This window comes from Vicia villosa, unplaced genomic scaffold (genome assembly GCF_029867415.1).
Source record: "Vicia villosa cultivar HV-30 ecotype Madison, WI unplaced genomic scaffold, Vvil1.0 ctg.001653F_1_1, whole genome shotgun sequence".
NCBI lineage: Eukaryota > Viridiplantae > Streptophyta > Magnoliopsida > Fabales > Fabaceae > Vicia > Vicia villosa.
The window spans coordinates 98,199-242,377 of record NW_026705686.1 but is presented as its reverse complement, the minus strand read 5'-3'; the positions used below and the strand labels follow the sequence as shown (position 1 = coordinate 242,377).

Below are 144,179 nucleotides of genomic sequence, written 5' to 3'. Positions count from 1 at the left end.
TTTTCAATCAATCTGAGGCATTCATGTCAAGATTCGAAGAATCTCTCAAAGTGTTGAGTAATCAGGGACATTCACCTAATCGCAATTGAAGTTACTTCCAACACTAGTTAGTCAGGGGCATGTTCTAAGTTCATGATATTGGGGAAGATCGGTTATGATAGCTTATGATACGAATCTCTTCAAAGTCCCTAAAGGCTGGGGCAAAGCGATATGCATTGGCATTATCTCCTGTGATCAGGTTAAGTCCAATCGTCGCTAAAAACTTCTGAATTGGAAGACCTTCAGGAAGTTAGGATTGTCATCCTCAGCAGAAGCCCAATCTTCTTTGGCATCTCTCTGCAGTTCAGCGCAATTTTCAATTCTCAGGTTGTAACCAAGGGCGATTGATCCATCAGATTATTATCCCCGGCAGTAAAGTCCAATCTTCTTTGGCATCTCTTTGACAGTTCAGTACGATTTGCAAATCCCTTATAGAGGTTGCAACCAGTGGTTATTGGTGTCTCTAAACCAGAGCCCTGTCATGTGGACATCGAATTCCTTTTGATTCGTTTCCGACCCTCGAGTCGTGAGTTTCCAACCCGCATGTTGTGAGTCCTTTGCTTTCCGACCCTCGAGTCGTGAGTTTCCAACCTTCGTGTTGTGAGTCCTTTTCTTTCCGACCCTCGAGTCGTGAGTTTATTTCCTTTCCGACCCTCGGTAGCGGGGAAAATCTGAGATCGAATCCATTGGTTAACTTGACTCAATATTTCAGTGAAAGTCGCCACCGCGCTTTATTGTTTCCAAAGGAAAAGGGAAAAGAATGAATAAAACTCAAATTTTGTTAAAAAAACAAAAAGAGATCTTAGGTACGGGTGTTGATTATACAAGGGGAAGGTTTTAAGCACCGATCATATCTGTGGTACTCCAAAAGAACCTTTTTGAAAATCTGTGTTGTGTGCAAAAGAAAAGATTTGTTTATTTTTTAAAATAAGCTCGGCAAGACATTACAACTTGCGCCTACATACCTCCTCGGTGCAATGGAGAAGTCAGAGCTAATGTAGTTCCACTTAAAAGGGATAAGGTTTTTAAAAGGAATAAACACTTTATCATCATCGGAGAGAATACTCAGCCATTGATCGTAAGCCTGAGAAAAATTGGATTCTTTGCATCACAAATGAGAGAAGAGCTCCTACTTGGATAAAATCAACAAGATTGCCACTAGCTCTCTCACGTGGAAAAGATTCCATTATATCAATCAATTTCAAAATCATGGGGTATCGCAACTCACAACAACAATTAATTGTGTCTAAACTTTGAAAGAAAGCCACTAAGGGCAAAAGATATTTTACAGAAAGATTTTAAAAGAGATTGCAAACATAAGAAGTTTTTGAAAAAAGGGAGAAGATTTTGAAAATCTAAGAAGGGGAGGAGATGAAGGGACTATCTTAAAGCATAAAAATAAAAACTAAGGAAAGAACGATCTAACCAAAATAAGAAGCCAACACTTGACACTAAGAGTCAAGGCAGATTTCTCATCATTTGGACTACCAACACTAAACCGACGCATTACCACTTGGGGATCCAGATGAATTTATCATCTTTAGCACCACTTAAACGCATTATAAAATTCTAACGAAAATCGGGCAGAGTAACGGTTGTATATGGGCGAAATCCTTATCACGACGCCTTGGAATTAACCATCAAGGGCTTTCGAAGGAATACCTGCACACACAAATAGACAACAATCCAATGCCAGACAGAATAACAGCAGCATAACAGGGTTCAGAGGTACTAAGTCCAACAAGTCTTGGTCTCCAAAATGCTCGGGATATTAACCAATAGTCCATAGAGAGCCTTAAGTGTTTTTATGATTTGAGTTGTTTATTAATGTTTTAGCACAAAAAATAGAGTATGGTCCAAGTGGACAAAAGGAAAATGGTGGAAATAAAATGTCCAAATAGCGGAAACATAAACATGATGAAAGATAAATAAAGCATAAGCAAGAAATATAAAGAACAATATAATAAAATGCGAAAATTAAAGTCAATTGTTAGTAGTTAAAGATGACCATCTTGAAACTTGTCAAGTATATCATCAAAGTGTTAGTAATGAAGATCGATGGTGAGTGAAGGATGTTCTTGGATTTAAATTCAATGAATGTTTATCAGAAGCTTGATAAAATCATAGCGACTGCACGATAAACTTCCATAAGTCTTAAATCAACTGCATACAATTCTCTTCCATATTGGATCTTTTTCGATTTAGGGACAATGTTGCGCTATGTTAAGCAAATCACCAAGTGATTTATGTAGAAATCACCCTACAACGAGGCCGGTCAATAATTTATGTGCTAATGCATGTGAGAGAAACGATATATAGATCATTCTCCGAAAGCAATACTCCACACAAAGGAAATAGGTAGTGGTCTCATCTTCATCTAGGATTGAAAAGAATTCTCTTGATATTGAAGATTTTCATCAACCAAAATAAAAAGAAATAAAAGATGGAACCACATTCAAAAGTTACTTCCATCTTCAAGTTCAATCACTTAATATTGCGGATTCGTATTTTCATCCTATCAACGCCCTAAGTCCATTGACATTGGAGAGGAGTTAGACCTCTAAACTTTTGATTCAAAGAAAATAACAAAAGAAGGGAGTAGAAGAAGAGCTAGAACCAAAACAAAGCTAAAAAAGGCAAAAAAACATTCTGCTCAGCAAGCAATCGATTGCTCTAAGAGAGCAATCGATTGCTCCTTCTTCATTTTTCAAAACCGCGCATTTTCACAACTGTGCAATCGATTGCACACAGAGAGCAATTGATTGCACTATACATTTTTAAAAAAACAGCAATCAAAAGGAGTAAAACTTGTTTAAGCATAAAACTAAACACCTTGTAATCTTGGATCAACTTGAGCACGAAAATACATCAAATAAGCAAGCAAATATCATCAATGTAGAACCTGCCCCTATTTAATTGTCTTAAATCTGAATGTGAGATTGGCATTAGCCTTTCGGGCATTCAAGGTAGAAGAAGATTAAATACCAAGTGAACCTGAAAAATTTGCTTGGGGAAAGATGGAATCCGTTGGAATGAAAATGATATCAACTCTAGATTGAACAAATTAACTCTGGGTCTAGAAATGAAATAAACATCAACTCTAGGTTGAAAAAGAAAAGTGGGTCAACTCTGGGTCGAAGAATAAAGGGAAGTCAACTCGGGGTTGGAAAAGAGATGAACATCAATTCTGGATTGAGAGTAGAAAGGGAAATCAGTATTAGGGGAACAAGACATGGGTATCAACTATGGGTTGAGGAAGAAGGGAAGACAATCAACTCTGGCTTGAAGGAAAAAGGTAGACATCAACTCTAGGTTGAGAGAAGGTAGTTCAACTATGGGTTGAACAAGGAATTGGATAATACTGATTTCCCTTCTCTCAACTCTGGATAATACTGATATTAGGGGAACAAGACATGGGTATCAACTCTAGGAAAGATGAACAATTAGGAATAACCGTCAACTCTGGGTTGAGTGGGGAAGGACAAAAGATAACCGTCAACTCTGGGTTGAGTGGGAAAGAAAGAAGATAACTGTCAATTCTAGGTGAGAGGGAAAAGGAGAGAGATAACCGTCAACTCTGGGTTGAGTGGAAAAGAGAAAAGATAACCGTCAACTCTGGGTTGAGTGGGAAAAGAGGAAAGATAGCCGTCAACTCTAGGTTGAGTGGGAAAAGAAATTAACAAGGAATAACCGTCAACTCTGGGTTGAGTGGGAAAAGAAATTAACAAGGAATAACCGTCAACTCTGGGTTGAGTGGGAAAAGGAAGAGAATATGACCATCAACTCTAGGTTGAGTGGGAAAGGGAAAGGATAACCGTTAACTCTGGGTTGAGTGGGAAAGACAAGCAATAACCGTCAACTCTGGGTTAAGTGGGAAAGACAAACAAGATGACCGTCAACTCTGGGTTGAGTGGGAAAAGACAGAAGATAACCGTCAACTCTGGGTTGAGTGGGAAAGGGATAAAGGAATCAATAAGAAGTATCCGTCAACTCTGGGTGAGAGGGAAAAGATAATTAACTCGGGGTTAAAAGATGAAAGGAAAATCAACTCTGGGTTGAACACAAAAACATCAACTATGGGTTGAAGGGGATGAACATGATTGATTTTGGGAGATGACACCACAGTGGTAACTCTGAGTGATCTAGTGGAATATCAATTGAGTGTTTACAGGGAACCCATCTGATAAGTAACTTGGCTTATGCTTCGTATGCAATGTTTGATTTTCTTTATGCACTTATGGAGATGCAATGCAATGAATTCTATATGCAGTGTACTGATTGATCAGGGTTTCTGCTTTGTGGGGAATAGATTAGGTGGAGTTCTGAACTCTGCTTGATTCAAGATAGGGTGGATGCCTCTGCTTTATTGATGATTGGATCATTAAGGGAGATATGCCAATGAGAATGCAATGATGTGTATGATTCATGCATGACTATGATTGTTTCCAAGATACAAGGAGTGGATGGAGGATACCTTTGTGGAAAGGCCATTGATTGTAGGATAGAATTTGTGAAGGTGTTGGTGAAGGTGTTTGGCTTGACTTCTCGACACCTATCTCGATATCTGACACTTGATTGAAGATGAAGAAATGACTTGTTACTAGCTTGCCCCAGCTTGTAGGATCTCTTGAGAAAGAACTTTGATAATGCTTGATTCATGGAGAGTTGAAATGGTCTGCCCCAGTGTAGATCATGGAATGAATGCCCCAGATTGAAGAGAACTATTCCACCCAGTGGATTCTTCAGATATTTGCTCAGTGGATGACCAACCTTTGCCTTTGTAAGACTACTCAATGGAATCTCCATGTTGAAATTTCCTTGGTATCAAGTACTTGCTTTCAGATTAGAGACGATTCTATTTTGAAAAAGGATAATGAGAATGCAATGCACATGTTAATCTCAGAAGAAAAGTTTTTACTTGTCAAAATGTTGTACTGATACTAACACAAGTGACAAGCAACATTAGGAGTCAGTTTTGACATGATTTTACAATTGGTATGCTTTCAGAACGAACCCTGCTTTAATTAGGACTTTTGAGGGTTGTAACATGGTCGGGTTCACGGTTTGAGAAACAAAGGATAAAGGCTCAAGTTCTACTTAACCCACCCCTTCTTCGTGATGTTCTCCAGTCCTACGTTCAGCTAGTTCGACACGAGTATTCACCTTTCAGGAAGGATTGTGATGGATGAGGATCCTTTGTAGATTTGATGGAGGTGGCAGTCACCCTTTGGTGCTTTCGTTGAGGATTATAACAACTTGTCCCTTGGAGGATTTTTGTTCTTGTTCTTTTCTTTTGCTTTCCCTAACTTTTGCCTGGACAAAAAGTTTCTTTTGATTTTGGTCTTCGTTGTCCAGCGGGATATGCCCTAATTTTTGCCTAAGTCATTTACTTTAAAGCTTTCCTTTCTTTTGACTTAGCGGGCTATTTTTTTTTTTTATCATGATTCGTAACTTTCTTTTCATCATGTTTTTTTTTGTCTCGTTCAGGAACAAGTTGTATGACTTTTGTGATTGACTTGAGGAAAAGGTTGTGACTGCCTTCTTCTCAGTGGATGAGAGACATCCATTGTGGATTGTGCTCTTCTTCTTTGTTGTGAGATATGATATATGATTGATCCTCTGATGGAATACTTGAAAGTTGAGTGCTCGGTCGCACTAACTGAAGACTACCCTGCCCCTGGTTAAGATTGAGGGTTTTGTATATTTGAAAAGAAACTACTACTCCTTAGGCTCAAAGGGTTGACGAGGGTTTCACTCCCTTATAACTCCAGTGTTTAGGAATTGAAAAAATGCCTGTACATCGTCAGCAGGATCTTTGTTCCAAAAGCATACAGTTGGTAGTTCATGTGTTTTTGATTTTCATCATTCTCCTTTTTTAGTTGCTTAAGACAAATGAGTTGAATATCAATAAACATAATGACAAAGATGAAATGATTTGAGAAAAACATGTATATTGCATTATTTTTATTTATTCAAACAGAATGAGTCTCTTACAATGAGAAGTACTTGATAACAACGAAAATAGTACAATTGAAAATACTAGAGAAATCTATACAATGGCAAGCTTGGCCTTATTCTAATGCAAATGAAATGTTCTCTTACAAACATAAAGTCCTCATGGTCCACCGGTGGAAGCTCCATTGTGAGGTGGCATGGGATTATTGATCACATTAGGTGTCGCAGGTGCAAACTCAATCTCTTTTGCGTCAAGCAAATCCTAAACTTTGTCTTTGAGAACTCCGCATTCTTCAGTAGTGTGACCAGATCCTCCTGAGTGGAATTCACACTTGGCATTAATTTTGTAATTTGGAGGGAGAGGATCAGGAGGAGGTCTAGCTTCCCCTAATTGAACCAGTTTGAGGTTGAGCAAGTGAGCAAGAAGTTGGCTATAAGTCATTGGTATACGATCATACACCCTTTTTGGCTTATACTGCCTCTGTTGACTTTGTCTTTGTTGGTAACCTTGTTGTTATTGTTGAACATATTTCTGATAAGGGACCCAAGGTTGTTAACCAACAGGTGCCACATAAGCTTGAGGAGCGGTGGCGGTCACTTGATAATAAGGAGGTTGGTCTTGAGTAGAAACAGCACTAGTTTCTCCTTCTTTCTTCTTGATGAAATGACCTTGAGACTTCTTGTACCCATATTGATTAGTAGCAGCAGCGGTGTTAGGATTCTAGATCTTACCAATTTTCAAGCCATTCTCAATTATTTCACCAATCTTGACTAGATCGGAGAAGCCAGAAGAAACACTGCCCACCATTCTTTCATAGTAGTGCCCCTAAAGAGTGTTCATGAACATATCAACCAGTTCAGATTCAGAAAGTGGTGGATTAACTTGATCAGCCATTTCTCTCCACCTTTTGGCATATTCTTTGAATGTCTCATTAGTCCTTTGTACCAGATTCTATAGTTGCAACCTAGTCGGTGCCATGCCAATGTTGTATTGATATTGCTTGAGAAAGGCATCAGACAAATCCTTCCAAGATCGGATCCTATTACGCTCCAGATTTATATACCAGTTCAAAGATGCCCCAGACAAGCTATCTTGAAAGAAATGGATGAGCAATGAGTCATTGTGAATGTGAGAAGCCACCTTACGATAGTACATGATGATATGGCTCTTTGGACAGCTCAAACCCTTGTACTTCAAAAAGTCGGGAGTCTTGAACTTGGGAGGAATAACCAGATTAGGAACTAAGCACATCTCTTCAGCGTCCATTCCATAGGCACTAAAACCTTCAATAGCTCGAATCCTTTCCTCAAGGATTTGGTACTTATCAGCAGATCTCTCAACGGGTTGAGCTCTTTCGTAGTTTGTATCAGATGCATTTCTGGATTGGCAAATTGAGGACCACAGAAAGCAGGATAAGGAATCTCTGTATGAGGAGGTGGAGTAGGAAATGGGAAAACAGGCCCAGTCATAGTTGGCACTCCAGAAGTTATGGGCATGGGTCCTCCTTGGTTTGAAGCTCCAAGAGTATCAGCACTCATGAAGCTAAATGGCATCCCAAGAGTAGCATTAGTCCTTGGTTGGAACTCAGGTGGATTAGTAGAAGGTGGAATGACATCAGGTTGACTAGCAGCAGCTTGATTAGCACCAACATGAATCTCTTGTGCAACAGGAATCCTTTCATTTCTCAAAGCTTGGAGGACTTCCAAAATAGCATCAACCTTGCCTTTCATTTGGTCTCTCTCCTCTCGAGTAGCAGCTTGATCTTGTTCATAGTTCTCCATGATTCTTCTTCTGTGAGCTCTTGTCAGATATCAGTGTGGAGGAATCGTCTTAACTGATCTGATAGAGAGGGAGAGTGGTAAGAGTCTTGGTAACCATAGATGCACATGCATGAATGCAAAAATGTTAATGAAGATGCAAATGTATCATAAATCAGGATCAAGGATCAAGGCCTCTTGGATAACAGCTTCTCATGGTCAATAAGATATGGTCGAATCCTCCAGATTCAGAGGTTCGACGTTGCTTTCTGGATAAATAGCTTGTGCATAAGTCGAATAAGGTCGAATCCTCCAGATTTATAGGTTCGACGTTGATTCTGATAGATAACTGATGTAAAACTTCTGTATAAGTCAAAGATGGTTGAATCCTCCAGATTCAGAGGTTCGACGTTGATTCTGATATATACCTGATGTAGAACTTCTGTGTAAGTCAAACGTCCCAGGATCAAAGGTTCGACGCCTTTTATGAAATAGCAGAAATCCGGGTATGATGAAGGTCAAGTTTCCTGTCCCATCTCAATCTCACGGGTATGTAGTCTAGACACGGACAAGTGGTTCCTAATGGTCACCAGGGTTAACGATTCCCATGGGGTACAATGTGTTTGAGGCAACAAACGTGCCAGACACAATGTTCCATGAAAGAACCTCGCCTGGGTGTGGTACCCCATGTCAAGCTCGATCGTATCAAACGCTACGGGAGTTGACATGGGCATCCACACTAATCCTATGTGTCACTGGCCTGGGTAGTGTGTAACACCCCTCTAAATAACCCGCGGCAATTAAACATATTATTAAATCAGAGTAACATGTAGAGAGGTATCACAATTCATAAATAACAAATATACACGTCACATAAGTCATGCATCATTCGAACACCTGAAAATCATAACTCATTATCCAAACCATGTTCTACGCAGCGGAAAATACCACATCAAGTCTACATTATTACTAAATGTTTCAGACTTCAATCAAAACAGATAAATATAGAGTTACATTCAAAACCACAAACAAACGTTCCCAGTGTTACAACTACCAGAGCATGACACCTGACGCTAACTAAAAACACTGACTCATGAGCTAATCCTCACCGAGTCGAACAGCCGCTATCTTCAGTCTGAAAATGACAACATGTAAGGGTGAGTCTCGTCATAATTAACAAATGTTATAAGGTTATAAAGCAATAACACGTCACAGTTGTATCATTCACCCAATTGTTTCATAAACAGACAATCAAAATAAAACAAATAACAACCAACACATCATCAGCATTTACAATACTGGAATACCACCAATCATGTCATAAATCATGCATATGAATGAACTGACACTATGCATGTGGTACCAACGTCATCCAATGGGTATAACCCATGACCGATCTATCATCATCCAGACACGGCCCTGCCGGCACAGATTCCACACAATGGGAATCATGCCCTTCACTGATCCAACACATCCCTTATGGATACAGTATCAACAATGCACATGAATGAATGCAACATATATAACATACTTATATCATTATCATCATCATCCTCAATAATCATCATCATCATTCAAGTATGTTCATATATATTAACATCATTCAACCACAATTCTATCATCATCATGTCGAAAACATGCACATATTTGCTACAATCATCATCATCATCAAGAAATAGCAACATATATTATCATCATTCTAAAACCAGTCAAATCATCATCACATAGGTCGTTTAATAAAGCTCATTTAGCCCAAAACGGCGCATCAATTGAACCAACGGTTAGAAAGTTATGCCTCTTTGAACTTTCTTAAAAATATCACAAAACATCAACAGCACGCGGCGCCATCACGCATTCGCGGCGCGGAACGATTTGGAACAACGCCTTCGCGGCGCGGTCACCTGTTCGCGGCGCGTACTGAACTCAACAAGACTTCCTGGCCTTACGCCTTCAGGTTCGCGGCGCATCCCCTATGTACGCGGCGCGAACCGCGATTCCAAAAACCCCAATCTGCAGAAAAGACAGCATTCCATGTATCCCAAACATCCCAACACATACCAGTGCGAACATAGAGAATTAGAATGCACAAACAACACAAATTACGTCTCATAATACACCAAATATTCATCAATTGAGATTATAACAACACATACATCATAGATTCAAAACACAGGGGTCAAAAATCATACAATTGACACAATCCCTAAACCTATCATATGACTCAATCGATCCGAATTCTACATCTATTCAGCATTATCAACCCCTAACCCGATAATAGATGATAATCAAGACAAGTCCCCCCTTACCTTAGGAAAATTCTGGATTCTTGGTCTCTCCCTCTACCGTTCTCCTTCACGTTCCTCGTTCCTCAGACTTCTGCTCTTTCACGCTCTTTCTTTTCCCAATTCCAATATTGTGAAATAATAATAAGTCAGTAAAAGGGTTTACAGAATCACCCCCCCTTCTTTCACTATTTCCACATATGACCCAAAAGCCAAAATCTCATTTATTTATTATTTCCACAATTTCTCTAATAATTCTAATTATTAATTCAATAATAAAATTAAATTAATATTAAAATTATACGGGCGTTACAACCCTCCCCCACTAAAAGAGTTTTCGTCCTCGAAAACATACCTCAAGCAAAGAGCTCCGGATAGGAATCTTTCATCTGGCTCTCTAGCTCCCAGGTTACATTCCCTTCAGCTGGTCCCCCCCAAGCTACTCTGACTAAAGCTATTTCCTTGCCACGCAATTGCTTCAGTCTTCTATCTTCAATCCTCACAGGCAATGTTTCAACCGTTAAGTTGTCTTTTACCTGTACATCGTCTACTTGGATCACATGGGACGGATCTGGAATGTACTTCCTCAATTGAGACACATGAAACACGTCGTGCAAGTTTGCAAGCATCGGCGGCAAAGCGACACGATATGCCAATTCTCCCACCTTTTCAGAAATTTGGAACGGTCCAATAAAACGCGGAGTCAACTTCCTTGACTTCAATGCCCGACCAATTCCTGTCATAGGAGTAACTCTCATAAACACATGATCTCCCTCTTGAAACTCAAGTGTCTTCCTTCTTTTATCATAGTAACTCTTCTGACGACTCTGAGAAGCTCTCATCTTCTCCTGAATCATCTTAATCTTCTCCGTAGTCTGTTGTACAATTTCTGGCCCAATCACAGCACTCTCACCAGATTCATACCAACACAACGGCGTCCTACATCTCCTACCATACAAAGCCTCAAACGGAGCCATACCAATGCTCGAATGATGACTATTGTTGTAAGTAAACTCGATCAAAGGCAGATAGCCATCCCAATTACCTCCTTTTTCCAGCACACAAGCACGTAACAAATCTTCTAACGACTGTATTGTCCTCTCCGTCTGTCCATCCGTCTGCGGATGATAAGCAGAGCTCAACCTCAGTTTAGTACCTAAAGCCTTCTGCAAACCTTCCCAGAACTTAGACGTAAACCTCGGATCTCTGTCTGACACGATACTTGAAGGAATACCATGAAGACTAACTATCTTCTCAATATACAACTGAGCTAGCTTCTCCATCGGATAATCCATCCTCACCGGTATAAAATGTGCCGATTTCGTCAACCTGTCTACCACGACCCAGATAGCTTCACAATTCTTGCCAGTCCTCGGCAAACCCGACACAAAATCCATTGATATGCTATCCCACTTCCACTCAGGAATAAACATCGGTTGCATAAACCCAGACGGTTTCTGATGCTCAACCTTTGACTTCTGGCAAGTCAAACAAGAATACACAAATTCAGCAATTTCCTTCTTCATTCCCGGCCACCAAAACAACTTTTTCAAATCGTGATACATCTTAGTAGCACCAGGATGAATACTCAATCCACTACGGTGTCCTTCTTCCAAAATACGCTTTCGGAGTTCATCAACATCAGGAACACAAACTCTATCACCAAACCTTAGTATACCATTCTCGTCAACTCTGAATTCACCAGTCTTGCCTTGATTTACCAAAGTCAACTTATCAATTAATCCAACATCAGCTTTCTGACCTTCTCTGATTTCTTCAAGAATACCACTAGTCAGCTTCAGCATGCCCAATATAACACTAGTAGAAGTACTTTCACACACTAAACTCAAGTCTCTGAATTGTTCAATCAAATCCAATTCCTTCACCATTAGCTTAGACATATGCAAAGTCTTCCTACTCAATGCATCAGCCACAACGTTTGCCTTACCCGGATGGTAATTCAAACCAAAATCATAATCCTTCAGGAATTCTAACCACCTTCTCTGTCTCATATTCAGCTCCTTCTGATCAAAGAGGTACTTCAAGCTCTTGTGATCACTGAATACCTCAAATCTCGAACCATACAAATAGTGTCGCCACAACTTCAAAACGAACACTACAGCTGCCAACTCCAAATCATGAGTCGGATAATTCCTCTCATGTACTTTAAGTTGTCTCGACGCATAAGCAACTACTTGCTGATTTTGCATTAACACGCCACCTAAACCCATTAGTGATGCGTCACAATAAACCACAAATGATTCTGTCGGACTTGGCAAAATCAAGATAGGAGCACTAGTCAATCTCCTCTTGAGCTCTTGGAATCCTTCTTCACACTTTGCATCCCAAATAAAGGCTTGTCCCTTCCTGGTCAGTTTAGTTAACGGCAATGCTAACTTTGCAAATCCTTCAATAAACTTCCTGTAATAACCTGCAAGACCAAGAAAACTACGAATCTCTGATACTGACTTCGGAGCTTCCCACTGAGACACGGCTTCTATCTTTGTAGGGTCAACAGCAATACCATCCTTAGAAATCACATGTCCAAGAAAACTAACCTCTTCTAACCAGAATTCACACTTCGACAGTTTGGCAAAAAGTTGCTTCTCCTTCAACAGTTCTAACACAGTTCTGAGGTGTTCGGCATGTTCTTCCTCATTCTTGGAATATATCAGGATATCGTCGATAAATACCACCACAAACTTGTCGAGATAAGGATGAAATATTCTGTTCATATACTCCATAAAAACACCAGGTGCATTAGTAACTCCAAACGGCATTACAGAATACTCATAATGTCCATACCTTGTTCTAAAAGCAGTCTTCTGAATGTCATCATCTTTCACACGTATCTGGTGATACCCAGACCTTAAATCAATTTTACTAAATACCCGCGCTCCAACCAACTGATCCATCAAATCATCAATCCTCGGCAATGGATACCGATTCTTGATAGTAACCTTGTTCAATTGTCTGTAATCTACGCACAGCCTCATCGAACCCTCTTTCTTCTTTACTAGTAACACAGGCGCACCCCAAGGAGAAACACTAGGACGAATAAACTTCTTCTCCAGCAATTCTTCTAACTGCTTCTTCAGTTCGGCTAGCTCAGACGGCGACATACGGTACGGTGCCATCGACACTGGACTGGTTCCCGGAATCAAATCAATAGAAAACTCCACTTCTCTTTCCGGTGGTAATTCATTTACATCTTCAGGAAAAACTTCTGGGAATTCACACACCACAGGTAATTCGCTACTAGCCACCTTTTCTTTCACATTCATCATTGCGAATAACATAAATACTGTTGCACCATCTCCGATAGCCTCATTCACCTGCCTAGCTGTCATTCCCAGATTATCAGCACAACCCTCTTCAGGAAAAGTTACCGTCTTCTCAAAACAGTTGATATGAACACGGTTGAACTCCAACCAGTTCATTCCCAGGATTACATCAAGTTCCTTCAACGGAAGGCACACTAAGTCCATTCCGAATTCTCTACCAAAAATATCAATCGGACAATTCAAGCATGCAGACGAAGTAGTTACTGAACCCGACGCAGGAGTGTCAATAATCATACTTCCATTGATGTCAGATATCTCAAGATTTAACCTCGTAGCACAGTCCAAAGAAATAAAAGAATGAGTTGCTCCAGTATCAATAATCGCAACTAAAGGTGTGCCATGAATGAAACACGTACCTTTAATCAATCTGTCCTCTGGAGTAGTCTCTGACCCGGTCAAAGCAAAAACTTTTCCTCCCGATTGGTTCTTCTTTGGCTTAGGACAATTAGGACTGATGTGACCCTCTTCACCACAGTTGTAACAAGTCACAACCCTCTTCCTACAATCAGCCGCGACATGACCCACTTCCTCACACTTGAAGCACTTCTTCTGGTTCAGCTTACACTCATTCCTACGATGTCCCACCTCACCACAATTGAAACATCTGATACGAGCACTGGAATCTCCCCCACTGGGTTTCTTCCAATCAACAGGTTTACCTCTACCATATGGTTTACCTCTGTCCATAGGCTTCTTCCCCTTTCTGTCAACCAACTCGCGAGAGTGAGATGACTTCAGCTTGACGCTATCTTCCTCAAAAATTCTGCTACAATCCACCAGATCAACAAATCTCCGGATCCTCTGGTACCTGATACCCTGTTTGATCTCATCACGAAGGCCATTCTCAAACTTAACACATTTCGAGAATTCACTGGCCTCGTCGTTGTTGTAGTGCACATAGTACTTTGCCAGTTCCACAAACTTGGCAGCATACTCTGGTACAGTCATGTTACCTTGAACCAACTCCAAAAATTCTACTTCTTTTCTGCCCCTGACATCCTCAGGAAAATACCTCCTCAGAAACTCCCTTTTGAATATAGCCCAAGTAACCGCTGTACCGCCGGCATCCAGTTCAGCTTTTGTTGTCAACCACCAGTCATCAGCCTCTTCAGACAACATGTGAGTACCAAACCTCACCTTGAGATTCTCAGCACAATCTATGACTCGGAAAATCCTCTCGATCTCTTTGAGCCATTTCTGAGCACCCTCAGGATCGTGCGTGCCTTTGAACAATGGAGGATTGTTCCTCTGAAAATTCCCCAGTTGCCTATCAGCACCAATCCCTGCTCCTACAGTCCCTCCTCCAAGCACACCAGCAATCATGCCCAGAGCCTCAGCAAGAGCATCATCGTTTCTTCCTCCTCTTCCAGCCATTTGTTCTGCTTAAATGTAACAATCCAGTCAGAACAAAGTATCGACAAATAACTCGTATTAGTCGTATACACAGGAAAACTGACACTGACACTAAGACTCTGGTCACAACGACCGACTATGCTCTGATACCACTATTGTAACACCCCTCTAAATAACCCGCGACAATTAAACATATTATTAAATCAGAGTAACATGTAGAGAGGTATCACAATTCATAAATAACAAATATACACGTCACATAAGTCATGCATCATTCGAACACCTGAAAATCATAACTCATTATCCAAACCATGTTCTACGCAGCGGAAAATACCACATCAAGTCTACATTATTACTAAATGTTTCAGACTTCAATCAAAACAGATAAATATAGAGTTACATTCAAAACCACAAACAAACGTTCCCAGTGTTACAACTACCAGAGCATGACACCTGACGCTAACTAAAAACACTGACTCATGAGCTAATCCTCACCGAGTCGAACAGCCGCTATCTTCAGTCTGAAAATGACAACATGTAAGGGTGAGTCTCGTCATAATTAACAAATGTTATAAGGTTATAAAGCAATAACACGTCACAGTTGTATCATTCACCCAATTGTTTCATAAACAGACAATCAAAATAAAACAAATAACAACCAACACATCATCAGCATTTACAATACTGGAATACCACCAATCATGTCATAAATCATGCATATGAATGAACTGACACTATGCATGTGGTACCAACGTCATCCAATGGGTATAACCCATGACCGATCTATCATCATCCAGACACGGCCCTGCCGGCACAGATTCCACACAATGGGAATCATGCCCTTCACTGATCCAACACATCCCTTATGGATACAGTATCAACAATGCACATGAATGAATGCAACATATATAACATACTTATATCATTATCATCATCATCCTCAATAATCATCATCATCATTCAAGTATGTTCATATATATTAACATCATTCAACCACAATTCTATCATCATCATGTCGAAAACATGCACATATTTGCTACAATCATCATCATCATCAAGAAATAGCAACATATATTATCATCATTCTAAAACCAGTCAAATCATCATCACATAGGTCGTTTAATAAAGCTCATTTAGCCCAAAACGGCGCATCAATTGAACCAACGGTTAGAAAGTTATGCCTCTTTGAACTTTCTTAAAAATATCACAAAACATCAACAGCACGCGGCGCCATCACGCATTCGCGGCGCGGAACGAATCGAAACAACGCCTTCGCGGCGCGTACACATGTTCGCGGCGCGGAACGATTTGGAACAACGCCTTCGCGGCGCGGTCACCTGTTCGCGGCGCGTACTGAACTCAACAAGACTTCCTGGCCTTACGCCTTCAGGTTCGCGGCGCATCCCCTATGTACGCGGCGCGAACCGCGATTCCAAAAACCCCAATCTGCAGAAAAGACAGCATTCCATGTATCCCAAACATCCCAACACATACCAGTGCGAACATAGAGAATTAGAATGCACAAACAACACAAATTACGTCTCATAATACACCAAATATTCATCAATTGAGATTATAACAACACATACATCATAGATTCAAAACACAGGGGTCAAAAATCATACAATTGACACAATCCCTAAACCTATCATATGACTCAATCGATCCGAATTCTACATCTATTCAGCATTATCAACCCCTAACCCGATAATAGATGATAATCAAGACAAGTCCCCCCTTACCTTAGGAAAATTCTGGATTCTTGGTCTCTCCCTCTACCGTTCTCCTTCACGTTCCTCGTTCCTCAGACTTCTGCTCTTTCACGCTCTTTCTTTTCCCAATTCCAATATTGTGAAATAATAATAAGTCAGTAAAAGGGTTTACAGAATCACCCCCCCTTCTTTCACTATTTCCACATATGACCCAAAAGCCAAAATCTCATTTATTTATTATTTCCACAATTTCTCTAATAATTCTAATTATTAATTCAATAATAAAATTAAATTAATATTAAAATTATACGGGCGTTACATAGTGGGCCTTTTACCTCACAAAACCCCCCACCTGCAAAAACAAACAGAAAAATATGTGGCCCCCATGGGGGCCCATAATATAGTCCAGAATGCGAGAAAATAAACATGATATGCAAGCATAAAGTGAATAATGCAAAACATAAACAATATATAAGCACACCCAATAAACAAACAAACAAAGGCTAGGATCGACTTGCTAAGAATGGACCAGCACAGGTCTATCACTTCCCCAGCAGAGTCGCCAACTGTCGCACGCTCGCGAAAAGTAGACAACAGAGTCGCCACTAATATATTTATTCCATCGAGGGAAAGGAATATCAGAAAACCTAGAATAAAGAAAGGATAAGAAAAGGGTCTTTCGACCAGAGATAGGGTACGGGAGTCGGTTACGCAATGGGAAGGTACTAGCACCCCTCACACCCATCGTACTCGATGGTATCCACCTATGTTTGTTTCTATCTAAAGGGTGTGTACTATAAATCTAAAGCTTAATGCTATAGGAATGCATGCAAAAGAAACAAAAGGAAATACGGGAAAAAAAGGTTTATAAATAGTTGTGCTCGCTTAGGCCCCGCGACCTAATGCCTACGTATCCTTTTCAGGAATCAGAGCGTCGTAGTTCGGCTCTTTAGTTTTTGTTTACTTTTATGTTTTTTAGTGGACAGTTACATTCGCACTCCGTTGCTCGACCTCTGGAGTCTTAAGCTGGGAATGGAGCGGAAATAACGTGTCCGATTAAGGGAAAGAATGCCCTGAAGGCAAGAGAGAGAAGAGAGAAATTTGTCGAGCGTCTCAAGTACCTCCCTTAAACAGGTGAGGTTTGCTCTACTCTTGTTGGTGTTTTTTATGATTGGGAACATCCACTTAAGTGATCCCCTTAAACAAGAGGGACGAGAGTTTCCATTCCCTTTTTATTAGTCTGACCTTTATAAAACATTTTTTAAGATGTTTTCTTTGTATCTTTTAAGGGAAATTAAATCAAGTATTGGTTAAGTGTTTTAAAGTTGAAAAGGAAAAGAAATGGGAAGCTAGCCTAATGTTAAAATGGGATTTTCTATATCCTAATGTTATCATGGTTTCTACCTAAAGTGTTAGGATTAAAGGAAACATGAAAATTAAAGTCACAATTAGAAACAAAAATGAAGAATGATACAATGGTACACAATTACACACAAGCATGAAGTAACAAGTCAAAATATAGTACAAAAAATGAATTAAAAATACTACTATTTTTAATTGATTTTTATGAAAGAGAATTGGATTACAAATCAAGTAAAAGACTAAAACAAATAGCCTAAAACTACTATTTTTTATGTATATTTTTATGTCAAAAATCATGTCAAAGAAATGGTAAAAAATCTAATTAAACCTAAATTAAAAAAGAATGGAAACAGGGGGTGTAACCTGGATTTAAGGGTATATGGTAAATTTGGCGCTGAAGCCCAACAGGGAGGCACATCAGAATTGTTTTCATGTTTTGTTTTTGAAATGCAAAGGGGGTATGGGCGAGATAGTACATTCGTAGGCCCAAGCGTTGGCCCAGAGGTTGATTTTTTGTTCAGACTCTCCTATGGCAAAAATGATGTCACGGGCCTAATGATGGGGTGAAGCTACGTTGGCCCCAAGGACTTTTGTGTGTTTGAATCCATTATCATTTTGTTATCAAAAATAATAATAAAAATAATTAATTAAATAAAATAAAAAATAAAAATAAAAATGGAAAATGAAATGGGATTAGGGTTGTAGTTTTACAACGTTTCAGCTTCTTTCGTTCACTCTCTCATTCTCGTCTCCCTCAAACGAATAGACGACCATCGGAAATCGCTCCGCCGCGCCGGAGGCGGCGGAGTTCACCCTATCTAGCGGTTGAATATACCAACAGACTCCCCTACGTCCCCTCTTCAATTCTCAACTTTAAAGCCTCAGATTCCCTCTCAATCCCTCTAAATTTGGCTAGGTCGTAAACCCTAGATCTAAAGAAAAATGAAATTTAACACGAACGTCAACGAATCACCAAGCAAAACCATGGGGTTATGAACAAAGGAGGCTCGTTCTATATCGTGGCATGAAGAATAACTGATGGAAACGGTCTAAAGAAGAGGTTTGAAGGTGTTACCCGGTGAGCAACTCGCGAACAAGGGAATAGGAGGCCAGAGGAGCCATTCCGAAGCTCGAATATGCGAAATAAACGCAGTTTGAATACGGAGAATCTTCAGGTGAACCCTTGATTCCTTAGCTTTTCTTTTTTACGATTCTTTTTCCTTCTTCTTCTTCTTATTTACAATTTTCTGCGACTTCTGAATAATCTTGAATGCTGAGATGTTGTTGTGGGTGTAATAGTGATTTAGAGAGATTATTGAGAGTTGAACCGAGGGAGGTTGAAAGATTGATTCCGTGAAGATGATCTGAGAGAGGTTGAGACGAACTCTGGTGATGGAGTTTAGCTCTACTCCATTGAAGTTCAATGAGAACCTTCAATGGAGTTTTAGGTGGTGAGCGCGTAGTGGTGAGGGTGAGTGAGAGAAGAGTGGGAAGAAGATGAAGATGGAGGTGAATGAGAGTGATGAAGATCAATGGAGAATGGGAAAAATGGTGATTAAAACCCTTGTGAATGAGTAGTGATTAGTTTATATAGCTAAAGGTGATTGTTGAAGCAATTGGAGATGAATTAATCTGGGCCATTAGATTAGGGTAAGTTAGTTATTGAATCAGAGGGTGGAGATTGGCCAGTTGTGGAAGTTAGAATCAGTTGGGAAATTCTGTTATTTCTGTTTTTGATGAGTTGGAAGTTAGTTACAAACTGTTATGACAGTTAGTTAGGTAATTGGTTAATGGCTGTTAGAAATAGATAGGTTAGTAGTTAGAAACAGTTAGTTATATGGTTTTAAATCAGTTAGGGAACTGTTATAACAGTTAGAAGTTGAGTTAGTTGGTTAGGGTTTTAAAGTTACTTTGCTGCAGTCTGAATTTTGGTTGTTGTGAATGGGTTAGCAATGTTAGAATGCAGTTTATGGTTATGACTGGAACTGGCTTAACTAATACTGTTAGGTAGTGTTTAGTTCTTTTTCTGGATTTTTGTATTGGTATGTGAGCTGAATGTATAATGAACGTAGCACGGTTATGGGTCACTTTTATCGTGGCAGCTTGTTGGCAAGGCATTATAGGTCTAATTTGAAGTTTTATTTTGCCATTGCATTGCTTCCGATTTCTGTTCCTGAGTGTATGTATTTGTATGTCATGTGAATTGGTACTGAACTTGATATTAGTGATAGTTTTAATGGTGCATAATTAAGCTTAGGCTCTGTACCGGACTAAAGTGCCTGTAGTATATATTTACACTTTTCTTGAATTTCATGAGCCTGATTTGTATTGGATGGTTGTTTGGATTTAATGCAGGTTTGGACAGCTTGAAAGCAACATATGGTGCACCATGTAAACAATGTGAAGCTGAATGAATCCTTTGATGATTTGAAGGAGAATAGGTCTTAGGAGGGTCCACTATCCAAAAAGTCAAGGGGTCAACGGTTGATTTTTAGTCAGCAGTTGTCCAGAAGTCAATCGTGTTTTTGTTATTGTATTTTCCTATTCCTCCTTTGTAAGGCTTGCAATTTGTATTTTATCTTCTTCTCTTATAACAGCTCACTGTAGTTGGACTCTTTGTAGATGGTGATTGAACTCGACTCTGACTTTTGCATAGAAAATAAATGGTTTCCTCCTTTGTTGAATTTGAATTTCAATGAATGGGCCTTTCATAATTACTTGTGTGAACCAATTAATGGATTTGGCAAATGTATCCATGCTCAACTGCCACTGAGAAAGCCACCATGACGTCAACAAGTCAAACCTCTATAATTGACTTAGTTAATCAAAATTCGGCACTTCTTTGAATGCCTCCAATTTCTCTTTCTCTTTTTTTTAAATGTAGCTATAGTCCAAGTATTAAGAAGAAACCCATGAAGATTCAATGACCGAACCCTGATTAATTTGCCAAGCCCAAGCATAGGGAAATGAATCATAACCTTTAATGGAGAATAGCTCTGTATGAAGATAAAAAGGAATCCACCATGACCATGAACCCACCAATTAACAACCAGATGGCGTGTAAATTAGGTTAACTTGTTTAACCCTAATTTGTTTCTAAAAGAAGCCCAAGGCCCAAGAGCTGCATATAAAAAGACTGCAATCCTAATTTGGAATGCAGACAGAAGATTTTGTGTATTGTGAAAAAACGTAGTTCTGTAGCTGTCTCTTGTGATCCAAGCAATTGTCCTGGATGATTGCGTTGGAATAAGTTGTGTGTGTTTATTGTCACTCAAAGCTTTTAAGCACGAGTGTGTGTCTCTTGATTGAAGCTTTTAAGCAGATCAAGGTGTGTTTTTGAAGAGTGACTTCTATCTGTAATTGTTTATGTTTATTTGTAGTCACTGCTGTGATTGAGGGGGAGTGAGTGGAGATACACTGTGTCATACCCCAAATTTGTCCTACCCCTTGTTTTAATTGGCTTATAATTCCCATTTCATCTGCATACCTCCATTAGGGCATTAACATGATTTCGCATTGATTTCACATTCATTCATTAAATAAACATCTAAAAGCATGGGATCAGAAATCCTCTGGTGAATCGGGTTCTTACTGGTTTAAGGTTCCTACTACAGATAAGTTGGTTGAAATATGGAATTAGGGTCTTTGGCTCATGAATATTGGTCTCTTTCAATTGCAAGTTAGTGGTCCACCTCAATACTGCTACATCAGGGGAGAAAGGTGATTGCTTCTGAGAGGTTAAAAGTGCAAGCACGGATTGATTATCAATCGGGTACACTCATTCATTGAAGATTGTATCTATCCTCTATTTACAGTACAATTCACCTGGATGAAAGTTTGAATCAAAATGTTGGAACACCTTAATTTCAATTACAAAAGGGAGACAAGGAAAATCAAAGCTACATGGGAATCAATATTCATAAGGGGAAATCGACACTTGCATTCAAAAGTCAAACTACATTGATACCATCATCAAATTTCATTATATTTTCAAAACCTGATTCAACTCCATCACATACATTCAAATCCCATACAAAATATACTTTCCATTATACTTCCAAGTCCATTACAAAAAGTCTACAAAAATATCCAACATCCATTACAAAAGAGGAAAACTAAATGTCTCCATCACATTTCAATCAAAAATCCCGTTACAGATCAAAATGTCCACACAGGAACCAAAAAATCACTACAAAAACAACACAAAAAATTTTGTTTTGGCCTATTGGTTCAAATCCTAAGCTATTACCAATAGTATGCTTGCATCTGTGATTCCATCTTCAAACTCTCCCCCCATTGCATTATATCTTCGCATCTTTCCATTTTGAGCCATCCAAACCTCACCTGTCCAATTCATAAACCTACCTGCATCAATACATACAGCCAATCATTCAAAATCAAACAATTAAACCATACTGCCACACCAATTAACAAACAGTGCAAGGATACTACCATAACTAACCAGTTTTTACCTTAGCATTTCCTCAACACAAAATGAGAGGATCCAAACAGCACTGTCAATAGAAAAAACAAAGCTGACACCTTCAACAGAACGGCTACTAACTCGTGAATCATTCCTAACCAAATTAACACACATCATCAGCTGCAAACAAAACCGACAGTTAATAACGGCAGCAGCTATCTAGATTTGTGCTTAACCAAAACTTTATCCAAGCAGTCCAATATACCCAAAATTGACGTTCCAGTTTAATTACAGATCAGGTTCAAGCAGGCCAGAAGGGAAAGAATCCATTACAAAAACAACATATAGGTCCAGCTCATGACATATGGGGGTGCAATGCTTAACATACCTTTGTGCAGCGGCGCAAGGTAATTAACAAAGTCGGTACAAATCGTGTTCGCAAATTAAACTACAAGAAAGACACTACATCAGCACCAATAGGCCATCATCACTATAATTCTATTGCAGACAGAAAATTAAAAGAAAGTATTTGACTTGAATTAACAGCCATTCACAACCACTATTAACATAGCTTCCAACTGATTTTTCACTCCCTCTACCTTTTGAAACCATATAACAGTCCTATAACTAACTAAAACAAAAAAAACTAACTATAACCAACTTCACATTTCCCAACTATCATCTAACCTAACACTAACAGAATCCAAACAACTTCTAACCATCTTGTAACAGAATCACTGATCACCTAACTAGCTCTTAACAGTCTATAACTAAATCAATCTCAGCCCTTCATTCAATAACCGATTTTCAAATCCTAGAGCTCACAATCCTCCAACCATGACTAACTTCACCAATCATCAACAACCTATAAACTCAGCTTCCCTACAATCTTCAGGGCTTTTGAACTCTCTCCATTCATCGCTAACACGCTTCAACATCTTTACCTCTCTCATTCAACCCTCTGCAAATTCTCTCCCTCTTCAATCTCTCTTTCCAATCTCCCTCACCATAAGCTCGGTTTTCAGAAGCCATTGGAGCTCCACCATCGAAGCTCCGATTAAGCTTTAGCTCAGCCTCCATCCTCTTACTCCGATCTCATCACCTTCAACAATTCTCACACTCTCCGCACTCCAATTCGCACAACACATAAGAGAATTCAAAACAGAAAATCTAAAATCAAGAATCGGAAGAAGGAAGTAGAAGAAGATACAATAGCGATTCACCGGAAGAAGATGAGAAGATTACCTGGAAGCTAGTTATTATCTCATCTCTGGATTTCTTTTATCTTCGCCGCCGTTGAAAGGCTACCGGAGCTACTCCGGCAGGTAAGGCGTTCTTCAACCCTTCTTCGATTTTCTTGATGCTATGTGTGGATTTGTGTTCTCTGATTATTTCCCCCAAGGTTTCGCATCTGCATCCTTCGCTAGTTTCATTTAATTTCACTTCTCCAATTGCTAGGGTTTTAGATTTGCTTAGATTAAGGGATTTGAAGGAATGACCTGTGAAGATGAAGCTAAGAAATGGAAAGAGAGTAGAAAGACGAATAGGGTGAGGTATATATTTTGGGGATTGGGTGAGCTCCGCCGCCTCCGGCGCGGCGGAGCGATTTCCAGCGAGAGAAATTTGATAGGGAAGAAGAGAGGGAGGAAGTTTTCTGATATCGAGGGAGGTGAGGAGTCACACGGTTTAACTATATCAAAACGCACCGTTTCCTCCTTTTCTTTTTATTTTTTAATTTTTGTTTTATTTTCTGATAATAGAAATGACAAAATATCCTCGGGCCAAAACGCTGTTCATCACCCTCTGGAGGCCCACACACCACCATTTTTGGCTGGACAAAAAAAAACAAAGATTTAGATATCTCTTGGGCCAAATCGTTATCCTCACCCTACTTGGCCCATAGCTCTTTTGGCATACAACAAGCTGAACTCCAAAAAATGCCCTTGGGCCTTCTTGTTTGGGCCCTACGCCCATCTGCTAATCATCACTGCAAATTCAGTTTTCACCCCCCTGACCACATGTTTCTCTTATTAGATTTTAGAAATTAACATAGTTTTTTGGTTATTAAATCTCTTTTTGATCAAACAATAAAAATCATAATTTTCTCATTAGATTTTTAGGAAATAATGACATTTAGAATCATTGATTATTTGTTCAATTTTTAGGTAGTAAAAATGACATAGAAACCAATAAAATTGTTAGTTTTAGGGTTAATAGATTTTAACATGGTTAGGCTTGAATTAGATTTTCCTTAATAGTAAAAAGCTCGTAAAGAATAATAGTTTTTTAGGTTAATTTTGACATTTCAGTTCCTTCATAAAAAGGTCATCATAAAAAAATAGTAGTTTTCTAGTTTAATTTTGCATCGATGCTTGAATTGTTTTTGTGCTAGTTCCATGTTATTTTTGTATGATGCTTGTGTGATTTTATTGCTTGTATTTTTGGCCTTATTTTAGGCCTATTTCGTTAGTACCATTTTAGATTCCTTTCGTACATAAATAGGAATTAGAACAACTTAGATTAGAACATAGAATTAGTTCCCCTTCTTTCATTCTTTTTTCTTTTCAACTTTTAAAAGACTTAATAAAAGGAAGATGCGAATCACATTAAGAAAGTGATAGAGAAATGAGTGAGATTCATTCCCTAATCTGTTTCTCAATCGCTTAGTGGCATAGAAACGAGTGGGATTCATTCCCTAATCTGTTTCTCGGTCACTACTTAATGGGAGAGAAATGAGTGGGATTCATTCCCTAATCTGTTTCTCGGTCACTACTTAATGGGAGAGAAATGAGTGGGATTCATTCCCTAATATGTTTCTCGAACATTACATAATGGGATGGAAGTGAGTGGGATTCATTCCCTAATCTGCTTCTCGATCATTATACATTTTTATGTGATTCGAATCGCAAAGTAAATTCCCTTAAAAAATACACAACCAAAAACACTTAAAACACCTAACAATGGTTCAAATTAAAACAAAGTAGAGAAAGTGGTGAGTGGCCCGGTATTGGGAACTGTTCATCACTCATCTACCCTAAAAGACACAAACCAATCATTTCTTTTTCTTTTGCCTCGTTGGCACCTAAGGGCAATGTTATTTCCGCTCGAACGCATCGTAGGCGATCCCTTATGCAAGAGCGCGTACGTTAACTCCGCCCAACTAAAAAACACAAAAACAAACAGAAAATCGTGAGCCGAGCTACGGTAACTCTGATTCCTGAAAAGGATACGTAGGCAGCGGGGTAGGGCCCGTGCGAGTACAATTCTTTATTTTCCCTACATTTTTGCATTCATTCGCATTTAGATATAGACATAGTACACACCCTTTAGATAGAAACAAACATAGGTGGATACCATCGAGTACGATGGGCGCGAGGGGTGCTTATACCTTCCCCTTGCGTAACCGACTCCCGTACCTAGATTCTCTGGTCGCAAGACCCTGTTCCTTCCTTTGTTAGGTTTCCTGGTATTCCTTTCCCTTATGGGATAAATATATTGGTGGCGACTCTGTTCATTTTTCGCGAGCGTGTGACAGCTGGCGACTCTGCTGGGGATTACCTAAGCAAGTCGATCCTAGCCTTTGTTTGTTTCGTTTATTGGGTGTTTATTTATTTGTTTATATGTTTACATCTTGTGTACATGTTTACATCTTGTATATATGTTTGCATATCATGTTTACTTTCCGCATGCATCTGGACTATATTATGGGTCCCCGTGGGGGCCACATATTTTTCTGTTTTGTTTTGCAGGTTGGGTGGGATGATTCTATGAGGTAAAAGGCCCAATACCCAGGACAGAGTTGACACATAGGATACCTAGGATAGAGTGGATAGTCATGACGCCAACAGAATGTCAGGTTCTGTTGATTGCGATCATGAGACCCACGACCAGTTGAGACTCGAATGGGATACCATTGTTGGCATGTATTTGCAACGATGATGGTGTTTCAGGAGAGTTGTTAACGCTGGAGACCTTTTGACCTACCCTGACCTAGATTCACCTGTGAGTGGGGAGGGATATACATGACAGGTACCGTTGATGACTATTCTGTTCTGTTGGTGACTATTGTTCCTATGGCTGTGTGGTACCTACGCCGGACCTTTGATCTCGTGACATCTGACCTATATCAGTTATTCAGAGGATTGTACAGTGGTTACTAAGATTATATGGATCTTGATCCCATGCTGTTGCATTGCATAACATCATTGCTTTATCCATTTCATTTGTGGGGGATCCTAAAGTCTGTTTCCAAAAAAAAAAAAGGAAAGGAAACCAGAAAAAGGAAAAAGAAAAGAAAAGATACTCCATATAAAATAAAGCCTTGATTTCAAAAAAGGAGATAAAAAAAGAAATAAAAGTGTGTGAAAATGACTTTAGGAGTCCTCAGAAATGAAACATTGCATTCATATCATATTGCATGTCATGGTTCCCTATCAGAAGCTTATTGGGGTCCCTTTCAATCCATATTTCTGCTTCATCATTAAAGCTGACTTCCCTACATCTATATCATATAAGGATTAATCAGAGGAGAATCATGGATCGTCTTGAACAAAATCAGGCGGAACTTCGTAAGGACATGGATATTATGGGGGAGAGGATGACCCAACTCTTGGAGACTCTCAATGCTGTTGTTCAGGGGCAAGAAGAGCTCAGGCAAAGTGTTGCTAAGTTGATTAATGATACTCCGACCACTGTTGCTAATGGGGGATCAAAACCTGTGCCCGCGGAAGTTCCTAATAAGGAGGGTTCACATCATGAGAACGATTCTGAACTCGAAACTTTCAAGTTCCCGATCGAGGAAAATGAGAGAAAATTCCATCTTCTAGAAGAAAGGTTGAATGCTTTAGAAGGTCGAAGCTCCTCTGGTTTGAATGCTATTGATTTGTGCCTGGTGCCTGATATCAAGATTCCCGCTAAGTTCAAAGTCCCCAATTTTGAGAAATACAAGGGTACCACTTGTCCGATGAGTCACATCAAGGCATTTTGCAACAAGATGGCTCCGTATGCAGAAAATGATAAGCTTCTAATGCATTTCTTTCAGGATAGCCTAAGTGGGGCATCCATTGAGTGGTATACACGACTTGAACGAACCCATGTCCGCACTTGGGATGAATTAGCAGAGGCTTTTCTCAAGCATTACAAGTACAACAGTGACATGGCTCCTACTAGACTACAACTCCAAAGTTTAACTCAGAAGGTTGATGAGTCTTTTAAAGAGTATGCACAGAGATGGAGAGAATTAGCTTCCAGAATCCAACCTCCACTCTTAGAACGAGAGCTCGTAGACATGTTCATGAATACTCTGAAAGATCCTTATCTGAACATGATGATTGGATGTGCCTCCTCCGAATTTTCAAATTTGGTTGTCGTAGGAGAACGAATTGAGAACGCCTTAAGGATGGGTAAAATCCAGGATATTGCTAACGTTTCCGAATTCACAGAAGAAGAGAAAAGTGAAACAAATGCAGTTTTGGAGAATGGAGAAGAGGAAGTCCCTGCTTATCCTCAGGTTCATGTTCTTAACTATCACCAAAATTACCAACAACAAGGTCCACAAAGGCCGAGAAGACCCCCGAGAAAGATTGACCCGATTCCTATGACCTACAGTCAACTACTCTCTCGTTTACTCAATGATTCCTTGGTCCAATTAAGGGAGTCTAAGCCCCCTCCAACACCGATTCCACAAGGATATGACTTAAATGCCAAGTGTGAGTACCATTCTGGGGCATCTGGACATTCAACTGAGGATTGTAATATTTTGAAACGTAAAGTCCAAGATCTCATTGACTCCAAAGCGATATCATTCACTCCAAATGGTCTTCACATAAACTGAAGGGTTCTTAGGGCTCCCGATTGAGGGATAAGCAAGACGTACTCTTATCTTGAGCGCTGCATCACTCGCATTGCTCGAATCCTTAAAGTAAGACAAAAGTTTACGACTCTTGGGTGACTTCGTTGGAGTTTTCTTTTGAAGTAATCTGAAGTGTTTGGAAGGAACTGCAAAAAGTATTCAAGATCAACAAGTCCAGACGGAGTCGAGCCTCCTCTACTATGGCAATCATCAATTCATTTCTGCATTTTCATCTGTAATTTTCCTTGTTTTGTTAAGTGTTACTTTCATGTAAAACTTGTTTGTTTTTAATGTAAAAAAAAATGCACTGCATATGCTAGTTTCGAATCAATCCATTCGTGTTCACTCATATTTTTCTGTCTATCGATATCAAACTCTTGATTAAGCAAAAAATATCAAAAGGAGAATGATGAAAAAATAAAAATGCAAAATCTCTAATTGTGTGCTTTTGAATAAAACCCCGCTGAGGATGTACAGGCATTGTTTCAAATCCCCAAACACTGGAGATATAAGGGAGTGCAACCCTCGTTAACCCCTTTGAGCCTCGAAGTAGGAGTTTCTTTTTTGTACAAAAAAGAAAACCCTCACGTTTAACCCAGGGGCAGGGTAGCATTCAATTAATCTGATCGAGCATTCAAAATTCATCAGGAGTATGCATCTAAGGATACGAAAATGGTTATCTTTCCAAAGGTTGAGGAAAGTCAATACCACAACGGTAATCCCTCATGAGGAAGTCACAATCACCTCCCACAAATCGAAGATTCAGGATCACACGACTTGTCAAAAAAGATTGAATAAAAAAAAGGAGAGCCCGCTAAGTCAACAACTTGAAAGCAAGTGACTTAGGCAAAAATTAGGGCATCCCGCTGGACTCCAAAATAAAATTCAAAAGAATTTGTCCAGGAAAAAGTTAGGGAAACAAAAAAAAGAAAAGCGCAAGCGAAAAAATAAGGATTATAATACAAAGATCCTCATCAAAAGAACAAAGTTGTGCGATCAGACACCAAATCAAAAGGTAAAGTGACTGCCATGTCCAGAAGACCTCATTGGTTCCTCAACCATTCCAAACTCCTATTGAAGGATGAACGCTCGTATCAGGTTAAGTTGAATTTAGGACTGGAGAGCATCACGAAGAATGGGTGGGTTAGGTTAGACTTTGAGCCTTAAATCCTTTGTTTCTAAAAACCGCGAACCAGGCCACGTTATAACCCTTAAAAGACCTAATTGAAGCTGGGTTTATTTCAAGAGCATACTACACCAATTCGCGTAAAACTGACTCCTAGATGTTTGCTTACCATTTGTGTTGATATCGACATGACAAATAATTCAAACACTTAATGTCACAACATCGTTTCAATAACTTTGATCTCGAAGCTAGCATAAGCATTGCATTAAGATTATCATCTTCAAAACAATCATCTTTTACTTGTGAATAAAAACTTGACATCAAGGAAGATCAAACAATGAATAAACTGCAGAAAGAGGTGATCGATTCCATGAGCCATTAACTTCAAAGGCTGATTACTCCAAGGGGCAAGTTGTGTGAAGACTCTGTCAACAGAGGCATCCATTCAAGCTTCCATCAATCTGGGGCAATCAAGTCGAGGAATCTCTCTTGGGTTCAACCAATCTGGGGCAGTTACGTCGAGATTTGACAAATCTCTCCAAGGATCCTTTAGGGCAAATTCCTTCGTAGTTCACGAAGCTTGGGGGCACGATCTTCTCAGTTGTATTGTCCCTCCCCGATCATAGGAGTTTATTTCTCCTGGAATTATGGTTTCTCCCCAAGCACATGAGTTTATTTCTCATGGGAGTTGTTCCACTCTCCCAACCTGGTCTCCTTATCTGAATCTCTCATCCCCAACATGGTGAATCGAGGGAATCTCCTCAAACTCACCATCCCCAAGCAGTTCAAGGTGTAGGGAAAGTCAAATGAAGTCACTTCCTCCCCAACAAAGCCATATTCCAATCCTCAATGCGGTTTCTAAAGATCTTTGGTACTGTAGGGTTTCCAATACCGATTCATATTGGTAGCTCAAGACAACAAGCAAGGGACTCCAACAATCATGCTTCTCTATCACTCTAATGCCTTTATTTGGCACTCTGCATATAGTTTCCATTGCATATAACATTGCATCCCCAAAAGCGTAGCATATCCATCAAAATGGAACATTACGCCATAGAAAAATTCAAACATGCATACAAAGCATAAGCCAGATAATACAAATCAACATTCAGTCAAGACGATGATACTTCCCCACATAAAATGTTGTCCTTATAAACTCCGATTGATATCTGTTACTACATCACAAATCTCCTCAAACCATGGTGCCAATACCTGGTATCCTCAATCCCCAAAAGAAGTCTCATGTTCTCTCCCCAATGTGGATCGGGTACAATGTCTTTTTTCATCAGAATCGTTGTCTCTGAGGTTATTTCCCGTGTGCTGCGTGAAGATTAGAGTGTGAATGAGGGTGGGCATTTAACCCATCTCATTTTTTTCAATCATTTGAATAACCATACTTGGTGTGAGGCAATTCGAACGATTGCCGCTCTTGAAGAGTTACACCCCGCCTTTGGCCTGAGGGATTAATGTAATTCTTATGCTCCGCCAACATCACCATCTCCGTGAATCTCCAATGTTTACCGATGTCTTTTGATCGAGTCTAGTCGTCACTAGTCTCTGTGATCTCTTCCCTCGTACGGGAAAACGTTTTAGATCCAACCCCCGTGTTGTGTATCCTTTGCCTTCCGTCCTGGCAAACCATTTCAAAACTAATTCTCAATCCCCAACCTCAGTGTTGATATTAATTCGTTCTTCCTTTGACCTCAGTGTCGATACCTTTCTTTTCCAACCTCAGTGTTGATGTCTATCCTTTTCTTGTCCAACCTCAGTGTTGATGCCTATCATTCCTTCACCGACCTCTGTGTCGATGCCAATCGTCATTCACAACCTCAGTGTTGATGTTTATCTTTTCTCGTCCCAACCTCAGTGTTGATGTCCTCGACCTCCGTGTCGACGCCTTTCCTTTCACAACCTCAGTGTTGATGTCCCCCAACCTCAGTGTTGATATGCTCCAACCTCAGCGTTGATGTCCTCCAACCCCAGTGTTGATGTTTATCCTTTCTTTCAATTCTTGTGGGTCATGAGTTCGTTATTCTCACCCCGACGTCGAGTCATATATCGTACGAGATCCTCTCCTGTTGCCGAGTCGATGTTGAGTCATAGGTCGCACGAGATCTTTTTTTCCTTCCAATCCTGAAGATCGTACGAGATCTTCTCCCGATGTTGAGTCATAGATCGTACGAGATCTTTTCCTTTCAGTCCTGAAAATCGTACGAGATTTTCTCCTAGTTTCGAGTCGGAGTTGAGTCATAGATCGCTACGAGATCTTACCTTTTCAGTCATTGTTTCATATAACCATTCTCTTTGAAAACCCTGTATTGGCACCGTTACCACGTTATAAGCTGTCACCACTCACCATAAACCTTTTCCCCGGAAAAATACAAAATTTCTCTTTCCCCAGCAGATATCAAAACAAAAAATAAGGATAACACTTACACCATCTTCTCTTCAGGACAAATTTCAGGTCTTGATATTTAACCTTCTTCTACCTTGAATGTTCGAAAGGCTAGCGCCAATCTCACATTCAGGTTTAAGACGATTAAATAGGGGCAGCTGTCATACCCCAAATTTGTCCTACCCCTTATTTTAACTGGCTTATAATTCACATTTCATCTGCATACCTCCATTAGGGCATTAACATGATTTCGCATTGATTTCACATTCATTCATTAAATAAACATCTAAAAGCATGGGATCAGAAATCCTCTGGTGAATCGGGTTCTTACTGGTTTAAGGTTCCTACTACAGATAAGTTGGTTGAAATATGGAATTAGGGTCTTTGGCTCATGAATATTGGTCTCTTTCAATTGCAAGTTAGTGGTCCACATTAATACTGCTACATCAGGGGAGAAAGGTGATTGCTTCTGAGAGGTTAAAAGTGCAAGCACAGATTGATTATCAATCGGGTACACTCATTCATTGAAGATTGTGTCTATCCTCTATTTACAATACAATTCACCTGGATGAAAGTTTGAATCTAAATGTTGGAACACCTTAGTTTCAATTACAAAAGGGAGACAAGGAAAATCAAAGCTACATGGGAATCAATATTCATATGGGGAAATCGACACTTGCATTCAAAAGTCAAACTACATTGATACCATCATCAAATTTCATTATATTTTCAAAACCTGATTCAACTCCATCACATACATTCAAATCCCATACAAAATATACTTTCCATTATACTTCCAAGTCCATTACAAAAAGTCTACAAAAATATCCAACATCCATTACAAAAGAGGAAAACTAAATGTCTCCATCACATTTCAATCAAAAATCCCGTTACAGATCCAAATGTCCACACAGGAACCAAAAAAGCACTACAAAAACAACACAAAAAATTTTGTTTTGGCCTATTGGTTCAAATCCTAAGCTATTACCAATAGTATGCTTGCATTTGTGATTCCATCTTCAAACTCTCCCCCCATTGCATTATGTCTTCGCATCCTTCCATTTTGAGCCATCCAAACCTCACCTGTCCAATTCATAAACCTACCTGCATCAATACATACAGCCAATCATTCAAAATCAAACAATTAAACCACACTTCCACACCAATTAACAAACAGTGCAAGGATACTACCATAACTAACCAGTTTTTACCTTAGCATTTCCTCAACACAAAATGAGAGGATCCAAACAGCACTGTCAATAGAAAAAACAAAGCTGACACCTTCAACAGAACGGCTACTAACTCGTGAATCATTCCTAACCAAATTAACACACATCATCAGCTGCAAACAAAACCGACAGTTAATAACGGCAGCAACTATCTAGATTTGTGCTTAACCAAAACTTTATCCAAGCAGTCCAATATACCCAAAATTGACGTTCCAGTTTAATTACAGATCAGGTTCAAGCAGGCCAGAAGGGAAAGAATCCATTACAAAAACAACATATAGGTCCAGCTCATGACATATGGGGGTGCAATGCTTAACATACCTTTGTGCAGCGGCGCATGGTAATTAACAAAGTTGGTACAAATCGTGTTCGCAAATTAAACTGCAAGAAAGACACTACATCAGCACCAATAGGCCATCATCACTATAATTCTATTGCAGACAGAAAATTAAAAGAAAGTATTTGACTTGAATTAACAGCCATTCACAACCACTATTAACATAGCTTCCAAATGATTTTTCACTCCCTCTAGCTTCTGAAACCATATAACAGTCCTATAACTAACTAAAACAGAAAAAACTAACTATAACCAACTTCACATTTCCCAACTATCATCTAACCTAACACTAACAGAATTTAAACAACTTCTAACCATCTTGTAACAGAATCAGTGATCACCTAACTAGCTCTTAACAGTCTATAACTGAATCAATCTCAGCCCTTCATTCAATAACCGATTTTCAAATCCTAGAGCTCACAATCCTCCAACCATGACTAACTTCACCAATCATCAACAACCTATAAACTCAGCTCCCCTCCAATCTTCAGGGCTTTTGAACTCTCTCCATTCATCGCTAACACGCTTCAACATCTTTACCTCTCTCATTCAACCCTCTGCAAATTCTCTCCCTCTTCAATCTCTCTTTCCAATCTCCCTCACCATAAGCTCGGTTTTCAGAAGCCATTGGAGCTCCACCATTGGAGCTCCGATTAAGCTTGAGCTCAGCCTCCATCCTCTTACTCCGATCTCATCACCTTCAACAATTCTCACACTCTCCGCACTCCAATTTGCACAACACAGAAGAGAATTCAAAACAGAAAATCAAAAATCAAGAATCGGAAGAAGGAAGTAGAAGAAGATACAATAGCGATTCACCGGAAGAAGATGAGAAGATTACCTGGAAGCTAGTTATTATCTCATCTCTGGATTTCTTTTATCTTCGCCGCCGTTGAAAGGCTACCGGAGCTACTCCGGCAGGTAAGGCGTTCTTCAACCCTTCTTCGATTTTCTTGATGCTATGTGTGGATTTGTGTTCTCTGATTATTTCCCCCAAGGTTTCGCATCTGCATCCTTCGCTAGTTTCATTTAATTTCACTTCTCCAATTGCTAGGGTTTTAGATTTGCTTAGATTAAGGGATTTGAAGGAATGACCTGTGAAGATGAAGCTAAGAAATAAAAAGAGAGTAGAAAGACGAATAGGGTGAGGTATATATTTTGGGGATTGGGTGAGCTTCGCCGCCTCTGGCGCGACGGAGCGATTTCCGGCGAGAGAAATGTGATAGGGAAGAAGAGAGGGAGGAAGTTTTCTGATATCGAGGGAGGTGGGGAGTCACACGGTTTAACTATATCAAAACGTACCGTTTCCTCCTTTTCTTTTTATTTTTTAATTTTTGTTTTATTTTCTGATAATAGAAATGACAAAATATCCTCGGGCCAAAACGCTGTTCATCACCCTCTGGAGGCCCACACACCACCATTTTTGGCTGGACAAAAAAAAAACAAAGATTTAGATATCTCTTGGGCCAAATCGCTATTCTCACCCTACTTGGCCCATAGCTCTTTTGGCATACAACAAGCTGAACTCCAAAAAACTCCCTTGGGCCTTCCTGTTTGGGCCCTACGCCCATCTGCTAATCATCACTGCAAATTCAGTTTTCACCCCCCTGACCACATGTTTCTCTTATTAGATTTTAGAAATTGACATAGTTTTTTGGTTATTAAATCTCTTTTTGATCAAACAATAAAAATCATAATTTTCTCATTAGATTTTTAGGAAATAATGACATTTAGAATCATTGATTATTTGTTCAATTTTTAGGTAGTAAAAATGACATAGAAACCAATAAAATTGTTAGTTTTAGGGTTAATAGATTTTAACATGGTTAGGCTTGAATTAGATTTTCCTTAATAATAAAAAGTCGTAAAGAATAGTAGTTTTTTAGGTTAATTTTGACATTTCAGTTCCTTCATAAAAAGGTCATCATAAAAAAAATAGTAGTTTTCTAGTTTAATTTTGCATCGATGCTTGAATTGTTTTTGTGCTAGTTCCATGTTATTTTTGTATGATGCTTGTGTGATTTTATTGCTTGTATTTTTGGCCTTATTTTAGGCCTATTTCGTTAGTACCATTTTAGATTCCTTTCGTACATAAATAGGAATTAGAACAACTTAGATTAGAACATAGAATTAGTTCCCCTTCTTTCATTCTTTTTTCTTTTCAACTTTTAAAAGACTTAATAAAAGGAAGATGCGAATCACATTAAGAAAGTGATAGAGAAATGAGTGGGATTCATTCCCTAATCTGTTTCTCAATCGCTTAGTGGCATAGAAACGAGTGGGATTCATTCCCTAATCTGTTTCTCGGTCACTACTTAATGGAGAGAGAAATGAGTGGGATTCATTCCCTAATCTGTTTCTCGGTCACTACTTAATGGGAGAGAAATGAGTGGGATTCATTCCCTAATCTGTTTCTCGAAATTTACATAATGGGATGGAAGTGAGTGGGATTCATTCCCTAATCTGCTTCTCGATCATTATACATTTTTATGTGATTCGAATCGCAAAGTAAATTCCCTTAAAAAATACACAACCAAAAACACTTAAAACACCTAACAATGGTTCAAATTAAAACAAAGTAGATAAAGTGGTGAGTGGCTCGGTATTGGGAACTGTTCATCACTCATCTACCCTAAAAGACACAAACCAATCATTTCTTTTTCTTTTGCCTCGTTGGCACCTAAGGGCAATGTTATTTCCGCTCGAACGCATCGTAGGCGATCCCTTATGCAAGAGCGCGAACGTTAACTCCGCCCAACTAAAAAACACAAAAACAAACAGAAAATCGTGAGCCAAGCTACGATAACTCTGATTCCTGAAAAGGATACGTAGGCAGCGGGGTAGGGCCCGTGCGAGTACAATTCTTTATTTTCCCTAAGTTTTTGCATTCATTCGCATTTAGATATAGACATAGTACACACCCTTTAGATAGAAACAAACATAGGTGGATACCATCGAGTACGATGGGCGCGAGGGTTGCTAATACCTTCCTCTTGCGTAACCGACACCCGTACCTAGATTCTCTGGTCGCAAGACCCTGTTCCTTCCTTTGTTAGGTTTCCTGGTATTCCTTTCCCTTATGGGATAAATATATTGGTGGCGACTCTATTCATATTGGTTACGTTTTTGCTCTATTCATTCAGAGCCGAACCAAGTTTCCTTGGAAACGAGCTGAAATAAGAGAATTAAGGGCGTTTTGGACATTTTGCTACCCTCGATATATAAGTCATTTTCTCTTCACAATTCACAACTTCAACTCTCATAATTTCAATTCACCAATTCTTCACAAACACATTCTCTCAATTCTCTCTCAATTTTCATAGATCAAAACCACAAATTACATAAAACTTTCATCAATATTCATCAAATTTCATCAAGATCAAGGATATGGATTGAAGAATCAAGGATCAAAGTTCGAATTTCTCTTCCTCTCTCCATATAGAGTGGCGCGCCTCTCTCTCTCTCCCTCATTCCGGATTTCGTTTTCGAGTTCGTGTCGTGTTCGCGTTCGTATCGTGATCGTGTTCGTGTTCGTGCTTCGGTTTGGATCTTCATCCGGTAAGCCTTGAACCTTGAATTAAGTGCTTAATTGTTGATTATATGTGAATTCAAATCCAGATCTACCTCTTGTTCTTGATTAATGAATGATTGATGATGATTGATCGGTGAATTTGCGTATTTTTTGCTCGAATTGATCGTGTTCATGTGGATTATGTTTAGAATTGATGTTCATTGCACGTAATTGATATCCGTTGATGATAAATTGTGTTACTCGTGGTTGAATAGGTGATTTGTTGGTGATTTTGTGTGTATAATTGTTGTTGATAATTTGTGTTGCTTGCGATGTACTCAACGTGTTCGTATAAATGCATGTGCCATATTCTCGATTGATATTTGCTTTGTTTGACGCGTCGCACTTGGCATTATTGTTGACATGTGGATCGTTTGATGTGTGAATACATGTATACCATGATATTTGATGTTTGTTTGTGGTTAATCTCGAATTGGTACGTTTTTGGATTGAGTGCGAACGGCTCCAAGGTTTCAAAAGTGTGCAAAATTCTGTTTTTATACGCCAGGAACCGGGTTGTCCCAGGCGGGAATCGGTTCCCACTCAATCCAAAATGGCCATTCTCTGTGTTTTTGTACCAGGAACCGGGTTGTCCCTAGGTGGGAACCGGTTCCCAGCTTCATGAATTTTTGACTCTCTGGTTTTTTGTATGGGGAACCGGGTTGTCCCTAGGTGGGAACCGGTTCCCAGCGTACTAATTTGGCCATTCTCTGTGTTTCTGTACCAGGAACCGGGTTGTCCCTAGGTGGGAACCGGTTCCCAGTTTTCCAAAATGTTGCCTCTCTGGTATTTTGTACCAGGAACCGGGTTGTCCCTAGGTGGGAACCGGTTCCTGTGTGTTATTTTTGTGTTTTATTTTCTAACTTCAAACTTTCGTATCTCTTTACTCGTAACTCCGATTTGCATGTTCTTTATATCGTTGGAAAGCTTGTGAAACGTACTATCTCATGAAATGATTGATATTGATTGATTGTAGGTTATTCATGTGTGTTTACCTCTTGACATTTGTTGTCCTTTTTATGTGTGCGTTAATTGTTCATTTTCTTTTAGCTTATAATGCAATAACGCAATTCCGATTGCGATGTTTGTTATCTCTAACTTGTGTGCTAGTATGCAAAGCTTTTGGATGGTTACCGATCGACGCCTATCACTCGAGTGTTCCGCTTCACTTGCGGGATACGATTCTATATCACTTGTATCGTGTTCTCGACTTGGCGACACGATCCTTTTACTTTATATCTGCTTGTTTGGTTTGCTTGTTCCTCTTGCAGGTGTATCGTGATCATGCTCGACATGTGAGTCGACGTTTGTGCGCTTTATGGCTAATCGGTGTGCTGACTGTTTGCTTTTGCTTTGCTAGCTCGCTCGCGGGATCCCTAGTTTCTTCGCTTCGCCTCTCTTTAGTTTATGGATCATCATCCGTTTGGTATTGATCTCGTTTAATTTTACTTTTCTCGCACTTTATCGCTTTCTCGCATCATCCTTTAACATGAGAAGTAGGACCTAGACATGCATCTGGCCAAGCCCTCAAAAGAGGCTCTGTTTTTGTTGGTGTGTTTATATTTGTGCTTTGCGGCAGGGAGTCACGGTGTAATAAGTCCTATATGGCACTCCGTTAAGTCCTCAAGAAAGGCATGCGGTCAAGGGTTCGTAATCAACCCACGCCTAGTTTCATCGAGTCCGTTCAGTATGCGCACGCTACGCGTTGCTTGCTTCTGAACCTGCACAAGATCTTGTTATCAAGTATGTCAGGAAAAGGGTTCATGTAGCCGGACCCCCGCCTTTCCCATGGCTCGCGTCGCTCGACGTTGATGCTCGGTGTACGCACGCACCGTTTTCCTTTACGATCCGTGACGGCTTGGTTGCTGAGAGGGGTCCTCCCTCTTGTCTATGGCCCGATCATTTTCACGAGGTCTAATACTTGGTTGACTTGGGTTGAGCTGCTCCCCTTGGCTATGGCGGGACCGCTTTTCTACCACTCGGTCAGTGCCGTTGGTTTTGTTTGCTTTATGAGCGGAGCTCGTTTGTGTGATATTATTGTGTGCTTTCCCTTTTCCCTCGTAGGTTGATAGCTTAGCTTAGACTTGTACCCTTTGTATGATAACATTAGGTAGCAAGCTTTCCCCCTTAGCTTAGGTTTTCCTCATGCATCTTTTAAAACACAAACCACACTCTTTGATTTTCTTTTCTTAAGAACTTGTTATTTCCGCTCCATTCCCAAGCATAAGTCTCCAAAGGTCGAGCAGCGGAGTGTGAATGTAACTCGTTCACCTAAAAAACACAAAACAAACAAAATTAGTTAGCCGAGCTACGGTACCTCTGATTCCGCAAAACGGATACGTAGGCAGCGGGGTAGGGCCCGTGCGAGTATAACTCTTTCTTTTCCCTACATTATGCATTCATTTTAGTCCAGATTAGCGCATTTTGCTTACACACCCATAGTTTTAGACACAAGCGTGGATACCATCGAGTACGATGGGCGCGTGGGGTGCTAACACCTTCCCCTCGCGTAACCGACTCCCTTACCCTTTTTCTCTGGTCGTGAGACCGTTATTTTGTTTTGTGGTTTGCTGGCATTCCCTTCCTTTTTAGGATAAATATGTTAGTGGCGACTCTATTAATTTTCGCGGTAGCGACAGCTGGCGACTCTGCTGGGGACGTCTTGACCTGTTGCTGGTCCGAACTCAGCGAGTCGATCCTAGCGCTTGTGTGTTTATCATTGGGTGTTTTTTTGCTTTGCATATTTGCCTGTTTGCATTGTATTCTATGTGCGCTTTTACTTTTCTGCATCATATTCTGGACTGTCTGGATCTCTGTCTGTTGGGTGGGTGTTTCAAGAGGTAAAAGGCCCAATACCCAGGCTATGTGTGAACCATAGGAACCCTAGGATAGAGTGGGAGCATGGTTTGTCTCGAGGTGTACGTCTCGGGATGGATTATGTGACCATGAGCAGAGTAGTGGTTTCAAACGGAGGTATTATCGTCACCCGCTTACGCGTTGTGATGATGCTTACCTTCGGGCGGACCGTATACTGCGTTTCATGACCTTACCTTGGCCTAGATTTTACCCGTGAGTGGGGCGGGAATCAATGATCATATTAACAGGTACATTGTTGGTGACCGCTGTTCTCGTTCGTGGGTTACCGCTGTTCTCGTTTGTGGGTTACCGCTGTTCTTGTTCGTGGGTTACCGCTGTTCTTGTTCGTGGGTTACCGCTTGTCATACCCCAAAATTTACCCGACATAATTTGCATCTGTCAGTTTATTAAGGGCGTTAAAAATTAGGAGCCATGGGGTCTGATATATCTATTATCAAACTCGTTCTCCTATAAAATTCCTGTATAGATTGGTTTTAAAAAAAAAGATATGGGTGTGAACGGCAAATATTTAAGGTCCAATTCATTTTGGACCCATTTGTTGCTTGTCATTTACACATCTTTATCATTTTTGCATTTCCACTAAATAATGTTATTATTATTAACCACTAATTGGATTATTATTGGTAGGATTATTATATAATTTTGTTTCTAAATAAATAGGAGATAAATTGTAGTAATATCACTATTAAGATTAATCATTTTTCATTACGGTTTTTATTAATTCTCATTATTTTAATTATTAATTAATTAGGTTTATTGTTACTGATTAATTAATCAACTAATTTAAGCAGATTAGTTAAGGTAGTCTTTTCAGTTAAGGTAATCAACTAATTTACTCGTCATTTTTCAGAAATCTTTTCAGATAGTCTTCTCTAAGACATATTCCTTTCTAAAAACCTTTTCTAGGTAGTCTTCTGTAAGACGTCTCCTAACTTTTTCAGTCTTCTTTAAGATATTCCTGTTCAGGTAATATTCTCCAAAAAAAAATCCCTTGTCCTTTCCAGGAACCTTTCTAGGTAATCTTCTCAAAGACACCCGTCAATCTTTTCAGACATGTTCAAATTTATCCTATAAACCGTGTCAAACTTTGTTTAAGGTACAGTCTTCTTTAGGACGGTCTCCTATCCTTTCTAGGGTAATCTTTTTCAAAATGTCTTTCCCTGAGTTTTGTTAAAAACACCATATTCCTCAAAATAGTCTTTATCCTCTCTGGGATTCTTTGACCCTATTTGCAACGTGCCTCCCCGAGCTTTGTTTAAAGCACAATCTTTGTTCAAGACAATCTCATATCCTTTCCAGGATCCTCTTCAGGTAATCTCATAGAAGACATCATCTCATTCTGAGTATTCAGCGAATTTCTGTCCATCGGACACGACCAAGACGCATGACTAATTCCGAAAAGCATCTGCTTCACATTCGAATCAATACCTAGCATCAGGGAGATTGGGTTAATCAAAGGCGATCATTGCTAATAAAGATCCCTAAACCGGGTGATCCACATCTAGGGGGTTCTCCTAAACAGGGGCAAAATAGCGAGGATTATAGGGGCATACAATTAAGGGTCCTATTGACTGGGGCATATATTTCAGGAATTCAAATACTGGGGCAGTGCATATCAGGTTTGTGGCATGACAGGGGAGCATTGCTGCGTAATTAGCCTTCTTACGCCTGTATTATTTACGACCTACAGTGGGGGTCGTCGTACATACATAATTCTCATTTATTTTGAGAATCTCATTACATGACACATGCATCATAACATTGCATAAATTCAACATTCGCCTTTTCAGGTCACTCCAGAGTCAAAAGGATATCATCATCCAAATACGGTGCAAATATGATCGTTTCAACGATTTAATCTTAACAATTTCGATGCTTTATTCCGAGCCTTTTTCAAAGGCAATTCAGAAACAATCAAAGATTTTCTTACTTTTCAAGGTAGTCTTCTCCAAGACGCTTATCAACCTTTCTAGGTAGCCTTCGATAAAACCTTTTATCATCGCTAGGAGTCTTTCTATGTCAGTCTTGTTTAAGACATAATTAGGTTAACCTTGTAATTTTGTTTAAAATATCTCATATCTTTCTAGGAACCTCTCTAGGTAATCTTGTTTAAAAAATTTCATATCTTTTTAGAAGTTTCTCTAGGTAATCTTGTTTAAGATATCTCACATCTTTTTAGAAGCCTCTCTAGGTAATCTTGTTTAAGATATCTCATATCTTTTTAGAAACCTCTCTAGGTAATCTTGTTTAAGACGTTTCATATCTTTTTAGAAGCCTCTCTAGGTAATCTTGTTTAAAAAATTTCACATCTTTTTAGAATCCTCTCTAGGTAATCTTGTTTAAGATATCTCATATCTTTTTAGAAACCTCTCTAGATAATCTTGTTTAAGACGTTTCATATCTTTTTAATCTTGTTCAAGATACTTCATATCTTTTAGGAGCCTTTCTAGGTAGTCTTGTTTAAGACATGTCTCAACTTCTTTAGGTAATATTCTGCAACTATTTATCCAATCTTTTCTAAGATATATCTTGCTCTTTCAAGGTGTTTCTCAGTTAGTCTTCTCTAAGACAGTTCTTCCCGAGCTTTGTTTAAAGCCTAATCTCCTTCATATCTGCCAATGACCTGCCCTATTCAGGAAACCTCTTCAGGTAGTCTTATGTAAGACATTACTTCATCTCTCTTCAAATTCAATCCGAAATAGGATTCACAAACATCTCAAAGGGGTTAAACAAATTCAATGGGTGATCATACATACACACTCATGTGCATACACGCAACGTTTACATGTGTAAACATTCATACATCTACATTATACAAACAACGGGGTCATGTGCATACGCATAATGCATACGCATATACAAAATAAACTTCTACGCAGGTGAACTTACCCGAACTAGGGTGAGCAATCCAAATGGTGCAGGTGAGTTTGCTATAACCGTAGAAAATAATCCTATTGGTGCAGGTAAGCTTGTTAGAGCTATAACAAGTGATCTCTACTACGAATCCTCGCTATGTAAGGCTCAGGCTCTAGCAAGACATTTCTTTTCTCCCACGCTCAAGCACAAGGTAGATTTAGGGGTCTTCCATTATTTAATAACTCTTCGATTCGAAAAGCGTGAGACCTGCGTATTCTCACGCCATTCAATCCAAGATAATTAAATAGGGGCCGCTTGTCATACCCCAAAATTTACCCGACATAATTTGCATCTGTCAGTTTATTAAGGGCGTTAAAAATTAGGAGCCATAGGGTCTGATATATCTATTATCAAACTCGTTCTCCTATAAAATTCCTGTATAGATTGGTTTTAAAAAAAAAGATATGGGTGTGAACGGCAAATATTTAAGGTCCAATTCATTTTGGACCCATTTGTTGCTTGTCATTTACCTATCTTTATCATTTTTGCATTTCCACTAAATAATGTTATTATTATTAACCACTAATTGGATTATTATTGGTAGGATTATTATATAATTTTGTTTCTAAATAAATAGGAGATAAATTATAGTAATATCACTATTAAGATTAATCATTTTTCATTAGGGTTTTTATTAATTCTCATTATTTTAATTATTAATTAATTAGGTTTATTGTTACTGATTAATTAATCAACTAATTTAAGCAGACTAGTTAAGGTTAATTGGTTTGTTGTTATTGTTGTCGTTTTTGATTGGGCCACAAAGCATTAACAAAAAAAAAGGAGAGTCGATGGGCCAGGTTTGTGCGTGTGAACCAGGGACAATGGACCGGGTCAAACCGACCCGACCACTATTCATCATCTTCCTCTATGCAACCCGCGGCTGCCGCAGCCACCAACCTCACAAACCCTAATCTAACAACAATTGCCCAGGCCCAGAATCGAATCAAAGACAATCTTCAATCAATCAAATATTCACTAAATCAAAAATCTTAACATAAACAAAATCAAATCTTCAAACGCAATAACAAATGAATCAAATTTTATTAAAACAGAATTTGTTCATCAATTACAAAGACAATCGAATCAAAACGTAAACCTAAATCAATCTAATCTTTCTAAATCTAAGTTTTCCTAATTGATCTAAACCCTAAACCTATAAATCAGAAAGAAAAAGAAGAAGAAAGGGGGAAATTTTTGGCTGAAGAAGAACCCTAGAGCGCCGCCGTTTGCTTTTGTCTTCAACCTGCGAAACAAAAGGAGAAAGGGATTAGAAGGAGATCCGGAGCTCACACGATCCAGAAAATCAAGATTACAAGGTAACCTCCATCGAGACTTAGCTTAAGATTGATACGTGCATGTTCATGTGATATTCGTTTGGTTTGAATCTTTGTTTATTGTCTGAATTTGGGTTTATTATGGAGATCTGGATCTAATTTGGGGGTTAGGGTTCATGGGGTTGGTTGAGGATCTGGGCTTTTGGGTTGAAAACGATGAAGATCATGATGATCTTCATCGGAAAACTGGGTTTTGGTGGTGGTTCTGAGGGCGGTTTATGGTGGCTTCCGGTGGATGTTCTTGTTTTGGGGGGGCTTTCTGGGTAAGTGTTTAAAGAAAGGGGAGAGAACGAAGAGAAAATCCAAGAGAGGAGAGAGAGCGAGATCGGAGAAATGAGACAAGTGAGGGTTTTTTTTTGTTCAACCCTTCACCAGCGTGGGATTAACGCCAAGTGGCTTCACGATAGCCACTTGGTTGGTGACGAGACTATGATCTCATGCCATCCTCTTAGCATGCGCCCCAAAGTACTAGACATGCAGACCGTTGGATCGTTATCAACGATCAGTACCCTGTGGTTGTACCATAAGACCATACACATGCGCGTACAGAACCAAGCGGACCCTAATGTTAATGGGCCAAACCCATTAATACCCACACACCCCAAATTACTAACACTTAACAATATACACCCCCCCGCGCCATAAAGCTAAATTAATTCTTTTTTATTCTGACAAACGTTGATGATTGTTTAATGTTTTATTGTTTTTAATAATTCAATACAATTTTCTCCCCGAACCGACTAAACCTATTAGTCGCATTAGGCGAGAAATAATTTTGATCAAAGTTAATTAATTTTATAATTCTAAATTAATTCTCTCCTCGACCCGATTGAAGCTATCAGTCGCTTTAGACGAGAGATAAAAATACACAAATTAAAACACCTTCAATTTGCTGCCCGCGATGATCAATCTATCGATCTGAGCAATCAGCAATGCCTTTAATCCGTTAGCTATACTGACCAAATCCATTGGTCACCGCATCTAACGGTGCCATATCAAATCAGGGTTGTACGCCCAAATAAACATTTAAAATACACTAAACCACGATACTACGGATTTTCATCCATTCAACTGCGATTTTCAAATCAAATCCAAAACTACGATGGGCAACTCAAGAAGCCTTCAAAACAACTTCAAATACATTCAAATCAAATTCAATTCTAAGGCGTACAACCCTGTGCCCGAACTACGTTGACTCTGATTCTCCCTAAGGAGATACGTAGGCACTTGGATAACCAAGGCGAGTCCCCCACCCTAAAATCTCAATTTTTCCCCTATTCACTTCCTTAGCTATAAACCTCAATTTTAGCCATAAACCTTCATCTTTAGATACAAACCTTAGGAAAGGGTTGAGGGTGCCTAATACCTTCCCTCAACCTGATTATAATAACTTACCCTGAATCTCATAACTGCGTAGGGTTTCCTATTCACCCTTCAGAATAGGTGGCGACTCTAAGTCTTAATTTTTAGGGCAGGTTGCTACACCGCTGTTCTCGTTCGAGTGTACTATGGGTTCCTGTTCGTGGGGTACTATGGTTCTTGTTCGAGTGGTAATCTGTGTTCCGTTCCAGTGTGTTATTGACTATGGGCTTTGGTTCCATGGATTGACATTCTATGTTCCGTGTGGTATACCATTTGGGGGCCGAACCTTTGGCTTTGTATTATGTGTGTTACCGGCAGTCCAGAATGCCTGGTGGGCGGCAACAAGTCCCACCATTTTGCATCATAGCATGTTTATTTCCAAAAAAAAAAGTATATATGTATAACAAACATTTGCATGTCATATTTTCAGGGACATTCAAGAGTTCATTCAAGTTGAAGATGGACACTCCCATTGATACTGTCAAGGAAGCAAAGAGACATACGCACACCTACAGCTTTTTCCGAGAGCCGTTGACCGCCTTAGAGGGTTTGAGTTCATTAATGACCGCTTTCTGCCTGAAGAGTTTCACGGATAATTATGGGAATATCTTGACTTTGTTGGAAACCGTGGTTGATAGTCCTGCTTTACAAACCTTGATGCAATTCTATGATTCTGAAATGAGGTGTTTTACGTTCCAGGATTACCAATTGGCTCCGACATTGGAAGAGTACTCTATCATTCTTAATCTCAAGGTAAAAGACGAAGTGCCATTCATCGACGTTCCAAAAGAAGTGAATTTCAAGTTGATCGTTGCTGCTCTTTATTTGAGCATAAAAGAAGTATCTGATAATTGGAAGTCGAATGGAGGTGTCTCGGGGTTCTCTTTGAAGTTCTTGGTGAGAAAAGCTAAAGAGGAATTTGAGAAAAAGAATTGGAACGCGTACAATGCATTGCTTGCTGTGGCTATCTACGGGATTGTGATGTTCCCAAATGTTCCCAATTTTGTAGACTCGGCCGCGGTACACATCTTCATGGGAAAGAATCCTATTCCTACATTGTTGGCCGATACTTATTATGCCGTTCATTCCCGATATGAGAAACGTGGTGGTGCTATCACTTGTTGCCTTCAGTTGTTGTTCGTCTGGTTCCTCTCTTTGTTGCCCAGCAAAGGACCTTTTGTGAAGACGAGGGATACGCTCAAGTGGACACACAGGATTATGTCACTTACTTCTTATGATATTCAGTGGCAAAAGTATCGAATTAACGTTTCTGAAGTGATTGTTGGGTGCGGTAAGTTCGATAATGTTCCTTTGGTTGGTACTAGAGGTTGCATCAATTACAATCCCGTGGTATCCTTGCGTCAGTTGGGGTATACGTTGAAAGACAAGCCGGCTGATCACTTGATAGCGGAGACAGTCTATTTTGAGAAGGGGTCAGATCCAGAAAAGTTGAAGGGGATAATTGTGGCTTGGAAGAAGATCCGTAAGCATAACGGAGCCCATTTAGGGAAGAAGGAATCACTCGCTTTGACACCGTATGTGGAATGGATTGTAAAACGGGTCGGAAACTTGTTGCTGCCATATGATAGAGTTGCACCACTTCAAAAGCAACCTCCTTTGAATCTATCTGAATTTGTGCCAACAGAACTTTACAAGGATGCTCTGGTTACCAACTACAAGTTGCATGAAAGAGAGCAAGAGACCAATTTGAAGTTCTTTGAAGAGAGAGATGCAAAGATGAGGTTGATGCACCAGCTCAAGCAATTCGAAGGCGCAAGTTCAAGTCAAGCTAGTAGGCGTCCCTATGAGTTGCTAGAGGAAGATTTGCACCACAAGCAGCAAGAGTGTCTACAGTTACAGAGATCAGAGAGTAGTCTCAAGAGGCAGAAGCGGGATTCAGATAAACAGCTAGCAGAAGAGAAAGCTAAGACCGCTCGACTTGAAGAAGAACTAGGAAGACTCCGAGCCCAACAGAGAGGAGATGGAGGAGCTCATTCTGTTGCCAGGCGATCCTAGTATCACTGTGAGGTGGATTTGTTTGATACATGATGGTGGATTTGATGTTTATGCTTGATATTTGTCGCCCATGTCTAGGATTGTTGGATGGGGTCGCATTTTGATGTTCTGGATTTCTTTTGTATGCCTTATGAGCACATTGTGACACGGTTATGTGTTTTATTTGTAAGAACTCAAATTCTCAGTTATGTTGGAATGAAGTATGCTCAGTTTGTTGAATTATTCTTGTGTGCGGATGGTTATTCAAATATATTCGGCATCAGGGTTTCAATGTCCTATCTGAAAGTGGGATGAACTCTTGGATACCTGAAAATTAACAAACATTTCATGCATATCATTCATATATCATACATGTCATGTATTTGCAGGTTTTGCAGGTCTTATATCTTATGTCTTGCTGTTTTGTTATCAGAAGGAGTTCTAAGACAGCTAATCACTCGTACCCGACTAGGAGCAATCAGAGAAGGCAGATGGAACAGATTCAAGAACAAATGGCAGAGATGAGAGCTCAACTGACAGAGCAGATGAATCCGCAGATGGCGCAGTTTATGGAAGCATTGACTAATGTGACCAAGGGGCAGGATGACTTGCGGGTTCTCGTCGAGAACTCCAGAAGGGCTGAGAATGGAGGACATCCAGGGCTGTTTGATGATGTGTCTGGTAGAATTGACGATCACCATGATCCGAATGAGTTTGATCACGTGGGAGGGCACTATAATCCTTTCAACCAGCATCACGGGTTTCCACCTCCACCTCCGTCTCGTCTGTTGGGAAGAAGAGATCATCAGAACCGTGGTAATTTGGATTTCAATGTTGAGAATTTTGACCAGGTATCAAGGCATAGTGCTGAGGGTGCACATGATGAAGTTGAGAGGTATCGTCTGATTGAAGAACGTCTCAGAGCTGTTGAAGGCAAAGGAGTGTTAGGCATGGATATCAATGACTTGGGGTTGGTTCCTGGTGTGAGGATTCCACCGAAATTCAAAGTTCCATCTTTTGACAAATACAATGGGGCGACTTGTCCCATGACTCATGTCAAAGCATAGTATCGCAAGATGTCAGTTTATTCTGAGGATGAGGGTTTTCTAATGCATTTCTTCCAGGATAGCTTGGCTGGAGCTTCCTTGGAGTGGTATGTTCAACTTGAACGCACCCATATCCATTCTTGGAGAGATCTTGTGGAGGCTTTCATTAAGCACTATCAGTACAATGTCGATATGGCACCCAACAGGACCCAGTTGTAGAGTTTGGTTCAGGGGTCTAAAGAATCTTTCAAAGAGTACGCTCAGAAATGGCGTGAGTTAGCTGCAAGAGTTCAGCCATCGATGACTGAGCGTGAGATGATTGACATGTTCACCAGTACTTTGTCTGGACACTATTACTTGGCTTGCAGTGCTTCAGCTAACTTTTCTGAAATGGTGAGATATGGCGAACGAGTTGAGATGGGTCTAAAGATGGGGAAAATTCAGTTGGGAGCTTCTTCTAATTCTGCTGGTGGTAAGAAACAAGCTGAGGGTTATGCCAGAAGGAAAGAAGGAAATGCGGATGCCATATATGGAAGAAGGGGTTCAGGGAGAAGCAATTCACAGGTTAATGCTGTCATGATCCCAGTACCACAACAACAACAACAGCAGGGACAACGTTCCAGTAATGATCGCTATCCTCCCAGGACTAGGCCTCACAGAAAGATTGATCTGATTCCTATGACTTATGCTCAAGTGTTGCAACATTTGCTCAAGATTGAGAAGATTACTTTAAGAGATGCTCCGAATGCTCCGGACACACAATCTCCGAATTACAATGCGAACGCACGATGTGCTTTCCATTCAGGTGCCGCTGGGCATGATACCGAGAGGTGTATTGCGTTGAAGAACAAAGTCCAGGACTTGTTGGATCAAAATATTATTCAATTCACTCCTACGCCCAATATTGTCAATAATCCGATGCCTGCTCACGGAGGTTTGGGTGTGAATGCCATTGGGAGTGAAGAGATAAATGTTGTATCTGATGTAAGCTGTTTGACTTTTCCTCTGGTATCTGTGAAGAAACATCTGATTAATAGCGGTATCTTCCCAGGCTGTGAAGTTGTTTGTGAGAATTGCAAAAGTCAACCTGAAGGTTGTGCTGATTTGAAAAGTATGGTACAAAAGCTGATTGATGAGGGTCCTCTTCAGTTCTATCGAAGGTTGGGAGGTGCGAAGAGTAAGGATGGTGAAGTGTCTGTGATCTCAATTCCTTATGATCCAGTTGTTCCAATATGTATCCAAGTGCCTATTCAGATACCTGTCAGTATCCCATATGAGGAACAACCAGCGGCATTGATGATTACTGTGCCAGGGCCTATTCCATATGAGAGTGAGAAGGACATCCCTTGGCATTATGGTTCAGATGTATATTACTATGGCACGAAGGAGGAAGGCGAGCCATCTAAAGAGAAGCTTGTTGAGGCCTCAGTTGCAAACACTGATAATTTCACCGGTACTGGTAGGATCACTCGCAATGGTAGGGTGTTCTCTCCTCAGCTTGTTCAAAACAATGCAGATGCTTTGGCTAAGGCCAAAGGAAAACAAGTAATGACCGATGTCTAGAATTCTCCGATTCAGAGTGGGGCACCTGATAGTGCTGTGTCTTCCAAGGATGTGGAGGAATTATTGAGGATCATCAGGAAGTCTGATTACAAGGTTGTTGAGCAGTTGGGTCAGACCCAGTCAAAGATTTCCATCTTGCAACTACTGATGTGTTCAGAAGGTCATAGGGATGCTCTCTTGAGAATCCTGAATGGCGCTTACGTCCCGCATGAAATATCTGTGAATCAGCTAGAGGCGGTAGCCAATAATATCTCTGCTGGGAACGGTTTGGGATTTACGGATCGTGATCTTCCTCCGGAAGGGAGAAACCATAACAAGGCTTTGCATATTTCGACTGAGTGTAAGGGGACAACTCTGTCCCGTGTTCTGGTCGATACTGGTTCATCCCTGAACGTGCTTCCCAAATCGGCCCTCATGCGAATTGACTATGCGGGTGTTGAGTTGAGGCCTAGTGAATTGGTTGTGCGCGCCTTTGACGGTTCAAGGAGGTATGTGTTTGGAGAGGTAGATCTACCAATCCAAGTGGGTCCTCAGATCTTTACTACAACCTTTTATGTGATGGATATTCAACCCGCCTACTGTTGTTTGTTGGGACGACCGTGGATTCACAAGGCTGGCGCTGTGACATCCACTCTTCATCAGAAGTTGAAATATCCGGTTGATGGTAAAGTGGTGACGGTTTGTGGTGAAGAAGATTATATCGTGAGTCACTTGTCCTCTTTCCGATATGTGGAGATCGAAGGTGAAATACATGAGACTCCGTTCCAAGCATTTGAGGCTGTGAACGCTGTGAGAATTCCTCCTTATGAGATAAGGAAGCCAGAAACGGTTATGTCCTTTTTGAAAGATGCTCGGGTTGTTGTTGAGACTGGAAAGGTGGAAGGCTGGGGGCAAGTAATTGACGTGCGTCCCAAATTTGACAAGAATGGTCTTGGTTTCAATCCTGGAAGGCAGAATGCATCGCCCAAGTCTGGTATCCTTAGCCCGATCAAGTTTGTGAGTGGTGGTGTCATTCAAGACGGTCAGGTTCATGCCATTGTCAATGGTGAAGAAGTGGATAGTGACTGTGACTTTGATAGCTGGATTCGTCCAAGTATTCCTGGGGAGATGCCTTGCAACTGGACAATCGAAGATGTCATCCAAGTTACACAAGCTCAGGAGTAAATTCCTTGTTTTTACTTTTCTTATCATGCCATAATTCCTACGCTCTGCCCAAGGCGTAGTGAATCATTTGTAGGGCCATGCAGTTCGCATTTTTCAAAGTTAATCATGAAATAAAAGGACGTTTTTGCATTCAAATGTTTCGCTCATTGTCTTTCTTTTTAACTTTTTCCTTTAAATGGCAATGTTTTTTGCACACACTTGCACATAGCTTAATAAAAATAAAACTAAAATAAAAACATCAATCATGCAGATGTTCCACCACCACGGATTCCATTGGTAACAGTTCCGCTATTGCTCATTATGATTTTGACAATCCGATCTACCAAGCCGAGGAGGAAGCTTATGAAGATTGTGATCTCTCCGATGAGTTGGCCAGATTGTTGAAACAGGAAAAGAAAGCGATTCAGCCGCATCAAGAGGTAATCGAGATGATAAATGTTGGTACTAAAGAGCAGGTCCGAGAAGTCAAGATAGGGGCTGCGCTTGAGAACAGTGTGAAGCAGAGACTTATTGCTATGTTGAAAGAGTATGCGGATATCTTTGCTTGGTCCTATGAGGATATGCCAGGTCTCGATACAGATATTGTGGTACACCGTCTATCTCTCAAGGAAGATAGTCCTCCTGTCAAGCAGAAGCTTCGAAGGACTCGCCCAGATATGTCTGAAAAGATTAAGAAAGAGGTTGAGAAACAATTTGATGCTGGCTTTCTACAAGTTGTGAATTACCCTCCGTGGGTTGCTAATATTGTTCCTGTACCTAAGAAGGACGGAAAGGTCAGGATGTGTGTTGACTACAGAGATCTGAATAGGGCGAGTCCGAAAGATGATTTCCCTCTTCCCCATATTGATGTGTTGGTGGATAATACTGCTCCTTTCAAAGTGTTTTCCTTCATGGATGGCTTCTCTGGGTACAATCAGATCAAGATGGCACCAGAGGACATGGAGAAAACAACGTTTATAACACCATGGGGAACTTTCTGCTACAAAGTCATGCCTTTTGGGTTGAAAAACGCAGGGGCAACGTATCAGCGTGCTATGGTGACTCTTTTTCACGACATGATTCACAAAGAGATTGAAGTGTATGTTGACGACATGATTGCAAAGTCTCACACTGAAGAAGAGCACTTGGTTCACTTGCAGAAATTGTTTGAAAGGCTTCGGGAATTCAGACTGAGGTTGAATCCAAACAAATGCACTTTCGGAGTGCGATCCGGAAAGTTGTTGGGCTTTGTTGTTAGTGGGAAAGGTATTGAGGTCGATCCTGCAAAAATAAAAGCTATACAAGAGATGCCTGAGCCGAGAACAGAAAAAGAGATTTGTGGTTTCTTAGGGAGATTGAACTACATTGTTAGATTCATCTCTCATCTTACGGCCACTTGTGAACCAATATTCAAATTACTAAGAAAAGATCAGACGGCCAGGTGGAATAATGATTGTCAAAAAGCATTTGAAAAAGTGAAAGAGTATCTGCAGGAACCTCCGATACTAATGCCTCCAGTTCCAGGAAGGCCTTTGATTATGTACCTCACAGTTCTTGAAAATTCAATGGGATGTGTGCTGGGTCAACATGACGAGTCTGGCCGAAAAGAGCATGCAATATACTACCTTAGCAAAAAGTTTACCGACTGTGAATCCCGATACTCACTGCTCGAGAAAACTTGCTGTGCTTTGGTGTGGGCTGCTCGCCGGCTGAGGCAGTATATGTTGGTTCACACCACCATATTGATTTCCAAGATGGATCCTATCAAGTATGTCTTTGAGAAGCCCGCTCTTTCTGGAAGAGTAGCCAGGTGGCAGATGATTCTGACTGAATATGATATCCAATATACTACTCAGAAAGCCATCAAAGGTAGTGTGTTGGCGGATTATCTCGCGCATCAACCTGTTGAAGATTATGAACCGATGAAGTTTGAATTTCCCGATGAGGATGTCCTGTATATCAGAGATTGTAACATTCCTGGACCATAGGAAGGACCCGAACCAGGATCGCGATGGACGCTCGTGTTCGATGGTGCCTCTAATGCACTCGGGAATGGTGTTGGAGCTGTAATTACTTCTCCATCAGGTTTTCATATTCCGTTTACAGCCAGAATCTGTTTTGATTGCACTAATAATATGGCTGAGTATGAAGCTTGCATCTATGGTATCGAAGCTGCGATCGATTTGCGAATCAAGTACTTGAAAGTTTATGGGGATTCCAATCTTATCATTAGCCAGATCAATGGAGATTGGGAAACTCGCCATCAGAATCTGATTCCATACAGGGAGCATGTGATGAGACTCATTCCGTACTTTGATGAGATCACATTCGAGCATATTTCTAGAGAAGAGAACAATCTTGCTGATGCTCTCGCTACGTTGGCTTCTATGTTCAAAGTGAAATGGGCCAATGAAGCGCCTAATATCACCATTAACAGGTTGGATAAGCCAGCATTTTGCTTCGAAGCTGATGTTGAATTAGATGGTAATCCCTGGTATCATGATATCAAAAAGTTCCTCGAAACTCAAGAGTATCCTCCCGAAGCGTCGGTGACTGATAAGAAGTTTCTGAGAAGGTTTGCAGCTAAGTTTTACCTTAACGGTGGTGTATTGTATAAGAGACATCATGACGGTGTGTTACTCCGATGTGTTGTAAAGGAAGAAGCTTCGAAAATCATAGAGGAAATGCACGAAGGTGAGTTTGGTACCCATTCTAGTGGGCATACAATGGCTAAGAAGATCTTGAGGGCTGGTTACTATTGGTCCACTATGGAAACTGATTGTCATAACCATGTCAGAATTTGTCACAAGTGTCACATCTATGCTGATAAAGTGCACGTGCCGCCTGTGCCTTTGAATATCTTGACTTCTCCGTGGCCTTTTGCAATGTGGGGCATTGATATGATTGGAGAGATTAAGCCTACTGCTTCTAATGGACATCGCTTCATTTTGGTTGCCATCGATTACTTCACCAAGTGGGTTGAAGCCGCATCTTATGCGAATGTTACCAAACAAGTGATTACTCGCTTTATCAAGCACAACCTAATCTGTCGTTATGGGATTCCTGAGAAGATCATTACAGATAATGGATCGAATCTCAATAACAAGTTGATGAAGGAGCTTTGTGAGTCCTTCAAGATCAAGCATCACAATTCTTCTCCGTATCGTCCAAAGATGAATGGCGCTGTTGAAGCGGCCAACAAAAACATTAAGAAGATTGTGCAGAAGATGGTAGTGACCTACCGAGATTGGCACGAGATGTTTCCTTTTGCTTTGCATGGTTATCGTACCTCTGTGCGTACATCGACTGGGGCAACTCCTTTCTCACTGGTTTATGGTATGGAAGTGGTGCTACCTGTTGAAGTTGAGATCCCTTCCTTGAGGATTATGAAAGACGTCGAGCTTGACGAGTCAGAATGGGTACAGAATCGGATGGATCAGTTGAACCTCATTGACGAAAAGCGCTTAGCGGCTATTGGTCATGGTCAGGTGTACCAAAAGAAGATGAGAAAAGCTTTTGACAAGCGGGTGCGACCCCAAAGCTACGAACCAGGTGATCTGGTGCTCAAAAGAATCATTCTTCCTCAAGGTGATCCTCGAGGCAAGTGGACTCCAACGTATGAAGGCCCCTTTGTTGTGCAGAAAGTGTTCTCTGGCGGTGCCATGATGCTTGCAACGATGGATGGCGAGAACTTTCCGCACCCTGTGAACGCGGATGTAGTCAAAAAATACTTCGCATAGACCTGATGAAAAAAAAAGAGAAAAAAAAAAGAGAAAAAAAAAAGAAAAAAAAAAGAGAAAATGAATCAGGCAAAAGAATGAAAAAGAAACAAATATACCCGCTAAGTTGAAAACCCGAAAGGGCGACTTAGGCAAAAAAGGGACAAAAGCGAATGACTACATCTTGCATGCCACCCTGGCAATCACTCTTCATACATGCTTAGGGCTCCCGACCGAGGGATAAGCAAGACTCCGTGTTCTTGAGTTTGCACCTGGCAGCTCAAATCCCTAAAGCATTCACAACATCCAATCACTTTGTTTAGGGCTCCCGACCGAGGGATAAGCAAGACTCCGTGTTCTTGAGTTTGCACCTGGCAGCTCAAATCCCTAAAAGCATTCACAAACCCGTCGGGTCCACAAGTTTGGTGACATTATCAGATCGGGTAGTGATCAATCCTAATGAGTACGGTCTTCCAAAGCAAGGAGATGAGAACGTCAAGGTTATAAAAGTGGTAGCGGGATCGAAATCAATGGATATCCGTTTCATTGCCATTTCTCTTGTACTCAATAAATGTGTGGTTACCTCTTACTAGGAACTACTGCTGAAATGTGTTCGCTCTTTTACGAGCATTCTGTTTGCAATTAATAAAAATCTCTTTATCTTAAACAACCGTTTTCTTTTACTGTTTTGTTTGCATAAAACGTCCTGGGTTTGTGCTAAACTTTTCATATGAAAACTGCATTGCTTTTACAATACATGATTAGAAATGATAAAATCTTTAAAATTACTTCAAAGTCTTGTGTGACCAGGATGGCAGGCCAAGATGTCATGCTATATCCTGGGGCTTTTTTTCACTTGTTTGTCTCGCAGGTACGTCCTTGCAAGCGCTTCGCATCAGCATATTGACAGACAAAGCTATGAGAGATTCTCACTTCCCAGCCGAGTGCATCCAAATGAGAGATTCTCATTTCCCAGCTGAGTATATCTGGATGAGACTTTCTTTGTTCCAAGATTCTCATCTCCTTATCAAAGCACATCTTGATGCATTCTCTATGTTCCAGAAGCCTTATCCCCCGGCGGAATGTCTTCTCCCCAGTCGAGTCTTGATTGGATGGTATCTGATTCCCTGGCAAGCTCTTAATGAGGTTCCTTGACCGAGTTCCTCATTCTCCCCAGTAGAGCGTTTCTCTCCCAACAGATTGACCTGTTTTCCCCAGGAGAGTCATCTTATCCCCCAGTGGAGTTGCTTTAACAAAAGGTTCTTATGCTAAGTTCCTTATCCCCAGCGGATCTCTCATATCCCTGGCAAATTGCTGTGCAGAAGTATCCGTCTTCCCCACTGAGTTTCTTTCCTCAACAGAGATTCACATGCATCCTCAGCAGAATCTATGTTCATCTAGGACATCCCCAGCGGAATGCGTCCTACACAAGCAAGTTGTTCACTCCCCATCAGAGTTGTCTTCATGACTTGCCCTTATCTCCACATCCCCAGTATGTCGAGATTTTGCTTCTCCAATGAAGTTGCCGGGGTATCCCCAAGCAAGATTTATTCCCCAAGCAGAGCTCGCATCCAGATTTTATAATCTCCAGCAGATTTCTGGTCCATCTTTGCCAGCTCGCAGTTTGTGATCCCTGGTCACTCATCTTGTCCTCCCCGCAGAGTTCCGTACTCTCTCTCCAGGACTTCTTCAGCAATTCAGTGCTCATCCGTTGCCTCCTTAAGCAACGTTCGAATCATGCATCATTTGCATTGCATTCTCAAAAATCGTATAGTGTCTTCCTTCTCGGAAACGTTATTCCATGCACATTCATACATGCATCATGCATAAATCATATCATATTTGTTTCTTTCTGCAGGAAAGTTATCAAGATACAAATGCCTCCTAGAGAGCAACTCGCCTAGTCATTACAGGCGCTATTCCTGATGTTTTGAATCAGAAGAGGATTGTTCTACTTATTTTCTGGCACCGCTCAGATCAGTTCAAAGACATTCCTATTCCCGATGCCCCCAGATCGGTGGAAGATATTTGTTCCTATCGTGATATCCAGCTCAGTTGAAGGAACCGCCTCCGGATCTCCCAAGATCTTACGAAGGAGCAAGCCCTCTGATACCTCAGATCAGTTGGAAATATCTACTCCCTGATGATTTAGTTCGTTCAGAAGAAGAAATTCGTTTGCCCAGTCCTGATGCCTAACCATCAGTTGAGGACGTTTTCTTTACCCGGCGTACACAGTTCGGAAGAAACATCTGTTCCTATCCTAATATTCAGATTCAGGTTAGTTGAAGGAACCGCCTCCGGATCCCCGTGGTCTTACGAAGGAGCAAGCCACTGATATCATCAGATCAGATGGAGATGTTTGCCTGATCGACTTTGTCTTTCAGATGAAGATTGTCCTACTTATTTTCTGGCATCATGTCCAGATCAGTTTAAAGGCATTCTTTCCCCGGCGTACACAGTTCGGAAGAGATATTGTTCCTATCCTGATTCCCAGTTCAGTTGAAGGAGCCGCCTCCGGATCCCCGTGGTCTTACGAAGGAGCTAGCCGCTAATTCCCAGATTAGTAGGAATAATTACCTGATGATTTAATTGCATCAGAAGAGATGTCTGCCCAGATTCCCAGATCAGAGATACTTATTACCCGTTGATGTCCAGATCAACCGATGTATCTCCTTCGATTCCCAGATCGACTTAAGACATCTATCCCGATGCAAGTTCGGAGACATCTGCTACGCCTGATACTCAGATCGGTCGAGATGTTCCTTCTCTTGATGCCCAAATCATTTGAAGTATTTCCCCTGCCTGTGGGTGCCCGTTCCTCCTTTTTCACAAGTTGGAGCATATTTATTATACAGATCAATCGAAGTTTTTTCTCCTCGCCTGCGGGGTGGTACATTCTTTCTTGTTACAAGACGGAATCTTCTATTGATCAAGAGTGCAAATTTTCGAGTTCATTCTGGTATTCAATCTCCTTCCACCTCAACGGTTCGAAATTTTCATTTCTCACTCGTCAGGTTCAAGAAGTTTGAATAGGGGCAGCTGTTGCACCCCAAAATTTGCCCTCTTTATTGGAGCTATAAGTTAATGATGACGTTTATTTCGTCATTCAAAAATTGAAGAAAAATAATAAAGAGTTTTCATGAGTTTAAAAAGATAAGGTGTGAAAAATGGTTTAAATAGTGGAAATACGAAAAAATTCGCAAGTCATATTTGGAAGGTGATATGAGCTAAGTTCCCGCTTTTTCTTGACTGTTTCGACGATATCTACAACTTTCGTGTTCGGCTCGGAAGCCAATTCTTTGAGGAAGATTGCCAGATTTGCAAATTACTTGAGGTTTCATAGTGAAAACAATGCTGAATGTAGGGTTTCGGACCTCGGAAAATTCATATCTCCTAATCCGCTCGTCGAATTCACTTGAAAATTTAACTGGAGCTCCGTACCATCATTACCAAGATTTCATATGTTCAGACCGAAGGCCAATTATGCACGGAAAATTCCCAGAATTTTAAGGATCGTCGCACTGTTTCGGAAAAAGTGTGTTTTCGGGTGTGTCGCGCCGAGTTTGAAAATTCATAACTTCTTCGATTTTTATCGTATGAAGTCCACTCCGGTGGCATTTTCTTGGAAATTTCGTTAGCTTCGATTCTTCGTCACACATGCCTGTTCTGATTCTGAGCCGAAGATAGGGTTTTATCGAGTTCTTTGAGCGGTACTCACAAAATTCTGCACAGTCGCGCCTGTTGAACCGACGTTTCTCGTCATTCAAACGCGCGCAATTTCTTCGTCGCTTATCCGATTGGGACGATTCTCGCGGCTATGATCTACAATTTTAGTCATCTTCGATTGGACAGTGGTTTCGTTTCGAGATTCAGAGCCGAACCAAGTTTCCTTGGAAACGAGCCGAAATAAGAGAATTAAGGGCGTTTTGGACATTTTGCTACCCTCGATATATAAGTCATTTTCTCTTCACAATTCACAACTTCAACTCTCATAATTTCAATTCACCAATTCTTCACAAACACATTCTCTCAATTCTCTCTCAATTTTCATAGATCAAAACCACAAATTACATAAAACTTTCATCAATATTCATCAAATTTCATCAAGATCAAGGATATGGATTGAAGAATCAAGGATCAAAGTTCGAATTTCTCTTCCTATCTCCACATAGAGTGGCGCGCCTCTCTCTCTCTCTCCCTCATTCCGGATTTCGTTTTCGAGTTCGTGTCGTGTTCGCGTTCGTATCGTGATCGTGTTCGTGTTCGTGCTTCGGTTTGGATCTTCATCCGGTAAGCCTTGAACCTTGAATTAAGTGCTTAATTGTTGATTATATGTGAATTCAAATCCAGATCTACCTCTTGTTCTTGATTAATGAATGATTGATGATGATTGATCGGTGAATTTGCGTATTTTTTGCTCGAATTGATCGTGTTCATGTGGATTATGTTTAGAATTGATGTTCATTGCACGTAATTGATATCTGTTGATGATAAATTGTGTTACTCGTGGTTGAATAGGTGATTTGTTGGTGATTTTGTGTGTATAATTGTTGTTGATAATTTGTGTTGCTTGCGATGTACTCAACGTGTTCGTATAAATGCATGTGCCATATTCTCGATTGATATTTGCTTTGTTTGACGCGTCGCACTTGGCATAATTGTTGACATGTGGATCGTTTGATGTGTGAATACATGTATACCATGATATTTGATGTTTGTTTGTGGTTAATCTCGAATTGGTACGTTTTTGGATTGAGTGCGAACGGCTCCAAGGTTTCAAAAGTGTGCAAAATTCTGTTTTTATACGCCAGGAACCGGGTTGTCCCAGGCGGGAACCGGTTCCCACTCAATCCAAAATGGCCATTCTCTGTGTTTTTGTACCAAGAACCGGGTTGTCCCTAGGTGGGAACCGGTTCCCAGCTTCATGAATTTTTGACTCTCTGGTTTTTTGTATGGGGAACCGGGTTGTCCCTAGGTGGGAACCGGTTCCCAGCGTGCTAATTTGGCCATTCTTTATGTTTCTGTACCAGGAACCGGGTTGTCCCTAGGTGGGAACCGGTTCCCAGTTTTCCAAAATGTTGCCTCTCTGGTATTTTGTACCAGGAACCGGGTTGTCCCTAGGTGGGAACCGGTTCCTGTGTGTTATTTTTGTGTTTTATTTTCTAACTTCAAACTTTCGTATCTCTTTACTCGTAACTCCGATTTGCATGTTCTTTATATCGTTGGAAAGCTTGTGAAACGTACTATCTCATGAAATGATTGATATTGATTGATTGTAGGTTATTCATGTGTGTTTACCTCTTGACATTTGTTGTCCTTTTTATGTGTGCGTTAATTGTTCATTTTCTTTTAGCTTATAATGCAATAACGCAATTCCGATTGCGATGTTTGTTATCTCTAACTTGTGTGCTAGTATGCAAGGCTTTTGGATGGTTACCGATCGACGCCTATCACTCGAGTGTTCCGCTTCACTTGCGGGATACGATTCTATATCACTTGTATCGTGTTCTCGACTTGGCGACACGATCCTTTTACTTTATATCTGCTTGTTTGGTTTGCTTGTTCCTCTTGCAGGTGTATCGTGATCATGCTCGACATGTGAGTCGACGTTTGTGCGCTTTATGGCTAATCGGTGTGTTGACTGTTTGCTTTTGCTTTGCTAGCTCGCTCGCGGGATCCCTAGTTTCTTCGCTTCGCCTCTCTTTAGTTTACGGATCATCATCCGTTTGGTATTGATCTCGTTTCATTTTACTTTTCTCGCACTTTATCGCTTTCTCGCATCATCCTTTAACATGAGAAGTAGGACCTAGACATGCATCTGGCCAAGCCCTCGAAAGAGGCTCTGTTTTTGTTGGTGTGTTTATATTTGTGCTTTGCGGCAGGGAGTCACGGTGTAATAAGTCCTATATGGCACTCTGTTAAGTCCTCAAGAAAGGCATGCGGTCAAGGGTTCGTAATCAACCCCCGCCTAGTTTCATCGAGTCCGTTCAGTATGCGCACGCTACGCGTTACTTGCTTCTGAACCTGCACAAGATCTTGTTATCGAGTATGTCGAGAAAAGGGTTCATGTAGCCGGACCCCCGCCTTTCCCATGGCTCGCGTTGCTCGACGTTGATGCTCGGTGTACGCACGCACTGTTTTCCTTTACGATCCGTGACGGCTTGGTTGCTGAGAGGGGTCCGCCCTCTTGTCTATGGCCCGATCATTTTCACGAGGTCTAATGTTTGGTTGACTTGGGTTGAGCTGCTCCCCTTGGCTATGGCGGGACCGCTTTTCTACCACTCGGTCAGTGCCGTTGGTTTTGTTTGCTTTACGAGCGGAGCTCGTTTGTGTGATATTATTGTGTGCTTTCCCTTTTCCCTCGTAGGTTGATAGCTTAGCTTAGACTTGTACCCTTTGTATGATAACATTAGGTAGCAAGCTTTCCCCCATAGCTTAGGTTTTCCTCATGCATCTTTTAAAACACAAACCACACTCTTTGATTTTCTTTTCTTAAGAACTTGTTATTTCCGCTCCATTCCCAAGCATAAGTCTCCAAAGGTCGAGCAGCGGAGTGTGAATGTAACTCGTTCACCTAAAAAACACAAAACAAACAAAATTAGTTAGCCGAGCTACGGTACCTCTGATTCCGCAAAACGGATACGTAGGCAGCGGGGTAGGGCCCGTGCGAGTATAACTCTTTCTTTTCCCTACATTATGCATTCATTTTAGTCCAGATTAGCGCATTTTGCTTACACACCCATAGTTTTAGACACAAGCGTGGATACCATCGAGTACGATGGGCGCGTGGGGTGCTAACACCTTCCCCTCGCGTAACCGACTCCCTTACCCTTCTTCTCTGGTCGTGAGACCGTTGTTTTGTTTTGTGGTTTGCTGGCATTCCCTTCCTTTTCAGGATAAATATGTTAGTGGCGACTCTGTTAATTTTCGCGGTAGCGACAAACTGCAATTTATATATCCCAACAAAATACAATAAAATAACAAATATAAAAATATTTAATTAAATTGAACGTAAATGAATGAAGTTGCGGTAAACGAATGAATAGATTGCATATGAATAAATAAATAAATAAAAATTTAAATATTTAATTAAAAAGGAAAACCTAAATCCTAAACCAAACCCTAATTTAGGCAAACTAGCCAAACCCTAAAAAATTTGCCAAAACCTAAATGCTTCGCCAAAAACCTAAATAATTTGCCAAACCTAAACCCTGCCAAAACCTAGTAGCATAATAATTCACCATTGTTAGTTATCCCCAGCAGAGTCACCAGCTGTAGCAACCTGCCCTAAAAATTAAGGTTTAGAGTCGCCACCTATTCTGAAGGGCGAATAGGAAACCCTACGCAGTTAAGAGATCGGGGTAAGTTATTATAATCAGGTTGAGGGAAGGTGTTAGGCACCCTCGGCCCTTTCCTATGGCTTTGAACCTAAGGTAACAGTTTGTGGCTAAAATATTTAGGTTTTATAGCTAAGGAGGTGAATAGGGGGAAAATTGGGATTTTAGGGTGGGGGACTCGCCTTGGTTATCCAAGTATCTACGTATCTCCTTATGGAGAATCAGAGTCAACGTAGTTCAGGCACAGGGTGTCATGCCCCAATTTTTGACCTAAGATACCACCTCATATCATAGCATATGCATCATTTGCATCTCTAACAAATTGCATAGCTTGTGTTTGCTACTTGTGACTCAGCAGGGTTTAATCAAGAAATCACTCATCAGTACAAGTAACAATCAATTAGGGTTTTGTTTTCCCTTCACCTCAAAAGAACCATCTTCACCAACAATCAACATCTGGTCCTCAAAGATTCATTTCAACAAGCTCAGAGGCTTTGAATCAACCAGATTAGGGTTTTGACTGAAGATAGCACACCCCTGACTTTTGCTCAGGATTTGACCTAATGACTTGGGACATGACCTCAATACCCCAAGTACATCATTTTGGCCTAATCTATTGACTCAAGACATCTCCTACACAGGGACTGATCAACAATGAAATTTCAAATCATCAGATTAGGGTTTTTTTTTGAACTATCAGGGACTGAAATCAGGGATCACATTTGGGAAACCCTAAGAATCCCCAGGAAGTCAATCAAAGGTTTCAATCATCTTCAAATAATCCCTATGACAACATCCAATGGAAATTACATCTCAATTCAAGATCCACAGTCATCAATCTCATCAGGTCGACAATTAGGGTTTTTGACCTAATTCACTGAACAACTGACTTTTTAATCAGAACATGGTGCCATGACTTAAACCATGGCTCAAAGTCCTCCAATAACTCAATATGATCCATTCATACCATTCATTTGGTGAGGATAGCTTGGTTCATTTGAAATCTCCAGAAACGCGATTCGTTTGAAAAAGTCAACTGTACAAGATCACCATTGACTTTTGGGGAGTTTTGGTCAACCTTGACTTTTGAAGTTTTAAATCATCAATATATGATGTATGAAGTCATTTGATCAAGAAAAATCAAGAAAATCAATCAAGAATCAAAAAGTCAAAAGTTTGACTTTCATACTTAGAAAAATTTCTAAGTGTTTTTCAATGATTTTTTCCAAACTTTGGAAGGGAATAACTCAAAATTTCACCTACAAACTGAAAAAAACTTCCAACATGAAAGTTGTAGATTTTGATCCAATGAACAACTTAGTCACATATAATTGTTTTTCAAAAGATCAACCATTTAAGAGATATGGAGCTTCAAAGTTGGTATCTTTTGAAAATTTCACTTAAAACCTCATTTTCTTCAAAGTTCATGGACCTTTTTCACCCATTTCCTTAAAGGTCTTGAAGAAACTTTCAACTAGGGTTTTGAAGTATGTAACATGAGCTTTCCAAAATGTCCAAGAGCATGAAAAAATATGGAGTGTAGCTATGGCTTTGAATTTCTCCATTAGTGATCATTTTCACTTGAAATTTCAAGTCATTTTGCCAAAGTTTTGAACCATATGGTCTATGATCCAAGTAATGATGCATAGATGCAATAATTGGAAGATATTTTCTGATTTGAGACAGATGGGAAAGAGATAAGAAGCATAGCCAATTTTAACCATGGTTTAGTCACTTTAACCATATGCATTTAATGGTAAGATTCCTTTCTATCTCTTAAGTGCCAAATCACCATTCTTAGATCAACTTGCAAGGGCTTGTATTCAGAATCCATGGCCTATAAATAGAGGTGCATATCACTCTTCAATTCACACCAAAACCTCACAATCATAGGTTTTCTCTCTTCTTTCTTGAATTGCAAGTTTCAAGTTTCAAAGTGAGGTAGAAATCCCAACCTCCAAACCCTTGAAGTTCTGAGCAAAGTGATGCTTCCCACAACTCATAAACATCATATGTGATGTGTCTGATCCATCCATACACCCCAAAAACACCAAAAACTCAGAATCACTACCTCACTTCTCAAATATGCATAACATAAGCCTTATCATGCCAATTTTCATTCAAGCTCAATTCTGTCCAATCTAACCATCCAAACGCATCCCATATACCATATATGAACTATCCCAACCATCATTCATGATCTGAAACACCTCCATCATCAGATTCGATCCTCACTCCAAGCAACTGCAGATCGGGTCCCATGGCTATGCTCAGATGAATTCAGTTCACTCCAAGCATCCAGACATGTTCCATAATCATCATTGAAGCTATCCAGATCATTGCAAAGCATCTGTAACACCTCTATTGAAGAATTCAATCTCCAGTTTTGCCGTTTTTGAAGGTAAGCCTCATGAACTTCAAACTCATACATACATGCATCATAAATGAAAAACTGATTTACCATCTTGTTTCTGCACACATGAGGATCATTAACCCTCAATCAATTGCATCATAACTTGCACATACACGATTTCAGAATGAATCATAGAATTAGGGTTCTTCGTGTTCATCAGAGAATCAAGGGTTAATAGTCAATTGCCCTCCTGCAATAGTAGCGATATTCGGTTTACCCCCCTTTTAAAAAAGAATTTTGTTTTACCCCCCTGTAATATTTGGGTACCCCCCTAAACGTGTAAAAACCAGGGAGTAAAATCAAAAAAATATATTTTACAGGGGGTAATTTTCCCTCTTAGGGGGCAAAAAACTTACAATTTTAATATTATAGGGGGGTAAAACAAAAAAGAATTTTAAAAGGGGGGTAAACCGAATATCGCTACTATTGCAGGGGGGCAAATGACTATTAACCCGAGAATCAATGGCCCTAAAGTGAAAATAAATGAAATTAAATGGTACCATCATGTTCCTTGTGAAAAAACGAGTAAGATAGACCCTTCACTTGATCAATTTGGTTCAGTTTCAGAGATTTTCAAATTCAAATGGGGATGGTGTTCTTGGCGCCATTTTTTTGCGAAGGAAATTCAAAAATTGAGTTAAAAATATAATCAAATCTTTGCCTTCGTTAATCAGACCACGCGCGTGGTCCAGTTGGTTATGTTTTTGAGTGGTGAGCATGAGGTCGTGGGTTCAACACCCTTAGGGACCAAAACCTTTTTTTAAACACTTTTTTTCTTATTTTTCTTCACAACTTCATCAATTATTTTAACCTATCAAATTAACTCATTTTTTATTCATTTTTTACACACTTCTTATTTTATATATGTGTTTTATGAATATAAAAAAAATCACAAAAAAATATTTATTTAATACATTTTTAATTAAGTTTAAAATGACATATTTTTAAGTGTTTTTAAATACTTTAAATATTGTTTTTCATTTGATTTTTCAAACTTAATCATTTGTAAATATTTTGTGACCAAACCCTAATTATTTAGGTCTTAATTAAGCATGAAATTTGTTTTTTTATCTTAATTAAGTTGACTTTTGTCAAAATTCAAACCGTTTTAAAACAAGCGATCATAGTTTTTCAAAACGATAAACCTTTTCTTTTTTTGGTTTTCTTTTCAAAAGAAACTATTGATTAAATCTTTTTTTGGATTGATCAATTGATTTTCAACCATGGGCCTCCATGTAGGTATAAGTCCCGAGCCCTTTTGTATATACCCTTTCCTTTTTCTTTGTACAGTTTTTCTTCAAACAGAAAACTTCTTTCAAAACAAGACTTTCAAACAGTTTTTCAAACGACGAAACCTTGCGTCTGTTAATAAAACAATCAACCATGTTTTATAAAATAAAATAGGGGCCTCCACATAGGTATAAGTCCCATTCCCTTACATGAAATTAGGTATTTCATTGTACATACACCTTTTGTACATACCTCGATCAGTTTGTTATTTAATTTTGAATAACAAATCAAAAAATGAAGGTTTTCTTTAAATCTTCCCAAAAATACCATGGGCCTCCATGTAGGTATAAGTCCCAAGCCCCTCTGTAAATGCCTGTTTACATAGCTTTGAATAAACTCAAGTGGGTCTCTCCCGAGTATAAGTCCCGAGCCCCGTGTATACAAATGGATCATGCTTACAGGTATATTTCCTTCATAAACTCCATTGTATACACACACCTTGTTATATATAACTGTTCATACTTGTTCATATTTGTTCATGTACTTGTTCATATTTGTTCGTACTTGTTTATATTTGGGATTGTGTTATATATATGCTTGTTCAACTTAGTACAACACTAGGTTCCCCATAGCCTCCTATTGGGCTTCGTGCAAAGAATCTCCCTAGTTTAGGTTAGGACATAGAGTATGGTTTCCCGGTGAAATCGCTCTAAGAGCTCAAACCAACTATACCATGCCTCCTCTTGGGCTTCGTACAAACGACTTGTCCCTCCCATAGCCTCCTCTTGGGCTTACAATGCAAGGACCCTGGATTGTCCCTCCCATAGCCTCCTCTTGGGCTTACAATGCAAGGACCATCTGATAGCCTCCTCTTGGGCTTCGTACAAGGACCCACGGGCTTCTTATAAGCATCCACAATATCCAAATCAAATACCCTAGGAGATTAGACATTTATCATCTCTATGATAGGAGTATCTCATCTATATCATCACAAACAATCAATCAATCAATCAATCAACTTAACTTTTTTGCCACAAGGCTGGCTAATCAATCAAACCTTTTTGTCACCATACTGGCTGATTAATCAAAGTTTTTGTCACAAGGCTGACTTCATTGAAACTTTTGCCACAAGGCTGGCTGATTAATCAAAACTTTTTGTCACAAGGCTGACTTCATTGAAAGTTTTTGCCACAAGGCTGGCTAAAAAACATCTTTATCATTCTAAGCACCATAAGTGGCATGGCCCAGGGCTTATAATGAAAAGATTTTCAAACAAAAAATCAAACAGATGTATGTGATGATATAGATTAGATACATCGAACATTTAGATGACATTTGTCTCTTTTCCTTTGCTTCCACTAGCATAAGTGGGAACTACGATTGCTCTGACTTTCTCAACATCCCTTTGAGAATACGTAGGCACAAGGTTGTATCCTTGGCGAGCAAAACTTCTCCCTCAAACCACTCAAACCTTAGCACCCGTAGACCCGAGCTACAGATGCTCTGATTCCCTCTAAGGGATATGTATGCAGAGGATCGCGACGATCTTTGCGAGCATAATCAAACAAACACCTTAGGTCCCACCTATCTCACAACAGAACCTCTCAATAACACAGAATGAAAAACATAGAAAAGAAACCTATAGAGTACTATAGATACGTTGGGTGCTAATACCTTCCCTTCGTATAACCAACCCTCTTACCCAAAGATCTCTCCCCCACTTTTTAAGGTTATTGCAGCTTTTTTCCTTTTCCTACTTTGGAAACAATAAAAAGTTTGGTCGGAACAAAAGAAAAATCATTTTTTGTGCACTCGAGCCCAAAGAAGGCATCAGGTGTCTCATCCCGAAAAAAGGATAACGATTTTTCCCCGCGACAGAAAAATGGCGACTTCACTGGGGACCATCTTTTTATTGTTTCCAAAGGAAGGGTTAATTCTATTTTCTATATTTTTCATTTCATTTTTTGTTACATGTGTGGTTCTGGTTCTGTTACTTGTGTGGTTCTGTTACAAGTGATACATTATGGACAAATCCTAACCCGGATTAAGTACACATAAGAATTAGGAGGAGGGTATAGTCATGTACAGGCGTACGTGAGAATCCTTCCGCTCAGTGGAGGTTCCTTGTTGGTAATATATGTTTAGCATGTTTCGTAGCGAAGACATTGTTACTTTCATTGAACTGTAGAAGCTGAGTTGGCCGTAGAACCCCAACCCATCCTGGCCTTATTAGGTTGTGGTGCAGAAACTATTCAGGTGAAGACTTGGATTAGTTGTCATGCGGAGAACCACACTCAGACGAGTTTTTCTTGAGAATATTTCTGGCTCACAAGTTTAATTGTGCAAGCCGGTAATATCCGAAAGAAAAATGTAGACTCTGACGTATCAGTAGAACAAGTTGTGCAGGTGATTAACTAGAACTATCCCATTTTTGGTTCTCTGACCTCATGCTCGTGACGCTGGACCTTTGAACCTATGTGTACCATGTTTGTTACCATGTTTGTGTACCATGTTTGTAGTACCATGTTTGCATTACCATGTTTGCGCTACCATGTTTGCTTTACCATGTTTGAATATGTGGCATCCATGCATCCATGCATTCATACATTCATTAAAAAACCCATCTTTTTCCATAAAAACATGATTTTTCCAAAAAAATTTAGAGAATTTTCTTTGCAAACATTATAGGATTAAGTTATGGAAGGGGTAAAAAGGTATACCAAAAAGTACGGTTTCAAAGCACCTGATGTGGAAAAACTGAGAGAGTTGGCATCTTTTGTACAAGATCCTCCCGATTTTAGGAAAAGTTATGGAAAGCTTTTGCCTATCCTGAACACTCATGTTGATGAAGGACTTCTCAAAACTCTGGTTCAGTTCTATGATCCCGTCTACCGATGTTTCACCTTTCCAGACTACCAGTTTGTACCGACCTTGGAAGAATATGCCAATCTTTTAGGTATTCCTGTGTCTGACAAAATACCCTTCAATGGTTTGGAAGCCATTCCTAAGTCACACGTCATTGCAGCAAGTATCCACTTGAAGAAGTCTGAAGTAGAGAGTAATTGGACTAGCAAAGGAAACCTCCTGGGTTTAACTTCACACTTCTTAATAAAGAAAGCCTTTGATTTCATCGAAACTGGTAGCATGATAGCTTTTGAAGCTATACTAGCCTTGCTCGTCTATGGGTTAGTTCTGTTTCCCAACGTCGACAACTTTGTCGATATCAACGCCATAAAGATCTTTCTGATTGGAAATCCTGTTCCGACTTTGCTTGGTGACATGTATTTCTCTGTCCATCATAGGAATCGCCAAGGCGGTGGAATCATTGTATGTTGTGCACCTCTGTTGTTCAAATGGATTGTTTCACACTTACCTGAGTCTCCTATCTTCACAGAAAACCGAGAAGGCTTGCGTTGGCCTCGAAGACTTATGTCTCTTACTAATCATGATATTCATTGGTATACCTTGGCTCGCTATGGTACAGAAACCATTGACAGTTGCGGAGAATTCGCCAACGTACCCTTCATTGGTACACAAGGAGGAATTAACTACAACCCGGTCCTAGCCCGACGACAACTCGGGTATGCAAATTCAACTAAACCCATTGGTCCCTCAGTGGAAGGCTACTTCTAACGAGAAGGGGATAATCCTCAAAGGTTGAAAGCAAGAATGGTGAGAGCTTGGTACGACGTCCGATGGAAAGAAAAAGGTGAGGCAAGAAATTGCATTGCCATGGACGCCTACACCTACTGGGTAAAGAAAAGAGCAAAAGAGTTCCAAATGCCTTATGCTTATGAAAAACCCATGTTTCCTGCAGTGTCTCAACGACCCAACATTCCCACTATGGAGGAATACCAAGACACTTTGGCTAAGATGAGGGTAGAAAAAGACGCTTGGGAAGAAAAGTTTCGTAGAACTGATGTGGAAAATAGAAAGTTGAAGAAAAGAGTGAAAGATCACGAAGAAACTCTCTATTATCAAGATGGATGGCTCATGAGCAAAGATGAGAAGATCCGTCAGAAAGACGCTGCAATCAAGAGGTACATCAAAGAAAGCAAGAGAAATCTTGAAGGTTCAACAAGCAACGCTCCGATGCCTGACGACTGGAAGAATGTTGTTGACAAGCTGAGGACCGAAAAGGCCGAGTTGAAAGCTTACTATGGGAAAGAAATCATGAAGCTCAAGCTGCACAATGCATTTGGTTCTTCGTCTGATGAAGATGCTTAGGATTGTTTAGCTTTTTATTTATCATTTGCTTTTGTAAGGAGCTACACTCCAATGTTGTAACATTTCCCATTTATTCAATAAAAGAATAGTTTGTGTTCAAATGTTTGCAAGAAAATAATCTTTAAAATATTTGGAAAAAATCATAAATTTCTTTTTGCATACATCATTTTGCATATCGAGTCCGTTGTATAGAGTCTCATCTTTTGGATCTTTCTCCAATAGATCGTCAAGCTGTCGCGTCTCAAAGTTTCTCGACCGCGCTCGCAATCGGATCACAGATACGATACTCGTTCAAGCATAAGAAGAGTAATGGAACACTCTGAACAAGAGAATATTGAGCTTCGTGGTACAGTGACCACCCTTCAGGAAAAGTTGGAAAGTCTCACTACTCTGGTTGACTCCTTAATGGCCGCACAGAATCAGCCGCCGCCACCAAACAGTCAAGCAACAGTGACATCTGAAGTCACTACTCCAGTTTCTACAGTTGCATTCAGCGTTCCATCTTTCTCCATGCCAGAAGGTTGGGGCCCGCCTTTCAGCTTTGGTGCAGGTTTTCGCCATAATTTCTCTGGGGTTCAAACAACCACAACTGAAGCACCTGCTACACAGGGTTCAGCATTTATTCCACATTCAGGGGTAACTTTTTCCCAGATCACTATGGCACTTTCTCAACCCATTATGACGGTTCCGACCCCTACGGTTCACACAGTTCCTTATGGTGGCAATGAGATTTATCATGATCAGGATGATAGCATAAATCAGCGTAATCTTGTGGGAGATCTCCAAGAGCAGTTTAACAAGATGCAGCTGGAAGTTAAAGCTATTTGTGGAAAAGATTTGTTTGGAAAGAATGCCCAGGAGCTATGTTTAGTTCCCAGTGTACAAATACCTGCTAAATTCAAGGTCCCTGACTTTGAGAAGTAAAAAGGTAGTTCTTGTCCACAAAGCCATCATGTGATGTATGCTAGAAAGATGTCTACTTATGCAGATAATCATCAGTTGCTTATCCATTACTTTCAAGACAGTTTGACTGGTGCCGCACTAAAGTGGTACACAGGCTTGGATAGCACTAATATTCGAACATTCAATGACCTAGGTGAGGCCTTTGTCCGACAATACAAGTATAACTCGGATATGGCTCCAGACAGAGATCAGCTTCGATCCATGGCTCAGAAATACCATGAAGCTTTCAAAGAGTATGCCCAACGATGGAGAGAAACTGCTGCTCAGATTAATCCACCGTTAAAAGAGAAAGAGATGACAAAGATCTTCTTGAATACTCTTGGCCCGTTTTATTATGAACGCATGATTGCTAGTGCTCCAAGTGATTTCACCGAAATGGTAAACATGGGGATGCGTCTAGAAGAAGGGGTCCGAACCGGACGTCTAACTAAAGAAGGTGGATCTTCAAGCGGAACCAAAAAGTTCGGAAGTGGTTTCCCAAAGAAGAAGGAACAAAGTGTTGACATGGTATCCCAAGGGAGGCCAAGAGGAAATGTCAATCGTCAACGACAGGTAGCTGCTATTGCACCAGCCGTTAATACAGCACCGAATCCGGGATTTACCCCGCAGTTTCAACAACAGCAGGCTCAACAGTTTAACAATAATCAGAATCGTGTACAAAGAGCTCCACAGTTTGAACCGATTCCAATGACCTACACAGAATTGTACCCTGCTTTGATTGAAAGAGGTCTTGTTCAAACTAAAGCACCACCACCAGTACCTGAGAAACTACCATGATGGTACAAAGCTGAGGTCTCATGCCCTTATCATCAAGGAGCACCTGGCCATGATCTTGAGCATTGCATAGCTTTGAAATATGAAGTTCAGAGGTTGGTTAGATCTAATCTCCTCTCTTTCAGAAATTTGAACCCAAATGTGCAAGCAAATCCGCTGCCCAATCATGGAGGGCATGTTGTAAACATGGTGTATGGATGTCCTGGTCCATACCGAGTCTATAATATCAATTTCTCAAGAGCAGATTTGGTATAAATGCACGCCACTCTCTGTCGAGGGCAGAATTTTCGCCAGCATCACTACAGTTCCTGTAGCATATGTTGTGTAGATCCTCACGGATGTTCGATTGTGAGAAGAGATCTCCATGTTCTGTTGGATAATGGTACTATTCAGATCTACAGAAATAGGAATGAAGATGAAGTTAACATGATAGGATGTTATCCGCATGAGCTTTTAGTCTCAGATATCAACTCGGAAATGCCTAAAGTTAACGTCATCGTTCCTCATTTCAACATGCCTGAGCGCACAGAAGTTACCTACAACAAGCCAAAGGTTCCTGTTGCTCCTTTGATCATTTGTCTACCTGGACCTGTTCCTTATGACTCTGACAAGGCAGTTCCATACAACTACAATGCTACAATGATAAAGAAGGGACAAGAAGTTCCTTTACCTACTCTTTCATCCGTCGTGAATATCGCCGATGTGAGTCGCGTAACAAGAAGTGGACGTGTGTATACTCCACTACCTCCAAAGCAGCCTGTTGCTCAAGCAACCGGGCAAAATCCTGTCAATACACCAGTGGGGAGTCCTGTGGAAATTCCTGTCAGTAATACAAGCACTGATGTTGGTCAATCCAATGGAACCAATGTCAATCCAGATTTTGATGAAATTTTGAAGCTTATCAAAAGAAGTGAATACAAGATTGTGGATCAGCTTATGCAGACTCCTTCAAAGATCTCAATACTTTCATTGCTGTTGAATTCAGAAGCCCACAGGGAAGCCCTGATGAGAGTTTTGGATCAGGCTTTTGTAGATCATGATGTGACTGTTGACCATTTTGATGGGATAATAGCCAACATAACTGCTTGCAACAATTTAAGCTTCTGTGATGAAGAACTCCCCGAGGAGGGTAAAAATCACAATCTTGCTTTGCACATTTCTATGAATTGTCAGTCAGACTCTTTGTCCAATGTGTTGGTAGACACCGGATCTTCCCTGAATGTGATGCCAAAGACGACTCTTGCTCGTTTGTCTTACCAAGGAATGCCTATGAAGTTCAGTGGTGTAGTAGTCAAAGCATTTGATGGTTCGCGAAAATCTGTTATCGGCGAAGTCAACCTTCCCATGACAATTGGCCCACATACATTTCAAATCACTTTCCAAGTCATGGACATTCAAGCTGCTTATAGCTGTCTGTTAGGACGACCATGGATCCACGAAGCAGGGGCAGTAACTTCTACGCTCCATCAAAAGTTAAAATTTGTAACAAATGGAAAATTGGTAACAATAAGTGGGGAACAAGCCTTAATGGTGAGTCATTTATCCAATTTCTCTTTCATTGGTGCTGATGATGTGGAAGGAACTCAGTTCCAAGGTCTCTCTTTAGAAGACGAATCTTCCAAAAAGAAAGCATCAATCTCTTCTTACAAAGAGGCGGTAAAAGTAGTGAAAGATGGAACTACCACTGGCTGGGGGCAAGTTGTGATCCCTACCAAGAATGAAACTAGAGCAGGACTCGGATGTTCACCAACGTTCTCAAACTGCACCAAGAAGGATGAAACCCTTCGTCCGATCAAAGAAACGTTCCATAGTGGAGGGTTCCTTAACCCAATTCCTCAAGAGGTTAATGTCCTTATTGAAGAATGCATCGAAGAAGGTCTCTCCGATACTGAAGAAGAATGGAAAAGTTATCTCAATGACTCATGATACATATCTTAGGAAGAACCATATCCTCCTTCAGAGAAATCCAAAGGCAAAGAAACTGAGCCTGTTCCTGCAGAAATCTGGGACACCTTGGGACAACCAAGTGGAAAATATGATTATATGGTGAAATACACTGCACCTGAAAGTTCAAAGATTGCGATTAAAGATATTCAACCAACTGGATGGGGAGACTCCTTTGAATATAATAGTCAACCAGAAGAGGCTTATCAGCCCTGTCAATCTTCTCAGCAGCCTGAAATTACTGACTTCAATGCATCTACCAAGATTTATAATCCTGAAGATGGTTATTATCACATAAATGCCATTTTTGAAGATGAAGGGGAAGATGGTCCCGCAGTTGACTCGGAAAGTGTCGCTGACAATGAGTCTCTTCATCCTGAAGACTGGGAAATACCTCCTGAAAATTCTGAAGATTGTGACTCGTCTTATGCTTTTCAAGAAGTAAAAGAAGACCGTTTCAACTCTACAAAGAACAAGGGTGACAAACCAGGACCTTCAAATCCTACTCGACCAGCGGTCAATGTCAATACTGAAGATAATTCTGAGGAGAATTTTCCTGAATACATAATACACAGAGGAGTTCGTTGCTACTGGAAAGCTGTCGACGTTCCGAATGTTGTTCGTCGCTCAAAGTAATCACCTCGCTGTTATTTTGACCTCCTGCCTTGCCCAAAGCAGAGAGATGTTTTATAGGGCTTCGCTTTTAAATGTTCCGCCCAAATAACTTTGTGTATAGGGCTTTGTTTTAAAAGTTTCCCTCTTTGTCCTGCCCAAGACAAATGAGTTTGTGTTTAGGGCTTTGTTTCAAAAATGAATCATAAATAAAGTGTCATTTTGAATTCCCTACACTATGTGTTTTATTTTTTGCTTTTTTCTGGAAATGGTAATCCTAAAAAACCAAAATAAAAAAAAACAAAAAAAAAAAAACTTTTTCAATAATCTGCATACACTCTTGCATTCATAAATTTTCTGAAATAAATATAAATCATATGTGCAGATTAACTATTAATAAACCCATTGAATGCAATAACCCTATGCCCTCTCCCAACTTTGAGTTTCCTGTGCTCGAAGCCAAAGAAGAGGAGGAAGAGGAGATCCCGGACGAGATCTCTCGATTACTTAAGCACGAGGAAAGAGCCATTCTGCCTCACAAAGAGCCTTTAGAAAAGATCAACTTGGGTTCTGAAGAAGACAAAAAAGAAGTGACCATTGGATCGCTGCTTGATGCTGATATCAAGAGTAAGTTGACAGACCTTCTCAAAGAATATGTTGACGTGTTTGCCTGGTCCTACCAAGACATGCCTGGGTTGGATACCAATATTGTTCAGCATTACTTGCCATTGAAGCCAGAATGTCCGCCAGTTAAGCAGAAATTGCGAAGGACTCACCCTGATATGGCTAACAAGATCAAAGTGGAAGTTCAAAAGCAACTCGACGCAGGTTTTCTTGTCACCTCAGAATATCCTCAATGGTTGGCCAACATAGTGCCAGTTCCGAAGAAAGATGGAAAAGTCAGAATGTGTGTTGACTACCGTGACTTAAACAAGGCCAGTCCAAAAGATGACTTTCCATTACCTCATATCGACATGCTGGTTGATAACACCGCTAAGTTCAACGTCTTTTCCTTCATGGACGGGTTCTCCGGTTATAATCAGATTAAGATGGCTCCTGAAGACATGGAGAAGACGTCTTTCATCACCCCATGGGGTACCTTTTGCTACAAAGTGATGCCGTTTGGATTGAAGAATGCAGGCGCAACTTACCAAAGGGCAATGACTACTCTCTTTCATGACATGATGCATAAAGAAATTGAAGTTTATGTGGACGACATGATAGCCAAGTCCAGCACAGAAGAACATATTGAATACCTTTTGAAGTTGTTTCAACGATTAAGGAAATATCAGCTTCACTTGAATCCTAACAAATGTACTTTTGGGGTTAGATCTAGAAAACTCTTGGGTTTCATTGTCAGCCAAAGAGGTATTGAAGTAGATCCCGACAAAGTCAGAGCTATTCAAGAGATGCCTGCACCAAAAACTGAAAAGCAAGTAAGAGGATTTCTCGGACGATTGAACTATATCTCCAGATTCATCTCTCAAATGACTGCTACTTGTGGGCCAATTTTCAAGCTTCTCCGCAAAGATCAAGGGGTTGTATGGAATGAAGATTGCCAGAAAGCGTTCGACAGTATCAAAGAGTACCTGTTAGAGCCACCAATATTGATTCCTCCAGTTGAAGGAAGACCACTAATCATGTACCTTACCGTGTTGGAAGAAGGAGCATGCCATCTATTACTTGAGTAAGAAATTCACAGACTGTGAGTCTCGTTACTCCATGCTCGAAAAAACATGCTGTGCTTTGGCTTGGGCTTCAAAACGTCTCCGCCAATACATGATCAACAATACTACTTGGTTAATTTCCAAAATGGATCCGATCAAGTATGTCTTTGAAAAGCCTGCATTAACAGGAAGGATTGCCCGATGGCAAATGTTGTTATCTGAGTATGACATTGAGTACCGTGCCCAAAAAGCGGTCAAAGGAAGCATTCTCGCCGATCACTTGGCGCATCAACCAATTAATGAATATCAATCTCTCAAGTTTGACTTTCCTGATGAAGATGTCATGTACTTTCCTGGATCAAGATGGGGCCTAATTTTTGATGGAGCAGTAAACGCTTTTGGCAATGGAATTGGGGCAATCATCATCACTCCCAAGGGTACTCATATCCCATTCTCCGCCAGATTGCTATTTGATTGTACCAACAACATCGCAGAATATGAAGCTTGTATCATGGGTCTCGAAGAAGCCATTGACTTAAGGATCAAGATCCTAGACATATATGGAGATTCAGCCCTTGTGATCAACCAAATCAAAGACAAGTGGGAAATTTACCACCCTGGTTTGATTCCTTACAGAGATTATGCAAGACGTCTGTTGACTTTCTTCAACAAGGTTGAATTGCATCATATACCTCGATATCAGAATCGAATGGCAGACGCCTTGGCTACTCTATCTTCCATGTTCAAAGTCAATCATTGGAATGATATGCCTACAGTCAGAATCACGCGCCTTGAAAGGCCCACCTATGTGTTTGCAACCGAAGCAGTCATCGATGATAAACCGTGGTTCCACGACATCAAACGCTTCCTTCAAACTCAAGAGTACCCACTTGGGGCATCAAACAAAGATAAGAAAACTCTAAGGAGGCTTTCTGGCAGTTTCTTCCTGAACGGAGATGTGCTATACAAAAGAAACTTCGACATGGTTTTGCTCAGATGCGTGGATAGACACGAAGCAGACATGTTAATGCATGAAGTGCATGAAGGGTCCTTTGGAACTCATTCAAATGGACATGCAATGTCCAAAAAGATCTTAAGAGCAGGATACTATTGGTTGACAATGGAATCTGATTGTTGTAAGCACGTGAAGAGATGTCACAAGTGCCAGATCTACGCAGATAAGATCCATGTGCCACCGACTCTACTCAACGTTCTCTCATCTCCGTGGCCTTTCTCCATGTGGGGTATCGACATGATTGGAATGGTCGAACCGAAAGCTTCGAACGGTCATCGTTTCATCTTAGTGGCAATTGATTACTTCACCAAATGGGTCGAAGAAGCATCTTACGCCAATGTTACAAGACAAGTGGTTGTGAGGTTTATCAAGAATAACATCATTTGCCGATATGGTGTTCCCAGCAAGATCATTACTGACAATGGTTCGAACTTGAATAACAAAATGATGAAAGAACTGTGTGAGGAATTCAAGATTGAGCATCATAACTCTTCTCCTTACAGACCAAAAATGAACGGCGCCGTTGAAGCTGCCAACAAGAACATTAAGAAGATCGTCCAGAAAATGGTCGTCACTTACAAAGACTGGCATGAAATGCTGCCATTTGCTTTACATGGGTACCGTACTACAGTGCGTACTTCAACAGGGGCAACTCCCTTTTCTCTAGTATACGGCATGGAAGCTGTGCTCCCCGTAGAAGTTGAAATCCCATCAATGAGAGTCCTCATGGAGACTAAGTTATCAGAGGCCGAATGGTGTCAAAGCAGATACGATCAGTTGAACTTAATCGAAGAAAAACGTATGACTGCTCTATGCCATGGACAGTTATACCAAGCAAGGATGAAACAAGCCTTCAACAAAAAGGTTCGACCTCGTGAATTTCAAGAAGGCGACCTCGTGCTTAAAAAGATCTTGTCTTTTCAACCAGATTCTAGGGGCAAATGGTCTCCTAATTACGAAGGCCCATATGTTGTCAAAAGAACATTTTCTGGCGGCGCCATGACTCTTGCAACCATGGCTGGTGATGAACTCCCACATCCTGTGAATGCTGATGCAGTCAAGAAATACTTTGTCTAAAAAAGAACAAAAGAACAGCTCGGTAAGTCGAAAACCCGCAAAGGGCGACTTAGGCAAAAATGAGCGTCTCGGTGGACTGAAAACCTGAAAGGGCGGTCCAAGCAAAAATTAGAGACAATAAACAGAAAAAATTTATCCTGGTAGATTGAAAACCTGAAAGGGCAATCTAGGCAAAAATTAGGGATTTATGACAAAGTAACTGCATCAGTCCGTACTTCGTCACCTGAGGAGTCTTTTTCATCAAAGGATCTTCAATCAAATCATCGCCAATCTGAAGCGACAGGCACAGTGTGAACTCAAATTTGTTAGGGGGAATAGTGGTTATTGCTTTCAATGTAGCCTTTTCCGCATAATTACCATTTTCAACTTTTGTAAATACTCCGTGGAATCACGCCTTTAGCTGATTACCATCCTATTAAATAAATTTGAGCCTTGTGCCCATTTGTTTGCAATTCTTGATCTTTTCTAGCCTGCAAAATGACGCTTTAATTGTGTTATTCGTTTTTGAAAGAAAAAAGTTTTAAATGAATTTACTTTCTTTTTCAAAATAAAAGCGAAACTTTCCTTTGAGTGGTGAACAACATAAGGAACCTTGTCGAAGGAGAAAATCCCCAGTCGAGTTCATTCCTCATTGGGTACAAAGTCTTGTTTGACTGTTTCATTCCAATTCATTCTTGGATAGAACCTTGTCTTTACCAAAAATTCAAATTCCGATTCCTCAAACGGAGTCGTGAAAAACAGACAATAAGCAATGGCCTTATCGTCTGAGCAGCTTATGTCTCTTCCAAAAGATTTTTCCTCTCAAGGAAATCAATCATGAAGACCATTTGACAATCAGGGCCTTATTACTGTTCACAAGGCTGAATAACCAGTAATTTCCCTAGCAAAGTCTCCAGAATCATTTTATCACTCGGCTGATAATGGATCATGTCTTCAAAACCACTATCACGAGGCTGGTAGTTGGTAACCTTTTTGTTCTGGTTATATTATTTAACATGTCCATCACCATGCTGATAGTCGGTAATATTAACCGAACCTTTGAAACTCTTTTTACCATGTCAAGTCCATCACCATGCTGATAGTCGGTAATATAGTTTCATACCTTTCACCTTCGCATTATTAAACAAGTCTATCCCCATGCTGATAGTCGATAATGTCGATAGGTAAGCTTTTCTTACAAAGCTATCATTCCCCGGTGAAGCATACACTTGTTTTCCCGAAAAGAAAAAACGGATTCTCTTCCTAAAACAAATTGAGACATCCTTCCCGGTCTCTTTTCCCCAGCGGAGTTAGTTCTTGATATTCCCTCGGTAAAGATATCCTTGCATCATTCGCAATTTTGGTATCTTAGGTCCAAAATTCGCGTCTTCTGATATTTAAGTCTCTTCCACCCTATCAAAACGAAGATTTTCAATCTTCATGTCTCAGGTTGAAGAAACTTAAATAGGGGCATCTGTCATACCCCAATTTTTGACCTAAGATACCACCTCATATCATAGCATATGCATCATTTGCATCTCTAACAAATTGCATAGCTTGTGTTTGCTACTTGTGACTCAGCAGGGTTTAATCAAGAAATCACTCATCAGTACAAGTAACAATCAATTAGGGTTTTGTTTTCCCTTCACCTCAAAAGAACCATCTTCACCAACAATCAACATCTGGTCCTCAAAGATTCATTTCAACAAGCTCAAAGGCTTTGAATCAACCAGATTAGGGTTTTGACTGAAGATAGCACACCCCTGACTTTTGCTCAGGATTTGACCTAATGACTTGGGACATGACCTCAAGACCCCAAGTACATCATTTTGGCCTAATCTATTGACTCAAGACATCTCCTACACAGGGACTGATCAACAATGAAATTTCAAATCATCAGATTAGGGTTTTTTTTGAACTATCAGGGACTGAAATCAGGGATCACATTTGGGAATCCCTAAGAATCCCCAGGAATTCAATCTAAGGTTTCAATCATCTTCAAATAATCCCTAAGACAACATCCAATGGAAATTACATCTCAATTCAAGATCCACAGTCATCAATCTCATCAGGTCGACAATTAGGGTTTTTTACCTAATTCACTGAACAACTGACTTTTTAATCAGAACATGGTGCCATGACTTAAACCATGGCTCAAAGTCCTCCAATAACTCAATATGATCTATTCATACCATTCATTTGGTGAGGATAGCTTGGTTCATTTGAAATCTCCAGAAACGCGATTCGTTTGAAAAAGTCAACTGTACAAGATCACCATTGACTTTTGGGGAGTTTTGGTCAACCTTGACTTTTGAAGTTTTAAATCATCAATATATGATGTATGAAGTCATTTGATCAAGAAAAATCAAGAAAATCAATCAAGAATCAAAAAGTCAAAAGTTTGACTTTCATACTCAAACTTTGGAAGGGAATAACTCAAAATTTCACCTACAAACTGAAAAAAACTTCCAACATGAAAGTTGTAGATTTTGATCCAATGAACAACTTTGTCACATATAATTGTTTTTCAAAAGATCAACCATTTAAGAGATATGGAGCTTCAAAGTTGGTATCTTTTGAAAATTTCACTTAAAACCTCATTTTCTTCAAAGTTCATGGACCTTTTTCACCCATTTCCTTAAAGGTCTTGAAGAAACTTTCAACTAGAGTTTTGAAGTATGTAACATGAGCTTTCCAAAATGTCCAAGAGCATGAAAAAATATGGAGTGTAGCTTTGGCTTTGAATTTCTCCATTAGTGATCATTTTCACTTGAAATTTCAAGTCATTTTGCCAAAGTTTTGAACCATATGGTCTATGATCCAAGTAATGATGCATAGATGCAATAATTGGAAGATATTTTCTGATTTGAGACAGATGGGAAAGAGATAAGAAGCATAGCCAATTTTAACCATGGTTTAGTCACTTTAACCATATGCATTTAATGGTAAGATTCCTTTCTATCTCTTAAGTGCCAAATCACCATTCTTGGATCAACTTGCAAGGGCTTGTATTCAGAATCCATGGCCTATAAATAGAGGTGCAAATCACTCTTCAAATCACACCAAAACTTCACAATCATAGGTTTTCTCTCTTCTTTCTTGAATTGCAAGTTTCAAGTTTCAAAGTGAGGTAGAAATCCCAACCTCCAAACCCTTGAAGTTCTGAGCAAAGTGATGCTTCCCACAACTCATAAACATCATATGTGATGTGTCTGATCCATCCATACACCCCAAAAACACCAAAAACTCAGAATCACTACCTCACTTCTCAAATATGCATAACATAAGCCTTATCATGCCAATTTTCATTCAAGCTCAATTATGTCCAATCTAACCATCCAAACACATCCCATATACCATATATGAACTATCCCAACCATCATTCATGATCTGAAACACCTCCATCATCAGATTCGATCCCCACTCCAAGCAACTGCATATCGGGTCCCATGGCTATGCTCAGATGAATTCAGTTCACTCCAAGCATCCAGATATGTTCCATAATCATCATTGAAGCTATCCAGATCAATGCAAAGCATCTGTAACACCTCTATTGAAGAATTCAATCTCTAGTTTTTCCGTTTTTGAAGGTAAGCCTCATGAACTTCAAACTCATACATACATGCATCATAAATGAAAAACTGATTTACCATCTTGTTTCTGCACACATGAGGATCATTAACCCTCAATCAATTGCATCATAACTTGCACATACACGATTTCAGAATGAATCATAGAATTAGGGTTCTTCGTGTTCATCAGAGAATCAATGGCCCTAAAGTGAAAATAAATGAAATTAAATGGTACCATCCTGTTCCTTGTGAAAAAACGAGTAAGATAGACCCTTCACTTGATCGATTTGGTTCAGTTTCAGAGATTTTCAAATTCAAATGGGGATGGTGTTCTTGGCGCCATTTTTTTGCGAAGGAAATTCAAAAATTGAGTTTAAAATATAATCAAATCTTTGCCTTCGTTAATCAGACCACGCGCGTGGTTCAGTTGGTTATGTTTTTGAGTGGTGAGCATGAGGTCGTGGGTTCAACACCCTTAGGGACCAAAACCTTTTTTTAAACACTTTTTTTCTTATTTTTCCTCACAACTTCATCAATTATTTTAACCTATCAAATTAACTCATTTTTTATTCATTTTTTACACACTTCTTATTTTATATATGTGTTTTATGAATATCAAAAAAATCACAAAAAAATATTTATTTAATACATTTTTAATTAAGTTTAAAATGACATATTTTCAAGTGTTTTTAAATACTTTAAATATTGTTTTTCATTTGATTTTTCAAACTTAATCATTTATAAATATTTTGTGACCAAACCCTAATTATTTAGGTCTTAATTAAGCATGAAATTTGTTTTTTATCTTAATTAAGTTGACTTTTGTCAAAATTCAAACCGTTTTAAAACAAGCGATCATAGTTTTTCAAAACGATAAACCTTTTCTTTTTTTGGTTTTCTTTTCAAAAGAAACTATTGATTAAATCTTTTTTTGGATTGATCAATTGATTTTCAACCATGGGCCTCCATGTAGGTATAAGTCCCGAGCCCTTTTGTAAATACCCTTTCCTTTTTCTTTGTACAGTTTTTCTTCAAACAGAAAACTTCTTTCAAAACAAGACTTTCAAACAGTTTTTCAAACGACGAAACCTTGCGTCTGTTAATAAAACAATCAACCATGTTTTATAAAATAAAACAGGGGCCTCCACATAGGTATAAGTCCCATTCCCTTACATGAAATTAGGTATTTCATTGTACATACACCTTTTGTACATACCTCGATCAGTTTGTTATTTATTTTTGAATAACAAATCAAAAAATGAAGGTTTTCTTTAAATCTTCCCAAAAATACCATGGGCCTCCATGTAGGTATAAGTCCCAAGCCCCTCTGTAAATGCATGTTTACATAGCTTTGATTAAACTCAAGTGGGTCTCTCCCCGAGTATAAGTCCCGAGCCCCGTGTATACAAATGGATCATGCTTACAGGTATATTTCCTTCATAAACTCCATTGTATACACACACCTTGTTATATATAACTGTTCATACTTGTTCATATTTGTTCATGTACTTGTTCATATTTGTTCGTACTTGTTCATATTTGTGATTGTGTTATATATATGCTTGTTCAACTTAGTACAACATTAGGTTCCCCATAGCCTCCTATTGGGCTTCGTGCAAAGAATCTCCCTAGTTTAGGTTAGGACATAGAGTATGGTTTCCCGGTGAAATCGCTCTAAGAGCTCAAACCAACTATACCATGCCTCCTCTTGGGCTTCGTACAAACGACTTGTCCCTCCCATAGCCTCCTCTTGGGCTTACAATGCAAGGACCCTGGATTGTCCCTCCCATAGCCTCCTCTTGGGCTTACAATGCAAGGACCCTCGGATAGCCTCCTCTTGGGCTTCGTACAAGGACCCACGGGCTTCTTATAAGCATCCCCATTATCCAAATCAAATACCCTAGGAGATTAGACATTTATCATCTCTATGATAGGAGTATCTCATCTATATCATCACAAACAATCAATCAATCAATCAATCAACTTAACTTTTTTTCCACAAGGCTGGCTAATCAATCAAACCTTTTTGCTACCATATTGGCTGATTAATCAAAGTTTTTGTCACAAGGCTGACTTCATTGAAACTTTTGCCACAAGGCTGGCTGATTAATCAAAACTTTTTGTCACAAGGCTGACTTCATTGAAAGTTTTTGCCACAAGGCTGGCTAAAAAACATCTTTATCATTCTAAGCACCATAAGTGGCATGGCCCAGGGCTTATAATGAAAAGATTTTCAAACAAAAAATCAAACAGATGTATGTGATGATATAGATTAGATACATCGAACATTTAGATGACATTTGTCTCTTTTCCTTTGCTTCCACTAACATAAGTGGGAACTACGATTGCTCTGACTTTCTCAACATCCCTTTGAGAATACGTAGGCACAAGGTCGTATCCTTGGCGAGCAAAACTTCTCCCTCAAACCACTCAAACCTTAGCACCCGTAGACCCGAGCTACAGATGCTCTGATTCCCTCTAAGGGATATGTATGCAGAGGATCGCGATGATCTTTGCGAGCATAATCAAACAAACACCTTAGGTCCCACCTATCTCACAACAGAACCTCTCAATAACACATAATGAAAAACATAGAAAAGAAACCTATAGAGTACTATAGACACGTTGGGTGCTAATACCTTCCCTTCGTATAACCAACCCTCTTACCCAAAGATCTCTCCCCCACTTTTTAAGGTTATTGCAGCTTTTTTCCTTTTCCTACTTTGGAAACAATAAAAAGTTTGGTCGGAACAAAAGAAAAATCATTTTTTTGAGCACTCGAGCCCAAAGAAGGCATCAGGTGTCTCATCCCGAAAAAAGGATAACGATTTTTCCCCGCGACACAGGGTTGTACGCCTTTGAATTAGTATGAGGTTGTTTAAAGGCTTTTTGAATGGCCTGTCGTAGTTTGTGATTTGAAAGGCATTTTGAGTTGCCTGATTAGAAAAGGATAAAAATCCGTAGTGTCGTGGTTTAGTGTATTTTGAGATTTGGGCGTACAACCCTGATTTGATATGGCACCGTTAGATGCGTTGAACAATAGATTTGGTCAGTATAGCTAACGGATTAAGGGGCATTGCTGGTTACTCAGATCGATAGATTGATCGTCGCGGGCAGCAAATTAAAATGCATTTTAATTTTATGTATTATTTATCTCTCGTCTAATGCGACTAATAGCTTTAGTCGGGTCGAGGAGAGAGTTAATGTTAGTGTTTTCTTTGTTGCCGAATGGGCAATGGGATTGGACAAACCCTAATGTTCGGATATACCTAGGGTTTTTATGATTTAATATTAATTAAAAAAAATTGATTAAAATTAATTAAATAAATTACTCGACATAATCGAATAATCGGGAAATAATCCTAATGTTAATTATTGGTATAATCTTATTATTTTATTCCTAAGCAAATTAACTAAACCTAAATATAATTAATTAAACCTAAATATAAACAATACAAAATAAGAAAAATATATAATAAAAACCTGGTAATAATCCAGTGTGACGCTGGTCTTGGATTCCATGATAGGCCCCCAGTCTTATAGACGTTGGATCTTGTGTCGAGGATGATCTGAGGGCCGAGTATTGAGGGTGTACCGCATGTGACCTTGTGTGAGGTGCGTTGGATCCTATGGTGGCATAATTCAAATAAAATAGTAAAATATCACAAGGATGCCAGGGATTGAACCCCCACCCTCTTGGTCACATGTCCATTTACCTTACCAACTGTACTGAAACGGATTAGTCATAGTGTAATGGGACACGAAAATCAAATATGGAAACAAAGATGATTAACAGAAAGTCAAACAAGCCTGTGCGTGGGACCCAGTGGCTCATGAGACAGCCAATCAAGAAGAGGGTAAGTGGGAAGACTTTTGACCGCCCAGTACATGCAAGCCACGCGTGAGGGCGAGAGAGAGCCTAGTTTGACGGACCAATGAGAGGATTTGAACGCGCCACGCGAGCCAGCCCTCTGCTAGCAGCAAATCGACGCCGCCGGAACAGCCGCGAGGGTCATCTTCTCCGGCATGCAAGTTCCTGCGATTTGGAGAAAACGATTTGCCAAAATTGAGAAAACAGCCCAGATTAAGTAAATACCATGCTGCGAGTTTAGTGGTGGTATTCTTGCTCCCTAAAGGTTCCTGCAAACTCAGATACAAAGCTTCATGAGCTTCATGCCCTAATAATGGCGCTTCCATGTCCGGTCACCAAAACTTGCGAGTGAATAGTCAAATTGACTCTAAAACGCCATACAAATTCATTAGCAATGTTAGTTTTGATTGAAACTACCTGTAAGTACGAAACCGATGATGATGATAGTTTTTTAAAAGTGTGAACATGTATACATTAACGTAAGTTGCATGGAGACTCTGTAAATGATGTTTCTTACCTGTACTTACCTCCAGAACAAGATCCAGTCGTTAAATGGCTCTGATTAAGTCTCTCCACTAAGGTTTCAAAATTCAAGCTTTATGTGTGATTTTAAACTTAGAAAACCCTAGCTCTTCTGCCCCCCTTTTCGTCCCCCCTTCTTTGCTGAATATTTTAGAATATATGTGGATGTCTTTAGGGTTTTTTTGTTTGGGCTTGGATCTTTAGGTTTTCCAAGAGAGGAAATTTGACATGAAACTTATATGATTTCTTTCTAAACTTGGTAAATCTCCCTCATAGACCATGCAAACAAATTTTGACTATTTTATGATGTTATATGGGCCTTTAAAGGATTAGTAACCAAACCATGAAATATAATTCAAATGTTTTTTTTTTGTAATTTTAATTAATTTACTTAGCTTTTATTTGCATAAAATCCAAATAAATATGAATAAAAGTTACAAAAATAAATGAATGGATTTATAGGTTCTCATTAGGGCCATGAGTGTGTTCGGAATATAAATTCTAGGCCCATTGGTTAAAAACCAAGTTTTGAACACTTAGGGTTTCATGCACATCTCAAAAATTGCTCAACTTTAACCATGTGTATTTCTCTCAATTTTAACCCTATGGAGGTGTTTTTAATCAATTTAGAAAGCTTAGAGAGTCCTCTAAATGATGTCTTTGGTTTCATCTCAATTGAAGTTTCCATGCTCAAGTTATGAGCTTTGACCCAAAAGGTATATTTCATTGACTTTTTGGAGGACCTATAATGTATTGCGCCATATCTCTTGAATGAAACCTTTCTGGCTTTGGCTTGTGAGAGACAAAGTTGTAGAGAATCAAATTTCCTTCAGAATAGGCTTTGAGTGAGAAATTTCTGATACTCCATGTAGAAGTTATGGCCAGTCAAAGTTGAGTTGACTTTTCCTATGAAAACCCCTAATTTGAACCTTTGCATTTGTTCATCTCTGAGTTTTTATTAATGGATCATGATCAACCTTTGATAAAATGATGGATATGACCACACATACTTGATGTTGACCAAAAATCTTGAAGCTTGACTGTATTTTGACTATAGTTGACTTTTAGGTCAACACAGTCGATTATTGGTCATCTGAGCCATTGAGTGGGAAATCCTTGGGATTAAAGCTTAATAATTGTCATGGAGATACATTGAGACATATGAGACATCTTGAGATCCATTTGAGGCCTTAGAAATTTAAAATCCTTTGATAAAGTGCAAACCCTAGCTTTGAGAGACCCTCGATTAGGAGAGTGTTGTTTTGAACAGTCCCTTGAACTTTGAGCCATTGAAGATGCATAGAGGAACCTTCGATTGAATATAGGAGGGCAAATTTTGGGGTATGACACCCTCAAAAACACCAGTAAGGGAGAAGCTGTTCACACCGTTGACAGTGACCCAACTTAAGAGGAGATCAACAAGGATGGACAAGGGATTGCTAAGAATACCAATGTTACTAAGGATGTCAATGACATCGAAGATAATGAGCACCCCAAGGCCAATACTAAAACTGATACTAATGTGGTATACTTAGATGAGTACTCTGACAATGAATTACTTACCTCCTTGAATCCTAGTGTAGCCAACAAGCTAATGACAAGAAGAAAAGACAAAGCTGTTGTCCAAAGATCCCCTAAAAGGAGCACACAAGTGAAAAGCCCTTCCAAAGACGCAGTTAGGAAGAAGAGTACTTCTGCTGGTCCTATCAAGAGCAAAGTTGTAACTAAAAGTTGTTGGCCCATCAAAATCTTGGAGCAAGGGCATTCCAAACAAAAGAAAGGAGCGGGAAATTGTTGAACCTGACTCTGATGTTTAAGTGAATGTCCCTGACATCCCATCAAGGAAGAAGCCTACAACCAGCAGGCTCGCTGCTAGTATTCCTGAAGTTCCTATCGATAATGTGTCATTCCACAATGCCTCTAGTGCCAGCAGGTGGAAGTATGTACTCCAAAAGAGATTGGCTGTGGAAAGGGAATTGGCTCCAAATGCTCTTGAGAACAAGGAAATATTAGAGCAAATTCAAGAAGCTGGACTATTGAAGACTGTTTGCAATCTTTCCAAGTGGGTAAACAATTTTATGTGTTCTTTATTGTTTTTATGTTATTTTGTTATAATTATATGTGATGTGTAATCGTGGAAGTCATAACATCCAGTAAGACATCGAGTGTGTGTTACTAGAATTTTCAATTGGCATCAGAGCAGGCACCCTGCCTGTTTACATCTTGGTGAGATCTAGGGATATCAAAATTCTAGAACTATGGAGAAGGAACTGTTAGTGTTTGGGAATAGACCACCAATCCTGGATGGCTCTAACTATGACTACTAGAAACCTCGTATGGTAGCAGTCATAAAGTCTGTGGACAGCAAGGCCTGGAGAGCTGTGGAAAGCAGATGGAAACATCCTGAGAAGATTATGGAAGATGGAACCACTGTTCTAATTCTTGAAACTCACTGGAGCAAAACTGAAGAAGAGCTAGCTTTGGGCAACTCCAAGGCCCTAAGTGCCCTATTCAATGGGATTGACAAGAACATATTCAGGCTTGTGCAACACTGTGAGCTAGCTAAAGAAGCCTGGGATATCCTCAAAATAGCACATGAAGGCACGTCCAAGGTAAATATGTCAAGACTTCAAATGCTTACCACAAAGTTTGAAAATCTCAAGATGAAAGAGGATGAAACCATTTATGAATTCTATATGAATGTCCTTGAGATATCAAACAAATCATGAGCCTTAGGAGAAAAAATGGCTGAAGAAAAATAGGTAAGAAAGATTCTCAGATCACTGCCTAAGCGATTTGATATGAAGGTAACTGCCATAGAGGAAGCCCAAGACATCAGCAACATGAAGATGGACGAACTCATTGGGTCTCTACAAACCTTTGAGTCATGCATCTGTGAGTATGTTGAAAAGAATAACAAAAGCACAGCTTTTGTGACCAAAACAGGTGATGATTCGAGAAAAAGCAATGGTGGAAGTGATGAAAATTTGTCAGATGCCATAGCCATGCTTGGAAAACAATTCAACAGACTTTTAAAATGGTTGATCAGAAGTCCAGACCCAATGTCAAGAACACTTCCAATGACATCAGCCAGACTTATGACTCAAGCAAAAGATTTAAAGCGGAGGAGAAACCCAATCAAGGGAAAGGGGTTCAGTGTCATGGATGCGAAGGATTTGGACACATAAAAGCTGAATGTCCTACCTACCACAAAGAGCAAAAGAAAGGAATGTTTGTCACCTGATCGGATGAAGACTCAGATTCGAAAGAAGAAACTGCAAGACATGTCACAGTTCCAACAAGAATCTTTGAATCTGATGATGATTCCAGTGATGATGAGCTAACCTTTGATGAACTTGCTGCCTCATACAAGAAGTTGTGTATGAAGAATGCTGAAGTCTGCAAACAGGTGGAGAAGCAAGTGATAATCATAAGAGAGCTAGAAACTGAGAAGAATAAACATATTGCAACTATAGACTCCCTTAGTAATGAAGTAAGCATGTTGAACTACAAACTTGATCAAATGACCAAGTCGTTCAAAATACTGAACAATGGAACTGATACTCTAGAAGAAATTCTGGAATCTGGACAAAGAACAGGAGACATGTCTGGAGTGGGATTTGTGGTTAAAGAGGAATTTATCTCTGGATTCAGGAGAGAAAAGCCCGAGACTTGTGTGATCAACCAGATGTCAGCGCCAATGTCACAACATCAAAAAAACAGAAGAAGGAGGCATTCAAAGAAGAAATTCCAAAAATGGAGGTGTCATCACCGTGGATGATTTGGTCACATAAAGCCATTCTGTTTCAGACTATTTGAATATCCAGACCAAACTCATCAAGCAAAACCTAAATATGATACCTGTAACAGAAAGCAATAGTGGGCAGCTAAGAAGGTTGCTTTGGTAGCACATACTTCAATAAGGATGCCTGAAAAAGAAGATTGGTACCTTGATAGTGGTTGCTCAAATCATATGACTGGGAGGAAGAACTCTCTAGTAGACCTCAAATTGGAAGGAAACAACTATGTGACTCTGGGTGATGGATAAATAAGAGAAGTCAAAGGTGTTGGGAAGACAGAAGGGCAGGGTATCCCTAATCTAAACAATGTTCTACTTGTACAAGGACTGGCTGCAAACCTTATAAGCATCAGTCAGCTATTTGATGAAGGATTCAATGTCAGGTTCACCAAAGAGGAGTGCATTATCACTAATGAAGTGAATGAGGAAGTCATGAAGGGATTTAGGTCTAAGGATAATTGCTATCTATGGAAGCCTAACACCCCTATCTACCCCTCTGACTACTCCATGATCAGAGAAGAATTAAAAGTTTACTGTCAAGAATCTGATGAATCTGATGAGTCTGATGAATCTGATGAAGAATCATATGTTGGAGATCTCACTATAAGTGAACTATCTACTGGTTTTACTGATACCTGTTTAATGAATGAGAAACTATGTGCAAAAGTAAGGGAGTTTAGAAGTATCAATAGATTTCTGCTAGAAGAAAGAGTAAGCCTTATGATAGACATTACAGATCGGGAAAGAAAACTAGAAAAGTCAAATGTGAGCAACGATCCCAAAAGTCTATCTGAAAGAAATGTCACAGAGAATGTTGCAACAACATCTGAAGACATTGTGAAGGAAAAGGGTATGTTAGGTATTTGTTACCAAAACATATTATAGCAATTAACCTACATGGGGGAATATTTTTTGGGCTTTTTAAAAATCCACGATTTGAAATTTCCCACACTCAGTGTGCATATAAAGCTCCCTCGCTCTCCTAGTCTTCTAAAAATGGCAAAATTACCTATTAGTTCTTCTCGCTACTTACTAAGGTTGAACTACTCGAATTGTTCTCACAGGCGTGACACAGGCTCTGTCTAAAAAAGTTTCACGATGTCTCAGTAATCGAGTGATGGATCTCCCGTATCTGATTCGGCAACACCGGAAGAGTCCTCAAACCCTACTAGGATTCTTTAGGTTGTCCCTTTAAGGAAGATTAGCAGTGACGAAGTAAAGGCCACAAAGCCTAAAATGACACATGCAAAACGGCCTAAGGAGGGTATTCGTAACAAGGGCACCAAACCCTCTTCATCTGCTACCATGGAGGAACTTACTAAAGAAGGATCCAAATATGTTGATAGCACAATTACCAGGAATGTTACTCGCATTCTGCAGAAAAATCATCAAGTTCCTGGAATATCTGTTCCTCTTCAAACTATAATGGCTTATCCCCTCAAAAACACCAGTAAGGCTGAAGCTGTTCACACCGTTGACAGTGACCCAACTGAAGAGGAGATCAACAAGGATGGACAAGGGATTGCTAAGAATACCAATGTTACTGAGGATGTCAATAACATCGAAGATAATGAGCACCCCAAGGCCAATACTGAACTGATACTAATGTGGTAGACTTAGATGAGTACTTTGACAACGAATTACTTACCTCCTTGAATCCTAGTGTAGCCAACAAGCTAATGAGAGGAAGAAAAGACAAAACTGTTGTCCAAAGATCACCTATAAGGAGCACACAAGTGAAAAGCCCTGCCAAAGACACGGTCAGGAAAAAGAGTACTTCTGCTGGTCCTATCAAGAGCAAAGTTGTAACCAAAAGTACAGGAGTTGGCCCATCAAAATCTTGGAGCAAGGTCATTCTAAAGAAAAGAAAGGAGCGGGAAATTGTTGAACCTGAGTCTGATGTTGAAGTGAATGTCCCTGACATCCCATCAAGGAAGAAGCCTACAACCAGCAGGCTTGCGGCTAGTATTCCTGAAGTTCCTATCGATAATGTGTCATTCCACTATGCCTCTAGTGCCAGCAAGTGGAAGTATGTACTCCAAAAGAGATTGGCTGTGGAAAGGGAATTGGCTCCAAATGCTCTTGAGAACAAGGAGATATTAAAGCTAATTCAAGAAGCCGGACTATTGAAGACTGTTTGCAATCTTTCCAAGTGTTATGAGAAGCAGGTCAAAGAATTTGTGGTAAACTTATCTGAAGAATGTGGAAACATCAGGAGTGTGGACTACAAAAAGGTGTTTGTGAGAGGTAAGTGTGTACCATTCTCTCTGTCTGTGATTAATAAATTCTTGGGAAGAAAAGATGAAGCTCAAACTGAGCTGGAAGTAACAGACAACATAGTCTGTCAAGTGATCACAGCCAAGCAGGTAAACAGCTGGCCCCTAAAAGAGAAGCTAACTGCAAGTAAGCTGAGCATCAAGTATGCAATGCTTCACAAGATAGGAGCAGCCAATTGGGTTCCAACAAATCACAAGTCCACTATCTCAATTGTGCTTGGCAGATTTCTGTATGCTGTAGGAACAAAGGCAAAGTTTGATTATGGAGCATATATTTTTTACCAAACCATGAAGCATGCTGGAATCTTCAGTATTAAGGGTCCAATTGCTTTTCCATACCTCTTGTGTGGTATAATTCTGGATCAGTATCCAAACATTCTCAATGAACATGATGTAGTGTGCAAAAGAGAAAGTCCCTTGGCCTTCCATTATAAACTGTTTCAGGGTAAGCATGTTCCAGACATTGTCATGACATCGGCTGAAACTTCCAAATCTGGAGCATCAGTCAGCAAAGAGCTAGAATCTAGAAAAATAGACTTGCAAAGAGCTGGAATCTAGAAAAATATCTCTTGAAAAAATGATATGTACTTTGGAAATAGATGAGAATGAGGAATTTGGAGATACTGAAGAGATGGGAGATAAAGATGAACAAGAATTGGAAGAAGAAAGTGCCAGTCCGGCTGATGGCTCTGAGAAAGAAAGTTCTTCAGACACCTTAAGTGGGTCTGAATTTGGGCAGTAATTGCAGCTGGAGTCCTGTTTGTTTTTTTTTTTGTTTTGTTTTTGTTTGTTTGGTTTGTTCCCTTTCGTTCAGTTTGTATGTTTTTATTTGATTTAGTTCACTTTAAGTTTTTGTTGAACCTATTTAAACTTGGTGGGGGAGAAGACATTTTGTTGGCTTTGGCAACTTTTATGGCCAAACAGGGGGAGAAGTAGTAAATGTGTCACCCCAGAACAACAAGAATGGTGGTTGTGTGTGATCAACAAGTTTAATATGCTTATTTTTATGTTGATCTGTTTGTGCTTGTGCTGGTCTTATGGCTGCTTTCTGATTTGTTTAAGCACTATGTGCATACTGGTCATGTATGCTGTCTATATTGTATTAGCTGATCTTGATTGTGTCTTAGTTACTTTGTGTCCGCTGCAAGTATTTCTCTGATTTGGTGTGAAAGGTTGTTTTAGCCAAAAATTTGCCAAAGGGGGAGATTGAAGGTGTTTTCATGTTGGCTGCATTTGTGGTAAAACATATCTGGTTGATATTGTGTTATGCAGGCTGCATATGTGTGGAGCTAATACAGGTTCTGTAGTGAATGTCATGACCAATGTCATGACATCCGTGTGTGACAGCAGGAGCTGTTATTGTTTATTAATTGTGTTTCCTGATTTCTCTCAATTATCAGTTTAGGAAACCTTTTATTGTGTGCTGAATATTTCATCCAGAAGATCATGCTGACAACACATTTTGTAAACAACCAGATGGCGTGTAAATTAGGTTAACTTGGTTAACCCTAATTTGTTTCTAAAAGAAGCCCAAGGCCCAAGAGCTGCATATAAAAAGACTGCAATCCTAATTTGGAACGCAGACAGAAGATTGTGTATTGTGAAGAACCGTAGTTCTGTAGCTATCTCTTGTGATCCAAGCAATTGTCCTGGATGATTCCGTTGGAATAAGTTGTGTTTGTTTATTGTCACTCAAATCTTTTAAGCACGAGTGTGTGTCTCTTGATTGAAGCTTTTAAGCAGATCAAGGTGTGTTTTTGAAGAGTGTCTTCTATCTGTAATTGTTTATGTTTATTTGTAATCATTGTTGTGATTAAGGGGGAGTGAGTGAAGATACTCAAGTCTAGGAATCGATTGGGATTGCATTGGGTAGGTTTTAAGTGAGGAGTTGTAAATGGGGGAGTTTAACTCCGAATTAATTGTGCTTATATTGGATTCCCTTCCTGGCTTGGTAGCCCCCAGAGTAGGTTGTTTGAAACGAACTGGGTAAACAATTCTGTGTGTTCTTTATTGTTTATTTGCTGTTCTATTATAATTATATGTGTTGTGTAATCGTGGATGTCATAACATCCAGTAAGACATCGAGCGTGTGTTACTAGAATTTTCATAGGATTTAGGCTTGGGATTAGTGGTGGCTTGGAGTTAGGCTTGGGAAATGAAATTAGGTTTGTTAAATGAATTTGGAGCCAAAATTATGATCCAATGGTGTTTATGTCATCAAATGAAGGTACATTATAAGATTGATCCAAATGATGTGGGGAATTGATTGTGCAGTCTAGAACATTCACCTCATACATGAAAGTGGTGACACACTCCTCAAAAGCTGAAAATTGCCTTCATTTATCCAATTTCGCATTGGTGCAATCGATTGCTCTCTTTGTGCAATCGATTGCTTGTTGCAAATCTGGCCCAAAAATAGTGGGTGCAATCGATTGCTCTACTTATGCAATCGATTGCACAAAATTCAGAAGGAAAATATGGTTCAAAACAAGTTGGTGCAATCGATTTCTCTCTTAGTGCAAACTAAATAAACATTGGTGCTCGATAATTCCCCTTACAGATGAAATGAGCATAACACCAAAAACAGAGCTTTAAGTTAAAAGTCTTGATTGATGATTGATATGCGAATGATGTATGATCTTAGGGTCAAAAATTGGGGTATGACAGATGCCCCTATTTAAGTTTCTTTTATCAGGAGATACGAGGATTGGAAATCTTTGTTTTAACGCAGTCGAAGAGACTTAAATATATAAAACACACAATTTTTGAACCTAAGATCTAATGCAATGTTTAATAGATGCATGTGACATGATGAGGAAGTAAGACACCACTAGGGAGAAGAAATAACTCCACTGGGGAAAATAAAATTCTTGTGAGAAGAACTCCACTGGGGGAAACAAGGCTTCGTTGGAGAAATGAGATTTTGCTGGGAAAAGGAACTTTACTGGGGAACATATCTCGCGCCAGAGAAGTTAAAGCATCATCTTTCACTGAGGATGCGAAAATACATCTACTTTCACTGAAATTGGAGAAGGAATATACCAACTTTCACTGAAGGTATGCATGTTACAGAATCATCTTTCACTGGGGACGCAAAAATATACCAATCTTTTATTGAAGGTATAAAAAGAAATACACCATCTTTCATTGAAGGTGAGCTACCAATCTTTCACTGAAGGTAGAAATGGAATGTACCAACTTTTACCGATGGTGAGCTACAAACTCAATAGTTGAAGGTAGAAGAAAATTGAATTACCGCCTCAATAGTTGACGATAAGCTACCAACTCAATAGTTGAAAGTATAAGAAAATTTAATTATCGCCTCAATAGTATACGATAAGCTACCAACTCAATGGTTGAAGGTAGAAGAAAATTGAATTACCGCCTCAATAGTTGACGATAAGCTACCAACTCAATGGTTGAAGGTAGAAGAAAATTGAATTACCGCCTCAATAGTTGACGATAAGCTACCAACTCAATAGTTGAAGGTAGAAGAAAATTGAATTTCCTCCTCAATAGTTGACGATAAGCTACCCACTCAATAGTTGAAGGTAGAAGAAAATTGAATTACCGCCTCAATAGTTGACGATAAGCTACTAACTCAATGGTTGAAGGTATAAGAAAATTGAATTACTTCCTCAATAGATGACGATAAGCTACCAACTCAATGGTTGAAGGTTGAAGAAAAGTGAATTATCGCCTCAATAGTTGACAATAAGCTACCAACTCAATGGTTGAAGGTAGAAGCAACCCAAATTACCGACTCAATAGTTGACGGTAAGGGAAATTTGAATTATAAGCTCCTCTAAGAATAAGGATCAACTTCTTCTTTAATCAAGGATGTGGCTTGAGAAAAGGAACTGGATGCAAACTGTCACTACTGATGAAGGGACTTATCATTTGCTGAGCTTGTTTCATCAACTGGATGCAAATTGTCACTTCTACTGAAGGGAATTACCATTTGATAAGCTTCTTCCATCAATTGGATGCAAATTGTCACTTCTGATGAAGGGACTTACCATTTGCTGAGCTTCTTAATCAATTGGAATCAAGAAGTTCACAAAAGTTGTTCTGTTGGGGATAAAGTCATAGAGATTTTCACTTGCTGATAAGATTGATATGTAGAGACACACAAACTTGCTCAAATAAAGAGGCTTCCATTTGTTGTTAACCAAAACATGATGGGGACAATACAAGTTGCTCAAACTCAGAACATGCCCCTTGCTTTCAAGCACAAATTCCAATGGGGTGCAATAACAACACTGCTGGGAAATAAATAATTTAATATCTGATAGGAACATCAATCTTAAACGGATTCTCCATTGTTGAGGAAAACAAAATCCTCAAGAGGTGCAAAATAAATGCCTTCTCGATCTAGGTTTCTCAGCCTAGAGAGGTTCCAACATAGTATTGCAAGAGACCAAAGTTCAACTCCAGGAACAAACTGGATAGAAACGGTTAAACAAGACTCTACCCAACAAGGAATAAACTCAAATGGGGTTTAGTTCCATCTTGACAAATGTTGAGGAGGAACACTGAAGCAAAATTCATCCATGAGGAACAAACTCAGTGCGGATTTAGAAAGGATAAACAATTTCTGCTTAAGGTAGACACTCTAATGGAGAGAGATCATACACTTTGGGACAACAACATCAAAGAGATTGGATCAAACATTAAGAAGTGCAAGATGAATATGAATTTTTATTCAGCTATGCATGTTATATGTATGAATGAATGAATGTCAAATATATGCTAACAAAAAAACTCTAGGAATGATAAGACATCACAACATAACAGACACTCAAAGAATATCAACAAGCTAGAGACATCAAAGGAAGTCCTCATGAAGACCCATGCTGGGAAACTGCTGAGGATTTAATTGGAGATAAACAGAGGCCATTGAAGGAATCCAAGTCTCTCCACAAGGCTCAAGAAAAAGCTATTGACTAAGGAGAAGATTCGAAGTCAAACTTCAAATATCCGTAAATCCACTGAAGAGATAACACTATGAACTCCACACTAAGGGAAACCAAAAAACTTGTTGGAGATACACATCAAGCAATCTCTTTGGGAACTATCAACCTTTGAGAGGGATAACATATCATCAATTTCTACGGAAAGGGATGGAAGAACCTATCCTTGCAAATTCTGTTATGGGGGATCAGAGAAAATTTCCTTGGAGAAAATCACCATTCTGAACTTCCAGGGGAAATAAGAAGTTATCATCATAGCAAAAGAGTTAACATGCGGGGAATTTTAGTTCAAAACTCAACACAATGTGAGAGAGAAAACCCAACAGTCAACTGCTGTCTCAAAACTTCTTGGTAGAGAGTGACATACTCTAGATTAATCAAGGCAATGACCTTTGTACTTCGAGCTAATGAGGTGATCAAGGTAACTTTTGACTCACAAATTTCCCCAGACAACATGGTCTATGAGAGGAATTTCTTCAAGAGGATTCATAGAAATCCTTGGCGCCATAAGGAATAATTTTCCCCAGATTAATAGTTTCTTGGAGAGATTCGTCAAATCTCAAAGTAACTGCCCTAAATTGACTGTACTTGTCACATTCTTTTGCTTGACAAAGTCTTCAAGCTTTGCCCCACTAGGTAATCAAACTTGTAAAAGCATTATATTGGGAAAACAACACGCCCCTAGCAAAGTTTCAGTTTTCCTACTGATGATCAGATATAAACTACTTGAATTTCAAACAAATGTTTACAAACAGAAAATGTCTTTTTTGAGAATGATAATTACAATGCAACAATTATGTAAGTCTTGAAGCCTTATTGAAAATATGTCACAAAGCCTTGTGAACGAATCACTGGTTAAGGAATGACATTGATTTTTGTATGCATATGATACCAACACAAGTTTTCAGCATAACCTTTTGGGAGTCAGGAACGCTTTTTTATTTAAAGTATGCTTTCAAAATAAACCCTACATCAACTAGGACTTTTGAGGGTTGTAATGTAGCCTGGTTCACGGTTTTCAGAAAAAAGATGTTTAGGCTCAAAGTTTATTTATCCCACCCTAACTTCGTGATTTTCTCCAGTCCTATATTCAGTCAACTTAACATGAGTATTCATCTCTCAAAAGGATTTTGTGTTATTAAGGATCCAATGAAGATTTCTTAGAGTAGCAGTCAACCTTTTGTCTTCATGTTTGTATTCACACAGATTTGTTAATTGTTGAGGACATTCGTTTTGTAGTACTTTCTTTTCATTTTCACTTTTCTTTTATTTTCCCTAACTTTTGCCTGGACTGATTCTTTTGAATTGGTCGTCCAGCGGGATGCTCTAACTTTTGCCTAAGTCACTTGATTTCAAGTTTTAAACTTAGCGAGCTTTTTCCCTATTTTTTTCTTTTTCATTCTATTGATTTGAACAAATCGTGTTGCATTGACTTTAACTTGAATTGTTGAGAGGGATGTGACTGCCTCGCTCCTTGGCGGATGAAGGACAACCATCGAGGTGTCACATTTTCATGCCTTTTGATACGTGGGAGATAACCATTGTGGTTTCACATGATCCAACCTTTGATGTGGATATGACGTGTGTCATACCCTAATTTTGACCCCCCCTGAGATGTCATACCTCCAAACATCTCATCAAACACAAGACAGGTACTCAGAGCAGTCACCTATCCATCTGGTACTTAATCGAGGATGTTCAAAGACAAAAGAGCTCAGGCAAAGGATCAATCAATAAAGGTAATGGTCTCTAAAACAATCACAAGACTCAAATGATTCATTCATTCACCTATGATTGATTAGACACCAGTCATCAAGACTCAGGTTTGCTCAGATCACCAGGCTAGGGTTTTGAGCCCACCAGGGACTGAAATCAGGGACCACATTTGGGAAACCCTAAAAAGCTCCAGGACATCACTCAAATGATTCAATCATCTTCAAATTATCCATATAACAATATCCATTTAGCATTGTACGTCAATTCAAGGTCTACAGTTATCAATTTCATCTGGTCGACAATTAGGGTTTTTGACCTAATTCACTTGGGCAGTTGACTTTTAATCAGGACATGGATCCAAAACTCAAAACATGACTCAAGAACTTATATTACCTCAATATAATCCATTCATATCACCCATTTGAGGAGGAGAACTTGATTCATCACCAAAGTCCAAGATTTCACTTCATTTGGGAAAAGTCAATTGTACAAAATCACCTTTGACTTTTAAGATTATTGGTCAAACCATGACTTTTAAGGATCTATATCATACACATATGATTATTGAAGTCATTTGACCAAAGAAAATCAAGAAAATTCATCAAGGATCAAAAAGTCAACAAAAATCAAAATTAGGGTTTTTAAGGGCATTTTGGGAAACTTAAAATTTTGCTTACACACTCAAAAATCTCCCAACATGAAAGTTGTAGATCTTGCAAAATAAAACAACTTCTCACAATGCAACTTTTTTCAAGAGATCAATCATTTGAGAGATGTGAGCTTTTGAAGTTTTAGGTCATAAAACCTTAGGAAAAAATTCTAAGTGTTTTTAACCTAGTTTTCTTCAAACTTTGGGCCAGATTTTCACAATTTTCCCAAGCGATTTTGAAGAAACTCCAAACTAATGAATTGAATTACATGTTAAGGGCTTTCCAAATTGTGCTCAACCTTCTCCAAATTCATTTTGAGCTAGGAGTTATGCTTGTTCAAAGTTGGCCTCATGAAGAGAAATTATATGTCATGTACAATTTGAAACTTTGCAAATTTGTGCAGATGAATCCACTAATTGATGCTACACGACCCATAACACATAAGTAAATATGCCATGCATTCATTTTCACCATGGCATGAGGATTGGAGAATATTCCCAAAAACAAAAACATGTGATTATGTAATGATTACATTTGGGAATTTATGGCAAATGGATGAATCACCAAAGGAATCTTCTCACCAACCAATTGGAACACACTCTGCATCAGAAATGTCCCCTAAGATCAGATAATATCAATGGATAGGGAGCTATCTCGGTTTGGCCATCATTGCATTTTGGAGATTCTTTGAATTTCTTCATGACCAAGAAACCAAAACTCCCTCACTAATCAAGCTCACTCCTCCAATCTGTACTGGGCACTTTGCCTATAAATACAAGTGCATTCCTCAGTATTGATCACACCAAAGCAACTCTAATTCTTGCTTTCTCCTTATCTCCCTCTTGCTTATAGTTTTCAAGAGTTCTTTGGCAAGAAGAATCGAATTCTTCAAACCAGAGCTTTTCTTTTGAAAGTAAGCTTTCTAACATCTCAAGGAGGTTCATTAGAGGTGATCCAAACATCTGGACCACTTCTGTAAGTGCAAGAACACCATAGTCACTTTCATTTAGGAGCTCGAGCAGTTGGAGGTCTGTAGAACAAATTAGAGGGTGTTAAGCAAGTCTAAGCATTCAGACATATTTATTAGGGTGTAGTGAAGCTATCCAAATGGTCGCAGCTCATCTGTAAGTGCAGAATCACCATCTTCCATTTCTACTTGAAGCTCAAGCAAGAGGGGTCGGGTAGATCATTTCAGAGGTTTTCAAAGCAATCAACAAGGTCCCAGGAAGCTTTTGCAATCATTCACTCAAGGCCAGAAGCTCTCCATCATCATCACGACCTTCAGTTTTAGAGGTAAGTTTTTGAACTCCACCTCTTTAATTTAAGCACTCTTTGTGATAAAACTCGATACCATTTCATTCAGCATCATCAGAGGATTAAAAACCCTCTATCATCATCTTTTTATCTTTCAGTATAGTCATTAATTTGATTTTTAAGTTTTAGGGTTCTTCACATATTATAAGTAATTCAGTAGCTATAGCCAACTATAGTTTGTGATAGTTATATATTTGAGTTCGTGAGAGAAAATGGAATAAGTTTGATGTTTACATCATCTGATTTGGTTAAGAAATGAGAGAACTAGAATTTTGAATTGAGAGAAGCTAGAGGTTGAAGACGAAGATGGTGGTTGGCGCGCCATTTTCAAACATTCCTGGTCAAGTTTAAAATATATTTAATGCAAGGTATTCATATAACGAATACATCATTATAGCCCAGTGGTAAAGAGAGTTTGTGTGTTGTGCGTGCCCAAGGTCTGAGGATCAAATCCCCCTCGCCCCAGACCTTTTGATTTTATTTTCTTTTTTGCTCTATGCACTTAAACAACATATGTATTGCATTGGAGTCACCACTATGATACTAAGCGCGCGTTGGCTAATTGGTGTGTGTTTTGAGTACTGGCTTCAAGGGCGTGGGTTCAAACCATGGTGAGGCCAAAACCAATTTTTTACTACTTTTCTTCTTCATTTTCTTTACAACTTCACACAACTAATTAACCAATCAAATTAAATCATTTCTTTTTGATTTTTCACACACTTGTCATTTAACATATCTATTTTATGAGTAATCAAAAAAATCACAAAAAATATTATTTATTTGATATATTTTTATTAGGTTTAAAATAACATATTTTTAAGTATTTAAAAAACTTTAAATATAGTTTTCTCTTGATTTTCAAAACCTAATCTCTTGTAAATATTTTTGTGATAAAACCCTAATCGTTTAGGTCTTAATTAGGTATAGACTTTGTCTTTACCCTAATTAAGTTGACTTTTGTCAATTTTCAAACTGTTTTCAAACTTTAATTAAACAGACGACCAAGGTTTTCAGACAATAAAACCTTGTATCATTTCAAATCTCTCCAACTGTTTCTCATAAACAGTAAATCAATCCATGGGCCTCTAATAGAGTGTAAGACCCAACACCTTCTTTCTTTTCATAGTTTGTTTTCAAAACTGTATTTACAAAATCTTCTTTCTGTTTTCAAAAACATTCTTCTGGTATTTGAAGGGCATTATTCCCGGTGAAACTCTTCAGATACCTATGTGACCTAATGTCCATCTTCACTTCTTCTGTTTTCAAAAACCTTTAACTGTTTACAATTAAATATTCAACTGTTGCCAATAAACAAACAAACTGCTGGTAAGGCTTTGTACATACATCTTCAAAGGCCTCCACTCCATCCAGGTTAGGCTTTATAGCTTTAAATTTATAGTTATCATTTAAATTACTGTCAAATATAAACTGTATATATATTGTTTAGAACTACGTCTGAGTGTAAACCTTAGGACAGTTAAACTATATATATATATATATTATAAGACTATGGCCTAGGATTGAGAATGTCTTCCGGGTGAAGGCTCTTTCCTAATTAGAGATCTTTGGTTCAAACCTCAAGATGAATTATTCCCGGTGAAAAATCTTGAAAAAGCCTTAGAACCAAACTAGGACACATCCACCCAAGAGGAATTATTCCCGGTGAAACCTCTTACCCATTTGCTTAGAGCCAAACTAAGTTCAAAACCACATAGCTTTCTCTTGTGCTATAACAAGGACCCTTGATGACCCTCAATTAGCCTCCTTTTGGGCTTTGTACAAGGACCCACAGGCTTCTTAAAAGCATTCCCAGCTTCCTCTTGAGCTTGTATACAAGGACCCATCAGGTTTCTTATAAACATAGGAACAGGTCTTCAGTCACCTTTTAGCCTACCCTGGTGAGTTTCTTCCACTCTTCAAACCAGACTTTTAAACAAGCTAAGAATGTCTCAATCTCACATTGAGTTCACCTTTTGGAATGAGAGACATGGACATTCTATGTCACCTTTATCTTCCAATATTCTACAATTTCCTCCTTAGCAGAGTCTAGGTTCCATATCTGTCTATCCTCAGTTAGTGTCAGCCTTAATCTTGGGCTTTGAAGTCTCAAATAGTTAATCATTCTGCCATCATCTGAAATCCCCTGGAAAAGGTTAGCCTCTAACACTCCTCCATTTTTTACAAAATCCCATGGAAAGGGTCAGCCTCCATTCATTCCTTCATTTTAACAAAATTCCCTAGAAAGGGTTAGCTTCCAAAAATTAAACTTTCAAAAGATAAACTCTCCAGTAGAGTAAAACCCCTCGAAAGGGTTAGCCTCCAAAATCAGTCCTCTAAAGTCAAAATTCCCTGGAAAGGGTTAGCTTCCAAAACTTATACTTTTAAAAGATAAATCTCACTTAAGGTCAGTCTCAGTCAATAAAAACCAATTCCCCAGTAGAGTCTACTTTAGGTCAGCCACTCAAACAAATTCCCCGATAAGAGTCAATCTTCAAACCTGGGTCTTTCATTCATCAATTCCTGCTTAACAAAAGTACAATCCTCAGTAGAGTCAACATTTAGGATAATCCTCAACAGAGTAGTCCCCTTTGAGTCAAAAGATCCCACACTAGTAGATCTTTCCCCATTTTAAAAGTCAGCCTCAACCTTGGGCTTTGTACAAGGCACATACTCCCCTTAGAGTCAAAACCCTACTCATAGGTATTCCCCTAAAGAGTCAACCACAACCTTGGGCTTTGTACAAGGCAGATAACAGAGTCTCCCCAGTAAGTCCTTCATCATCAAGTAGCCACAACCTTGGGCTTTGTACAAGGCAGATAAACCACATTTCCTATGTCAAAAGATTCCTAAACTTCAGGATCTTTTCCCCATAGAGTCATCCATACTCAGTTTCCTCAATAGTCAGCCACAACCTTGGGCTTCATACAAGGCACAAAATGGAGTCTTCCCTAGCTAAGAGTCAGCCACAACCTTGGGCTTCATACAAGGCACAAAATAAAGTCTCCTAGGTAGAGTCGACCACAATTCTGGGCTTTATACAAAACACTAAAAAACCTTTCAATCATAAAACAAAATAAAACACTCTCCCACTAGAGTCAGCCTCAATTTTGGGCTTTGTACATAACACAAAATTTCTTAGTTTAAGTCAATTCCCAGTGGAGTCATCTCCCAGAGTCAATAAAAACAATCAAAAGCCTCAAGCTTGGGCCTCATTCAAGCCAGCTAAATCAAATCTTTCAAACATTAGATAGACATAGCTTATCTCTATAGGGAGATATTTCTCCTATCTCACCACAAACAAACAATCATTTCAAACCAACAATCATTTCAAACAAACAATCATTTCAAACATTCTCCCATTTAGGAATCGTGAAAGGCATGCTCTGGCAACATCCTAGACTTGTACAACTTTCCCTAATTTGGTCAAGAATCTTTCATTCAAGAGACACGTGACTGACATACTTGATCAACCAAGTAGGGTCCCTCAAGGAAACAAACTCAACTTTTCTATCACTTTAAAATGTTTGTGGTGGAATAGTAGAAATACCTCTCTATAAAGATGATTTCATGTCTCTTTACTGTAAACAGAGATTTAATTCAAGCTTCAACCTTGAGCTTCAAGCAAGGAACGAAAAATAATTAATTTCCCTAATTAGTTCCCCGAACTACAAAAAGCTCTGACTTCCATTAGGGATATGTAGGCATGAGGTTCACAAGGAATCTCAACGAGCTAATAAAAAACCAAAAATAGTCTGTCTGTCTGTCTTTTAATTCAATTCAATTCCTTCTCCTAACACAAAGGAGAAACTTTCCCAATTAATTAGCAACAAACACAAACACATAGACACAGAGAAGGTTCCCGTAGAGTACTACGGATATATAGGGTGCTTAAAACCTTCCTTATGTATAACCGACCTCCCAGACTCCAGAATTTCTAGTCTAGGTGAATCCCCACACTTAGCAAACTCCTAGGGTTTATTTGATATCTTTTTCCCCTTCCTCTTTCGTAGGATAATTAAAAAGTTCGTGTGTTATCGTAGGAAGAACTGAAATAAAATTCATCCCGCAACGGGCGCATTCTCCTTCCAAATTTCGCGTGAAGGGTCTAGCGTGCCGTCCTCCCAAGTGAAACGGGGAGGTAAAAAAAACGACACCACAACGTGCTCGACCATTGGATGCATAATCCTTTTTTGCAATCATAACACTTGGTCAAGTTAATTGAACATTACCCTGCCCCGGGTTAAAATTAGGGTTTTTCCAATTTAGAAAAGAAACTCCTACTTCAAGGCTCAAAGGGGTTGACAAGGGATTATCATCCTTATATCTCTGGTGTTGGGGAATTTGAAACAATGCATGTACATCATCAGCGGGGTTTTATTCAAAAGCATACAACCAGAAATTTTGTGTTTTTAGATCATCATCCTCCCTCTAATCTCTGCCTAAGCGAGAGTTTGGAAAAAGCAATTGGTATCATAGTGCATAAAAATAGATAGACATGAGTGAAACGAATGGATTACTTCAAGACAAACATATTCATTGTATTAATATTAGCATTAAAAAACAAACAAGTTTCTACTTGCAAACAGTGCATTAAATAACAAGAAAGGTTACAAATGAAAAACATTAATAACACTAAAAAGTGAAATGGATCTCTTCATTTGGGCCTGCGCTGAAGGAAACATATTTCAAACTTCAGGGTTACCAACAATAGTGATCCATTTGTGCTTTGGCAAAGGATCGGTTTCAACATTAGGGCCAATGTCTCGGAAAGACAAAATACCAGTACGAGTCAATCTTTGAACTTCAACCTTTAGAGCCCAACAATCTTCTAAACTGTGACCAGGAGCATCCTGATGAAAACGGAAGTAACATCAGCAATGTAACACCATGGAATTTTCTCAAGAATTGGAGGTGGTGACCTTGTCTGAACCAAATTCTTACGAATCAGAGCAGGGAACAATTCTGTGTAGGTCATAGGGATATGATCAAAATTAGGCTTTCGCGACGACTAATTTTGTCGATTCTGTTGTTGTGAATATGCAAGAGTTACCGGAGATGCATTCACAATGGGAGTCACTGACGCCACTTATTGAGGTTGATAGCTAGATTTCCTTTTAGATCGATTATTCCTTCCATGAGAAACAACATTAGCATCTGATTCCTTCTTCTTCTGAAAAGATGAACCATACTTCTTCACATTGCCAGATGCACTGTGATTCTGAACCAGACGACCTTCTCTTACAGCTTCTTCAAGTCTAACACCCATACCCACCATTTCAGTTAAATCTACAAGAGCACTCGCAACCATCCTCTCATAGTAAAATGGGCCAAGAGTCTTCTGGAAAATCTTAGTCATCTCCTTTTCTTCCATAGGGGGAATCACTTGGGTGGCTACTTCCCGCCATCTCTGAGCATATTCCTTAAAGGATTCCTTTTCTTTCTGCATCATAGCTTTTAGCTAATCTCGATCAGGAGCAATGTGCATATTGTACTTGTATTTCTTAACAAACGCCTCAGCTAGGTCATTAAAAGTGCGAATATGGGTGTTATCAAGGCCCAAATACCACTTAGAAGCAGCTCCAATCAAACTGTCTTGGAAATAATGGATCAACAGACATTGATCATCAGTGTGACTGGACATCTTTCTTACATACATCACTAGATGTGCCTGAGGACAAGAGTTTCCCTTATACTTCTCAAATTCTGGTTACTTGAACTTAGTAGGTACTTTCACATTAGGAACCAGGCAGAGGTCGTGCACATTCTTTCCAGACAATTCTTTTTTGCGAAGGGCTTTCATCTTGTCATACCCCAATTTTTGACCTAAGATACCACCTCATATCATCTGCATATGCATCATTTGCATCTCTAACAAATTGCATAGTTTGTGTTTGCTACTTGTGACTCAGCAGGATTAAATCAAGAAATCACTCATCAGTACAAGTAACAATCAATTAGGGTTTTGTTCTCCCTTCATCTCAAAAGAATTATCTTCATAAACAATCAACATTTGGTCCTCAAAGATTCATTTCAACAAGCTCAGGGACTTTGAATCAACCAGATTAGGGTTTTGACTAAAGACAGTATACTCCTGACTTTTGCTCAGGATTTGACCTAATGACTTGGGACATGACCTCAAGACCCCAATTACATCATTTTGACCTAATCCATTGGCTCAGGACATCTCCTACACAAGGATTGATCAACAGTGGAATTTCAAATCATTAGATTAGGGTTTTGAGCTATCAGGGACTAAAATCAGGGATCACATTTGGGAAACCCTAAAAATCCCCAGGAAGTCACTCAAAGGTTTCAATCATCTTCAAATAATCCCTATGGCAATATCCAATTGAAATTACATCTCAATTCAAGATCCACAGTCATCAATTTCATCAGGTCGACAATTAGGGTTTTTGACCCAATTCACCTGAACCATTGACTTTTTAATCATAACATGGTGCCACAACTTAAACAATGGCTCAAGGTCCTCCAATACCTCAATATTATCCATTCATACCATTCATTTGGTAAGGATAGCCTGGTTCATTTGAAATCTCCAGAAACGCGATCCGTCTGAAAAAGTCAACTGTACAAGATCACCATTGACTTTTTGGAATTTTGGTCAACCATGACTTTTGAAGTTTCAAATCATCAATATATGATATATGAAGTCATTTGATCAAGGAAAATCAAGAAAATCAATCAAGAATCAAAAAGTCAAAAGTTTGACTTTCCATACTTAGAAAAATTCTAAGTGTTTTTCAATGGTTTTTTCCAAACTTTGGAAGGGAATTTCTCAAAATTTCACCTACAAACTGAAAAAAAACTTCCAACATGAAAGTTGTAGATTTTGATCCAATAAACAACTTTGTCACATATGATGATTTTCCAAAAGATCAACCATTTAAGAGATATGGAGCTTCAAAGTTGGTATCTTTTGAAAATTTCACTTAAAATCTCACTTTTCTCAAAGTTCATGGATCTTTTTCACCCATTTCCTTAAAGGTCTTGAAGAAACTTCCAACTAGGGTTTTGAAGTACATAACATGAGCTTTCCAAAATGTCCAAGAGCATAAAAAAATATGGAGTGTAGCCATGGTTTTGAATTTTGTCATTAGAAGTCATGATGCATGAAATTTCAAGCCATTTTCACAAAGTTCTTACACTACATGACCTATAATGCAAGTAATGATGCATCAATGCAATAATTGGGAGATATTTTCTGATTTTAAGATCAAAATGGAAGAGGATAAGAAGCTTGGAGATTTAACCATGGTTTAGTCACTTTTAACCATTTGCATTAAATGTAAAGATTCCATTTTATCTCCAAGTGCCAAATCACCATTCTTTGATCAACTTGCAAAGCTTGGAGTTCAGAATCCTTGGCCTATAAATAGAGGTCCAAACTTCATTCAAAATCACACCACAACCTCACAAATTATAGGTTTTCTCTTTCTTTCTTAGAATGCAAGTTTCTTAAGTTTCAAGGAGGTAGAAATTCCAACCTCCAAATCCTTGAAGTTCTGGCCAAAGTGATGATTCCAACAACTTCTAAACATCATATGTGATGTGTTTGATCCACTCACACACCCCAAATCATCCCAAAACTCAGAATCATCATCTCACCTCCATGTTTGCATAAAGTGAACCTTAACATGCCAATTCTCACATCAAGCCATATCTGCCCAAACTATCACTTCTAACACCATCCATATACTTCATATGAATGATCCAAACACTCACCTATGACCTGTAACCTCATAATCTTCAAATTCGATTCACACTCCAAGGCTCTGCAGATCGGGTTCCATAACTTAGCACAGGTGAATTCAAATTGTTCCAAGCATCCAGACACCTTCCATAATCATCATTGAAGCTATCCAGATTGTTACAAAGCATCTGTAACACCTCCAGATCAAAATTCAATTCTCAGTTTGGCCGTTTTTGAGGTAAGTACACTTGAACTTCAAACTCCATGTATCATGCATCATAAATGAAATATTGCTTTGCCATCTTGTTTCTGCACTATCACTGATCATTAACCCTCAATCAATTTCATAATTCATCAATCATACACGATTTCATGTTCAAATTTAGAATTAGGGTTCTTTGTGTTCATCATAAAATTAACCACCTTAGAGCAAAAATAAATGAAATCAAAGATCACCATCATGTTCCTTGTGAAAAATCGAGCAATATAGGGTATTCACTTGATCCAAACAATTCAGTTTTCAGAATTTTCAAATTCAAGTTAGGGTTGTGTTCTTGGCGCCAGATTTTTGAAACTGAAATTAGAAATTGATTCAAAAATATAATTGATTCGTTGCAAATGTTAAACAGACCACGCGCGTGGTCCAGTTGGCAATGTTTTTGAATGGTAAACACAAGGGCGTGGGTTCAAGCCCTTTGGAAGACAAAACCTAATTTTTAACACTATTTTTCTTATTTTTCTTCACAACTTCATCAATTATTTTAACCTATCAAATTAACTCATTTTTTATTCATTTTTTACACACTTCTTATTTTATATATGTATTTTATGAATATCAAAAAAAATCACAAAAAAATATTTATTTAATACATTTTTAATTAAGTTTAAAATGACATATTTTTAAGTGTTTTTAAATACTTTAAATATTGTTTTTTCATTTGATTTTTCAAACTTAATCATTTGTAAATATTTTGTGATCAAACCCTAATCATTTAAGTGTTAATTAAGTATAATCTTTGTGTTTGTCTTAATTAAGTTAATTTCTTTCAAATTCAAAAACTGTTTTAAAACAAGCGATCGCTGTTTTTCAAAACAATAAACCATTTCTTTTTGGTTTTCTTTTCAAAAAAACTCTTGATCAAATCTTTTTGGATTAATCAATTGATTTTCAAAAACAAATGGGCCTCTCGAATATTAGAGAGTATAAGTCCCTTTCCTCTTTCTTTGTACAGTTTTTTTTCTTTAAACAGAAAACTTCTTCCAAAAAACTTCCAAACAGTTTTTTTTAACAACAACACAATCAACCATGTTTTATAAAATAAAACAGGGGCCTCCACAAGGTATAAGTCCCATTCCTTTGCATGAAATTAGGTATTTCATTGTACATACACCTTTTTGTACATACCTCGATCAATTTGATTTTTAACCTCGAATAACAAATCAAAAATGAATGTTTTCTTTAAATCTTCCCAAAAATACCATGGGCCTCCATGTAGGTATAAGTCCCGAGCCCTTTTGTAAATACTTGTTTACATAGCTTTTGAATAAACTCAAGTGGGCCTCTCCCCGAGTATAAGTCCCGAGCCCCCGTGTATACAAATGGATCATGCTTACAGGTATATTTCTTTCATAAACTCCATTATATACACACACTTTGTCATATATATGAAATTGTTCATACTTGTTCATGTTTGTCCATGTTTGTTCATACTTGTTCATGTGTTTGTTCATGTTATATATGCTTGTTCAACTTAGTACAACACTAGGTTCCCCATAGCCTCCTATTGGGCTTCGTGCAAAGAATCTCCCTAGTTTAGGTTAGGACATAGAGTATGGTTTCCCGGTGAAATCGCTCTAAGAGCTCAAACCAACTATACCACGCCTCCTCTTGGGCTTCGTACAAACGACTTGTCCCTCCCATAGCCTCCTTTTGGGCTTACAATGCAAGGACCCTCGATTGTCCCTCCCATAGGCTCCTCTTGGGCTTACAATGCAAGGACCCTCGAATAGCCTCCTCTTGGGCTTCGTACAAGGACCCACGGGCTTCTTATAAGCATCCCCAATATCCAAATCAAATACCCTAGGAGATTAGACATTTATCATCTCTATGACAGGAGTATCTCTTCTATATCATCACAATCAATCAATCAATCAATCAATCAATCAATCAACTTAACTTTTTTGCCACAAGGCTGGCTAATCACTCAAACCTTTTTGCCACCATACTGGCTGATTAATCAAAGTTTTTGTCACAAGGCTGACTTCATTGAAACTTTTGCCACAAGGCTGGCTGATTAATCAAAACTTTTTGTCACAAGGCTGACTTCATTGAAAGTTTTTGCCACAAGGCTGGCTAAAAAACATCTTTATCATTCTAAGCACCATAAGTGGCATGGCCCAGGGCTTATAATGAAAAGATTTTCAAACAAAAAATCAAACAGATGTATGTGATGATATAGATTAGATACATCGAACATTTAGATGACATTTGTCTCTTATCCTTTGCTTCCACTAGCATAAGTGGGAACTACGATTGCTCTGACTTTCTCAACATCCCTTTGAGAATACGTAGGCACAAGGTCGTATCCTTGGCGAGCAAAACTTCTCCCTCAAACCATTCAAACCTTAGAAGCCGTAGACCCGAGCTACAGATGCTCTGATTCCCTCTAAGGGATATGTATGCAGAGGATCGCGATGATCTTTGCGAGCATAATCAAAAAAAACACCCTAGGTCCCACCTATTTCACAACAGAACCTCCACCATAACATAGAATGAAACAAACATAACAAAGAAGCCTATAGAGTACTATAGATACGTTGGGTGCTAATACCTTCCCTTCGTATAACCAACCCTCTTACCCAAGATATCTCCCCCACTTTTTAGGTTATTGCAACTTTTTTCCTTTTCCTACTTTGGAAACAATAAAAAGTTTGGTCGAAACAAAAGAAAAATCATTTTTTTTGAGCACTCGAGCCCAAAGAAGGCATCAGGTGTCTCATCCCGAAAAAAGATATGATTTTTCCCCGCGATAGAAAAATGGCGACTTCACTGGGGACCATCTTTTTATTGTTTCCAAAGAAAGGGTTAATTCTAATTTTTGTGTTTGTTATTTCATTTTTGTTACATGTTTGGTTCTATGATTCTGCTACATTTGTGGTTCTGTTACAAGTGATACATTATGGACAAATCCTAACTCGGATTAAGAACACATAAGAATTAGGTGGAGGGTATAGTCATGTATGGCATACAAGGAGTTAGTCCTTAAAAAGTCAGCATGAGAATCCTTCCGCTCAGTGGAGGTTCCTTGTTTGTAGTATATGTTTAGCAAGTTCAGTTGCGAAGACATTATTGCTTTCATTGAACTGTAGAAGCTGAGTTGGCTGTAGAACCCATAACCCATCCTGGCCTTATTAGGTTGTGGCGCAGAAACTATTCAGGTGAAGACTTGGATTAGTTGTCATGCGGAGAGCCACACTCAGACGATTTTTTCTTGAGAATATTGCTAGCTCACAAGTTCAGTTGTGCAAGCCGGTAATATCCGAAAGAAAAATGTAGACTCTGACGTATCAGTAGAACATGTTGTGCAGGTGATTAACCCCTAGTACTATCCCATGTTTGGTTCTCTGACCTCATGCTCGTGACGCTGGACCTTTGAACCTATGTGTACTATGTGTTGAATTACCATGTTTGTAGTACCATGTTTGCGTTACCATGTTTGCATCACCGTGTTTGCCTTACCATGTTTGTATATGTGGCATTCATGCATCCATGCATTCATACATTCATAAAAATCCATCTTTTTCCATAAAAAAAAAACATGATTTTTCCAAAAAAAATTTTAGAGAATTTTCTTTGCAAACATTATAGGATTAAGTTATGGAAGGGGTAAAAGGGCATACCAAAAAGTACGATTTCAAAATGCCTAATGTGGAAAGACTGAAAGAGTTAGCATCTTCTGTACAAGATCCTTCTGATTTTAGGAAAAGCCATGGAAAGCTTTTGCCTATCTTGAACACTCATGTTGATGAAGGACTTCTCAAAACTCTGGTTCAGTTCTATGATCCCGTCTACCGGTGTTTCACCTTTCCAGACTATCAGTTGGTACCAACCTTGGAAGAATATGCCAATCTTTTGGGTATTCCTGTGTCTGACAAAATACCTTTCAATGGTTTGGAAGCCATTCCTAAGTCACCAGTCATTGCAGCAGGTATCCACTTGAAGAAATCTGAAGTAGAGAGTAATTGGACTACCAAAGGAAACCTTCCGGGTTTAACTTCGTAGTTTCTAATAAAGAAAGCCTTTGATTTCATCGAAACTGGTAGCATGATAGCTTTTGAAGCTGTACTAGCCTTGCTCATCTATGGGTTGGTTCTATTTCCCAATGTCAACGACTTTGTTGATATCAACGCCATAAAGATCTTTCTGATTGGAAATCCTGTTCCGACTTTGCTTGGTGACACGTATTTCTCTATTCATCACAGGAATCGCCAAGAAGGTGGAATCATTGTATGTTGTGCACCTCTTTTGTACAAATGGATTGTTTCACACTTACCTAAGTCTCCTATTTTCACGGAAAACCGAGAAGGTTTGCGTTGGCCTCGAAGACTTATGCCTCTTACTAATAATGATATTCATTGGTATACCTTGGCTCGCTGTGGTACAGAAACCATTGATAGTTGTGGAGAGTTCGCCAACGTACCTCTCATTGGTACAAAAGGAGGAATTAACTATAATCCAGTCCTAGCCCGACGACAACTCGGGTATGCAAATTCAGCTAAACCCATTGGTCTCACAGTGGAATGCTACTTTTACCGAGAAGGGGAGGATCCTCAAAGGTTGAAGACAAGAATGGTAAGAGCTTGGTACGACGTCCGAAGAAAAGAAAAAGGTGGGGAAAGAAACTGCATTGCTACAAACGCCTATACCTGTTGGGTGAAGAAAAGAGCAAGGGAGTTTCAAATGCCTTATGATTATGAAAAACCCATGTTCCCTGCGGTGTCTCAACTACCCAACATTCCCATTGACACTACGGAAGAATACCAAGAGATTTTAGCCAAGATGAGATTAGAAAAAGACACTTGGGAAGAAAAGTTTCGTAAGACTGATATGGAAAACAGAAAGTTGAAGAAAAGAGTGAAAGATCACGAAGAAACTCTTTATTATCAAGATGGATGGCTCATGAGTAAAGATGAGAAGATCCGTCAGAAAGACACTGCAATCAAGAGGTACATCAAAGAAAGCAAGAAAAAGCTTGAAGGCTCAACAAGCAACGCTCCAACTCCTGACGACTGGAAGAATGTTGTTGACAAGCTGAGGACCGAAAAGGCCGAATTGAAAGCTCACTATGGGAAAGAAATCCTGAGGCTCAAGCTGCACAACGCATTTGGTTCTTCGTCTGATGAGGATGCTTAGGATTGTTTAGCTTTTTATTTTATCATTTGCTTCTGTAAGGAGCTACGCTCCAATGTTGTAACATTTCCCATTATTTCAATAAAAGAATAGTTTGTGTTCAAATGTTTGCAAGAAAATAATCTTTAAAATAATTGGAAAAATCATAAATTTCTTTTTGCATACATCATTCTGCATATCGAGTCTGTTGTATAGAGTCTCATCTTTTGGATCTTTCTCCATTAGATCGTCAAGCTGTCGCGTCTCAAAGTTTCTCGACCGCGCTCGCAATCAGATCACAGATACAATACTCGTTCAAGGAGAAGAAGAGCAATGGAACACTCTTAACAAGAGAATATTGAGCTCCGTGGTACGGTGACCACCCTTCAAGAAAAATTGGAAAGTCTCACTACTCTGGTTGACTCCCTAAGGGCCGCACAGAATCAGCAGCCGCCACCCAACAGTCAAGCAACGATAACATCTGAAGTCACTACTCCAGTTTCTACAGTTGCATTCAGCATTCCATCTTTCTCTATGCCAGAAGGTTGGGGCACGCCTTTCAGCTTTGGTGCAGGTTTCCGCCATAATTTCTCTGGGGTTCAAACAGCTACAACTGAAGCGCCTGCTACGCAAGGTTCAGCGTTTATTCCACATTCAGGGGTAACTTTTTCCCAAATCACTATGGCACTCTCTCAACCCACTATGACAGTTCCGACCCCTACGGTTCACACTGTTCCTTATGAAGGCAATGAGATTTATCATGATCAAGGTGATAGCACAAATCAGCGTAATCTTGTGGAAGATCTCCAAGAACAGTTCAACAAGATTCAGCTGGAAGTCAAAGCTATTCGTGGCAAAGATTTTTTTGGAAAGAATGCCCAGGAACTATGTTTGGTTCCCAGTGTACAAATACCAGCTAAATTCAAGGTCCCTGACTTTGAAAAGTACAAAGGTAGTTCTTGTCCACAAAGCCATCTCGTGATGTATGCCCGGAAGATGTCTACTTATGCAGATAATCATCAGTTGCTTATCCATTACTTTCAAGACGGTTTGACTGGTGCCGCACTGAAGTGGTACACAGGATTGGATAGCACCAACATTCGGACTTTCAACGACCTAGGTAAGGCCTTTGTCCGACAATACAAATACAAATCGGATATGGCTCCAGACAGAGATCAGCTCCGATCCATGGCTCAGAAAGATCATGAAGCTTTCAAAGAATATGCCCAACGATGGAGAGAAATTGCTGCTCAGATAAGTCCACCGTTAAAAGAGAAAGAGATGACAAAGATCTTCTTGAATACTCTTAGTCCGTTTTATTATGAACGCATGATTGCTAGTGCTCCAAGTGATTTCACCGAAATGGTAAACATGGGGATGCGTCTAGAAGAAGGAGTCCGAACCGGACGTCTAACTAAAGAAGGTGGATCTTCAAGCGGAACCAAAAAGTTTGGAATTGGTTTCCCAAAGAAGAAAGAACAAAGTGTTGACATGGTATCCCAAGGAAAGCCAAGAGGAAACGTCAATCGTCAACAACAGATTTCTGCTATCGCGCCAGTCGTTAACACAGCACCAAATCCGGGATTTACCCCGCAGTTTCAACAACAACAGCCTCGACAACAGGCTCAACAGTTTAACAACAACCAGAATTGTGTGCAAAGAGCTCCACAGTTTGATCCGATTCCAATGACCTACACAGAGTTGTACCCTGCTTTGATTGAAAGAGGTCTTGTTCAAACTAAAGCACCACCACCAGTACCTGAGAAACTTCCATGGTGGTACAAAGCTGAGGTCTCATGCCCTTATCATCAAGGAGCACCTGGCCATGATCTTGAGCATTGCATAGCTTTGAAATATGAAGTTCAGAGGTTGGTTAGATCTAATCTCCTCTCTTTCAGAAATTTGAATCCAAATGTGCAAGCAAATCCGCTGCCCAATCATGGAGGGCATGTTGTAAACATGGTGTATGGATGTCCTGGTCCATATCGAGTCTATAATATCACTTTCTCAAGAGCAGATTTGGTACAAATGCACGCTACTCTCTGTCGAGGGCAGAATTTTCGCCAGCATCACTACGGTTCCTGTAGCATATGTTGTGTAGATCCTCATGGATGTTCGATTGTGAGAAGAGATCTTCAAGTCTTGCTTGATAATGGTACTATTCAGATCTACAGAAATAGGAATGAAGATGAAGTTAACATGATAGGATGTTATCCGCATGAGCTTTTAGTCTCATATATCAACTCGGAAATGCCTAAAGTTAACTTCATTGTTCCTCATTTCAACATGCTCGAACGCATAGAAGTTACTTACAACAAGCCAAAGGTTCCTATTGCTCCTTTGATCATTTGTCTACCTGGACCTGTTCCTTATGACTCTGACAAGGCAGTTCCATACAACTACAATGCAACAATGATAAAGGATGGACAAGAAGTTCCTTTACCTACTCTTTCATTTGTCGTGAACATCGCTGATGTGAGTCGAGTAACAAGAAGTGGACGTGTGTATACTCCACTACCTTCAAAGCAGCCTGTTGCTCCTGCAACCGGGCAAAATCCTGTTGATACACCGGTGGGGAATCCTGTGGAAACTCCTGTCAGTAATACAAGCACTGATGTTGGCCAATCCAGTGGAACCAATGTCAATCCTGACTTTGATGAAATTTTGAAGCTTATCAAAAGAAGTGAATACAAGATTGTGGATCAGCTTATGCAGACTCCTTCAAAAATCTCAATACTTTCATTGCTTTTAAACACTAAAGCACACAGGGAAGCCCTGATGAGAGTCTTGGATCAAGCTTTTGTAGATCATGATGTGACTGTTGATCACTTTGATGGGATAATAGCTAACATAACAGCTTGCAACAATTTAAGCTTCTGTGATGAAGAACTCCCCGAGGAGGGCAGAAATCACAACCTTGCTCTACACATTTCTATGAATTGTCAGTCAGATTCTTTGTCTAATGTATTGGTAGACACCGGATCTTCCTTGAATGTGATGCCAAAGACGACTCTTGCTCGTTTATCTTACCAAGGAATGCCTATGAAGTTCAGTGGTGTAGTAGTCAAAGCATTTGATGGATCGCGAAAATCTGTTATCGGCCAAGTCAACCTTCCCATGACAATTGGTCCACATACATTTCAAATCACCTTCCAGGTAATGGACATTCAAGCTGCTTATAGCTGTCTGTTAGGACGACCATGGATCCACGAAGCAGGGGCAGTAACTTCTACGCTCCATCAAAAGTTAAAATTTGTAACAAATGGAAAATTGGTAACAATAAGTGGGGAACAAGCCTTAATGGTGAGTCATTTATCCAATTTCTCTTTCATTGGTGCTGATGATGTGGAAGGAACTCAGTTCCAAGGTCTCTCTTTAGAAGACGAATCTTCCAAAAAGAAAGCATCGATCTCTTCTTACAAAGAGGCAGTAAAAGTAGTGAAAGATGGAACTACCACCGGCTGGGGGCAGGTTGTGATCCCGACCAAGAATGAAACTAGAGCAGGACTCGGATGTTCACCAACATTCTCAAACTGCACCAAGAAGGATGAAACCCTTCACCCGATCAAAGACACGTTCCATAGTGGAGGGTTCCTTAACCCAATTCCTCAAGAGGTTAATGTCCTTATTGAAGAATGCATCGAAGAAGGTCTTTCCGATACTGAAGAAGAATGGAAATGTTATCTCAATGACTCGGGATACATATCTCAGGAAGAACCATATCCTCCTTCAGAGAAAACAAGTGCTAAAGAAATTCCGCCTATTCCTGAAGAGATCTGGGACACCTTGGGACAACCAAGTGGAAAATTTGATTATATGGTGAAATATACTGCACCTGAAAGTTCAAAGATTGCGATTGAAGACATCCAACCAACTGGATGGGGAGATCCCTTTGAATATAATAGTCAACCAGAAGAGGCTTACGAATACTCTCAATTTTCTCAGCAGCCTGAAATTACTGAAGATTTCGGCTTCAACGCATCTACCAAGATTTATAATCCGGAAGATGGTTATTATCACATAAATTCCATTTTTGAAGATGAAGGGGAAGATGGCCCCGTAGTTGACTTAGAAAGTGTCTCTGATAATGAGTCTCTTCATCCTGAAGATTGGGAATTACATCCTGAAGATCCTGAAGATTGTGATTCATCTTATGCTCTTCAAGAAATGGAAGAAGACCGTTTCAAATCTACAAAGAACAAGGGTGACAAACCAGGACCTTCAAATCCTGCTCGACCAGCGGTCAATGTCATTGCTGAAGATAATTCTGAGGAGAATTTTCCTGAATACATAATACACAGAGGAGTTCGTTGCTACTGGAAAGTTGTTGACATTCCGAATGTTGTTCGCCGCTCAAAGTAATCACCTCGCTGTTATTTTGACCTCCTGCTTGGCCCAAAGCAGAGAGATGTTTTATAGGGCTTTGCTTTTAAATGTTCCGCCCAAATAACTTTGTGTATAGGGCTTTGTTTTAAAAGTTTCCCTCTTTGTCCTGCCCAAGGCAAATGAGTTTGTGTTTAGGGCTTTGTTTCAAAAATGAATCATAAATAAAGCGTCATTTTGAATTCCCTACACTATGTGTTTTATTTTTTGCTTTTTTCTGGAAATGGTAATCCTAAAAAAACCAAAAGAAAAAAAAAACTTTTTCAAAAAAAAATCTGCATACACTCTGGCATTCATAAATTTTCTGAAACAAATATAAATCATATATGCAGATTTACTATTGATAAACCCATTGAATGCAATAACCCTATGCCCTCTCCCAACTTTGAGTTTCCTGTGTTCGAAGCCGAAGAAGAGGAAGAAGACGAGATCCCGGATAAGATCTCTCGATTACTTAAGCACGAGGAAAGAGCCATTCTGCCTCACAAAGAGCCTTTAGAAAAGATCAATTTGGGTTCTGAAGAAGACAAAAAAGAAGTGACCATTGGATCGCTGCTTGATGCTGATATCAAGAGTAAGTTGACAGACCTTCTCAAAGAATATGTTGACGTGTTTGCCTGGTCCTACCAAGACATGCTTGGGTTGGATACCAATATTGTTCAGCATTACTTGCCATTGAAGCCAGAATGTCCGCCAGTTAAGCAGAAATTACGAAGGACTCACCCTGATATGGCTAACAAGATTAAAACAGAAGTTCAAAAACAACTCGGCGCAGATTTTCTAGTCACCTCTGAGTATCCTCAATGGTTGGCCAACATAGTGCCAGTTCCAAAGAAAGATGGTAAAGTCAGAATGTGTGTTGACTACCGTGATTTGAACAAGGCCAGTCCAAAAGATGACTTTCCATTACCTCATATCGACATGCTGGTTGATAACACCGCTAAGTTTAACGTCTTTTCCTTCATGGACGGGTTTGAAGGATAGAAAAACACTTAGAAAGGGGGGGTTTGAATAAGTGTAGTCTAAAAACTTGAACGATAAAAACAATATGCACAGTTATTTTTATCCTGGTTCGTTGTTAACTAAACTACTCCAGTCCACCCCCACGGAGTGATTTACCTCACCTGAGGATTTAATCCACTAATCGCAACAGATTACAATGGTTTTCCACTTAGTCCGCGACTAAGTCTTCTAGAGTATCCTGATCACAACCTGATCACTCCAGGAACAAATGCTTACACACAAGCTAAAACTTTCTTAGAGTATCCTGACCACCACGTGATCACTCTAGTTACAACTGCTTAGACACAAGCTAAGACTTCCTAGAGTATCCTGATCAACACTTGATCACTCTAGTTACTTACAAATTAATGTAATTAATTCTAAGAGTATTACAAATGCTTCTGAAAAGCTATAATCACAACAGTGATATTTCTCTTAACGTTTAAGCTTAATCTCACTAATATATTACAACAGCAATGTAGTGAGCTTTGATGAAGATGAAGTTTCTGAGCTTTGAATTTGAACAGCGTTTCAGCAAGTCTTTCAGAATAATTTCGTTCAGAATTGGTTAACCTTGCTTCTCATCAGAACTTCATATTTATAGGCGTTTGAGAAGATGACCGTTGGGAGCATTTAATGCTTTGCGTATTCCGTACAGCATTGCATTTAATGTTTCACGCTTTTGTCAACTACCTCGAGCCTTGTTCACGCTGTGTCTACTGACGTTGCCTTTAATAGCTTCCAACGTTCCTTTTGTCAGTTAGCGTAGCCTGCCACCTGTACTTTCTTCTGATCTGATGTTTGTGAATATAATATTTGAATATCATCAGAGTCAAACAGCTTGGTGCATAGCATCTTCTTGTCTTCTGACCTTGAAGTGCTTCTGAGCGTGATACCATGAGAACTTCAGTGCTTCTGCTTCTGATCTCAAGTTCTTCTGATGCTTCCTTAGACCCATGTTCTGATTCTGCCTTGACCATCTTCTGATGTCTTGCCAGACCATGTTCTGATGTTGCATGCTGAACCTTCTGAGACAAAGCTTCTGAGCGCTGATTTGTGCATACTCTTTATATATTTCCTGAAAGGGAAATTGCAATTTATTAGAGTACCACATTATCTCACACAAAATTCATATCCTTGTTATCATCAAAACTAAGAATATTGATCAGAACAAATCTTGTTCTAACAGTCTCCCCCTTTTTGATGATGACAAAAACATATATAAATGATATGAATTTGCGATCAGAAAGAGCAGACGGCTAAAGACAAATTACACAGCTATAGCATAAGCATGTGAATATGTCTCCCCCTAAGATTAACAATCTCCCCCTGAGATGAATAATCTCCCCCTGAAATAAATACTCGAAGAACTTTAATAATAAAAGACTTCCCTGATTATTTCGGTAGAGACGATCACATAAGCTTCTGTCTTCTGATAATTCATAGCTTCTGACTTCTGCTTCCATTGGACAGCTTCAGAACTTGAATTTCTTTAGATCCCTAGAACACTCACAGCTTCTGATTCCTGCTTCCATTTAGGACAGCTTCAGAACTTGAATTTCTTTGATCTTCAGAACAGTCACAACTTCTGATTCCTGCTTCCATTTGGGACAGCTTCAGAACTTGAATTTCTTTGATCTTCAGAACATTCACAGCTTCTGATTCATGCTTCCATTTAGGACAGCTTCAGAACTTGAGTTTTCTGGATCTTTAGAACATTCACAGCTTCTGATTTCTGCTTCCCTCAGATAGCTTCAGAGCTTTGAATTTCTTCTTACATCACTTCATGCTAGATTGTATCAGAACATTGTTGAATGTAGCAGAGCATCATAAGAGCATCTCTACATCCTGAAATGTTACAGAACAAAACTAAACGACAAAAGTCAGCATGAATGAGTTAGAACATAAAATGTGTATCAGAACACAAAATATGTATCAGAGCCATATAAGCCATATAGAATATATCAGATCCAATAGACAATGTATCAGAGCAAATAGACAATGATTTGGATCATATTCTATTATCAGAATTTCTGATCATTCTTCCTTCTTGCTTCTGATTCTGAAGCTTCATAGCACTTAGCTTGCTTCAAGAATCCAAGAGCTTGATTCTCTAAAGAGTTGCTTCCTCATCTCGTTGCTCATCTCGTTGCTTCTTATGTTGATCTTGAATCTTCGATTCCTGCAACAACCCAACTTAAAAACATAGAACTTTGCAAGTTCTGTTAGTAAATGTGGAGCCTTTTTACTCGGTAACTGATAATATTAATCAGATCATTTATCATATATTTAATCCCCCTTTTTGTCATAACATCAAAAAGCATAAAAGATTCAGATGTAAAGCAAGAGACAAAAGGAAAGAAACATAAATAACTTTTCATTGATTTCAACAAGAAGGATTACAAAAGATGTATGCAGAAAACAGATGCAACAAGGAAAGAAAACTACAAAGACTTAAAGGACTAAGACCCTAGCCTACGCAAAATCCGTGCCAGAACATCATGAATCCCGTCAGTGCTTGTAGCTTGCCTTGCCATGAAAGAGCGAAACTCAGCATTGGCTGCTTCTTGCGCGTCCAAACGAGAAGCCAGCATAGCTTGATTCTGATGAAGAGCTTCCAAGGTCTCCATCAGAGCTGAGGTTTCACCAGAAGAAGATGCACCAGAATTTTTGCCAAAAGGGACAGCAATCTCAGCAGGGCGATCTTCTGGAAGGTCTTAAGCTTGTGCATCTTCCATCTCCACATCTGAGTCTGACTCAGAAGTAGCCTCAGCATATTCTGGTTCAGGCAGCTCAGAAGTTCCAACTTCCAACGCTTGAAGAATAGCTGCTAGGTTTGTTGGAGGAGTAGGACCAGCAACTTCTGGAAAGACCATGTGAGGTGCTTTTTCAGAAGGGTTCATTCTGAACCAGTTAAACAACCACTGAAAATCTCCAGTCAGCACAGGATACCATGGTCTCCACACCACGATGTCTCTGTAGGGATTTTCTTCTTCCAACTCATCTGCAGATATCCTCTCTTCAAGAACTCTTTTGTTCCTGATGAGATGGTGATAGCTGCTTTCACCAACTTCCAACCGACGACCACGAACACCAGGTGCTTCAGACATGATCCTTCTCTGAATGTCTGTAGCCCTAACCAGAAAATCCTGACGAAAGGTATCCCAAAGGTTGCATGTAGCATACTCATCCAGATGGTTAAGGTGAGCAGCACCCAGAATCTCCAACCAGCTATTTACATCAGAATGTAAAAGCTCCAGAAATGATTGAGTGGTAGGGGTTGGAGGGTTGACAGTGAACCTGGAGTCGGGAAAAACAACACTGTAGGGGTTAGGTGTTCTGGTGGGAAAAGGGTGTGAGAGAGATGAAGAAATATCTGAGGGATGGGTTGAAGGAGAGGAGATATCAGATGGTGAAGAAGGTGGTTCCGAAAGGATGATTGAGGAGGAAGAGGTGGTGGAAGAATGTGAAGAGGGTGGTGATTCAGGGATACTATCAAGGGGTTGATAAAGACGTCTAGAATAGTTACCAGACATCATGGCTTCAATGGGATTCACCTTGATAGGGTCATAGTAGGTTTTAACTCTTTTTGGTTTGATTTCTGGTTCATCAGTTTCCTTTCTCTTTTGTTTTCGATCAGTTTCTTGATTTCCAGAGCTTGACGATGGATTCATGATGAAGTTGCAGATATTGAAAACTGCTAGGGTTAATGATATGAATGCAAAGAGAGAGAACGAAAAAGAAACTGAATGCAAAGTGAGAGAAATATAAGAGGGAAAAGAAACGTTTGAAGAGTATAAAAAGAAAACTGAAAAAGAGTAAATGATGGATAGCATTTAATGTTACGTGACGTGAGGAGAGATAATAATGACAAAAGACGAGATTTGCACAGTTACCTAAGTAGACGTCTCCTCAACTGCACGCACGCTTGTCCAGAAATAGTGAACACGTGTTTACCATCTGGATAGCCAGTTACAGCTGTTTTGCTTTTAAAGAGATTCTGAATCAACTTAGACAATGAAACGTTAGTAATAACTGAATCACAATTTCTAATTGATTTCAATCAGAACTTCTTATAAAAAAAATCCAATTTCATTTCAGAAGATACTCATACATAAGATCTTCTCATCTTCTCATTCTGGGCATAAATCCACACTTATATTCTTCAGAATGAACTTAAACCTATCTTCAGCAAGGGGTTTTGTAAAGATATCAGCCCATTGATGGTCTGTATCCACAAAGTTTAAAGATATAACACCCTTCTGAACATAGTCCCTTATGAAATGATGTTTAATCTCAATATGTTTAGCTTTTGAATGTAAAATAGGATTCTTAGATAAACATATAGCAGAAGTATTATCACAGAAAATAGGAATGTTACTCTCATATATCTAATAATCTTCCAGCTGACTTCTCATCCAGAGCATTTGTGTGCTACAATCAGCAGCAGCAACATATTTTGCTTCTGTTGTTGAGAGGGAAATAGTAGCTTGCTTCTTGCTGTACCATGAGATCAGATGACTTCCAAGAAATTGACAACTTCCAGAAGTGCTCTTTCTTTCTATTCTATCTCCAGCATTGTCAGCATCACAAAATCCTACTAAGTTGTAGTCTTTAGATCTTCTGTAAACTAAACCAACATTAGTAGTACCTTTCAGATACCTTAGAATTCTTTTAACCGCTGTTAAATGAGATTCTCTTGGATCTGATTGGAATCGAGCACACAAACAAACACTAAAGAGAATGTCAGGTCTAGAAGCAGTTAGATATAGAAGAGATCCAATCATACCTCTGTACAACTTCTGATCTACCTTCTTACTTACCTCATCCTTACCCAGTACACATGTTGGATGCATAGGAGTTTTGGCTTCTTTGCTTTCAGAAAGATTAAACTTCTTCAGAAGTTCTTTCACATACTTCGTTTGATGAACATATGTTCCATCGGAAGTTTGGTTGATTTGAATCCCAAGGAAATACTTAAGTTCTCCCATCATGCTCGTTTCAAATTCAGCCTGCATAGACTCAGCAAACTCCTTTCCAAGTGTAGCATTAGATGTTCCAAAGATAATATCATCAACATATATTTGACAAATTAAAATATCCTTTTTAAATGTTTTACAAAAGAGAGTAGTGTCCACTTTTCCTCTAGTGAAATCATTTTCCAGAAGGAAAGAACTCAAACGTTCATACCAAGCTCTGGGAGCTTGTTTCAATCCGTATAATGATTTCTTTAGTTTGAAAACATGATTTGGAGACATGGAGTCTTCAAAACCAGGAGGTTGGTGAACATAAACTTCTTCATCTATATAACCATTTAAGAAGGCACTCTTGACATCCATCTGATAAAGAGGGATGTTGTGTTGAGTGGCAAAAGAAATTAATAGACGAATAGATTCTATCCTGGCCACTAGTGCAAAGGTTTCTTTATAATCAGTCCCTTCTTGCTGACTATAACCTTGAGCAACCAGTCTGGCTTTGTTTCTTACCACTTCACCTTTCTCACTTAGCTTGTTTCTGAAAACCCACTTAGTACCGATGATGTTAAATCCTTTTGGTCTAGGAACCAAGTCCCATACATCATTCCTTGTAAACTGATTTAGTTCTTCTTGCATGGCAATTATCCAGTCTGGATCTTCTAGAGCTTGATCAACAGAAGTTGGCTCGATCAAAGAAACAAGACCTAATTGACATTCTGCATTGTTCTTAAGGAATGCCCTTGTTCTGATGGGATCATCTTTCTTTCCAAGGATCACATCTTCTGAATGAGCTGAGGAAAGTCTAGGTGATCTTCTGATAGTTGGTTCTTCAGAAATCCTAAGATTCTCTAAAGATGCAGCAACTTGATCTTCTGATCCATTGCTTCTGAGACTGCCAGCTTCTACAGCCTTGCTTCTTGATTCTTCAACTTCTGATATATCAATATCAAAATCTGCAAAATTCTCAAACTGCTTTGGTTTTTCAAGACCAAGCTTATCATCAAACCTGATATTGATTGATTCTTCTACAATCAATGCTTCAGTATTGTATACTCTGTAGCCTTTAGAGTGTTCAGAATATCCAAGAAGGAAACATTTTTGTGCTTTGGAATCAAACTTACCAAGATGATCTTTAGTATTCAGAATAAAACATACACATCCAAAAGGATGGAAATAAGAAATGTTGGGCTTTCTGTTCTTCCACAATTCATAAGGAGTCTTATTTAGAATAGGTCTTATAGAGATTCTATTCTGAATATAACACGCAGTGTTTATTGCTTCTGCCCAGAAATGCTTAGCCATATTGGTTTCATTGATCATGGTTCTGGCCATTTCTTGTAGAGTCCTATTCTTTCGCTCTACAACTCCATTTTGCTGTGGAGTTCTAGGACAAGAGAAATCATGGGCAATACCATTTTCTTTGAAGAAATCCTCAAAGAATTTGTTCTCAAATTCACCACAATGATCACTTCTGACCTTTATGATCTTGCACTCCTTCTCAGATTGGATCTGAGTGCAGAATTCAAAGAACACTGAATGAGACTCATCCTTGTGTTTCAATAACTTTACCCAAGTCCAGCGGCTATAATCATCAACGATGACTAATCCATATTTCTTCCCTCTGATAGATGCTGTTTTGACTGGGCCAAACAAATCAATGTGCAAGAGTTCTAACGGCCTTGAGGTAGAAACAACATTCTTAGACTTGAATGCAGGTCTGGAGAACTTGCCCTTCTGACATGCTTCACAAAGAGCATCTGATTTGTATTTCATATTTGGGAGTCCTCTGACTAAATTTAGTTTGTTAATCTGAGAAATCTTTCTCAAACTAGCATGTCCTAATCTTCTGTGTCAGACCCATTGCTCTTCAGAAACAGACATAAGACAAGTCACCTTCTGCTTCTCAAGATCAGAAAGATCAATCTTATAAATGTTGTTCTTCCTCTTGCCTGTAAATAGGATTGAGCCATCCTTCTGACTTACAGCCTTGCAAGACTTTTGATTGAAGATTATATCATAACCATTGTCACTTAATTGACTTATGGACAATAAGTTATGCGTTAATCCTTCTACAAGAAGTACATTAGTTATGGAAGGAGAGTTACCAAGACTTATGGTTCCAGAGCCAATGATTTTGCCCTTCTGATCTCCTCCAAACTTGACTTCTCCACCTAGTTTAAGCACCAGGTCTTGGAATGTAGACCTTCTTCCCGTCATGTGTCGCGAGCACCCAGAGTCCAGGTACCATGACATTTTGCTTTCTGTCCTCTTTGCCGCCAAGGATATCTGCAACAGAAATTATCTTCTCCTTAGGTACCCACAATTTCTTGGGTCCTTTCTTGTTAGTTCTCCTCAAGTTCTGATTGAACTTGGGTTTAGCAAAATATTTAGCAGGAGGAACAGCATGATATTCTTTAGGTTTGTCAGCATGATATTTCTTAGGATGTGTCACATGCTTCTTGGTGTGTGTTATGTGAAAACTTTGTGCATGTGATGTGTGCTTAATATCATGGGAGTGGCCAAATTTAAATTGGTTATACAGAGGCTTGTATGATATTTTCAAATCATCCACAGATTCAAGCTTGTATGGGATTTCACCCTCATAACCAATGCCAACTCTCTTGTTCCCAGACACAGCATATATCATAGAAGCTAGCTGACTTCTGCCAATACTTCTAGATAAGAACTTCCTGAAACTTAAATCATATTCTTTCAGAATATGATTCAGACTGGGAGTGGATTTTTCTGAATCAGAAGGAGATCCAACATTATTGGATAATTTTAAAACTTTTTCTTTTAATTCAGAATTTTCCAACTCAAGCTTCTTAGTTTCAAATTCAAATTGCTTTTTCAGCTTTCTGTATTTGATACTAAGATGAGCTTTTAACTCAAGAAGCTCTGTTAGACTGGAAACTAACTCTTCTCTAGATAGTTCAGAAAATACCTCTTCAGAATCTGATTCTGATGTAGATTCTGATCCATCATCTTCTGTCGCCATCAGCGCAAAGTTTGCCTGCTCTCCTTCAGAGTCTGATCCTGATTCTGATTCAGAATCATCCCATGTTTCCATAAGACCTTTCTTCTTATGAAACTTCTTCTTGGGATTCTCCTTCTGAAGTTTTGGACACTCGTTCTTGTAATGTCCAGGCTCATTGCACTCATAGCAGATAGCCTTCTTCTTGTCAGATCTTCTATCACCAAAAGATTCTCCACGTTCAAATCTCTTTGAACTTCTGAAGCCTCTGAACTTCATTTGCTTGCTCTTCTAGAGTTGGTTCACCCTTTTGGAGATCATGGACAGTTCATCTTCTTCTTCAGATTCTGATTCTTCAGGATCTTCTTCTCTAGCCTGAAAAGCGTTAGTGCATTTTTTAATATTAGATTTTAATGCAATAGACTTACCTTTCTTCTGAGGCTCGTTTGCGTCCAGCTCAATTTCATGGCTTCTCAAGGCACTGATAAGCTCTTCCAAAGAAACTTCATTCAGATTCTTGGCAATCTTGAATGCTGTTACCATTGGACCCCATCTTCTGGGTAAGCTTCTGATAATCTTCTTTACATGATCAGCCTTGGTGTAGCCTTTATCCAGAACTCTCAATCCAACAGTTAGAGTTTGAAATCTTGAGAACATCTTCTCAATATCTTCATCATCCTCCATCTTAAAGGCTTCATATTTCTGGTGAAGGATAGAAAAACACTTAGAACGGGGGGGTTTGAATAAGTGTAGTCTAAAACCTTGAACGATAAAAACAATATGCATAGTTATTTTTATCCTAGTTCGTTGTTAACTAAACTACTCCAGTCCACCCCCACGGAGTGATTTACCTCACCTGAGGATTTAATCCACTAATCGCAACAGATTACAATGGTTTTCCACTTAGTCCGCGACTAAGTCTTCTAGAGTATCCTGATCACAACCTGATCACTCCAAGAACAAATGCTTAGACACAAGCTAAGACTTTCTTAGAGTATCCTGACCACCACGTGATCACTCTAATTACAACTGCTTAGACACAAGCTAAGACTTCCTAGAGTATCCTGATCAACACTTGATCACTCTAGTTACTTACAAATTAATGTAATCGATTCTAAGAGTATTACAAATGCTTCTGAAAAGCTATAATCACAACAGTGATATTTCTCTTAACGTTTAAGCTTAATCTTACTAATATATTACAACGGCAATGTAGTGAGCTTTGATGAAGATGAAGTTTCTGAGCTTTGAGTTTGAACAGCGTTTCAGCAAGTTTTTCAGAATAGTTTTATTCAGAATTGGTAACCTTGCTTCTCATCAGAACTTCATATTTATAGGCGTTTGAGAAGATGACCGTTGAGCGCATTTAATGCTTTGCGTGTTCCGTACAGCTTTGCATTTAATGTTTCACGCTTTTGTCAACTACCTCGAGCCTTGTTCACGCCGTGTCTACTGACGTTGCCTTTAATAGCTTCCAACGTTGCTTTTGTCAGTCAGCGTAGCCTGCCACCTGTACTTTCTTCTGATCTGATGTTTGAATATAATATTTGAATATCATCAGAGTCAAACAGCTTGGTGCATAGCATCTTCTTGTCTTCTGACCTTGAAGTGCTTCTGAGCGTGATACCATGAGAACTTCAGTGCTTCTGCTTCTGATCTCATGTTCTTCTGATGCTTTCATAGACCCATGTTCTGATTCTGCCTTGACCATCTTCTGATGTCTTGCCAGACCTTGACCATCTTCTGATGTCTTGCCAGACCATGTTCTGATGTTGCATGCGGAACCTTCTGAGCGCTGATTTGTGCATACTCTTTATATATTTCCTGAAAGGGAAATTGCAATGTATTAGAGTACCACATTATCTCACACAAAATTCATATCCTTGTTATCATCAAAACTAAGAATATTGATCAGAACAAATCTTGTTCTAACAATCTCCCCCTTTTTGATGATGACAAAAACATATATAAATGATATGAATTTGCGATCAGAAAGAGCAGACGGCTAAAGACAAATTACACAGCTATAGCATAAGCATGTGAATATGTCTCCCCCTGAGATTAACAATCTCCCCCTGAGATGAATAATCTCCCCCTGAAATAAATACTCGAAGAACTTTAATAATAAAAGACTTCCTTGATTATTTCGGTAGAGACGATCACATAAGCTTCTTGCTTCTGATAATTCATAGCTTCTGACTTCTACTTCCATTGGACAGCTTCAGAACTTGAATTTCTTTAGATCCCTAGAACACTCACAGCTTCTGATTCCTGCTTCCATTTAGGACAGCTTCAGAACTTGAATTTCTTTGATCTTCAGAACCTTCACAGCTTCTGATTCCTGCTTCCATTTAGGACAGCTTCAGAACTTGAATTTCTTTGATCTTCAGAACATTCACAGCTTCTGATTCATGCTTCCATTTAGGACAGCTTCAGAACTTGAGTTTTCTGGATCTTTAGAACATTCACAGCTTCTGATTTCTGCTTCCCTCGGATAGCTTCAGAGCTTTGAATTTCTTCTTACATCACTTCATGCTAGATTGTATCAGAACATTGTTGAATGTACCAGAGCATCATCAGAGCATCTTTACATCCTGAAATGTTACAGAACAAAACTAAACGACAAAAGTCAGCATGAATAAGTTAGAACATAAAATGTGTATCAGAACACAAAATATGTATCAGAGCCATATAAGCCATATAGAATATGTCAGATTCAATAGACAATGTATTAGAGCAAATAGACAATGACTTGGATCATATTCTACTATCAGAATTTCTGATCATTCTTCCTTCTTGCTTCTGATTCTGAAGCTTCATAGCACTCAGCTTGCTTCAAGAATCCAAGAGCTTGATTCATCTTGTTGCTCCTCATGTTGGTCTTGAATCTTCGATTTCTGCAACAACACAACTTAGAAACATATGAAGCTTGCAGCTTCTGTTAGTAAATGTGGAGTCTTTTTACTTGGTAACTGATAATATTAATCAGATCATTTATCATATATTTTCTCCCCCTTTTTGTCATAACATCAAAAAGCATAAAAGATTCAGATGTAAAGCAAGAGACAAAAGGAAAGAAAAAAGATAACTTTTCATTGATTTCAACAAGAAGGATTACAAAAGAGGAATGCAGGAAAACAGATGCAACAAGGAAAGAAAACTACAAAGACCAAAGGACTAAGACCCTAGTCTACGCAAAATCCGCGCCAGAACATCATGAATCCCGTCAGTGCTTGTAGCTTGCCTTGCCATGAAAGAACGAAACTCAGCATTGGCTGCTTCTTGCGCGTCCAAACAAGAAGCCAGCATAGCTTGATTCTGATGAAGAGCTTCCAAGGTCTCCATCAGAGCTGAGGTTTCACCAGAAGAAGAGGCACCAGAAAATTTCTGCCAAAAGGGACAGCAATCTCAGCAGGGTGATCTTCTGGAAGGTCTTCAGCTTGTGCATCTTCCATCTCCTCATCTGAGTCTGACTCAGAAGTAGCCTTAGCATATTCTGGTTCAGGCAGCTCAGAAATTCCAACTTCCAACGCTCGAAGAATAGCTGCTAGGTTTGTTGGAGGAGTAGGACCAGCAACTTCAGCAGGATAAACCACTACTGGAAAGACCATGTGAGGTGCTTTTTCAGAAGGGTTCATTCTGAACCAGTTAAACAGCCACTGAAAATCTACAGTCAGCACAGGAAACCATGGTCTCCACACCACGATGTCTCTGCAGAGATTTTCTTTTTCCAACTCATTTGCAGGTATCTTCTCCTCAAGAACTCTTCTGTTCCTGATGAGATGGTGATAGCTGCTTTCACCAACTTCCAACCGAAGACCACGAACACCAGGAGCTTCAGGCATGATCCTTCTCTGAGTGTCTATAGCCCTAACCAGAAAATCCTGACGAAAGGTATCCCAAAGGTTGCTTGTAGCATACTCATCCAGATGGTTAAGGTGAGCAGCACCCAGAATCTCTAACCAGCCATTTACATCAGAATGTAAAAGCTCCAGAAATGATTGAGTGGTAGGGGTTGGAGGGTTGTCAGTGAACCTGGAGTCGGGAAAAACAACACTGTAGGGGTTAGGTGTTCTGGTGGGAAAAGGGTGTGAGAGAGATGAAGAAATATCTGAGGGATGGGTTGAAGGAGAGGAGATATCAGATGGTGAAGAAGGTGGTTCCGAGAGGATGAATGAGGAGGAAGAGGTGGTGGAGGTCTGTGAAGAGGGAGGTGATTGAGGGGTACCGTCGAGGGGTTGATACACACGTCTAGAGTAGTTTCCAGACATCATAGCTTGAAACGGGTTCACTTTGAGAGGGTCATAGGTGATCCTTACTCTTTTTGGTTTGGTTTCTTGTTCAGCAGTTGCCTTTCTCTTTTGTTTTCGATCATTTTCTTGATTTCCAGAGCTTGACGATGGATTCATGATGAAGTTGCAGATATTGGAAACTACTAGGGTTTATGATATGAATGCAAAGAGAGAGAACGAAAAAGAAACTGAATGCAAAGTGAGAGAAATATAAGAGGGAAAAGAAACGTTTGAAGAGTATAAAAAGAAAACTGAAAGAGAGTAAATGATGGATAGCATTTAATGTTACGTGATGTGAGGAGAGATAATAATGACAAAAGACGTGATTTGCACAGTTACCTAAGTAGACGTCCCCTCAACTGCACGCACGCTTGTCCAGGAATAGTGAACACGTGTTTACCATCTGGATAGCCAGTTACAGCTGTTTTGCTTTTTAAGAGATTCTGAATCAACTTAGACAATGAAACGTTAGTAATAACAGAATCACAATTTCTAATTGATTTCAATCAGAACTTCTTATAAAAAAAATCCATTTTCATTTCAGAAGATACTCATACATAAGATCTTCTCATCTTCTCATTCTGGGCATAAATCCATACTGATATTCTTCAGAATGAACTTAAACCTATCTTCAGCAAGGGGTTTTGTAAAGATATCAGCCCATTGATGGTCTGTATCCACAAAGTTTAAAGATATAACACCCTTCTGAACATAGTCCCTTATGAAATGATGTTTAATCTCAATATGTTTAGCTTTTGAATGTAAAATAGGATTCTTAGATAAACATATAGCAGAAGTATTATCACAGAAAATAGGAATGTTACTCTCATATATCTGATAATCTTCCAGCTGACTTCTCATCCAGAGCATTTGTGTGCTACAACCAGCAGCAGCAACATATTCTGCTTCTGTTGTTGAGAGGGCAATAGTAGCTTGCTTCTTGCTGTACCATGAGATTAGATGAATTCCAAGAAATTGACAACTTCCAGAAGTGCTCTTTCTTTCTATTCTATCTCCAGCATAGTCAGCATCACAAAATCCTACTAAGTTGTAATCTTTAGATCTTCTGTAAACTAAACCAACATTAGTAGTACCTTTCAGATACCTTAGAATTCTCTTAACCGCAGTTAAATGAGATTCTCTTGGATCTGATTGGAATCGAGCACACAAACAAACACTAAAGAGAATGTCACGTCTAGAAACAGTTAGATATAGAAGAGATCCAATCATACCTCTGTACAACTTCTGATCTACCTTCTTACTTACCTCATCCTTACCCAGTACACATGTTGGATGCATAGGAGTTTTGGCTTCTTTGCTTTCAGAAAGATTAAACTTCTTCAGAAGTTCTTTCACATACTTCGTTTGATGAACATAGGTTCCATCGGAAGTTTGGTTGATTTGAATCCCAAGGAAATACTTGAGTTCTCCCATCATACTCATTTCAAATTCAGCCTGCATAGACTCAACAAACTCCTTTCCAAGTGTAGCATTAGATGTTCCAAAGATAATATCATCAACATATATTTGACAAATTAAAATATCCTTTTTAAATGTTTTACAAAAGAGAGTAGTGTCCACTTTTCCTCTTGTGAAATCATTTTCCAGAAGGAAAGAACTCAAACGTTCATACCAAGCTCTGGGAGCTTGTTTCGATCCATATGATGATTTCTTTAATTTAAAAACATGATTTGGAGACATGGAGTCTTCAAAACCAGGAGGTTGATGGACATAAACTTCTTCATCTATGTAACCATTTAAAAAGGCACTCTTAATATCCATCTGATAAAGAGTGATGTTGTGTTGAGTGGCAAAAGAAATTAATAGACGAATAGATTCTAACCTGGCCACTGGTGCAAAGGTTTCTGTATAATCAATCCCTTCTTGCTGACTATAACCTTGAGCAACCAGTCTGGCTTTGTTTCTTACCACTTCACCTTTCTCACTTAGCTTGTTTCTGAAAACCCACTTAGTAACGATAATGTTAAATCCTTTTGGTCTAGGAACCAAGTCCCATACATCATTCCTTGTAAACTGATTTAGTTCTTCTTGCATGGCAATTATCCAGTCTGGATCTTCTAGAGCTTGATCAACAGAAGTTGGCTCGATCAAAGAAACAAGACCTAATTGACATTCTGCATTGTTCTTAAGGAATGCCCTTGTTCTGATGGGATCATCTTTCTTCCCAAGGATCACATCTTCTGAATGAGCTGAGGCAAGTCTAGGTGATCTTCTGATTGTTGGTTCTTCAGAAATCCTGAGATTCTCTAAAGATGCAGCAACTTGATCTTCTGATCCATTGCTTCTGAGACTGCCAGCTTCTGCAGCTTTGCTTCTTGATACTTCAACTTCTGATATATCAATATCAAAATCTGCAAAATTCTCAAACTGCTTTGGTTTTTCAAGACCAAGCTTATCATCAAACCTGATATTGATTGATTCTTCTACAGTCAATGTTTCAGTATTGTATACTCTGTAGCCTTTAGAGCGTTCAGAATATCCAAGAAGGAAACACTTTTGTGCAAGACTTATGGTTCCAGAGCCAATGATTTTGCCCTTTCTGATCTCCTCCAAACTTGACTTCTCCACCTGGTTTAAGCACCAGGTCTTGGAATGTAGACCTTCTTCCCGTCATGTGTCGCGAGCACCCAGAGTCCAGGTACCATGACATTTTGCTTTCTGTCCTCTTTGCCGCCAAGGATATCTGCAATAGGAATAATCTTTTCCTTAGGTACCCACAATTTCTTGGGTCCTTTCTTGTTAGTTCTCCTCAAGTTCTGATTGAACTTGGGTTTAGCAAAATATTTAACAGGAGGAACAGCATGATACTTCTTATTCTGAGTTCCATGATATTTCTTAAGTTGTGTCACACGCTTCTTGGTGTGTGTTATGTGAAAACTTTGTGCATGTGATGTGTGCTTAATATCATGGGAGTGGCCAAATTTAAATTGGTTATACAGAGGCTTGTATGATATTTTCATATCATCCATAGATTCAAGCTTGTATGGGATTTCACCCTCATAACCAATGCCAACTCTCTTGTTCCCAGACACAGCATATATCATAGAAGCTAGCTGACTTCTGCCAATACTTCTAGATAAGAACTTCCTGAAACTTAAATCATATTCTTTCAGAATATGATTCAGACTGGGGTGGATTTTTCTGAATCAGAAGGAGATCCAACATTATTGGATAATTTTAAAACTTTTTCTTTTAATTCAGAATTTTCCAACTCAAGCTTCTTAGTTTCAAATTCAAATTGCTTTTTCAGCTTTCTGTATTTGATACTAAGATGAGCTTTTAACTCAAGAAGCTCTGTTAGACTGGAAACTAACTCTTCTCTAGATAGTTCAGAAAATACCTCTTCAGAATCTGATTCTGATGTAGATTCTGATCCATCATCTTCTGTCGCCATCAGCGCAAAGTTTGCCTGCTCTCCTTCAGAGTCTGATCTTGATTCTGATTCAGAATCATCCCATGTTGCCATAAGACCTTTCTTCTTATGAAACTTCTTCTTGGGATTCTCCTTCTGAAGTTTCGGACACTCGTTCTTGTAATGTCCAGGCTCATTGCACTCATAGCAGACAGCCTTCTTCTTGTCAGATCTTCTGTCACCAGAAGATTCTCCACGTTCAAATCTCTTTGAACTTCTGAAGCCTCTGAACTTCCTTTGCTTGCTCTTCCAGAGTTGGTTCACCCTTCTGGAGATCATGGACAGTTCATCTTCTTCTTTAGATTCTGATTCTTCAGGATCTTCTTCTCTAGCCTGAAAAGCGTTAGTGCATTTTTTAATATTAGATTTTAATGCAATAGACTTAACTTTCTTCTGAGGCTCGTTTGCGTCCAGCTCTATTTCATGGCTTCTCAAGGCACTGATAAGCTCTTCCAAAGAAACTTCATTCAGATTCTTGGCAATCTTGAATGCCGTTACCATTGGACCCCATCTTCTGGGTAAGCTTCTGATAATCTTCTTTACATGATCAGCCTTGGTGTAGCCTTTATCCAGAACTCTCAATCCAGCAGTTAGAGTTTGAAATCTTGAGAACATCTTCTCAATATCTTCATCATCCTCCATCTTAAAGGCTTCATATTTCTGGATTAGAGCAAGAGCTTTGGTCTCCTTGACTTGAGCATTTCCTTCATGAGTCATCTTCAAGGACTCATATATGTCATGGGCCGTTTCCCTGTTAGATATCTTCTCATACTCAGCATGAGAGATAGCATTCAGCAAAACAGTCCTGCATTTGTGATGATTCTTGAAATCTTTCTTTTGATCGTCATTCATTTCGCTTCTCGTGAGCCTTACACCAGTAGCTTTAACAGGATGTTTGTAACCATCCAGCAGAAGATCCCATAGATCAGCATCTAGACCAAGAAAGTAACTTTCCAGTTTATCTTTCCAGTATTCAAAGTTTTCACCATCAAATACTGGTGGTCTAGTATAACCATTGTTACCATTGTATTGCTCAGCAGAGCCAGATGTAGATGCAGCTGGATTTGTTGGAATTTCACCAGCCATCTTTTACTGAAGCGTTTTTCTCTTCCTGAATCTTTTCTAAACACGGTTAAGTGCTTGCACCTTAGAACCGGCGCTCTGATACCAATTGAAGGATAGAAAAACACTTAGAAAGGGGGGGTTTGAATAAGTGTAGTCTAAAAACTTGAACGATAAAAACAATATGCACAGTTATTTTTATCCTGGTTCGTTGTTAACTAAACTACTCCAGTCCACCCCCACGGAGTGATTTACCTCACCTGAGGATTTAATCCACTAATCGCAACAGATTACAAGGGTTTTCCACTTAGTCCGCGACTAAGACTTCTAGAGTATCCTGATCACAACCTGATCACTCCAGGAACAAATGCTTAGACACAAGCTAAGACTTTCTTAGAGTATCCTGACCACCACGTGATCACTCTAATTACAACTGCTTAGACACAAGCTAAGACTTCCTAGAGTATCCTGATCAACACTTGATCACTCTAGTTACTTACAAATTAATGTAATCGATTCTAAGAGTATTACAAATGCTTCTGAAAAGCTATAATCACAACAGTGATATTTCTCTTAACGTTTAAGCTTAATCTCACTAATATATTACAACAGCAATGTAGTAAGCTTTGATGAAGATGAAGTTTCTGAGCTTTGAGTTTGAACAGCGTTTCAGCAAGTTTTTCAGAATAGTTTTGTTCAGAATTGGTAACCTTGCTTCTCATCAGAACTTCATATTTATAGGCGTTTGAGAAGATGACCGTTGAGCGCATTTAATGCTTTGCGTGTTCCGTACAGCTTTTCATTTAATGTTTCACGCTTTTGTCAACTACCTCGAGCCTTGTTCACGCTGTGTCTACTGACGTTGCCTTTAATAGCTTCCAACGTTCCTTTTGTCAGTCAGCGTAGCCTGCCACCTGTACTTTCTTCTGATCTGATGTTTGAATATAATATTTGAATATCATCAGAGTCAAACAGCTTGGTGCATAGCATCTTCTTGTCTTCTGACCTTGAAGTGCTTCTGAGCGTGATACCATGAGAACTTCAGTGCTTCTGCTTCTGATCTCATGTTCTTCTGATGCTTTCATAGACCCATGTTCTGATTCTGCCTTGACCATCTTCTGATGTCTTGCCAGACCTTGACCATCTTCTGATGTCTTGCCAGACCATGTTCTGATGTTGCATGCTGAACCTTCTGAGACAAAGCTTCTGAGCGCTGATTTGTGCATACTCTTTATATATTTCCGGAAAGGGAAATTGCAATATATTAGAGTACCACATTATCTCACACAAAATTCATATCCTTGTTATCATCAAAACTAAGAATATTGATCAGAACAAATCTTGTTCTAACATCTGGATTAGAGCAAGAGCTTTAGTCTCCTTGACTTGAGCATTTCCTTCATGAGTCATTTTCAAGGACTCATGTATGTCATGGGCCGTTTCCCTGTTAGATATCTTCTCATACTCAGCATGAGAGATAGCATTCAGCAAAACAGTCCTGCATTTGTGATGATTTTTGAAATCTTTCTTTTGATCATCAGTCATTTCGCTTCTCGTGAGCCTTACACCAGTAGCTTTAACAGGATGTTTGTAACCATCCAACAAAAGATCCCATAGATCAGCATCTAGACCAAGAAAGTAACTTTCCAGTTTATCTTTCCAGTATTCAAAGTTTTCACCATCAAATACTGGTGGTCTAGTATAACCATTGTTACCATTGTATTGCTCAGCAGAGCCAGATGTAGATGCAGCTGGATTTGTTGGAACTTCACCAGCCATCTTTTACTGAAGCGTTTTTCTCTTCCTGAATCTTTTCTAAACACGGTTAAGTGCTTGCACCTTAGAACCGGCGCTCTGATGCCAATTGAAGGATAGAAAAACACTTAGAAAGGGGGGGGGGGTTTGAATAAGTGTAGTCTAAAAACTTGAACGATAAAAACAATATGCACAGTTATTTTTATCCTGGTTCGTTGTTAACTAAACTACTCCAGTCCACCCTCACGGAGTGATTTACCTCACCTGAGGATTTAATCCACTAATCGCAACAGATTACAATGGTTTTCCACTTAGTCCGCGACTAAGTCTTCTAGAGTATCCTGATCACAACCTGATCACTCCAGGAACAAATGCTTAGACACAAGCTAAGACTTTCTTAGAGTATCCTGACCACCACGTGATCACTCTAATTACAACTGCTTAGACACAAGCTAAGACTTCCTAGAGTATCCTGATCAACACTTGATCACTCTAGTTACTTACAAATTAATGTAATTAATTCTAAGAGTATTACAAATGCTTCTGAAAAGCTATAATCACAACAGTGATATTTCTCTTAACGTTTAAGCTTAATCTCACTAATATATTACAACAGCAATGTAGTGAGCTTTGATGACGATGAAGTTTCTGAGCTTTGAATTTGAACAGCGTTTCGGCAAGTCTTTCAGAATAATTTCGTTCAGAATTGGTTAACCTTGCTTCTCATCAGAACTTCATATTTATAGGCGTTTGAGAAGATGACCGTTGGGCGCATTTAATGCTTTGCGTATTCCGTACAGCATTGCATTTAATGTTTCACGCTTTTGTCAACTACCTCGAGCCTTGTTCACGCTGTGTCTACTGACGTTGCCTTTAATAGCTTCCAACGTTCCTTTTATCAGTCAGCGTAGCCTGCCACCTGTACTTTCTTCTGATCTGATGTTTGTGAATATAATATTTGAATATCATCAGAGTCAAACAGCTTGGTGCATAGCATCTTCTTGTCTTCTGACCTTGAAGTGCTTCTGAGCGTGATACCATGAGAACTTCAGTGCTTGTGCTTCTGATCTCAAGTTCTTCTGATGCTTCCATAGACCTATGTTCTGATTCTGCCTTGACCATCTTCTGATGTCTTGCCAGACCATGTTCTGATGTTGCATGCTGAACCTTCTGAGACAAAGCTTCTGAGCGCTGATTTGTGCATACTCTTTATATATTTCCTGAAAGGGAAATTGCAATGTATTAGAGTACCACATTATCTCACACAAAATTCATATCCTTGTTATCATCAAAACTAAGAATATTGATCAGAACAAATCTTGTTCTAACAATCTCCCCCTTTTTGATGATGACAAAAACATATATAAATGATATGAATTTGCGATCAGAAAGAGCAGACGGCTAAAGACAAATTACACAGCTATAGCATAAGCATGTGAATATGTCTCCCCCTGAGATTAACAATCTCCCCCTGAGATGAATAATCTCCCCCTGAAATAAATACTCGAAGAACTTTAATAATAAAAGACTTCCCTGATTATTTCGGTAGAGACGATCACATAAGCTTCTGTCTTCTGATAATTCATAGCTTCTGACTTCTGCTTCCATTGGACAGCTTCAGAACTTGAATTTCTTTAGATCCCTAGAACATTCACAGCTTCTGATTCCTGCTTCCATTTAGGACAGCTTCAGAACTTGAATTTCTTTGATCTTTAGAACATTCACAGCTTCTGATTCCTGCTTCCATTTGGGACAGCTTCAGAACTTGAATTTCTTTGATCTTCAGAACATTCACAGCTTCAGATTCATGCTTCCATTTAGGATAGCTTCAGAACTTGAGTTTTCTGGATCTTTAGAACATTCACAGCTTCTGATTTCTGCTTCCCTCAGATAGCTTCAGAGCTTTGAATTTCTTCTTACATCACTTCATGCTAGATTGTATCAGAACATTGTTGAATGTACCAGAGCATCATCAGAACATCTCTACATCCTAAAATGTTATAGAACAAAACTAAACGACAAAAGTCAGCATGAATGAGTTAGAACATAAAATGTGTATCAGAACACAAAATATGTATCAGAGCCATATAAGCCATATAGAATATATCAGATCCAATAGACAATGTATCAGAGCAAATAGACAATGATTTGGATCCTATTCTATTATCAGAATTTCTGATCATTCTTCCTTCTTGCTTCTGATTCTGAAGCTTCATAGCACTTAGCTTGCTTCAAGAATCCAAGAGCTTGATTCTCTAAAGAGTTGCTTCCTCATCTCGTTGCTCATCTCGTTGCTTCTTATGTTGATCTTGAATCTTCGATTCCTGCAACAACACAACTTAAAAACATAGAACTTTGCAAGTTCTGTTAGTAAATGTGGAGCCTTTTTACTCGGTAACTGATAATATTAATCAGATCATTTATCATATATTTTCTCCCCCTTTTTGTCATAACATCAAAAAGCATAAAAGATTCAGATGTAAAGCAAGAGACAAAAGGAAAGAAACATAAATAACTTTTCATTGATTTCAACAAGAAGGATTACAAAAGATGTATGCAGAAAACAGATGCAACAAGGAAAGAAAACTACAAAGACTTAAAGGACTAAGACCCTAGCCTACGCAAAATCCGTGCCAGAACATCATGAATCCCGTCAGTGCTTGTAGCTTGCCTTGCCATGAAAGAGCGAAACTCAGCATTGGCTACTTCTTGCGCGTCCAAACGAGAAGCCAACATAGCTTGATTCTGATGAAGAGCTTCCAAGGTCTCCATCAGAGCTGAGGTTTCACCAGAAGAAGATGCACCAGAATTTTTGCCAAAAGGGACAGCAATCTCAGCAGGGCGATCTTCTGGAAGGTCTTCAGCTTGTGCATCTTCCATCTCCACATCTGAGTCTGACTCAGAAGTAGCCTCAGCATATTTTGGTTCAGGCAGCTCAGAAGTTCCAACTTCCAACGCTTGAAGAATAGCTGCTAGGTTTGTTGGAGGAGTAGGACCAGCAACTTCAGCAGGATAAACCACTACTGGAAAGACCATGTGAGGTGCTTTTTCAGAAGGGTTCACTCTGAACCAGTTAAACAGCCACTGAAAATCTCCAGTCAGCACAGGATACCATGGTCTCCACACCACGATGTCTCTGCAGGGATTTTCTTCTTCCAACTCAACTGCAGATATCCTCTCTTCAAGAACTCTTCTGTTCCTGATGAGATGGTGATAGTTGCTTTCACCAACTTCCAACCGACGACCACGAACACCAGGTGCTTCAGACATGATCCTTCTCTGAATGTCTGTAGCCCTAACCAGAAAATCCTGACGAAAGGTATCCCAAAGGTTGCATGTAGCATACTCATCCAGATGGTTAAGGTGAGCAGCACCCAGAATCTCCAACCAGCTATTTACATCAGAATGTAAAAGCTCCAGAAATGATTGAGTGGTAGGGGTTGGAGGGTTGACAGTGAACCTAGAGTCGGGAAAAACAACACTGTAGGGGTTAGGTGTTCTGGTGGGAAAAGGGTGTGAGAGAGATGAAGAAATATCTGAGGGATGGGTTGAAGGATAGGAGATATCAGATGGTGAAGAAGGTGGTTCCGAAAGGATGAATGAGGAGGAAGAGGTGGTGGAAGAATGTGAAGAGGGTGGTGATTCAGGGATACTATCAAGGGGTTGATACAGACGTCTAGAATAGTTACCAGACATCATGGCTTCAAAGGGATTCACCTTGAGAGGGTCATAGTAGGTTTTAACTCTTTTTGGTTTGATTTCTGGTTCATCAGTTGCCTTTCTCTTTTGTTTTCGATCAGTTTCTTGATTTCCAGAGCTTGACGATGGATTCATGATGAAGTTGCAGATATTGAAAACTGCTAGGGTTTATGATATGAATGCAAAGAGAGAGAACGAAAAAGAAACTGAATGCAAAGTGAGAGAAATATAAGAGGGAAAAGAAACGTTTGAAGAGTATAAAAAGAAAACTGAAAAAGAGTAAATGATGGATAGCATTTAATGTTACGTGACGTGAGGAGAGATATTAATGACAAAAGACGAGATTTGCACAGTTACCTAAGTAGACGTCTCCTCAACTGCACGCACGCTTGTCCATAAATAGTGAACACGTGTTTACCATCTGGATAGCCAGTTACAGCTGTTTTGCTTTTAAAGAGATTCTGAATCAACTTAGACAATGAAACGTTAGTAATAACTAAATCACAATTTCTAATTGATTTCAATCAGAACTTCTTATAAAAAAAATCCAATTTCATTTCAGAAGATACTCATACATAAGATCTTCTCATCTTCTCATTCTGGGCATAAATCCATACTGATATTCTTCAGAATGAACTTAAACCTATCTTCAGCAAGGGGTTTTGTAAAGATATCAGCCTATTGATGGTCTGTATCCACAAAGTTTAAAGATATAACACCCTTCTGAACATAGTCCCTTATGAAATGATGTTTAATCTCAATATGTTTAGCTTTTGAATGTAAAATAGGATTCTTAGATAAACATATAGCAGAAGTATTATCACAGAAAATAGGAATGTTACTCTCATATATCTGATAATCTTCCAACTGACTTCTCATCCAGAGCATTTATGTGCTACAACCAGCAGTAGCAACATATTCTGCTTCTGTTGTTGAGAGGGCAATAGTAGCTTGCTTCTTGCTGTACCATGAGATCAGATGACTTCCAAGAAATTGACAACTTCCAGAAGTGCTCTTTCTTTCTATTCTATCTCCAACATAGTCAGCATCACAGAATCCTACTAAGTTGTAGTCTTTAGATCTTTTGTAAACTAAACCAACATTAGTAGTACCTTTCAGATACCTTAGAATTCTTTTAACCGCTGTTAAATGAGATTCTCTTGGATCTGATTGGAATCGAGCACACAAACAAACACTAAAGAGAATGTCAGGTCTAGAAGAAGTTAGATATAGAAGAGATCCAATCATACCCCAGTACACATGTGGGATGCATAGGAGTTTTGGCTTCTTTGCTTTCAGAAAGATTAAACTTCTTCAGAAGTTCTTTCACATACTTCGTTTGATGAACATATGTTCCATCGGAAGTTTGGTTGATTTGAATCCCAAGGAAATACTTAAGTTCTCCCATCATGCTCGTTTCAAATTCAGCCTGCATAGACTCAGCAAACTCCTTTCCAAGTGTAGCATTAGATGTTCCAAAGATAATATCATCAACATATATTTGACAAATTAAAATATCCTTTTTAAATGTTTTACAAAAGAGAGTAGTGTCCACTTTTCCTCTAGTGAAATCATTTTCCAGAAGGAAAGAACTCAAACGTTCATACCAAGCCCTGGGAGCTTGTTTCAATCCGTATAATGATTTCTTTAGTTTGAAAACATGATTTGGAGACATGGAGTCTTCAAAACCAGGAGGTTGGTGAACATAAACTTCTTCATCTATATAACCATTTAAGAAGGCACTCTTGACATCCATCTGATAAAGAGTGATGTTGTGTTGAGTGGCAAAAGAAATTAATAGACGAATAGATTCTAACCTGGCCACTGGTGCAAAGGTTTCTGTATAATCAATCCCTTCTTGCTGACTATAACCTTGAGCAACCAGTCTAGCTTTGTTTCTTACCACTTCACCTTTCTCACTTAGCTTGTTTCTGAAAACCCACTTAGTACCGATGATGTTAAATCCTTTTGGTCTAGGAACCAAGTCCCATACATCATTCCTTGTAAACTGATTTAGTTCTTCTTGCATGGCAATTATCCAGTCTGGATCTTCTAGAGCTTGATCAACAGAAGTTGGCTCGATCAAAGAAACAAGACCTAATTGACATTCTGCATTGTTCTTAAGGAATGCCCTTGTTCTTATGGGATCATCTTTCTTTCCAAGGATCACATCTTCTGAATGAGCTGAGGCAAGTCTAGGTGATCTTCTGATAGTTGGTTCTTCAGAAATCCTAATATTCTCTAAAGATGCAATAACTTGATCTTCTGATCCATTGCTTCTGAGATTGCCAGCTTCTGCAGCTTTGCTTCTTGATTCTTCAACTTCTGATATATCAATATCAAAATCTGCAAAATTCTCAAACTGCTTTGGTTTTTCAAGACCAAGCTTATCATCAAACCTGATATTGATTGATTCTTCTACAGTCAATGTTTCAGTATTGTATACTCTGTAGCCTTTAGAGCGTTCAGAATATCCAAGAAGGAAACATTTTTGTGCTTTGGAATCAAACTTACCAAGATGATCTTTAGTAATCAGAATAAAACATACACATCCAAAAGGATGGAAATAAGAAATGTTGGGCTTTCTGTTCTTCTACAATTCATAAGGAGTCTTATTTAGAATAGGTCTTATAGAGATTCTATTCTGAATGAAACACGCAGTGTTTATTGCTTCTGCCCAGAAATGCTTAGCCATATTGGTTTCATTGATCATGGTTCTGGCCATTTCTTGTAGAGTCCTATTCTTTCGCTCTACAACTCCATTTTACTGTGGAGTTCTAGGACAAGAGAAATCATGGGCAATACCATTTTCTTTGAAGAACTCCTCAAAGAATTTGTTCTCAAATTCACCACCATGATCACTTCTGAACTTTATGA

The 144,179-nt window shown here is 39.3% G+C and overlaps 2 protein-coding genes and 1 pseudogene across 2 annotated transcripts; all 3 read left to right on the top strand.

Moving 5' to 3' along the window:
- Positions 1–45,688: 45,688 nt before the first annotated feature.
- LOC131636164 (uncharacterized) lies at positions 45,689–47,245 on the top strand. The gene has a single exon (XM_058906821.1). The coding sequence runs from the start codon at positions 45,689–45,691 to the stop codon at positions 47,243–47,245; it is 1,557 nt and encodes a 518-aa protein (XP_058762804.1).
- Positions 47,246–47,736: 491 nt separating this feature from the next.
- On the top strand, positions 47,737–90,892 carry LOC131636163 (uncharacterized; annotated as a pseudogene).
- A 484-nt stretch (positions 90,893–91,376) lies between these two features.
- LOC131636162 (uncharacterized) lies at positions 91,377–92,531 on the top strand. Its single transcript, XM_058906820.1, has one exon. The coding sequence runs from the start codon at positions 91,377–91,379 to the stop codon at positions 92,529–92,531; it is 1,155 nt and encodes a 384-aa protein (XP_058762803.1).
- Positions 92,532–144,179: the final 51,648 nt, after the last annotated feature.

Excerpts from the sequence above, each read along its gene's own strand:
- LOC131636164 (XM_058906821.1), top strand. The coding sequence starts at position 45,689 with ATGGACACTCCCATTGATACTGTCAAGGAAGCAAAGAGACATACGCAC.
- LOC131636162 (XM_058906820.1), top strand. The coding sequence starts at position 91,377 with ATGAGAGGAAGAAAAGACAAAACTGTTGTCCAAAGATCACCTATAAGG.